Below are 116,517 nucleotides of genomic sequence, written 5' to 3'. Positions count from 1 at the left end.
CCCTTCATCAATCCTGCTTTTCCCACATGTCAGCATTTACAACAATATCTTTTACATTACACACACCATATGTGACCCTGAAGCACAAAACCATCTGAAGTCGCTGGGGTGTATTTGTAGCAATAGCCAACAAAACATTGTATGGGTCAAAATTATCGATTTTTCTTTTATGCCAAAAATCATTAGGATATTAAGTAAAGATCATGTTCCATGAAGATATTTTGTACATTTCCTACCGTAAACATATCAAAACTTAATTTTTGATTAGTAATATGCATTGTTAAGAATTCATTTGGACAACTTTAAAGGTGATTTTCTCAGTATTTAGATTTTTTTGCACCCTCAGATCCCAGATATTCAAATAGTTATATCACACAAAAATATTCTCATACCAAAAAAAAACACACAAAAAATGGAAAGCTTATTTATTCAGTTTCAGATGATGTATAAATCTCAATTTCAAAAAATTGACACTTAAGACTGGTTTTGTGGACCAGGGTCACATATTATGAAAGTCAGTTGGATGGAGGGATGGATATATGGATGGATGGGTGGATAGATAACTGGATCGGAAGTTGGATGTTGGATGGATGGACGCATCATATGAAAAACGGATGGATGAATGGGTGGATAGATTGGTGGAAGGGTAGCTGGAAGGATAGCTGGATAGGTGGATGGGTAGATGGATGGGTAGCTGGATGGGTGGATGGATGTGTAGGTGGATGGGTAGGTGGATGGGTAGCTGGATGGGTGGATGGATGGGTAGCTGGATGGGTAGGTGGATGGGTAGCTGGATGGGTGGATGGATGGGTGGATGGATGGGTAGGTGGATGGGTAGGTGGATGGGTAGCTGGATGGGTGGATGGATGGGTAGCTGGATGGGTAGGTGGATGGGTGGATGGATGGGTAGCTGGATGGGTGGATGGATGGGTAGCTGGATGGGTAGCTGGATGGGTAGGTGGATGGGTAGCTGGATGGGTGGATGGATGGGTAGGTGGATGGGTGGATGGATGGGTAGCTGGATGGGTGGATGGATGGGTAGGTGGATGGGTAGATGGATGGGTAGCTGGATGGGTGGATGGATGGGTAGGTGGATGGGTAGATGGATGGGTAGCTGGATGGGTGGATGGATGGGTAGGTGGATGGGTAGATGGATGGGTAGCTGGATGGGTGGATGGATGGGTAGGTGGATGGGTAGGTGGATGGGTGGATGGATGGGTAGCTGGATGGGTGGATGGATGGGTGGATGGATGGGTAGGTGGATGGGTAGCTGGATGGGTGGATGGATGGGTAGCTGGATGGGTGGATGGATGGGTAGGTGGATGGGTGGATGGATGGGTAGGTGGATGGGTAGGTGGATGGGTGGATGGATGGGTAGGTGGATGGGTAGATGGATGGGTAGCTGGATGGGTGGATGGATGGGTAGGTGGATGGGTAGATGGATGGGTAGCTGGATGGGTGGATGGATGGGTAGGTGGATGGATGGGTAGCTGGATGGGTGGATGGATGGGTAGGTGGATGGGTAGGTGGATGGGTGGATGGATGGGTGGATGGATGGGTGGATGGATGGGTAGGTGGATGGGTAGGTGGATGGGTAGCTGGATGGGTGGATGGATGGGTGGATGGATGGGTAGGTGGATGGGTAGGTGGATGGGTGGATGGATGGGTAGCTGGATGGGTAGGTGGATGGGTAGCTGGATGGGTAGGTGGATGGGTAGCTGGATGGGTAGGTGGATGTGTAGGTGGATGGGTAGGTGGATGGGTAGCTGGATGGGTGGGTGGATGGGTAGGTGGATGGGTAGGTGGATGGGTAGATTTGGCCATGGGGCAGTTCAGCTCCGTGTCAGACAGCATTAAATTCTGTCCCTTGTGAACTGAGGGAATCTTACAAAAACCTGTGCAAGTCATATTTCACCAAAAATCCAAAGAAAAAATAATACATTTTATTTTGGATAACGAAAATGAAGCCTATTGGTATGACTGAAATTATTTTTAATAAATTATAATTTTTCCATTGAACATGTTTTTCCCACCCTTTTTTGGATTGTATGGTTATGGTAATTAATTACTTATATAAAGTATTAAAATAATTATTAATATAAATGAAAATATTTAATTGAATTGTACATAAAAATAACTGTTCTGCCAATAGGCTTCATTTTTTTTATTAAAATTAAGCAAATTTTCACTTTCATAGCTTATAGCTCAATATTTGTTTGTAATTCTCATCATGCAATTATGACTTTAATATTGGCAGTACAACAAGAGTTTTTTTTTGAGTTATCAAAAAAAAAAAAAAAAAAAAAAAAGTTAATTCACAGTAATAAGAATGATAATTCTAGCTCATTCTAGCACATTTTAGCTTCTGTTTATAGTTCTCAAACTCCTCAGGATGAAATACCAGGGACACCGAAGTTGAATTTGCATGTTTTATTATAAAAAAAATCCAACATAACACTGCTGACACAGGGTTCTGACAGCTAAACACATGAAAACATACCATGTCAACAGCACAAAAGAAATCACCTGGTGCTTGATGACACAGCTTGTAACATCATCATCAAGCATTGACCTTTGACCTCAATGGCAGCAGAGAGCTTGAAGACATCAACAGCAGGATGTAAATAAGGACACTTTGATACGGAAATCAAGTCATGCGTTTAGTACCATACACTTCAGCTGGGAATAGAGAGAAAGCTAGTGATGTATAGATGCAGCAAGCATGCTGGTATTGTTCTGAAGAGGTCGTATGATGTGACTGATTTGACCAAGTTTAGTTTGAATCACATTTAGATTCGTTTGTGTTCTTGGCATAGTTGACAAAAGCTCACTAAATATCACTCCTGTAACAGTTTCTGCACCAAACTGATGGTTGTGCTGTCATCATGTCATTTACTACAAAGAACAAAAGGTCAGTTTACCACAAAAACAAACACATCCACATATGTTGTAGCTTATAAAATGACAATTCAGGCAAAAAGACAAATCATTTTAGATTTTAAACCCAAAAGGGTCTTTGATACTTGAGTCCCTTCTCAAAATCCACCAAAAACATTAAATATATTAAAATCCCACTCTTAGCTGAAAGGTTAGCAAATAATATAAGCCATCTCAGGTTAAATGCATTAACATACTCTATTCTTAATGTAATGCCTATTTACTAAAAACACAATTCTAGTAGGTTAAAATTAAAAGTGCATAAAATGAAGGGAAATAAGTGAAGATGACAAGGAAGCACATTCGGTGTCTTTAAGGAATTAATTCAGGGGTCAAAGGTCATGACCATGTAATACAATGGTTGACCATCTTTAGGGCTACTTTAGAAGGGTTTCTGTATTCACTAAAATACAATTTGTATACTTTATATTCAAGGGGTGTAAATGCAAACTCCCTTCTCTTCAGGTTTCAGCTGCAGAATCTCTTAAGCCAAACTTAAAGTTAAATCTTCAGTGATGCCTTTTGAGTGTTCATATGAACAAATCACTCATTTCCCTTAAATACACAGTCCCTGAATATTATTTCAACAAGATTACATGTAGCAGAACGCCTGCCTGTACAAACCCAAATATATCCTGAGCACTCCAGATCTGCTCTTCTGTGACAAATCTTCCCAATAACCAGTTATTTCAGTGCAAAGAAATAAGAGGAGCTTATGTCCAGATACACAAGCATACTGAGGGACACACATGCTTGCTTTCATCTGTACCTGTAATGATGCAAAAATAGACGATATGGGCAGGTAGATGTCCTACTAAATGTCTAAAAGGCTTTAGCTATCTATAATGAAGTACAGACAAAACAACTACATAGAGAAACTCTCAGGAACTGCTGAATGAATCAAGACAAACTCCTAAAATGAGGCTGTGGAGATGCGACCATCCGTTTCACTTGCCATATTCCATTCTTGTTCGTGTTCATCTCTTCAGTCTTGTTTATATGATTCACTAGGATGAATCAAAGTGACAGTAAATTCACATTAAACCTACACAAACCCTCATATCTCCAGTGCTTTATAGCATTTCTTTTTAACTTCTTTCCATCGATTCAACATTCAACATCCTTCCACACATACATTTTCCTCTCTGCTCTATCCACCACTTCACAGCTCCACAGCCTCATGAGTTAATGGACAGAAAACAAGTGTGATGACTTGTTAATGAAACTAAATAAAGGATGAAGGGACATAAATGAACAATAAAGGAAAAAAAGAAAATTAGATGGGGAAGAATGGGATTAGAATTCTATGTTTCCTTTTGAGTGCTTTAAGGCCTTTAAAATCTTCATGTTCACATAAACATGGCAACAAGACACTTTAACTTCATTTTTGTGCTTTAAAAACAGCCTTAAATGTCTTTTAGCCTCTTTTTTAAAGGAGCAGATGGTTTAATCAAGGATATGAGGGATAGATATAAAGTCATGCCTGTTGGTCGGAGACCACGCCCACATCCTTATGAATTATGCAGGTGGGCGGGCCTGAGAAAGGGAGGTGTGTCTACGTGTGCGGCGCGGTTCGTTTTGATTCACCCACGGTGGAGTGGGAAGGGCCAGGGAAGTAGGGTGAGGGGGCGGGACAGGAAAGGACGGACTGGAGGCGGATGCGCTACGGCGGCCAACCATGACAGGCAGACTTTGATTTCGCCGAAGCCCATCCAATAAGCTGCCGCCTCCTGTTGCTAGGAAGGTGGCAGATTCCTGTGGATGGGCGCCTTCGGTGTCTGACCCTTGGAGAACTTTTTTATCCAAGCCTAGCTTGCGAAGATGCTCCATGAGGTTGACGGAGTGGCAGTCGGGTTTGGTCAGCTGCCCATGAGGGGATCGTTCAGAGCTGAGGAGATCCGGTCGCGGGGCACGCCCGAGTTTCAGCCCGTAAACGTCTTGCAGGAAGAGCTCAGCGGGACGGGACGCCAAGAAGTTGTCCGAAGAGGTGGATCGGGAGTCGAAGGGCACAGGGGAGGGGCATGGGGAGTTTTGAGGAGTGCTGGGATCAAGACGTAGAGAAAGAGGCTTTTTGGGTGCTGCCACAGCGGCGGGACCCTGAGCAGAGATGCCTTTCTCCAGCAGGAGCTTAGCGAGACCACCAGGGGGCGCTGCAGGACGGCGAATGGGGAAAGAATCGCCCAGACTCAACCTACAGGGTGTGACTGGAGTGCTGGGACCCGTCCGGAGAGAACTTGGGGTGTAATCACTCACAGAAGGACTGCAGGCAGAGCTGATAAACAGAGAGAAAAGCGTGATATGATCAAACACATCCATGCATAAGAATAAATCACCAAAAATACAATGACAATAAATGATACATAAATAAAAATAATAAAATAAATTACACACATACATATTATATATATATATATATATATAATATCATTGAGAACAAATGTAAGTAAAGGAGTCAAATATATATTAATGTTATTATATATAATATATAAAATAAAATAAAATAAAATAAATAAAATAATTTAAAAGCAAATAAAATTGTATTTTTTCCAATCAATAACTGATATATGAATTCCTGCATATATATATATATATATAAAAAACACTGAAATAATTTTTTTTAAACAGAGTTGAGAAAGATTAAGTGCCAGGATAATTAAAGATTATAAAAACATCTAAATAATATTATTAACATTATATAAACTATTCTTATAATATATTAACATTATATATATTAACAGAGTTAAGAAAGGTTAATTGCCATAATAAATAGATGATAATAAAAAATAAATAATGCATTTAAGATAAACAGACAATTCTATTTCGTTAACCTTGCTGGTTGCACGCATTAACAAAAATACAGTGCAACCACTCTGATTCAGCAGCGTATGACTCTTTTGAATCGGTTCTTTATTGTTTTTTACATAAGAGTTCTTTATAATGAACAAATCAGTCTTAAACTCACTTGCATACTAAAATCTGATGGTTAAGTAAGTACTTAAGTAACTAAAGTAAAAATGTGCAGTTCAGTAAGGTACCAAAGAACAGCAAAAATAAAGACAGTTCTCAAATGATTCACACCCTTAAACTGCTGTTTATTCGGGGTGATAGATGTTGTACCTGGGTGTCACTTGTGTGCTGTCTCTGGGATGCAGGATCCGGCAGGTAGTGAAGGTGTATGTGGAAAAAGTGGAGCTCTGATATTTCCCAGGATTTATAGCTAAACAAACAAAAAGTGATCAAACAAACAAGCATTATTATACAGAAACTGGAAAACAAACGGGAAACAACCAGGTGTTTGCAGTGACAGTTATTTACCTGTAGAGGGTGCTTTAGATTCGAGATTCAGCTCAAGCTGTGGAGCCGCTGATCCGGAGATTCCTGAACTAACTGCAGGAGCAGCGCTGGCTGTCAGGTTAATGGCTGTTGCTAAGGAAATGGCCGTTGCTATGGGCACAGGGGAATTCCTGAGGGATGCAGGAAGGGGCGGGACATTAGCTGGGCTTTGGACACACCTCCTCTCTCTCGTCTCTTCCGGAGTTGACGATGAATGCACATTAAACATGATTCCTTCCTCCTCCTCATCTTCCTCTTTTATCTTAGCATCCTGTGGCTCCTTCTCTTTTCTCTTATGTTCCCACGGTAGTTTCTCCTGGTCTTCGTCCTCTTCGAGGTCAGTCAGATGGTAAACACTGTCCTGAGGGAGAGGGCGGAAGCCTTTGGTAACTACCCCTGGATGGGGGTCTAGAATAGTGGCCAGGTGGGGCTTAGCGAGCTGCTGCCAGTGATGAAGAGTCAGAGAACCTGAAGATCAACAGGAACAAATACTCAAGAAACAGGGTAACACTCCAATAATATGTAAATGTGTATTTCTACACATACACGCCAGGTTAGGACACAGAAACTTCTTTCAAAAACATAAAAAATCTTACTGACCTTAAACTTTTGAATGGTGTAGTGTATTCTAATACACATTTAAAAACTATAAAACAAAAAAATTAAAAAACACAAAATAAAACAAAACAAAAGATGCCATATCAAGCTATTCCAATCTTTCCTTTAAATCGGAGTGTTACAAGCTCTTGGTGAATAAAGAAGATCTGTAAAGTTGCAAAGACTAAAGTCTCAAATCCAAAGAGATATTTTTTATAAAAGTTAAGACTCATCCACACCCCCCTAAAATGGCTCGTTCTAACACGCCCCCACATCTCTACGTCAGTATGTGGGAAGATTTGCATAACGCCGCCCAGATGTTCATGCAAAGAAAGAAGGCGTACCTTTTATTCTCGTTGTAGTATTGTTATGGTCGCCGCCAACATGTCGTATAGACGCTGTGTGTTTCACTGTGAAAGCCAAACTACTTTGTTTTTGCCTTCCAAAAGAAGACACGACTAGAAATCATGTTTATATCACGTTTATAATGGGTTTTATGATTATGTCTCGTCGCTCCGGCCGGACAAGGCATCACAATATGTTAAGAGGCGTAACATTTCCGTCACACGCTTGAGGCATTCGGCCAATCAAAATGCACTGGATAGCTGGCCAATCACAGCACACCTCGCTTTTCAGACCGATGAGCTTTGTAACAATCAATGCGTTTCAGAAGGCGGGGCTTAGAGGAGAAACTATGATGTACAGTATGTGGAAAATAATGTTTTTGGAACCTTAAACCGCATAAACACATTTCATTACACCAAATACACAAAATAATGCTCTTTTTAGCAGCATCATATGACCCCTTTAATATATTTTATGAGCACACGTGAACAATAATATATTTATACAATAATCTAGATTAATAAATTATCTTAAAATAACTTTTAATTTGCTGAAACTAATTTATTAACTAATGTTAATGAATGAAACCTTAAAGTGCTACAGGAAATGCTCACAGTCCATACAGGGATTAGTTAACACTTTGAAAAAAGTACATGCCAAAAAAAACAAAAAAACAAAACAAACGAAACTCTTTTTTCTGCACACTATCCTCTACCCACCTTCCATTGGTTTAACAATTTGCAGTTTTTCAGGCAGAAATGTCTTGAAACAGCTGGAGGAGAAGGAGAACTCTGATAGGTTGGTGAAAGACGAGACGGTGCTTCCCATTGGTGAACTGCAGCTGCTCCCGCCCCCTTCAGACTCCGCAGCCACCTGCTCCTGCAGCTTCTGCTCTCTCTTAGCCTGGAAGAACTGTTGCTCGCACAGGAAGTTCTGCCTCCGCAGGGAGAGGCGGTTTAGGGCTGGCGTGAGGTTGTTTCCTCCGGGAGAGCCGGGCTGACCCAGATGAGAGTTCTCTCTGCAACACACACCCACACACACACACACACACACACACACGTGTTAGAAAACACACAAAAGCAATGTGGGTATAAACACATTCTGCAGTCACACTCACTTGGTGGCGTCCACATCACCAGCTCGTTCCTCTGTGTTGGGTGTGTGTGCTTGATAGGGCACTGGGGTCATGACCACGCCGCTGCGGGCGGAGCCAGGGATCGGAGGCACTGCGGCAGCTGCTCTCATCACTGACTGATTGACAGACCTCACCGTCTGGAACACACGCTTGTGGGTCGACTCAGACAGAGCAGACAGTGGACAAAGGTCAGTCCTGCTGAAGGATAAAATGACTATTATAAACATAACTCTGTGTGAGAGGGAGATTGGTGAGCGTTACCTCTGGTCCTGAAAGACCGTTTCCTCTTCTACACTCAGCTCTCTTCTCATACTACCTTCAATCTCAGCTGCCAAAGAATCCTGAAGGACATAACAAACGAGCAATAGTTACATACCTGTAAACTCAAAGCAAAGAGACAGAGACTGGTTCATGCAAAAATAAGTGTTATTTAAAAACAAATAAAATCCAAAAAAAATAATCAAAAATAAATAAAATAAAATACAAATAAAATAAACAAAAACATTGAAAACTTAAACTAAATAAAAATGAAATAACACACAAAAAATAATGAACACAATTCAATAACAAAAAAGTAAAATAAACAATTAAAATAACAAAAGAAAAATGAAATAAAAACAAATAAACAAGAAATTACAGTGAAACACAATGAAAAAAAACAAACAACGTCATGTCTATATACTATACTATACTATACTATACTATACTATACATGTCTATACTATATATAATGTTTTTGCAAATAATTGTAACCACTATTATGTAACATTATAATAATTAATGCAATAATAATACAATCATATATACATCCATTCTTTTTCTCATATTTATTTAAACATACCTAATTATAGCCCAAATTACAATACCCATCCATTAAAACACATGATCGCCACCAAATGTCATGCACTTTTAAAGAATAACCTTTATGATTATTTATGAAAATATATAATAGATTGCAATGTGAATTATAATGCATTAAGAATATCTAACAAGGTTATTGAACTGGCTTGTATTAAGAACAGATGTGTCATTTTGACAAACAAATGTGTGTGAGAGCACTGGAGGTGTGAGGTTCTCACCATAGGGTAGAGTCCGTACGACAGGTGTCTGTGCAGGCCTGCAGACGGCGTGTTCTTACTGCGCAGCTCCTTAATCTCCTCCTGAGACTCGTGCAACATTCCCACACACTCGGCGTTCCTGTCCGACAGCTCCTTCAGCTAAAACACACACAGAGACACAGTTTAGATGCGTTTCATAAAATGGTCTTAAAATGACAACAATATTGTTTATTGCAGTTATTGTCCCAAAAAATGTGTTATCGTGACAGGCCAACAGCAGAGAGAGTTCAATATCCTGATATCCATGAGATTACAGACATGCTCGCCATAACACTTCCAGGTCACTATGGTCACTGCATTTATTAACCAACTCTGTCCTGTTACTTGTTATAACACTCCAGCCTTTATGGACACATTTCATAAGTTCAGCAGAAGTGCAATGATAAGACGGACACACCGCATGAACGAATGAAGTAACATGAGTTTATGGCCTTTTCTAAGTCACAGTGACTAAGCTGCTTTGTCTTAAAACTTTAATGCCTAAAATGCTTTAAGATCTTAATCCTTAAAACACAGTATTTAAGTAAAACACAGCGTTTTAATGAGAATGATCAGTGTTAATCTAGATTTGCAGACGCAGAGCTGCAGTATGTACAGTATGTGTGGAGTTTTACCTCCGCCGTGAGCTGCCGCTGTGCTTCCTTTGAGGCTCGCAGGTGAATTCTTAGCTCTTCTTTCTCTAGCCAACAAATAAAAAAAAAAAAAAAAAAAAAAAATAATAAAACAACAAAAAACAGTAGCATTCAAGTTATTTATTCTTCAGTGTTTTTGAATGTCTCTTAGGCTCAGCAAGGCTGTATTTATTTAATCAAAAATACAATAAAAACAATAATATTGTGAAATATTAAAGCTATTTAGAATAACAGTTTTCTGTTTGAATATATTTTAAAATATAAGAATTTTCAGCATCATTACTCCAGTCTTCAGTGTCACATGATCCTTCAGAAATCATTCTGATATGCTGACTTGCTGCACAAGAATAATTTCAGTTTATATTTTTGTGCAAACCGTGATTTCTTCAGGATTCTTTGATGAATAGAAAGTTCAAAAGAGCAGCATTTATTTGAAACAGAAATCCTTTGTAACATTATAAATGTCTTTACTGTCACTTTTGATCAATTTAATGCATCCTTGCAGATTAAAAGTGTTAAATAAGGCATGTATCCTGACCTCTTTGACTCGTTGCTGGAGCTCTACGATCTGTGAGAGGAGTTGTGCGATCTCCTCCTGATGTCTCATTAACTCCTCGTTCTTCTGGGAGAGCTCATCCGCCATTGACACCATCTGACTGTTTGACTCCCCTGTTAATCAAACACACCTACAGAAGTCAATACGTATATTTACATGCACGACAATCCGAATAAATCCAATCTGCTTTCTCTTTATATGAACCCTAAAGCAATCCGATTCATATAATTGTTTACGTGTGCACAACATGCATTCCAAACAAAACTTCAGCACATGTGCAGCGGCCAGACGTCACATTCAGAACCGGATAATGTCACCGGAGCAGAGTATGTGAGCGGAGTGCCACGCATTTCAGCATTTCCTGCTCCTCGCGGCTCAACTGAACAGAAACACCGATCTGCCTTCGCTCCATGATGAAATTTGCATGTAAAAGTATTTCAGTACGTTTTGAAATATCAAAGTTCTGTTCATTAAACAAAAAATAAATACACAATACTAGAAGAATCTAGTTTTATCATGGTTTATCGGAACACTACAGTTACAGTAAATGAATGTCTCTCTACCATGGCGAAGCTGAGGGTTGTAGTTACTTCAGAAACAATATGCTGTAGCTTTTTTGTTTTTAAACTGATAAGTTACAGGACAATGTAGACAATAATTTTCTGCACTCCTGAATGTTTCTATGTGTGCGTGATCTTATGCGTGAGCTTGTGTGTTGTGCGCCTGTGCAGCAATGTAACGTAGAGCGGAGATTATCTACCTGTACAATAAACAATTTAAAATGTGAATTCACCCAATCAATATTGAGTATCCACATGCTACAAACAAACCTGTCCAGCTTCTTTCAGCTTTGAGTGATCCACTTATCTGTCAAGCTAGCTAATGATGTTTAATGCGTGAATTTCTAGATTCTAGATTCAGTTATATTATGGGCCGCTGGCATTACTGTGCTCGTGATGGAGCGGCAGTGGAGCGTTCTTTGAGCTTAAAGGCGCTTCCAAAATTGCACACTGGCAAAAATCAACAGCAGTTACATGCATTTTGTCATATAATCACGGGATGTATTGCAATAGGACAAAAAGGGTCCTTAAACAGTCCGTTTGTGAGGGACAAAGTTTATGATGTTTAATTTGGTTTATGATGCTGCTTTCAAAGGCAGACGCCCATGTAGACAGTAAACAGACTCGGTTTCACTTCAATTAGGAGCTTGAAAGTCTACGCAGATACTCACGTAGCTCTTTAACGCAGTCGCTCACCAGCTGCTGTTCTTTCTCCTCATAAGTAATGGTCTCCTTCTTCAGGTGACAGGCCTGAAAATCAGACAGAAAATCAGAGGTCACGCTTTCATAAAACCCTTACGCTCCTGAAATGTCAGCCAGAGCCCATGACGCACCTCTGATCTCAGGGACAGGTTCTCCTCCTCCAGCTCCTGGAGTTTGGACTGGAGGGCCTCCACCTGGCTGAGGGCGAGAGCGGCCCCGGCGGGCGCGGGGTGACGTAGCGGCGTGGAGCAGCTGGAGTCGGTCTCGCTCTCCTCGCTGGCGCTCGCCACCATACGGAGGAGTTCATCCTTCTTCGCCAACTCATGCTGAAGCTGATGAACCTGATAGAGCAATTACAAGTAAGACTTTGAAGCCAGCTTATACACATTTAGCCTCAATTTTTTCATGTCGAAGCATGCTGCACCTGGTCTACGGCCTGCGCTAGCTGCTCCTCCAGAGATCCGTTTCGCTCCTGCAGCACGTGGTTCCTCTGTAGGAGAGACTGACCGATCCGAGCGGCCAATTCCAGGTCGCGATCCCTCTGTGGGACGACACCGTAAAGCAGACAGACAACCAATCAAGAGCTGTTACTAACCAAAACAAACTAGACAAGTAATTTTCTCACAGTTTGCTGACCAATCACTCACTTCAGCCAAGAGGTGTGTGACCACGTCAATGTCATTGTAGGTCTTGGTCATCTGCTCCACCCGGTCAGTGCTGAGGACTACGGTGACAGAGACACAGACAACACAAGATAAATGTGAATATGTGTAAAAAAACAAAAACAAATACTGGCATCTATACTAGCAGTGCATATTCAGTGAGACACAACAAAACAGGAAGGTGTAAAAACACCCACATGCCATATGGCAAGCCCTACACATGCAATACACGAACACACACCTCCTAACACTGCAATAACTTGTCATAACTTATCATGCACAAACCCAAAGTGCATCCAAAAACACTTATATTCAGATTCACTATTAACTGCATGCACTAAACTACTGTTCAAAAGTTTGGGATCTATATATTATATATATATATAAAAAAATTTTTTTTTTTTTTTTTGCCAAGTCAGCATTAGGCTATCTTCATGGCAAAAACTAAGTTCAACACTGATGATAACCAAAAATGAATGATTTCTGAATGATTTCTCAATGATTTCTGAAGGATCATGTGACACTGAAGACAGGAGTAATGATGCTGAAAATTCAGCTTTGTGTCACAGGAATAAATTACGTTTTACAAAATATATTCATATAGAAAGTTATTTTATACGGTAATAATATTTCACAATATTACTGTTTTTACTGTATATTTGATCCAAATTAATGCAACCTTGGTGAGAAGAAGGGGCTTTTTTTTTTTACATTACCAACCCCCAATTTTTTAACAGTAGTGTACAAGGATCTAAATCTAAAGTCAGTTTACTCTACACTCCCGACGGCTCTCTCCTGCGTATAATAACCACTAGAACTTTAAAGAGGTCATATTTTCCAGCTCCTTTATTTTTTCCTTAAGTCAATCTAATAATTCCTGTCAAGATTGCACCAAAAGTTATTCAACCGTGTCTCATTTATATATATTTTTTTACTGTTCCATATTGACAAGCAATAAATCCTAACCATCCCAAACAGATGCAAAATGAGCAAGACCTGATTTTGTCGCATCGAGCAGCAATTTCTCTTTCAGCGTGGACAGACAACCTGCTTGCTGCACCATACATTATACCTTTAAGGCTTCATGCAAATGAGATTTGTTACAGTATGATTGGCTAACATCTTCACAGTAACAATGCCAAATCTTTAATACTTAATAAGAGTTTGTGTTAATGTGCTCATAGTTGAGTCTAGTTTCAATAAATGTTTTCCATGATATGACCCCTTTAATGTGAGTTTCAGATGGCTCTAGGACACTGGATCACAGTTAACACACCAGACTAGACATGCTGGTTGCCTGAGGTCAAATACAAGCTAAATACAAATACTAAAATAGAAGCAGAAACTAGGAAGGACAGGAGTACTGTAAAACAGATGGAAGTGGAACATGGACAGATAAAGCATCAGTGTTACCTTTAGAGAGGCTGTTAGAGTCATTATGAGGATAAGAGGAGCCAACAGCTAGAAATGCTGCAGAGGGAACGAGAGAAAGAGAGAGAGAGAGAGAGAGAGAGACAGAGGACAGAAGAAGAGAAGGAAGAGAGAGAGAAATTAGATGCTGAGGAACTGTGCTAAACATCCACTGATGGAGAAAATGAGAAACACCATCACCAGCATAGAGAGAGAGAGGGATAAAAGAGGAGTAATGAAGCACCTGACAGCAGTCACTGTCCCATGAGTGCTCCTGGATTAAAATAAAAGCAGTCACATTAGGTTTAAACACACACACAGCTGTCCTTACCGGAGGCGAGATGGTGCTCTTCACTCAACTGAAGCATCCTGACAATCACAGCACTTTGTCTCCGACATCAACACACTCCTCTGTCCAAACCCAAACACACACTGACTGAGCCTTCATTACCACACATAACACATGAACTGAACAAGCCTCAAAAACACTCATGACTCATGCCACAGATGCTCTGATCCGCTCGATCTAGCTCAGACGACCTCATATAAACTAAGCGTCATGAAGAAACCTCGGCGATAAGTGATGCATCTGTAATCACAGGCATGTGTAAACCATCAGTGTGTCAGCTACTAGCACAGAAGTGATACAATTACAAAACAGTTTGCTGAAAATTTTTAAATCAGACGAAATGAGGGACCTGGGATTTTGCAAAAACCTTTCACAATGACGGAACACAATAACAGTGAAACATGGACGTCTGACCTGCAATCTTGTGTAACCTATTACCAGTGCTGTTATTGTTAACTAAAATACAACTAAAACTATTAAAAATTATTTTTGGTAACTGAAATAAATGTGAAATAAAATATTAATATTGGATGGAAAACTTTAACTTATATAAATGCAGTTAGTTGCAAAGGCAATATATATATATATATTTATGTGCTAAAATTATCAAAAGAAAAAAGATTAAAGAAATATTTAAAAAAAATTAACACTGAAATTACAGCTAATTTAAAAAAACGAATAATGTAATAGTGTATAAATAATAGTAAAATAGCACTGCCTATTACAGATATAAAAAGAATCTGGTTTGACTTGAAAATTGATTTAATTAGATTAGCTGTAATTGCAGAAAAAAACTCCCAGCTCTAATCTGTTAAATGCAAATGATTTGACTGAGTTAATTAGATTAGACATAATTGAATATAAAACACTAAATAACTGACTATTAACCGATTTCGCATACAAAGATTTACTGTAATGGCTATGGGGTTTTTGTGAAAATTGCTAGTTGAGTTTATATAGACTTACATTAATTAAATCATGGTACTAAGGAGCCATCTATGGTTTTACTACTTTATCATCTACAAACACTACAGAAAATGTTAGTTATTATGAAATATGTTATGAAAATTTTAATCAATAAGCTGGTGTATTAGGATCTTCTATTATGCCTCTCAATCTTTGAATATGACTTTGTGTTCTTGTTCATTGCCTCTCATGTTCAACCCTCCGATTATAAACCTGAAATAGCCTCCATCTGCCCCCTCTTTCCCTTTCAATTTATTTTTAGTATCACATCATCATCCAACTGGGTAAAACTAGGGCAAAAAGTCTCAGCATGTCTCTGGCTGTGTTCCCCTCTTTCTAGAGGAAACCTAAACACCCTCCTCACTCATTAGTGCTCCACTCTGACCCCTGATTAGAACATGATTCATGAACAAATGACTCTTATGGATCAGATCTGTGAATGAATCAGATCAATAGGACTAATGAACACTGACTTCAAATCAAATCTAAAAAAAACTCCTTGATGAACCCACTGACCTGATGTTTGTGTAGTTGAAGGAATAATTCTGCTGAACACAAAAGAAGTTATTTTGAAGACTGTGGGCTACCAAACAGTTGCTGGTCCCCATTGACTTCCATAATATTTTTTATTCTATACTATGGAAGTCAATTCCTTTAAGAAATAATATCTTAAATATTTAACAGAACAAACTCATACAGGTTTGGAACTACTTGAGTAAAGGGTGAGTAAATGAAAAAAAAAAAAAAAAATTTGAGTGAACTTTCCCTTTAAATATACACAGTCATAATAAGAACTGAAAAAAAATTGCTGTTTCAAAACTTAGTGTGTGTGTGTGTTTTTTTTTTTTTAAACATCGCACAGCTCCAATCTGCTTAATGTGACAGGCTTGATTATATGTCACACAAAAGCCCTATAATAGGCAATTAATCGTCATAATCGCAGCCAGATTTTTATAATCACGACAGCCCTATCAGTCAGCACTGACCGACTCTTAAAGATGACATCAGCACAAGTTGTTGGTCACAGAGACGCAGAGAAACGTGAGCTTCCACTTCCTGTACACAGTGCAGAAATGAGCAGCACACGCCCTCAAAAAAACTGCCACAAGAAGTCATTCAAGGAAACATTCAACAATGCCTTCATGCAGCGACGCAAACAGACACACACAATACATACTGCATTCACACACGTGCAGAAACACACCCCACGTGCCCTGTCCGTTATAGATGACCTTGCACTGTCCTGTAGTGTCTGTGATCGGCACAGATACTTAAAAATAAAACCACACGCTCACACACACCTCTTAATGCTCAGTGCATGTACGAATCTCCACATGGTCTCACCTTCTGCAGCATATTGATCATAAAGCTCCTCATTCTGTATGTTTAGCACCGGCATGACTGCTCTTCTCTTCTCTCCTCTCTCTATCCATCCATCTGTCCCTCTCTCTCCCGCCGGCTCTGCTGTCAGCTGCACTTAAGAGACCTGACCACTGAATTCCTGTGCCCTTGCCAGGGGCGGGCACACACACACACACACACACACACACACACACACACACACACACACACACACACACACCCTCAAGCATATGCACACCAGTGTAGGGCAATAGCAGCAATGCTAACCTAACTACATGTTTCAATGCTGTGACAGAAGCTCAGCGGTTTTCAAAATAATGTAGATTTGTCAGTAACGAGCCACTCTTCCCACAATTTCCTGTTACAAAATTAGTAATTAAATTAATTATTAATTAACACTTTATTTTAAGGTGTCCTTATTGCACGCTACATGTACTTACTATTATTATAACAATGAATTATGCATAATTACACACAAGTTACCCTAAACCAAACCCTAACCATAGAGTAAGTACATGTAGTAAATTAATATTACTCTGTATTTAAATGTATAATTACACTGTAACAAGGACACCTTAAAATAAAGTGTAACCTAAAATTCAAATGTTAATTACAGTTAATATTTGTACTTTACTGCCGAGCAAACTGAGGTTAAAAAACAAACATGTAAACATGTTCTCCCTTATGTAACATCGGAAAGTTTGATTGATTTTAACCTATAACGAACATGAATTATTTATTCCCTTTATATGGGCAATGCATCCTGGAAAATAAAAACTGTACTATAATAAAAACAAATGAAAAACAAAAGCAAAAACACTCTAAATAACATGAAGTTTGAAAAATAAAAGTTGAAAATCTAAGTCATAAAAAAATGATAAAAGCTAATAAAAAAAAAAAAAAAGTATTTACTGTCCATTTCAGGGCTAAATGCTTCAACCTTTTAAGGTTTTATGCTTTATTTGAAATGTACCTGTTCAAGTTCAAAGTTGGCATTAAATGCAAACGTGTTTTCTAAATGCATGTTATTGATCTTACTGTGAACAGTTCATCAATGCATACGCTTCCTTTTTAAAACATTTTTTGACTGTGTAAATGTTAAATAAAAATAGAATAAAAAAAAAAAACAATGGTTAATGTCATAAATCTTTGGGCGAAACAAGACTAGATCAGAGTAACAGAGCAATTTGCAACTAGAACCAAAAAAATGTCTATAACTCTTTAACTTAAAATCCCTGATATTTTCAGCAACCCTGTCTATTTGAGACTAATTACAAAAAACTCAACAAGCTACAGTCAACTGCAACCTCTATGAATTATGAGTAGCTTGTATTTTGGGAGGTTAAGAGTTTTAAAGCAGATTCCTCAACAACGGCAATCACGACAGAAATAGCAACCAACCTTTCGTGCACACGTGTTTGGCTACACACACACACTTACTCATGTAGCGGAAGGTTTCCTCGGCCAGCACAGGTGAGATGGCGCTGGGTTCCTCTGGAGAGCAGGAGGGGGAGATGACCCAGTCCTGACCCTCGTAAAGATACAGCGAATCCCCTCCGCAACCGCCGACACCCCCCTCACACACCTTACTGCCCTCATCTACAGGACAGACACACACCATTCAGCTTCAGTGGGTGCTTTAATCAGCTCCACAGGTCTGATGATGAGACAATCCATACTGTTCATTACTATGAGGAGTCCTTATTTTCTTGATATGAGATAAGAGTAAGAATAATTAAAATAAATAAATAAAATACTTACAGAACTTCATAAACAGATTTTTTTTTAAATGTCTGCAACTTTGTGGTCACTAAGAATGTGCATAGCAACAAATTTTCTGAATGACTCTATTCTCTGATGAAAGCATTGTATAATTAGTCCGCATCATGTTTTTCTGAGCCATGATGAAGGAATCATCCTGACCCATCCCTAGACGTCACACTGATGCATCAGCAAACGACCAACCACGTTTACATGCCAACGATGCCTACTGCATGATTAGAAACTAGGTTTGCACAGTCTGGGCAAAAGTTTGGCAAACCTTGTGTTTCAGCACCTGCCACTCACAGCATTAGAATCCCAATATTAGAAGTTAAGCTTAAGTCATAATTAAAAGTATGACATGATTTCAGGTCAATTATCACAGAGAATCAATTTAAATTATCCATCAATTTGTTGAAAACGAACGAATAGCAATTTTACAGCTGTGCATGGTCTAGCAAGCAATCATTCTAGAGTTACAGGGGGACGCAAGATGACTTGAAATGAATTAATAGGAAAAAAAAAAAGTTTAAAATAAGCGAAAACAGCTAAAAAATTTAGATGCAAGCTGACAGCACATTTTGTCATCTTATTTTAATTTGTTCCTTCAACAAATATCATTTTTAGTTAAGAACCAGGGTTCTTTTGGTCTTGTTAAACCTGTATAAATGAGGGAATTTTAAAAGTGTGATTTTTAGACCTGGAAAGTCATGGAAGATAATTATGTCAAGCAATTACATTTTTTTTTTTTTTTTAGGTAGACATTGTTATTTGTGAGTAAAAATGTAAAACAAAATTCATAAATGACTATAAGTTAATCATTTATAATTATTCATTATAATTATATTATTAATATTAATAATTATTTGTAACTTTTTATTTATCATTTATTTATTAAATGTTTTAAAATGCTAAAATGTTTACTTACAAGGTGAAAGTGGACAGGTTAAAAATTGTTCTGTGGTGATCAACACAATGCTCTGAGCTGGATTAACTGTAGTTAACTCTGACAGATTAGCTGAAATTAACTCGGGCAATCCCTGATGCTAAATATACCCTGAAATAAACAATGCACACTGCAATAACATGACACACAATGATAAACAATTAAACACATAACATCAACACCGGCCAGGCTGAAAAATTTGTACTGACTTTAAAATGAACGTTAATTTGCTTCAGTGGAGTGGTTTACTGTAGTAACTATCTGCAGGAGAAAGCCTGTAACTTTCTCTCTCTCTCTGCATCTCTCTCACACACACACACACACACACACACACACACACACACACACACACACACACACACACCTGTTCCTGCAGCTGTGTCCTTCTTCTCTACTCTCATGGGCTTCACCTCAAACATTCTGATTGGTCAGCTGGGCGAATGAGGGCGGGGCTCCTCACTCATGCCCAATCCGCACGAGCAGAAGACTGTGAGTGAAGACTGCTGATGTCACATCCTGCTCTGTATCAAAACACCATGGAGATGCACAGACTATACCTGAAACACAGAAAACACCATGACATTTAATAACCGTATGAGTGTGTGTGTGTGAGATGCCCGGGTATATAATCACTCCCTCATTCTACTTCAGCTCTGCTTGAGTGTTCCTCCTCCAGCTGTTTGGCAGATTAACTGAGTGTATCAACTGAACGAGAGATAAAGATCTAACATTACAACCATTATGTAAAAAGGAGAGTTATGTGCATGGCTTCAGCTTATTATTTCCCTTTCAAAAAAATATATTTTCCACCAAAACACCATAATTACTACTTGAGATTGACGATTTGTGTTTTTTAATGACTGATATCTTTCATTTTTATCTTTCAGTGCACACTGCCCAGAAACCACTTCTTATTAGTGTTATTTTTGATTATTTGACAATAAGAAAAAACAACTAAGTATTCAATAGACTACAATAATAAAACATTATACACACATCATGAATAATAACAGCACTTCAGTATCCAGATAGTTTTCAGGTCACTGTCTCTAATGCTTGACTGTTTTCTTTCAGGCCACGTCGCAGCTGTCTGTGAGGGGGGTGTGAGGGGCACTTCCTGTTGTTCAGAAAGTCAAGGGCTCCAGCGTGATTTAAAGGAGCAGACATGAGCTTCCTGTCTTGAGGTCTGGAGGGACGAAAATCCCACAGTACTGTACACGGTGATGATGTTTACAGAGCATGATATTCATTTGGGAAACATGGGTGGGCTTTATAACGGATGAAAACTGAGGGCCACAATTCCCTTTACAAAAATTTACTATAGTAACCCGCCTAAAAAAAAAAAGAAAATTAAACCTATATATATATATATAATATATATATATATATATATATATATATATATATTAAATAAATATATATTAAAAAGTAAGGAAACAATAAATAAATAAAAAGTAGGATAACAGAAAATACATTTTGTGTTTTGTGAACAGATATTGTGAAATATTATTCCCATTTAAAATAATGTTTTCTATTATATAATTTAAAATGTAAATTATTTTGGTGATACAAAGCTGAAGGTTCAGCATCATTATTCCAGTCTTTAGTGTTGATGAGCAGAAATTTCTAAAGAACAGCATTTATTTGAAATAGAAATCTTTTGTAAAATTATAAATATCAATTTAGTTTGCTGAATAAAATACATTAATTAAAAAACAAAAAACAAAAAAACAGTAGGTTTTCATAGTAGCCTTTTGCAGAAGGGGCCAGAGTCAAACTACTGTATTTATCAGAGCGAAGATGCTTCACGTTGCTTGTGTATGTTTGTCAAACTCAGGAAGGTGTGGATGTGGGTTTTGTGCACAGAGAGAAAGCTCAAATCAAACCAAACAAAAGTGAAAGTGAATTACGAATTGTGCCTGATTTACTATAACAAACTCCTTGTAATAATCTTACCTGGTGAATAAATGCCAAGTGAAATAGCAGTTTCAGGAAGAAAATTATTTTTTACATTTTTAAAATTACAGTGCTATCATATTTCCAGCTAATCTTTAGAACAAGATCCCAAGCAGTTAATCCTCAATGGACCGTATGTCCCTCTATCAGCAGTTTCCCATTCAACTCCAGTATTTACTGAACCTGAAAAACTCAACCTGTTCTCTCGTTACTGTCAGAAGATAAGCAGCTACGCAAGGCCTTTCTGTCAAACGATTCACCATGCATGAATATTTACATTCTTCCTCTTTTTGTCTTTCTCCAGGAAGTTGTTACTGTTTTGGGAAGTGCAAAGCTTGCGATGACATCCTGTTCTTTTAATATCGAGCCTCATGCCCACAAAAGTCTGACCAGAAACCCTGCATGAAGAGCAGACAGTCTCAGGGTCAAACCAGTGATATCTCAACCTGACTCGGCAGCAGATGCAAAAATCACCATCACAGGACGAGAAAAACAAGCAAGACGTTAATGCAGAGCCTCTGTGATTATACCAGCAGGACTTCCAACAAGCTCCATGCACCTGAAATAAAAGACACCCGTCCCATATATTCTCTCAGCCTCCCGTTTTGCTTAAGGGCGAGGAGAAGTATCAATACACCTCCATTAGCAGCATGTCATCTGTTCATCAGTCTTCCCTCTGACCCACAGCAAGCTGTCTGCATCTCACTAAGATCCACTGATAAGGATGAATATAGATGACTCTATTAATTGTTATCATAACACCTGAGCGGCAATACACGAACAAAAGCAGCACAGAGATGCTCTTTAATGATGCAGCGTGAGGGGAAAAACAATCAGTTTGATCTGAACAGATTTCATAACCCCTGCAGATGTCATATCGGATTATTTAACGTTAGATCAGAGTTATGACTCTCAGAAAACACATCTGCTCATCCGTTGGTCACTCACAGAAACGCACTGATCCCGATCTCGTTGTGACCAAACGAGCCTCCCTCAGTCAGCACATCCGTGATTTTACCCTCTACAACCCGTCAAACTCATCCACTTTCCCTGCATACACACACATGTACGTTCGTGATTTATCAAAGAACGAAAAATCTCTCTCTTACCTTCAGTTCACTTAAAATCCGTATTTCTCCTGAGCGCTACCGCCGCGTGCGGCTCCTGTCACTCCGAGCGTCTGAGACAATAGCGGGGCGCGCGCAGGGGGAGGGATTTGGGGAAGCGTTTGGGCAAACAGCGTCAGTGAGCTTAATTACGTCATATATTCCCCGACATTTGTTTATGATAAAAGTCCCTGAGAGATCGATTTATCAAACATTATTATACTCATTATTTTTTTTCAACCAGCAAACAACACCAACACTTATTATTGTTGTTGTTTGCTGGTTAAAAAAATCACGTGTATAATAATGTTTGTAATGTTAAGTAATAAAGTAAGATTTAATTCTGAATGTTTAAGTCCCTTATTCAAAAATAAACACAATTTGTCCAATTATTCTAAGAATTATAAACGTGCAATTTAATTTAAGCTTGCAACATTTTTTTTTAGTTCAATTCTTGTTATTTTCAGGAAAAAAAAAATCTTAAATTATTATTATTATGATTTTTTTTTTGCTTGAAAAGCACATACAATGTATCAGGTAAACAACAGTAAGAAAATTTTTAATACAATTCCAGTAAGTTCAAATAGCAACATAACAAAGATAAATATCTAAACAAAATAAACTTGATTAAAATATTAATAAAGAAAAATAAATAAATAAATACAGAAAAATGATCAAAAAAAAAAAAAAAAAAAACTATACAAGGGACTCAATCATCAAAAAACATAAATCAAATGATTACATTTATGATGCATGAGTTTTAAAGAAGGCCATTAAATCTTTCTTGAAAAGTAAGAAGGTGTGTGTGTGTAAGTGTGTAAGTGTGTGTAAGTGTGTAGGGGTTGTGGGTTACCTGGAATCTGCATTTATGAATGAAGTATTTCGCCAAAATCACAATATTATTAACTAAAATTTCACCATCAAAGTTCCAAAAAACAAAAATATTTTTCAGCTTTAAAATCAAAGTCAGGTATTACAAACTTCAAACAAAACCAAGCATAAAGATCATCCCAGAATTTTTAAAGATAATTTGCATACTCTATGTCTGCTTCACAAAAGGTGCGCTCATTACAAGCCAAAATAAATCTGTGTCTAAGGAACTAATTACAGGGATAAATATCGTTAATAATTTTAAACGGAATCCTAAATTATTATTTAAATGACGGAGAGGCGAATTGAGTGTTTTATTATGCATTGCCTTACGGCGTGTGAGAGCGACTTTTATTATGTAAATGTCTCCGATACGTCACGCGTGACGCGCGATCAGCTGGGACTGAGAAGAAAAGACTTGGCAAGTCAACTTACAAATGTTATTGGTAAATATGAGAGGCGCCGCGTGATTTTTCATCATACGATAAAACTGTGATGTGACAGAAGTAACTGTAACTGCCCAGAACTGTCGCCCGCCGTCAAAATCAATCTACAGCAGAACCTCCATCCACATGAATAACAGTGGTGAGTTTTTGATCTGGATTTGAGCTTCTCATCAAACTCTGAAAATTATTGCTATGCATAATATTGGAAAACAGTAGTCATTGTAGCACGTGCGAATAATATTAATCCCGCATTATCAATGTTAAATCATGTAAAAATTCCCTAGTACAGTCACCAAATGCATTAATGCAGCATTAAACATAATTCACATGAAACAGGGTGGATTTAATATTGAAGTCCAGCTTATTTTAGACCCTTCTAGTGCACCGTTGCTCTTTGTTAAAGATGTTTTTTCTTAACCCTGTTAACCTACATGCAGTCACTGTCAAGGACTAGGAAGGACACCTTCTCTCAGCCGCTCTGATAATTACATATTTAACATTTAACATATCATCTCATTTGCGCATGCATGTTTATGCATATCTATTTGTTTGCTGTATTGTGCACCAATATAATATGCATGATTTATTTTATTTACAACTGTAGTTTAACAAAGAGACGTCATCTTGTGCTATATACATTCATTAATCTTTAATATATTTCTTTTTAATATAAATTGCAATCAGGCAAGCATGAACTCATTTCGATGCTGCTAATATTAATAACATACAGTAGCAACACAAAATGGACAGTAGTTCCCAATGTCACCTCCGGCGATATCAGAGCTGATGCGTCCAGACAGATATGACATCCTATCAAGCGATATAACTGAAGATGATGATGATGATGATGATGTCTCAAGCAGAGAGGAGATCAGACTCATACAGTCATTTAAGCAGAGCCAGACACTGATTCCAGGCCAGAATATAGATGCTGCTTTTCAGACAAGATGCATTTGAAATCAGACTATTAAGAAATTACAGAAATAGTTCTGTAAGCTTAGAAAACAGAGATGAGATGCTTTGGATCAGGATCACATGTGATGCCATTTAAGCCCTGAACATTTGATATGTGCCTGAAAGCTTCTCCGCTGATGGTTTTCTTCACAGGACTCTAATGGAGCAGCGTAAGATGAGATGAAGTCTCTCGTGTGTTTTACGCAGTGAAATCCGAGCAAAGCCAGGTAAGCCAAAAACATTTTGCTTTTCGGGTAAATTTTCTTGCGATGAAAAATGTAGCGTGACACACTGGAAACAGCCAGAAAACAGCGGCAGGAGTGTTTTTGCAGATGGACTGATTGTTATTCACTGTCTCCAGAATCGGGTAAATGAACTCCAGTGAAGCATCGGCTCGGCCAAAAGCACCTCATGTCGTTTCTGGTGAGAGTCAGATCTTTTCATCCCCAGCTTGTTTGCTCAAAGCCCAATGCATTCTGTATTTCATGCTTTCTGTGTTTATTTCTGCAGTCAGAATGTGTTTGCATGAAGGGTTTGATTCTGGGTTTAGTGTATAGTTGTAGTGCTTTAGGGGTGTTTTTATCGGCTGAAGATGTTCACTGAACAATATCCATGGCCTAATTATTATCTATTCCCTAGTTATCAGCACGTTTAATAATAAACGTCCTCATCCTCCACCTCACCTCTTAATCCAGGAGGCTTGAGTCAATGTCTCGCTCATAAAGAAATGTTCTGGATTCAATAAAGGATTCAAATTTTTTTTTCATGTTTTACACTGAATACGGAACATGCCTGTGAAGCATGGCTTAATCAAACATGGCAAGGTCGACTCTGCGCTGCAACATTTCCACAATCATCTCCTCGTTTTCCCGTGTCTTTGCCCTTCAGCCCACCCTTGCACAATTCATGCATATTCATACTGTGTATATATCTGTATTCATCTCCATATTCATTTGCGGGGTGGGGGGCGTGTCTCATGTCTCCTCCCCTCTTCCCCTCAGGACTGCACCTGTATCTCCTCCCACTCACGAGTCCAGACCATCAGCATAGAGGAGCAGTATGAAGACGTCAGCCATCAGTGCTCGGTCAGTAGAGTCTAATAATAGATCTCGGCCTCAGTGTGTTTGAAGACATCAGCCATTGGCTTTTGTCCTCTTTAGACGAGCCATTCAAGGGGGATTCACACGGACAGTGATTCAATTACTGTACTACTGTGGTTTTTTATGCTCACCAAGGCTGCTGTAATAGTAATAAGTAATAATGGGGGCACTTTAAATTCCATGTTCTATATTCTGTCTTCTATAAATTCTAATTACAAGCCTGTGCACTGTTTGATAGCTCAATTGAAACATGCTCAATTGTGGTTCGTACTTGTCTGCTGTATAAAACTGTACCAGTAGATGGGTCACGTGGTCTTCACAGTCTGTGCTGAACTCTGCTTCGCTCTGTCGCACTGCCATCGGCCGCTGTGGCCCACGTCGCATTAAATCACAGACTCTGATTTAAAACGAATGACTTCCGTTTGCTTTGTCACTGCAAATGGTTGTCAGTGTGAAAGCCCTGTAGGATATTCGAGAGCACGGTCATGCCAGAGAAACATCATTGCATATTCACAAAGTCCAGCGAGCTTCAGATGAGTCTGATCTGAGATTTGAGTGGATCTATTGTGTTGGGAATCACAAAGCTGTGTTTCTGTTCCATGGCTCTGGATGAAAGCTCACTTGTGCTGTTGTCCCCGTGTCTTTGGCTAAAGGAGACATCTGTGGGTTGTCTTTAGGTATTCCCATCCTGAAAGTTAAAGTCTAAAATGCTGTAGTGTTGGCATGTTTATAGAAGCTAACTGAATAATAACAAATTTGGTTTAATGGCACAGAGATCAGAATATAACTCGATCCTTCTACAGTTCAGGTAGAGTTGTGTGTGTGTGCACTATATGTCTGTTCATGTGTGTTTGTGTGCTGTGTTATGTGTGTGACAGAGCAGTGACGTCTCTCCGTGTTCTGTGTTGACGGATGAAGATGACATCACAGATCTTTCCACTGACCCCGCCCACTATCAGCTGCTCTCACAACTGGGTAGGGACCGTGATGTGCTTTATGTAGTATGATATGTTAGTTATTCCCTGAAGTCTCATGTTTATATCACTGTGTGTGTGTGTGTGTGTGTGTGTGTGTGTGTGTGTGTGCAGGCCGGGGCTTTAATAACCTCAGTCAGGTGAGCATGGCTCGACACATACTGTCCGGCCGGCTGGTGGCGGTGAAAAACACTAACCTGGACGAGTGCACAGAAGATGAGCTGCTGCAGCTGATGGTGTGTACATGCGTATGCGAACATCACACACTGATTTCTACTGTTTTCAAATGAAGCTTTATTAGATTTTAGATTTTAATAAAGCCTGGTATATGAAATTATAGTCAAATTTTTTTAAAAAGTCAAATTGTTTATTGAAACTTTAATATAAATAACTTATTATTTATTTAATATAAATAAATAATATAACTAAAATAACTAAAAAATAGAACTAAATATAGATAAAATTAAATATAATATATAAATTACTTTTTGTGTGTAATTGTTCATATTTGATAAATCTGGCTTTTATGTAATTGTAATTAATTGTAAGTAATTGTATTTAATATGTGTGTGTGTGTGTTTATTATAAAATATTAAATAAATATTTAAATATATAATTAGTATGTATTATACTATATATAATAATACATTTATAATTATAATTGTATGTGTATATATATATATATATATATATATATATATATATATATTCTGAAATAAAAATAATGACAGACATATGTATATATAATTATTATATTAAAATAATAATATTTATATTATGATGTTTACAAGAGCACTGTTGTAGTGAAAATCAATTAGATTTTAATAATGAAAACATATTGCATTCATAAAAAAATATGTATATAATACCCATTTGCACCCTTAGTAAAATAAGTATAACATTTTTAGTATAATGTTTTGGTGATCATTTTTATTTCGTCATGGAACTATTTTCATTGTGACTGTTGGTGTATGGAATAAACCTCCCAAAAAAAAAAAAAAAAAAATGTAGCCCATAAGACTTTTTGATTTTGATTTTGATTTTTTTTGAAGCCATTCTATAAAACAGATCAACATTTGCATTATTATTCAAAACGAATATAAAACATTTGGGTTTGTAACAACATGAGAGGGAGTAAATAATGACAGACTGTTAATGTTTTTGGGTGAACTATTGCTTCAAGGCATTATTTGGCCCTGTAACCATTGGTTTAAGACAGTTGGTATTTATAGTTTATGTGTATTATTTTGCAGAATGAGGTTCTGCTGTCCAGACTGTTCCGTCACCCAAACCTGCTGACATCCAGACTGGTGTTCAGCTCGAGCTGTCAGCTCTGGGTTCTGTCTCCTCTCATGAGCTATGGTAAGAGTTGCCTGTACTTTACATGCTCTTTCATTTCCCATCCTTCTCTTATTCAGTTTCCCTCTCCGCACGCGTCTCGTTCAGGTTCTGCAGACTCTCTGCTCAGGTCGTGTTTTCCGGATGGAATGAGCGAGTCTCTGATAGCGTACCTGCTGTACGGGGTGCTCCGAGCGCTGGAGTACCTGCATCGCATGGGTTATGTGCACAGGTGAGCACACGAAGACTCTGTTCGGTCACAGAGACCTGAATCAATCTGGTCTCCTCATCTCGTGCGTCCTGCAGGGGTGTGAAGGCGAGTCATGTGCTGCTGTCAGCTGAAGGCCGTGTGTGTTTGTCGGGGCTGCAGAGCGTGTACAGTCTGATGAAGGACGGCAAGAGGATGAGAGCCGTGTTTGACATGCCTCAACACAGTCCGTCTCTGCTGCCCTGGCTGAGTCCTGAGCTGCTGCGACAGGTGACGTTCACACACACTCCAGACACGAACAGTAGACAGCATATAACAGTAAACAATATTTTTACAGATTTGATTGTGGCACAGGTAATCTAAATATAAAAACTGAACATGCACAACTAAATATCCAAATCTGTCTGATCTACACATTACCAATTTTTTTTTTTTTTTTTTAACAGAAATTAATTTATTTAGCAAGGACACATTAAACTGATCAAAACCGACAGTAAAGACACTATTTATTTCTGGAGTAATGGCTGCTGAAAATGCAGCTTTGCCATTTCAGCAATTAATTAAGTTTTAAATGATATATTATTTACATACAAAACAGTTATTTTAAATATTTACAATATTACTGTTTTTACTGTATTTTGATCAAATATAAAATAAATGCAAGTAAATGCAAAAAAAACCTTACCCAGCCCCAAACTTTTAAAACATAAATGTATTCATTCATTCATTCTGTAAATTTCAACTTAATTTATTTCAGCTAGTTGCTGAGTATTTTATTTTATTTTTTTATTTTATTTTATTTTATTTTATTTATGTATTTTTTTTTATTTACTTTTTTTATTTACTTATTTTTTAATTTACTTTTTTAATGTAATTTTATTTTATTTTCGCTAGTTGCCAATGCAACATTTCTCATTTACATTTAGTTGATGTACTAAATTATTTTGAAAGTAAAACTGAAATAAAAATTAATGAAACCTATATAGACATAAAAAACTAAAATGACAAAATTGCTAAACCTTTCACTTAAAAATGAAAATCGAAAATATATATAACATAAGATTAATTCAAAATATTAATAAAAACTATAATAGTAGTATCTCTGTACTAAAACAACACTGATAAGACTACATTTAAATAAAATCACTAATATCGGCTGATAACTGATATAGTACTAATATATTGTACATTCTTATTTATAAGGCCTGGTCAATGTCAACACCAACATCAGTTCTAAAACCATTGAGCTTCATGAGATTTTTGTGTCTCTCTTTCTGTGATGAAGATCTTCACGGCTATGGAGTGAAGTCAGACATCTACAGTCTGGGGATCGTAGCGTGTGAGCTGGTCAGTGGCAGAGTGCCGTTCCAGGACATGCCGCCCACTCTGGTACTGCTGTCCTTTACATGTGCCATCTACTGCACGCAGCTGTGACCACCAAACACTCACTTCCTGTTTCTTCTCCTGCAGATGCTGCTTCAGAAGCTGCGGGGTTCTCACTGCTGTTTCCTCGACGTCCCTCCTTATCCTCTCGGAGACATGGGGGCGCTCAAGGTGTCCCGCTCCGGTGTGGATTCGGGGATCGGCGAGAGTGTTGCGACCGGAAGTCTGACTCGTACTGCCACTGCAGAGAGACCTCAAAGCCCCGCCCCCAAAAACCACTCGGCCACACTGCACAACCTGGTCCAACTGTGCCTGCAGCAGCAGCCTGAGCGCAGGTACACACACACACACACACACACACACACACACACACACACATACAGTTATTTTCTCAGTTCACCTGCCAGGGCCGATGAAAATATCTAAAATATAAAAAATAACCTTTTTACTTTCATTTATCCCGATGTAATATGTGTGTGTTTGTCGTTCAGGCCGTCTGCGACAGCTCTCCTCACCCATCCCTTCTTCAGACAGGTACGTTCACCCTTTCATCGAGCTTTCTCTCAGTTTCACCCTGTCTTCAGTCTGACAGTGTAGCCTTGATTCATCAATCATTGATCTGTATTTTTCTTCCAGGTGAAGAAACACACGAGGGACTCTTTCCTCAGTTTGATGTATCCGGCCGTGCCAGTGTCCTGTCCTCCAGACACGCCTCCGTCTGAAACACCCATCCAGACCTGCAACACCCCGTCACCCACCCACCCCGAGCCCGAGGACAGCGTGTGGGACTTCTCCTAAACCTCGCCATCTGTTTCTGTCCTAACCAGCAGCTAGATTTGGTCATTTTGCCGTTCACTTAGTTTGTATTCATGTCACATCATGTTACGGTAGCCCCACCCACAGTGAAATCTCACTAAATCCCACCTCTATATTGACCAAAGTATTGATGACATCATCTTGCACTCATGGGCGTATCTACATTTTTAGCCAATCAAACATCTGCCTAGACATTTCCTGATTAACAAGCGCAAGTATATACTCGTTAATGTCTGTGCCCCCAACTAAAAGCCTTTTAGCTTGGGCTGCACGATTAATCAAAATAAAACTGAATTTGTGATACAGTGCGTTTCTGAAATCTCAAAGGCTGCCTTTTAATTTATTAAATGTATATCTCTCTTAAATACTTGACATTTTTAAATGTTACAGTGAAATGTGACAGTACTAATATTTCTTAATTGAATAATTGTTATTTATCAATAATATTAATAATAATAATAATAATAGTTGAAATATTACAAATCTCATATTTCTTATTTTGTTTATTTATTTTTTTATTGAGAAATATAATTATTCAAATAAGAAATATTAGTATTGTTATATTTCAGAGTAAAATTAAAAATGACAGTACTAATATTTGTTGTATTTCTCAATAATAATAATGTTTTTCTTAAATATTCTATTTTAATTTTACTGCAAAATATTACAAAACTAATATTTCTTATTTTTTAAATATTTTCTTATTATTATTAAATAATTTGTTTTTAATTTAACTGTGAAATATTGCAATTCTTATATTTCTTATTTGTTTAATATTTTTAAATAATAATAATAATAGATTATGTATATTATACTCATATTTATATATAATAATTATTAAAAAAAATGGTCAAATTGTGCAGCCCTATAAACAAAGACAGCAAGCCTGGAAGTTTCTGAAGCAATTTTTTTTTCTTCAGAAAAATCTATTTTTTTCCCATAAGTCGTGCAGCCCTACTATTAAAGCAATAAGCCCCAAGTTATAAGTTATAAATTCACTGTAAACCACAGCTTCATGGGGCTTATTGCTTTTATAAAACGGTTATTCCATATTTGTAGTAAGGTTTCACAAAATAAAACAGAGCAAGTAAAGTGCAATGATATTAATAAAAACAGTATTCTTCCGCCAAACAATGTAGTTCCTCAGAAACAGTTGTGGTTCCAACAGATTTGAACTTGGCTCAACCTATCAGAATCAAGGACCGGAATGATCCATTTTATAATAGCTATTTTTAAACAAGTATTTTTTAAATATGTCCCACACAACTTTCTGTACACTACAGTAAAGAACCTGCACTTGTCAAGCTATGCGATTGGTCACTTCGTGCAACATTTCCTCTTTCGTTATGGACAGAAACAAGCAGTTAAAGACACACTCTGTGACTTGTGTCTTATCCCATGCTGTGTGCTCATGTGTATTCTGCACATTTTGGCCAATGTAGAAGGTCACCCAAGTGTTCCATGCACACTACGGAATACACTGTTAGTATGTGATTCTGAATATAGACCATGTCAGTGTGTGTTTGATGTTCACAGCAGCCAATCACATCATGAGCTAACTGCAAATCACTGGATTTGATCCAACTCCAACGAGTGAGGTCATCAAACTGAGCCAGATGTGTGTGTGTGTGTGTGTGTGTGTGTGTGTGTGTGTGTGTGGAATTCATTAGTGCATCACCCACTCAACCTGTGCCAGTGAACATGTGGGTGTGTGTACAGTGTATCTCTGTGTTCAAATATCCACATCCTCCTCTTGCTCTGTACGAAGAAACTGCACGTTTTGCTCCTGTGAAGAAATAAAGCGAACTTTCAATGCTGTGCTGTTCAGCCGCCCATCAACACTGCCTCAACACAATCAAAATCAGACTGAAGGACTGAGCAGCTGTAACTGTGACCCATATTATATTTACTGATTTTTCTTTTTTTTATATGTACATGTTAACTATATGAGATATTTAGACATGATAAATATATTCTTACTCTGTTTCATAACTTTTTGGTGTCCTGTCTTTTGTTTTTTGCCTTGTGCCATTTCTTAATGCTGTGTAGACTCAAAAGTGAAATTCTAACTTTTTAAGTTTCTGCCAATTAAAAATGCCATATATAATTTTCTAAATTTAGCTTTTTAAGTGTTCTTGTTTTCCCGTGCAACTTTACAACTTATCTAATTTGACTGATTTATATTTTCAAAAATATTTCATTTCTAGCTGTTTGTGTTGCATTTAGTATTTCTGTATTTGCGTTCTGTGGCCAGCAGAGGGAGGCACAAAATCGTCAAATAGATCCTGCACTTTTTAACTTATCATGCTTGCAAAAACCAATATGTTTTATGTCAAAGTAACTTGAAGTGCATTAATTATAGATCTAAAAATAGCGACGACCGAGTTACTGAGGCTGAATTTAGCAGTCTTTCTATATTGAATACATCTTATTAATATTAATTATGCAAACTCATGTGTATACAGTGAGCCTATCTGATTGGCTGACAGGCATGTGAACGCTAGTCATTTGGCGAATTGCTGAAGCGTACTTATGAATATTAATTAGATTAGGTAACCGAACACCCTGGTCTGACTCGAGCATGATAAACGTTTTTGTAAAAATGAAACATGATAACATATGAGAGTTTATTTTTCTGAATTTTAATTTTTGTTATTTTGATATACATGTATATTTATTTATTATTTATCAAAAAGAATAGTATCATACTGATATATATTATATCAGTGTAATACTATTATTTTTTAACTACATTTTGTACATTGTGGAAGCATACGTAGCAACGTCAGCATGATGTAATTAATATTCATTAGGCCAAGCCTTTGTGGGATTGGTCGTTTCGCCAGTTTCAGCCACGCCTTCGGGACTCACATGAGCTCCACATAGGCAACGTAAAGGAGTGCGGCCTGTCGTAAAACATCTGGGGAAGAATATAACACACACACAAACACACACAAGCGCACACACCTTCAAGCCGCCCGAGCTCGTGCAGTGGCTTTGTAACGAGCAGTCGCAGTCCAGCGCGATGATATTCGTCTTATGCATCCGGGCTGTCAAGCTTATCTGGTTACAAAATGAGTGAAAAGCTAGTTTGGGTGGTTGAAACCAACATGCTTTAAATGTCAGTGGCGCTTCCAGTTCAGGCAACATTCCTGGATTCTTCACCAGAACACACGCTCTGGGTCTGGACTCGGGAGTTTGGACGGGCTGCTTTTGTTGAGGCAGGTGAGTTTCAGAGAGATGCACAGTATTAGTGCTGTTGTATATGCCGATGCCACTTCTTATCATGATCTGATCTTTATAACATGACAAGTGTTGATTTTAGGGGCTGTTCCTAAGTGTTACATTTAAATCTGTAGTAAATATTTTAGGCAAGATAATGCGGATGCTCTAAGTGTTGAATGTTTTCACACCCTGTAGGAGTAAGTTTCTATCTAAAGTCTAGAATCTGTTTTTTTGTTTAAGATCTAAAGCTTACAGTAACACCCAGAGTTCTACATCAGCTCTTACTTTATACATAATAAATTCATAGAAATAATCTGAACCAATATGGTTCATTTAAAATATAGTTTACGTGCTATTTCAAGGCCTGGGATATAATGTTGGCTCTGTGAACATGTTGAGTTGGCCTGGGATGATGTCATGGGTTTCTGTTTATTTTGAGATTTTTTTTCCTTCTTTTAAAATCATGCATTGCACATTTACTGTTATCTGTGGCATGCAAGTTTGTTTTTGGAATTTGGAATTCGTGCAGCGTGTAAATTGTAACGTGTGCTGTATTTGTCGACAGGGCTTGGAAGAACAGAGGAATTTTTGGAAAAGCTGCTGGTGGAAAACTGCCGGAAACGCACAAGTCCAAGTCTTCTGGGAATCGTATCGTTCACATGATGGATGTGATTTCACCGTGCACAGGGGAAATGACACGATCTGTCACCCTGGATTAACACAGACTCGGATTCACTCATTGGTGGGATTTGTTATCCAGGAATCAACGTGGCATATGGGCAAACTCCTTTTGGCAGGATGTTGACACCATGAGGGCTCGGGAATATTGACCGTAATATAATCGGGGTTACTATCGGGAAGATTTCCGCCTACATGCTCACAGCTTGCGGTGCAGAATGGCATCGACCGAGAGACTGTATGAGGTTTGGATGCTGTACTGCAATAAGGTAAAGAGCTTGCAGTGCACATGCACTTTCATAGAGTTAATGCATTTAATTTCTCACGCAGAGGCTCATTGCATCACTAAGCACGGCCAGATAATCTCCTTGCATGTAAGAAGGAGTGCGGTTTTATTTATTTCTTTCTTGAGGAGTGCATGGGGCTGGTACACTGTGTTCTATATGTGAACGCATGTTGTGACATCATGAGATGTCCTCTGGGGAGATCCGCTGAGCTCCGGTGGTTGGGAATGTCCAGTTGTGTTCATTGATGAGGGATACTGCCGACCCACATCTGTCATGTAATCGGACTTGAGATAATCAACCCACGATGATTCAGGGCACAGTGACAGATTGTGTTTTGGTTATTCTTCCCTAATGAACCCATATGATTATGGGTCTCATGTTGGTTTACAAAAAAAAAAAAGAAAAAAAAAGACAGGTCTTAAAGGTGAAGCGTGTAGTTTTTTTTTTAATGTTAAAATCTTTCTTATTCCAATTCAAGATGTAGGAACAACTATAAGTAGACCTTCAGATGTCAGTTACGGTGCTCTGTTTGTTTGTGCAACACTGGCTCAACCAATGGTGTGAATTTGGAGCTAATTGTTTGACGGACCAGTGGCAGATAGGGGGAGTGTTCAGGAAATCTGTTTGAAAACATTGTTTGCAATTCCATTTTTGTTAGTGGTGCAGCAACTTTAACTTTTAAAAGCCTCACATGTCTTCAGGATAAGGCTCTCTCATTTGGACTTTCTCTGAAATTGATTTGGTCACCAACACCTCTTAATTTTCGGCCTGATAAGCTGTCATATAGAAATTCATTCCTAAAATGTGAATACATCAAATTATGGAAGTAAAACGTGTTTTTAATTCATGTCCCTTCTATTTTTTCACCCTTTATTTTTGTAATATAGCTGAAGTGTTGTTTTGGTATTATTTATATACTATTAATTAATGTTTTGCTCTTTTTTTTTTTTGTGTTTTTTTTTTTTATTAATTATAATTTACCCTTTCACATTTATACAAAATTTTTATTTCAATTGAACTCTTATCTTTCAGTTTTAATAAAAATTAAATTTCAATTGAACTCCAATTCTTATTATTTAACTATTTAATTAAATGATAAAATCATTATTTTATCAGTTAGTTGCAAAGGCAACATTAATAATGTATAATCTAATATTTATTAGATTTTATTTCAGATTTATTTCAATTACACTGAAAAAAACTGGCATATGATTTACTTTGAATAGTTTTCACTGACATTTCTAGTAAATTTTACAAATAATTACAAATAAATGGCAAGTAACATCCAATTAAACATGGCATTTTTTTTAAGTGGAAAAACTGAAATGGCATTTTCTTGTAAAACACAGGCTACTTCAATCTTTGTTTTATTTACTTTTTTTTTTTTGTGTGTTGCGATTTGCAATAGTTTCTCAAGCCAACATATTGTTATGCTATTTAAACTACTACTACTTCTAAGACAGATATTTCTGACTGTACGCCTAGCAACCACCCACAACTCCCTAGCACCTGCCTAGCAACACCCTATCAACCACTCAGGTTATGAAGGCAACTTCCAAGCAACCACCCAGAACACCCTAGCAACTGCCTAGAAACACCCAAACTACCACCCAGAACACCTTAGCAACCACCCAGGATGCCCTAGCAACCATGTAGCAACACGATAGCAACTACCCTGAACACCCTAGCAACCATCTAGGGTCCTTTATGTCTCAAGTGAACATAAACTGTTGAGAAATAAATGCACTGTGGATCATTATATTGGATTTGTTTTGTAAAGCGACTGCGTGGCTGCTGTCGGTCTTTTATCTTCATCCATCAACAATGAGAAAATCACTCATTGCTCATGACTGAATAAACCTGCTTTTTTCTTGTTTAACAATGAACAATTTTGTTGTCATAATAAGCTTCTATATTACAATACAACATAGCAAGAGTCTATAGAAAAATATTACAAAAACAATAACTGTTGTACTTTTTTTGTGGCGGGGCCAGCTCAAGAACACAGAACAGACATGTGATCTGGCTCTTATGCTTCGAGGCTGCCCATGTTAACTTTATCAAGCCAACATCAAAGTTTGTTCACTAACTTTAGCCTCTAGTTTTATTTAACAGCTGCAGATTCAACACAATAGCATTCTTCTCACTCCTTTAAACTTCTTGTCTTAGTGTTTTGTGTTGCCAGTACAGATCTTTAACTGCTAGGTTACCATCACGCTGGTATATTCAGATCCTTGTTGAGACTATTGTGATTATCAGACTGTGGCAGGTTCAGGACATTTAAGGACATTTAACACCAAATCATTCTCAGTAGCCAGAACAAATGTTAAAACGCATTTCCCACAAGAGAGAATATTCTGCTTCCTCAAGAACTTGAGTGTCAGCAGTGTCTTGTGGGTATGGTATGTTAGCGTAATACAGCGATTAGAGCGTGAGCCCCTCGGAGCCGCGGCCGTCCACTGGGATGCAGATCTTATCCAGATGACCTGCCAGATAAAATAAGACTTCCGAATCAGAACAGTAGCTTTCGGTTGTGGCAGCAAATGTGAGATTTAGGTCTAAAAGGATTAAGGAATAAAACATGTGCTTTGATCAGTAAGGTTTTAAATGATAAAAGAGCGTCACAAAGTTATGGGATATGCAGTTTTGCTTCAGTTATCAATCAAGTGTTGTGCAGTCTTGATTCTCTCACAGTGACACGTTCAACCTGCCAGCTCGTCCTTGACATTATTTCCGTCATGATCTGATAGTCGCAAGTCCAGTGTGGTTTTGTTTGCTGCAAGAATGACCTTTGCTTTGTTTATGGTTTCTGCTCTCATGCATTAACCAGCCTGTGATCTTCAGAGCGCAGCGTGGGGTGACATTTCCTCTTCTGCACGCTAATGTAGCCTAATGATAATGTTTATGTCTGTCAGATTTACATTTATGCATGTTGGCAGGCATTACAGTGGTCATTTTGCTGTGAATTCTGGGACATGTGTTTTAGTGTTTCCTGGGACAAGATGATTTGGAGCCAAACCTGCTCAGCCTCTATATATCAGATGCTGGAGAAATGTTGTTTTAGGAACCTTCTAGCCATGTACTGAGAGCTCTTATTTGATTCTGAATGATGTTTTCTTCTGTAACCACCTGTATTAAGCAAACCTTTGACCTCTGTACACCTCAGTTTCCTGCTCAGCATTATCTCAAGTATGTTTTGTCCATTCAGTAATAACTCATGCCATTTGATTCCTTTAGATGAAGAATAACCTATTTAGCCATACATTGTATCTCAAGGTCACAAAATATAAAACTCATGCATTCTGATGGAAATTAATTTACTGGGACGTTCTGTCATCTGACTTGCCATAAATGGCAGCATTATTTTACTATAGTTCATCTAAGTTCTTTGAAAATGTAAGTGGAGAATTTGTTTGGCTGTATGCTAAGGTGTTTAGAGTGGTTTATTTTTTCACACATTAGGAAACAGGCGTTGCTAGTGTGATCTAAGTGATTACTAGATGATCTTTTTTTACTAGTTTCTATTTATGACTCGGTTCCCTCCTTCAGTTTAATGGTGTGCTCATGTCATAATTACGTTTCTGACTAGTAAAAGCCGTCCTCATCTTCTTCGAACTCTAAATTTTAAGAAAGCTCCAATTCAGTGGACACTTTTTGAAAGAAGTGTATGAGCACCAAGTCTGCATTTTTTTTTTTTTACCAAAAATACAGTATAAAGAGTTATACTGTGAAATATTATTACAATTTAAAATAACTGCTTAATATATTAATTGCTTAATATATTTGAAAAAGTTATGGTCAAGAAACGTTTCTTAATATTATCAGTGTTTTGATCGATTCAACGCATACTTGCTTAATAAAAGTTTAAATTTTCTACAAAATTCAATGTAAATCTTACTGACCCCCAAATTTTCAACAGTAGTGTATAAAGAACCAAAATGGCAGCAATGCTAGAAGGTTGATTATGCATCAAAGAATACTTAGTCTGAACAATAGTTATGGTAATATTTGACTTGGCATACTATTAACAAGTACCCTTTCTGTCCAAATGTCAAAGACTTACTGCATTTAGCAGTCATACTGTTTCATTTTGAGATGGAAAAACCTACCTAATGTTACATCTTTGCTGTTTTTCTGAATGCCAGATGGACAGATGTCTAAATGGCAGATGAATGAATGAAACAGAGTTGAAAATGACTGAAGGAAGAACCGGATGGATTGAATAAAGCATTCATGATGAAAGTGCTTTCGTTTTCACAAGGTCTGTTTACTCTGGCAGTTGAATAGAAGCTGCGCTTTGTGTTTCCCGGTACAGTCCTGGTCCCACACACACACACATACACACACACCCTCTGAGATAATGATAGACCACACATGTGTGACAGCAGCAGTTGTCTTGTGAATGGGACGGAGCTACTTGTATGTGACCTCTGACCCGGTTAAGACCAGTAATTATCAGGGCTTGTCCTTCAGTGATGGCTATAAACGGCTTTTACAGGGCTGTGTGCTATTCATACACGTACACACACACGTACAGTACTCATCCATTAGTCTTGTTTAAAGAGGGTCAATGAGGAAATCCTCTATTTGTGAGTGTAATCCACTCTGTGTTCATATTTTCTCTCATTCTCACAGGTGCACTGTGGAAATTAAATTGGCTGTATCTAGTACTGTACATACTGGTAAATAAGAACAATAAGTACAGCAAGCGATTAAAAACTAGAACGTTCTTATTAGCTTTAGCTGTGCTGCATTGCATCACAGCAGTGTTCATCGCTTTGGTGTTAAAGCTTGTTTTTGAGGGTCTGGTAATGTTTCTTCTGAGAATAGAATAGAATAGAATTGAAACCTGACATTTGACATTTTTCATTAATTATTTGAAAGGTGTAATAAAGTATGGTAAGACACTTATAGGGTAATATATAGATGTAAATTGTATACTCATTTACATAATTATACTAATATACTAATTTAAATTATATACTGATTTACTATCAAACATTTAATAATTATTATTATTTTATTTATTTTTTTACAGTGCTTTGGTATACTGCAGGTCTCTACAAATTTTTATTTGAATTTGTTTTATTTGAAAAATGACAATATGCATGAAACAAAAAAGAAATATTGAATAAAAGTTCAATGTTATATTTTATGTATGTTATATTTTAATTTCATATACCATATTACGTCATATTACGACTAGATAAAGCTAGCTAAAAAAAATTTAATGTCCCACATTAAAATTAACTATTAATTACATTATGCACACTACCATTCATAAGTTTGGGGTCACTTATGATATTCAGTAAAAATAGAAATATAGTGAAATATTATTACAGATTACGGGACAGATTTCCCAGTTGTTGTCCTAACATCTTCTGCACACCTGTGCGATTGCTCATAAAACAGATGTTAATTAAACAGAACTGCCTGCACATCTGTAGACCGTGACATTAGTGAGCTAAATAAATCATCTTGGATGCTTTCAGTTGCCTTGTTGTCCTTTCTCTTTTGCCGTCTCGTCTTGTGTTCAGAAGAGAGCGAGAGAAGATAAGCACAGCGGGATGCAGAATTAAGCATGTGAGAGAAGTGAGAAAACCGAGATAGTGGTGTGAGTAAGAGAAAAATGTGTTAAAGTGAGAGAGAGCGCGAGCGACTGGAGAGTGCTGTGCAGGCCTGTGCCGTCCCGTCTCACTCACAAATACCCGCTTTCATCACCATGGTAACAATCCCTATCCGATCCTCACAGGATCCCGAGTTCTTGTTGTGAAGGATTATTTGACTATTGAAACGCACAACTAAGATATTGGACGAGAGAGAATAAACGCAGAGAGCGTCTGTTGGAGTGACATTAAGTCAGATGGGATTTAAAAGAATATTTCCTCTTATTTTAAAGCTGATGTTTGTGTACTAGCATGCTGTTGATTGCTACCGAAAATCATTTCTCATCTTTCAGAGTATAAAAACAGCTTGCATTTTTACTAAAGCGTTACGCATTGCATGCAGGTTATTGCTTATGTAATTTCTATGAATTAGCTTTTTTTAGCTGGTGATAGCACATGGGCACAGGCTCATGTCTCACGCTAAAACATGGAGGTTTATATGTACAGTAGGTGTTATGCTTATACTTTGAAACAGTAGCTTTGTTCCAGAACCTATTGCGCTGCCCACCTAGACAGCATTTAAAGGCATCATAGGCACATTCTCAACAAGAAGGCAGTAAGCATAATAATTGTTCGACCTTGTTTCTGACAAATTCTAAGACAATATGCATCCTTCATGGAGAAACTCACTCCAAAATGCAATGCATCAAGATCAGTAAAACATACTAAGTTTATATTATTTTATAGTATGCTAAAAATAATGTATTTTTTTTTTTTTTTTTAAGTACAGTCAGACCATTTTACCCACCATTTGTGTTCTGTATTTCAGAGCTTATGTCAGAGTTCTACTTGGATGATGTTATTTTATGGACCAGCCTAAAAGTTAGCATCATCTTGGTTCCCTCAACAAAACACCAGTAGGATTTTTCCTTTAGCTTTTAGATTATTGCAAGTTTATGAGTCTTCTTAGACATTTTTTCATCACAACTTCTATTAATTTTTACATATCCTACCGCTTGCAAAATATGCAAAATGTAAATAATTATCATGAAAATTGCATAGTAATATTTTTTTTTTATTTAGTCCTGTCCTGAATAAGATGTTTCACATGATGTTTACATTTATTCCACAAGACAAAATAATAACTGAATTTATAAAAATGACACCGTTCAAAAGTTTACATACCCTTGAATCTTAATACTGGCTCTTCTTGCATCAGGTTGGCTTTTGAGCATCAGTAAGTGTTTTCATCTTTTAAAATAGTTGATCCTTCAATTGTCCTCAGTTTAAAAAGATGGATGTTAAAATCATTGTTGGAGTGGAGTCAAATATGCAGAAGATGCACAAGTCCCCCCAAGAATTAGAAATAGCCAAACCTTTTTTTTTCTCAAATATGGTCATTTTGAGATAGAGGTGAAAGATGCTTGTGTGAATTCGCCTGCAAGTGTCTGTGCATCACTTTCAGTTTACTTGCTTCAAAAACTGCAACTTTATCCTCTCGTTGCTTGAAGTAGCAATTCAGTATTGAAGTTATTTTATTAATTCAAGTCGCGGGGCAGCGTTGACAAGTTTCATTGCTCAGGGATGTTTGTGAGTGAGCTGCATGAGCTCCAATGTGTGTGTGTAAATGTAAGCAGCACATTAATATAGAAAAGTAATTAAACAGCGCTAATGCACAACAGTGTTCAAACACACCATGGTGTATGTGTGTGTGTGTGTGTGTGTGTGTGTGTGTGTATATTGTAGGAGCTATTGACGACATGATGATGTGTAACGGTGTAGTAGTAGTGTCCTACCCCTTGACACTCTGGGGAAGATTTAGAATTGAGGGTATAAATTGGAATTGAGATCGGGCCAAACCAAGTCATTTTTATGAAGTCAGTTATTATTTTGTCTTGTGGAGTAAATGTAAACATCTTTTATGTGCAATAGCTTATTGAGGACAGTATTAAATAAAAAATTACATGCAATTTTCCTGATCCCGCTTATTTTGTTAAAATTATTAACATTTAGCATAATCTGCAAAGGGTATGTAAACTTATGAGCAGAACTGTACAATCCCTGGAACTACACCACAGTCATGTGACTTCAATGTCACCACCATTAAACTTCCAACAACTCTTTCAATTTTTATAAAAAATCTACTGGGAAGTTTGAATTAAAATAATTTGTGTGTATAAACAAAATGAGGCTGTAAAAGTGAACTAGTGAGTAAATGAGTTTAGCTGTTTAGGCGTTTAATGTCCCTCTATTCACATTTAGCTATTTGTTAGCAACCATCTTTTTCAAGACGCAAAAAGCTTTAGAAAAACATAAATGGATTATTATTTATGTATTTTATGTCATGGAATAAAACATAATTTTTTGCTTGTTTTAACCACAGACCATATTTCAGGCAGTTATCTAAAAACCCATTCAAAAAAAAAAAAAAAAAAAAAACATTTATTTTGAGACAATGGAACCAGAAGTTCAAAAATGCTGGCTGGTGTTATAGTATCCTGTTCTTAGCTTAGCACCATGCTAACACAACACTGCCTTAGAAGCCTCTGCATGTGCAGACAGTGAGACGAGTTTAAACACTTGTCTGCTTGGCTTGTAAATGAATGTTTCATTTGTTTTTACAAATCAAGGGGTGAGGCAGCGTTATTCTCTGTGGAAACTGACAACATCCCAAGCTTGATTTATATTTAACCAGCAGTATTTCTTGAAAGAGAGGATAACCGATTTGGAAATGATCACAGGAGAGAGAATATGCTGCACAGTAGAAGAAAAGTCAACTGGACAGGATGTCTCGCCCATGTGATTAGAGTGAGCTCAGTGTTGTGGCTGTAGGTCATACGCCCGGCATTAGTGATGCTTCGCATTAGCCAATCACAGACGGTTTTCTGTCTATATACACAACCATTCTGAAACAAACCCTCAGATACTGTTAGTATGAAGTACTCATTTATCAGATGCCTTAATCTAAAGTTACATTTATTAGTTTAATTTGACAATTTTACAACAAACAAATCAAGTAACTCAAGGTGTGCAGGTTACATCAAAATCGTTTCCCCCAGGGTGTGCAATATAAAGTTAATGTTTACCAGTTTAAGAAGAAGAAACACTTAATCGTTTAATTGGGAGCTTGACATGCATGAGTAGGTGGATGTGACCGACTCGCCCCACACCCTTCCAGCTGGAAAGGGCATGGAGAGCAAGGCAGAGCTCGTTCTGTGGCGTGAGCTCTAAATAAACAGGGTGTGCCACCTTTGGCCAGATCCAGACCTCAATAGACATGTGTCTTGCCACTGGATCCCAAATGAATGGGGCTTTTCTTTTCCACACATACACGCATAAATACATTCTACTTGTTTTTTGTGTTTGGGAAAAGTCCAAAACAGATGACTTTTCCTGTCGTGTTGTCCATCTCTCCAAGTGGTCAGTTGTTTTTTGGCATGGACGTGCATAGCTGCGCTCTGATGATCTCATCGAGAGGAATTTTTGAGCATGATTTCCTGTTCTGGATGTCTGAGTGTAGCACAGCTTAAACATTGACCACACAAGCAGCCTCATTGAGTCGAGCTACACTCCAGCCACGTCAGTTACAGCGTCACATGCTTCATGAACTCACACTACAAGCTCATCAGATTGCTGTTGATCGAGATTTAATTCTGCACGTGATAATCTGGGTGAAAGGGTTTATTGTGGAGCGTTGTTCTTGGTCAAGCTCGTCTGGTCTGCTTTGGGGAATGCTGGAGTGTGTATCAGGTTGGCGATTTCTGTAGGAATGTGGTCAGGGCAGTTTGTTAGTCGACAGGTGTCTCGTGTTGCACCTGATGTTATCCACCCGCTAACCTGAAACATTTGGACTCACCTTCGATAGATAACTCTATCTAACAAAAAGCATTCCTAGCTCAATGACAAGGTCATGGTTTTGATACCCAGGGAATGCATGAGCTGATAATACAGTGTACCTGAATGCAATCTTATTCACTCTTGATAAATGCATGAATGCAAACACTAAAGGTACACCTCGCAGTAGATTGCATCTCAGTGAATACTTCCATCCATGATTAACACTTCCTTGTTCTCTGTTGTTTTCTTGTTCTCTGAAACTCGCAGAAGGACCCGGACTACCTGAAGCTCTGGTTGGAGATCTTCATTGGCTCTTATGAGAGATGTCTGGATGTGGATTTCGAGAAACCGCCAACCAGGTAACCATTACAACAGTCCAGATACGTTCATCCATCAATCTGTCCCTCAAAGATGCACTTACCCTTCCATTATCAAGTCAATAACTGAAGAAAGAAGAAAAGAATGAGCTTATTAAGTTCACAGTTCCTTGTCACAAGCTTTCAGCTTTTTCTGGACTAAAATATGGGCTAAAGTCTTGCATATCTACACTTTTGACTGTTAGTATCAAGTCTGGTCCACTTTATTAAGGCAGCCCATCAACTAGTCAGTTATACAAAAATATGTAGATTTGCATCCTGAATCACTTATGCATATAAATATATATATATATATATATATATATATATATATAATATAAATGGGTGTAACCATATAAATATATATATATATAAATGGGTGTAACCATAATGCTCAATATGGCGGCTGTAGTCCTGCCTCCAGTTAAAGGAGCTAATCACCTTTTTGCTAGAGGCAAAGCAACACAATATGGCAGCTGTAGAAATAAATGTCCTCTTACTCAAGAATGCACAAATGAATTAGCCAGACTAGTCTGAAAATATCTTTTTTTTTTTTTTTTTTTTTTTTTTTTTTTTTAAGCTTAAAGGCACAGTCACATGGAAGAAGATCCATTGTCCATTGTTAGTACTCATGGATCACTTCCAAACCAAGCAATTTTATATTGGTTGACACTACGAATTAGCATGTTCAGAGTTCTACAGAATCTGTAATACAGTGGTTGTCAAATTTATTTAAAATATGTTTTTGAAATGCAATTTAGACAAACATGGCATTATGAATATGGCCACAGACTAAAGTGACTTGCCTTAAAGGGAGTTATTTGTATAAAAGAGGCCAGTCAGATTGGAGCTTTGTGTTTTTTGCCAAATCTGACCTTTTTTGTGCACAATATGTCCAGTGTTGTTTTAGTAAGGACGGAACCAAGGCACGCACGTCAAAGGCAAAAAAATTGGGTGCTCGACAAGGAAAATAAAAAACAAACAAAGTTGGCACAAAAAAATGCAAAACAATTTAATAATGGACTTCACACAAGGTAAAGTTATCTTGTTACAAGTTAATGTCACCTTGTGTGAAGTCCATTATTAAATCATTTTTCTGACATACTATTATAGTGTTTCTTAATATTTTAAATTAGATTTTTTTTTTTACATTTTCTGTTTTTGCTTTAATTTTTGTTATTTTTAGTAAAAAATTTTATTATTAGTTAATTTATTATTATTTCTTTCTTTCTTTTTGTTATTTTAGTACTTAAACTAAAATGAAAATGTGAAATGTTGCTTTAAAAATTTTACTTTGTTACTAGTTTTAATTAATGACAATAACCCTACTTAAGACTTAAGCATGTGAGAGTAGTTTGTTGGTGTTTAATATGAGGCTGAGACTAGACAGGAAGTATGCATTCAAGCTAAATTTAATGATTTAATATTAGAGATACATCACATGATTGATATGTTTGTGTGTCTGTTTATGTACATGCATGTCTGTGGATAATGAGCCCTATTTATCGGACGCCCTCCCATCAAGGTCACGTTATGATGCAAGTGAGCGGCAATATAGAGAAAATCCAGACAGCCCAGTTTGTTTGTGTGTGTGTGTGTGTGTGTGTGTGTGTACATGGAAAAATGAAGAGGGTCGAACTAGATAAAAGTGGGAAATAAGAGCGTGACAGAGGCTGAAGGACAGAAAGCGGGAGAGTGTTGAAGGATTTATGCGGAGGTAGTGCAGAGTGTGTGGCATGAGAAAATCACTCTAGCTCTCCCAGCTGTGGTCATGTGATCATGAAGTGCTTAGACTGTCACATGACATTATGTAATGCGGAGCGAGAGGAGACCCAGGAACCGACAGACAGAAAGAGAGATGAGATTGTAATGGGTTTATTCTTCTCTCTCCTTCACGCTTCATTACTCTTTCTGTTGCTGGAAAAACACACTCTTGTAGTGCATTATTTGCCTTCACAGTCACGACTGCAGAATCATACATTGCATATACATTTTGCTAAATATATGTAATATATTACAAAATTCATAATTTTTTTTTATCTTCCATATTTCATGTTTCTTTGAACAAATCAGTCATGAAAACAAGTTACAGCTAAACCACTTAAATGTTAATATTTGAAAAAACAAACCGGTTGAAATGTAATTATATCTTTAAAAAGTTGTTATAATGTACCTGACTGATTTAAACTTTTGTATACAAAGCAGTTTTAACCTGTAATATTATAGTAATGTACCAAGCAGTTGACTATAAAATCTATTTCAAATCCAGTTGAGATCAGAATGGAATTGTGAATTGAATCGTAACAATTTGTGAATTGTTAATGGAATTGCAAGTTTGTTAAAGTTTGCAGGTTTGTTTAAATTAAAATGCAAGTTTGTGAATCGTGCATCACAAGCTTGTGAACCAAATCACAATATTTCTATTTTCTAACTGTTTGGCCTGTGTTCTGCAGGTTGGAGGAGACGCCGCCCGTCATGACGCTGTTACCTGATAACATCCTGCAGGTGTTGCGTCTGCAGCTGCTGCAGTGTGTGCAGAAAGCGTCTGAGGGACTGGAGCCCGAGCAGCAGACGTTGGCGCTCCTGCTCCTCAAATTCCTCATCGTCACCTGCAGGTCAGACTCTGAGATACTGAGACACTTCATGACTAAAAAAAACAGATCAGTATTCCAGCTAAATACCCAAACTAACTGAAGTAAAAGAGTTTGGAAATCGAGTCTGTTATGAAAACATGAAGTGCATTGAATCTCAGTACAAACAGAAACGGGACACCTGTGATCCTGCTGAATGTTTCATGAGTTCTCCGAGCACCTGCTGCTGAGGGTTCATGTGTGGTTCACACTCACAAAAACCTCAAAACACTTACACACCAAAAAAAACACAGCTAAAAAAAAAAAATCATATCAAAAACAAAAAAAAATATTTTTTCTTACCACACCACCAGAAGATCATTTTGTTTGTTATAAGGAAAAACTCACTAAATTTTGACTTATTTTTTCTGAAAACAAGACAATAATTTTTACTTGTCTAGAAAATGCTTCTGGATTTAAGAATTTTTAGATTTTAAGATTTTAAGAATTTTTAGATATTTGAAACAAGACAAAAACTCTAAGTAAGAAAAGCTTTTTTTGCAGTGTAGGATTACTTGAATGGCAGCTGCTACTCATATGTACATATATATACACACACACACACACACACACACTTAAAGCAGACATGATTTATTATTATGATTTATATTACAGTTTTTAAAAGTGAAAAAAAAAACTTTTTTTTTTCAGACGTTACCAATTAAAAGTTTGGGGTCAGTAATTTTTTTGATTTTTTTTTTTTTTTTTTTTTTTTTTTTAGAATTTATTCAGCATAGTTTTAATTCAAAGATGATCAAAAGTAACAGTCAAATAAATGATGTTTTTTCGGACATTCTATTGAAAGGATAGAAAATTATCCTTTTCCACTAAAAAATTAAGCAGCACAACTGTTTTAGCATTGATAATAATCAGAAATGTTTCTTGAGCAGCAAATCAGCATATTAGAATGATTTCTGAAGATCACGTGACACTGAAGACTGGAGTAATGATGCTGAAAATACAGCTTTGATCACAGGAATAAATTATATTTTAAAATATATTCACATATCAATTGTAAAAATATTTCAGAATATTATGTTTTGACTGTACTTTTAAACACAGCCTTGGCAAGCATAAGAGATTTGAGAAATCTAACTGTCCCCAAACTTTTGATCAGAAGCGGAGCAATTTTATCTTCTCCAGAGAACATTTCACATGCATGTCCACTCAGTGAGATGTTGTAATTTGTCCACACACACACACACACACACACACACACACACACACACACACACTGTAGCGTTCAGCAGCAGTCAGTATGTGATTTATGATCATGGGGTGGCAGGGGAATCTCTCTGACAGATAGAACGAATGCTCCTGTCATACGGCGGTCTGTCCAATACAGCTTCAAACACACACACACACACACACACACACACACACACACACACACACACACACACACACACACACACACACACACACACACACACACACACACACACACACAGAGTTTCTCCACACTGACAGCTGTGTGATGTGTCTTGACAGGAACCTGTCAAATGTGGAAGAGATCGGCGCCTGTTCCTACATAAACCACATCATCACCATGACAACGCTTTACATCCAGCAGGTCTGGAACTTGCTCCAAAATCAACTTTTCTGTTTATCCATCTATTTTTGTACTTTCCGTCACCATTATTTAATGGTTGTCAAACTGTTTGCTTCTTCCTCTTCCTCCCCTCTCCCCCCTCCTTATCCTCAACATTAAAACATCAGCCTTTTCTTTCTATTTCTTTTTCCATGCCCCTTTCTTCTACTATTTCTCAATCTCTTTTTTTTCCCTATCATATCCTGTTTCTTTTCTTTCCTTTTCCTTACTTTTTCCTTTCCTTTCCTTTCCTTCACTTTTCTATTTCCATGTTTCTCTCTTCTTTCTTGAGGAAGACTAGAGGAAAGGGATGTGGAAAATAAAACGTTAGTGAAGAGGAAATGACAGGAGCCGTTTCCTCTTCCATTTCCTCTCTCTTTTTTTGTTTTCCTCTTTCACTTTATTTTTCTGTCATTTATTCTTCCAATTTCCTCTTGTTGTTTCCTCTTCCTTTCCATTTTCCTTCCTTTTGACAGGAATATAACAAAGAAAAAATGCATTTTCTTCTTCCATTTCATCTCCTCTTTTTTTGTTATCCATTTTCTTTACATTTTTCTGTCATTTCCTCTTTTTCCATTTTTCTTTCTTTTCCCCTTCCTCTTCCTTTCCCTGCATTCTTTTTCTCTTTTCTTTTTCCATTGAATTATTATTATTCCACAGTTATTATTATTATTGTTTCCTCTTCTTCCATCCTTTTTATTGTTCCATCTTTCTGTTTTCCTTTTTCTCTTCCCTTCCCTTTCCTCCCCTTTCCTCTTATTCTTATTTATTCCTCTTCCATTTTCTCTCCTCTTTATTGTCCTTTGTTTCTTCTTTTTTCCCTCTCTTCTCCTCAGTATTAAAGTAAATCAGCTCTTTTTCTCTCTGTTTAGCTGAAGAGTAAGACGAAAGAGAAGGAGCTGGCTGATCAGACACAAGCCGAGGAGTTTGTCCGTCACGCTCTGGCCTTCTGTGAGAGTCTGTATGATCCCTATCACAACTGGAGGCATCGCATTCACGGGTGAGAAATGCAACCAATGCCGATCCCACAGCTGAAGCTATTCAGAAATAACTAGAATATTTCTCTTTGATGGCACGATGCGTCTTTCTAGACTTTCACCCAATTGTCCAACGGTGAACATTTCTTGCATGCAAAAAAAATGCATTGTATGTAAACATCACACCTGTCAAATGCCAGTCATGCTTCAATAAGAGGACTTCACAGCCTCGATTGTTAATTTCTTTGTGCGAGCATGTACCAGTCCAGACGTTTCCTGGTGCACAGTGAACAGGGCATTCTTAGGCTGCTGATCTGTAGAATAAACCGGTGTTGTTTGGAGAGCTGTTCTGTTTAAAATAGCGGAGTCAACGTTAAATCAAAACCATTCACTGAAAAAGTAAATCATTTACTTTCTTAATAAATACTCCTGGCCTTCTTGTGAATGATTTGTCAGTACATGTTATTTTAAAGAAAAAATGTTTGTTTTATTAATCTTTTATCAAAATGTTTTAACTTTTTACTGTCACGCAGAAGTACAATACATTGTCTGCAGTGAAATGCTTTGTAAATGTTGTTACTTTAGTTATTTGACACCACATTGATGACAGGCCAGTGAAGAATCTCAATTTAAAGTATTATGATACAATTCAAACCAAATATTTCACTAAAAAAAAGAACATACAAATCAGAAGATACACACTGTCAAATGAGGCGAACACACACATATACAGTGAAAAACACAGCTGTGTTTGACCAATAAACACTTGTAGTCTGGTTCTACAAGTTCTGTGAACGGCTGTTCGTCTTTCCACTCTCTCTGTGTGTGTGTGTGTGTGTGTGTGTTTCAAAGGTTATTATAGGGAAAATAACCTGGGCTTGTGGCACAAATGCCACTGAAAATAATAACATATTGGGGGAAAAAGGCTCCTGATTTTTTTTTTTCTCAATGTTATCTAACCCTTTATATTGTTTTATTATTTAAATTAATATATTACGGTTAATGCATTGACTATTATTTATTTATTCCTTCCTTCCTCCCTAAACTGGAGGGGTTCAGTAGATGATGCAAATAATTAAATATGCACTATGAAGTGTGAGTAATTGGTCTGTTTAACTGGTTTGTGTTGGTTTGCTCTTGCAGACGGCAGCTCAGTGCTGTGGAGAGAAGCAGACAGAAGTTTAAAGCCGCACCGCTTACTGTAGAATTTGTGCCCTTCTTTTACCGTAAGTCTCTCTCTCTCTCTCTCTCTCTCTCTCTCTCTCTCTCTCTCTCTGCATGAGCCCTGTGGGGCTTGTGGCTTGTTTATTTACTGATCAAATCTGCTGTTTATCATTTGGCCTTCAGCGATGACACATAACTAGCGCTCTCTAAACAAAGCATCCTCAGTGTAACTGTGGTTAGAAACTCACACTGCTTATCTGTGTGTTGATCATTGAAGCCAGAGACATGAAGTGTCACTCTGTTTCTGAGTGTACCTGTGAGGGAATGCTCTCGATACTTTAGTCTACAGTACTGAGGAACTAATGAAAATTAATGGAAAATAAAAACAAAAAAAACCTTTGAGGGGCTCTGTACCGAAAAGACCGTGGACAGTAAAGTGTAACAGGAAGCATGCAAGAAAAAAAATCAGCATGTTTTTGTTGTTGACATGTTATTTGCATGAAAAATAGACTCCTCTTCATTCACGTGTGTGTGTGTGTGTTTCAGAATGTTTTCAGGAGAGTGAGCACCTGAAGGACAGTCTTAAATGTTGCCTTTTGCACCTGTTTGGAGCCATCGTCGCGGGTGGACAGGTGAGATCATGCCTCAGCTGCACAATAATAGTGCTGAAGTTTCAGATAAAATGGTTAAATAAAATTATGGTTCCCTTTCTGTTAACTGCTGAAATGAAATCTCCACCAATTACAATTTGGAATGCTAAAAATGGCAAGAATTGTAATCCAATTGTAATGTGGTGTGCCAACAAATACACATATATACACACACACACACACACACACACACACACACACACACACTCACACACTCACACACACACACACACACACAAACTGGAAAATAATTGCAAGAATAAAGACCAATCACAATTTAATATGCAAATAAATGCATAAAAGAATTGAAATTCTATATATAAATGATTTTAATAAAGAATACCAATTGCATGTCTGTATGCATGTAATTGGAAGAAAGAGGACCAATCACAATTTAGAATTCAAATAATTACATAAAAGGAAACGTATTGCAATTCTGTATGCAAATAGTTGCAAGAAAAATTACTAATATATTATACACACACAAACACTAATTGCAAGAAAGACCACTGATCACAATTTAGTATGCAAATAAATATACAGAGAATGACCTTTTACAATTCATTATAAATGCACAAAGACCAGTCACAATTAAATATGCAAACAAATACACAAAAGAAATCCAACTCCAATTCTGTATGCAAATTAATGCATGAAAAAAGAACAATCACAAGTGTAGTATTCAATTAAATATACAAACTGAGACCAATTGCAATTATGTATGCAAATAATTGCAAAAAAGAAGACCAGTCACAATTGTTTATGCAAATATATAAACAATTGAAGACTAATTGCATACGCTGTGCTTTCCGCCAACTGGCAACCTGGGGTGGTGAAATACAATTGGGTAAACTGGCAGTGGGCGGGTTTCACAAACCAAAACAGAGAATGGCATCCCCCCCCGACACACAACATCAAAAAACGAAAAAAACACACTATCACCACTTTTCATCATAAAAAAAAATATTAAAACATAATATTTTTTAAATATCTGCAAACATATTATGGTTAATCAGCTTTTCTAAAATGTGTCTAGAAGCCGCTCCTTTCTGTTTCAATCTGTTCTGTTTTAGCTGAAATGGTGTAAGCGGCCCACTAAAATGATCTGCAATAACTTGAATGGAATCTGTACATTAAGTGGTTTAGGTTCAAAAAGATGTACTTCCTTGTCTCTTTTATGTGTCTTTTTACATCGTCTTCTCTCTCAACAGCGTAACGCTCTGCTGGCCATCTCTCCGGCCACGATGGAGGTGCTGCTGGGAGTGTTGGGTGCCGGTGAGTGTCTGAGCGGAGGCGGAGATGGAGAGGACTGGGACAGTGAGGCTCCTGACAGGAAGTCGCTGTTGACTCTGGGCTGTTTGCGGGAGGTGGTGCACCGGCTCCTGGCCAGCAGCTCCGATCAGAGACAGGTGGAGATCAGCTCCGTGCTGGAGAGCTACTTCAAACTGCTCAACTCGGACCCCGCCGCCACAGCGCAGGTCAAAGGTCGCCCATCGCCGCCCCGCTCTCGGCACTGGGAGAGCCGCTTTGTGGCGTTACAGGTGAACATGCTCGGTGAGTAGATTCGTCACTCGTGTCGTGTTCTTCAACCTTGACGCTTCTCTCTTCTGAATCCTTTTCTCCGTTCCACTCAGAAACTATTCAGGACATGTTTGAGTGCAGCGACCGCCCCGTCCTGCAGGCCATCTTCCTCAACAGTAACTGCTTTGAGCATCTGACCCGACTCCTGCAGAACAGTAAGGTGAGCTCCTCTACAGACAACACATTTCCTGACCATCATGCATTTGGGGTTTATTCAGTTCTGAGTCAAAATAGAGCTCAACAATGACTTTGTCAGGTCCCTTTGTTTCGGGAGCATTCATAGAAATTTTCAAAGAAAGTCTTCTAAAGCTTTTCCAGATGAATCAATATTTGATTCACAGCAAAAAAGCATCTGAAAATCTGTTTGGGGTGGGGAGATTTTTGTCTTTTTCTAGGAAACAAATGCAGTACTCTTCCCATAAACCTTTGTGAATAGATCAAGAAGACACAAAAACCCAGCTAATAATGTATTTTCTTAGCAGACAACACCACTGCTGTCTTTTATGCTCAAATAAAAAAAAAAGAGAAAATTAATTATTTTATTCAGCAAAGATGCATTAAGTTGATCAAAAGTGGCAGGAAAAACATTTATAATGTTTTAAAAGATTTCTGTTTCTAACAAATGCTGTTCTTTTGAACTTTCTGCTCATCAAAGAATCCTGAATTTTTTTTTTTTTTTTAAGTTTCCATAAAATATAAAGCGACACAACTGTTTTCAACATTGATAATAATCCTAAATGTTTCTTGAGCAGCAAATTAGAATGATTTCTGAAGATCATGTGACACTGAAGACTGGAGTAATGATGCTGAAAATTCAGCTGCACATCACAGAAATAAATTACGTTTTCAAATATATTCAAATAGAAAACACTTATTTTAAATTGTACTAATATTTCACAATATAACAGTTTTTACTGTGTTTCTGATCAAATAAATGCAGCCTTTGTGAGCACAAAAGTCTTCTTTAAAACATAAAAAGATCTTACTGACCTCAAACTTTTGAACAATAATTTAGCCTTCGTTAGCCTGAAAAAATATATTATATAATTATAACAGTTTATTACACTTTTAAAAATATAATTATCTGATCCTAAACAGTGAAAGTATATTTGGATGCAGATTAGTTCCCTAAGGGTACATAATATTCAGCAGGTAATTCTAGTCCAGTCATATTGACTTCTACATAATTTAACTACATAACTTATCTTAAAAATCATGGTAGATCTCCTGTGGAAGATTGATATGTGATCTCTAAAAGATCTTCTTCCAAAACCCAACAGTTGAGCTCTATTGACACTGTATGACTTTTACAGGATGTTAATGATCTGCTGCCTTATGTATTGTAACGTTTGTCAGGAATATCCTTGTTTGTTGTAGATCCTGTCAGAATCTAAAGACAGATTTGCTGATTGTCGTTTAACTGACAGTGTGTTGAGTTGCAGGATTTTCCTTGTGTGTTTGTGCACATGACAGAATTTGTCTCTCCAGTCAGTTTCTTGTTCAAATATTTACAATTTTATCTTTGCCTTAAAGAACAGTTTGTTTTGTGCATATTGATGTGTTTCAGATTTATGAAGTATGTGGCTATTAAAACTGTCTTACTGTGCTTCTAGAGTTATCACCTTGTATCAGCATGTACACGTATCAGAACTGCAGCACTGCTTTCTATCATGCATGTTTCTGTCCTTTAGCGACGGAACATTTAGGCACTTAGGGTCACGACCTTTGACATCCTATCTTTTAACCTTAACCCTTTGCACTTTCCTCTCATCTGCCCGTCTGTGCTTGCTGCGGTCGGCTCCGTCCGGCAGCTGGTTAACGTTAGGTGCACAGCTGCAGACAAGGACCAGAAAGATTTAACCAACAGGTTACTGACAGGAGAGAGTGAGATTCAGGTACCGCCCACCTGTGCCTGTCGCTCCCGCACACCACGCCCCCCGCCGCCCACATGACCACTCCAGGACAAGATCACAGTCCTCTCTCTCTCTCTCTCTCACCTGAGCAGGGTCACTATGAGTCACAAAGTCACGTATAAACCAAACTTATCGGTGATACACCGTTGATACGAGCAAATGGAATTGTATTTTTAATGATTACAATTTGTTTATTTTTGTATTTCATCAGAACATACATGACAACATTTTAAGAAAATTTAATAGCCGAGAATAGGTTCTAAATATATTATAAACAATCCAATTTAATATTAGCAAATAACATGCAGGAAATTTACTTTTATGAGAAATGTGTATTTTTACAAGATTTACACAGAATTCCTGGATGTAAAAAACAAAAAAAAAAAAAAAAAAATATAATAATAATAATAATAATAATAATAATAATAATAATAATAATAAATACTGTATTGTATTAATAATATATGAGTATAAAATAGTTTTAATATATTATAAAGTGTATAATATATACAAAAAATAGACACACACACACACACACACACACACACACACACAAACACACACACCACACACACACACACACACAAATATATATATATATAATATATATATATATATATATATATATATATATATATAATATATATATATATATATATATATATATATATAAAATGCACACTCTATTTTAATAATGGAAAACAAAACATTTTTATCTTGTTTATAATATAAATTTAGACTTTAGATAATAATGAATATATTATAAAGTTAAAAACATAATAGCGGAAAATAACATGTACATGATATTGCTGAAATTAAATTTCATTTTATTAAAATTACATTATTATTATAGTGTAATACTGGCCTGTCACTAGTTTCACATTTAAATTAACTTTCTGAGTTATATTTGGATAAATTTTTTCCATCACATTTATATGATGACACATTGACAAAAATGTTTGACAATATCGTAATAAATGTAATATTTAAAATGGTAAATTTTTGCTTATATTACCCACTCATATTTGCATGCATTTGCACCATGACCTAACAACACAGAGTGTCATATCCAAATATACTGACACCATAAGTGACCGGCCCTGGTCTCTTTCATCAGGCATTCGATGCTTCCTTGTTGCAGAAGCAGAACAATTATAAGTCCATCTCTTCCTGTGAAGTGCTGTGAATGTAGAAGCTTGTAATGGAGTGGTCTTTAGATTATTTACTCAGTCATGCTGTCAATAATCATCTCATTCTATTTATTTTGCTTTGCTTGTTTTCCTCCCGTTCCCCCTTCGCCTGTCCTCTGGTGGTTTGGTATCAGGGTCGGTATGCTGTGACTTCAGCAGCCTTCAGATTATCGACCTATAGATGTGTGCTTTACGCTGTATAGAAGTACCTCCTTGATTTCATGTCTTCTTCTGTTTATTGCTGCTCAGTGTTTGTCACTCTCCAGCCAGTCTTTGTCATTTTTAATTCACAATGAACGAGTCAATGGACTGTATGCACGGTGACTTCATGATTTTAGATAAGCTAGCTCAGTCATTTCAGCTGTGCTATAAGAGGAGCGCCCTTTCTCTGCATAATCCATTCACAATTTGAAGAAAAGTTTTGTTTGTCTAAGAGGAACATACTGTATACTATATACTATCACAAGTGTAAAAAATAAACACAAGTGTAAAAAATAAAATAAAAAAATTGAGTAAAAAATAAATAAATAAATTAAATAAATCCAAAAGCAAGATGTGAAAAAAAATAGTTGAAATTGTAACTGAGCTGATTAGTGATCCTCTGCTGCCATCTACTGGTTATAATACTAATTTCATGTCATTTTCGACTTAAAGTTTGTTTTTTTTTCACCAGGAGACACAATTTTTTAGAACATATTTTCATGAATAAAAAGTGTATCTTTAATGTGAATTTAACTGCATAGCTGTAACTAATCTCACTCCAGCCAGGCAACCAAAGTTGATAACCCTGTGCAGATATTCAGTTATGACTATGAAGGTTAAGTTATCGATAATCAAGAATACCATTTTGATGTCGTTTACGAGATAGCATCACTAGCTAGCTAACGCAAGCTTAAATTGTTACAGTAGTGTTTAGTTGTAAGCATTTAAGTTCACAATTACGTGTCTGGGTTCTCTCCTGGGATTAAACTGCATGTTAATGCCGGAGTTGCAATTATTTTGTTTCTCAGTTTCTGAAAAGAACGAGGCAGGAGAGAAGTCTCTATATATACCACAACATCAAATGGCGCTTCACCAGACGTTAACAAGCTGGCTTATCTTACTGCGGAAGGTGTTTCGTGAATATGGTCCATTGCAATGGCAGATTGAACATCATGTGATTTTTGCAATCAGCCAATCAGGAGTCTCGTGACACGGCGTGGCTGGGCAGAGATTTTCTGGGTTGTGGAAGGAATACGTTGTCTGTGTGTATATATGAATTGTGTGTGTTGGGTTGGTGTTGGGGAGGTTTTAGTTTCAGATCCGAGCACTGATGGTCTGATATGGTCTATATCAGAGGCTCAGAACTCAAACAGTTTCACTTTGATAATCAACATTTTTAAATTTCACCCACAATGCCTGATTCTATTCCTGCCTGTTCATGTAAGCATGGTTCTGTTGTAGCATTCTTGCCATTCATCATGGCTTTTCACTCATCACTTGCATGGCAAAGTAAACAGACATGCAAGGAATAGAACAGGCCTCACGCTGTGCTGAGTCTTCAGCCATTGGCTGGATCTCTTGATTGACTGTGATTTCCTCCAATCAGGTGTTCCAAGGGAGGCTCGACTCTCTTGCCGTGGCAACAATCAAAACTCTCACGACAGTGCTGCACAAGTCACCTGCTGCAAAGGTTTGTTACAATCAAGCCATCCCTAATTAAGCTTTGTGAACAGAATTTCTATCTGAAGTTTTATAAAAGTATTCTAACATAAAAACATAAACGTTCAAATGTTTGTATTTGATTCTATTATTTGAATTTTTTAGTCAAAGTACTAGCAAATTTCACATATATTTTTATTAAATTAAATGTGAAATTTTGAAGTAGAAAGACAGAAATAGAATTTTCTTGTAAAACATACTCTAATTATATTTTTGCTTTATTTACATCTTCAAAAAAATCTTATAATTAATATAATATTTCCAATGCATGTTCTAGTGCTAATTCTTTTTGTACGTATTGACTTGTCACTTGAACTATTCAACTATTTAGTGAATAATTTAAAATGATAAAACAACTTTGTTCTATTGTAGGAAGTGTTTAAGGAGCGGATTGGCTACACTCACCTGTATGAGGTGTTGGTGTCACTGGGTCAGCCGTCCAGACACCTGCTGAAGGAACTCATGAATATGGTGAGATGGACACTTCCTGCTTCCTGTGCGCTAGTCACATGATGTTATCTGCCCCTTTCTTACTCAAGTCAACACCCCTTTTTTTTATACATACAGTACAGGTCAAAAGTTTGGAAACATTACTATTTTTAATGTTTTTGAAAGAAGTTTCTTCTGCTCATCAAGCCTGCATTTATTTGATCAAAAATACAGAAAAAAAATGTAATATTGTGATATATTATTACAATTTAAAAATAATTGTTTTTAAATGTATTATACTTTTAAATTATCATTTATTTCTGTGATGCAAAGCTGAATTTTTAGGATCATTATCACATGATCCTTTAGAAATCATTCTAATATGATGATTCATTATCAAAGTTGGAAAACAGTTCTGCTGCTTAATATTTTTTCAGAACATGTGATAATTTTTTTAGGATACTTTGATGAATAAAAAGAAAAAAAAAAAAAAGAAGCTATCGTTTTTAAAATATAAATATTTTGTAATAACAATATACACTACTGGTCAGTAATTTGGGGGTCAGTAAATTTTTTTTTTTCTTTCTTTTTTTTTTTTTAAAATAAAATCAATACTTTTATTCAGCAAGGATGTGTTAAATTGATAAAAAGTGATAGTAAAGAAAATATATTATTAGAATATATATTATTAGACATTTTTTTTATTTTGAATAAATGCAGTCCTTTTAAACCTTTTATTCATCAAATATATTAGACAGCAGAACTGTTTCCAACACTCATAATAAATGATCATGTGATAGACTGGATGTTACATGTGACACTGAAGGCTGGAGTAATGATGCTGAAAATTCAGCTTTGCATCACAGGAATAAATTATTTTTTTTAAAGTATATTCAGATAGAAAACTATTATTTTAAGTTGTAATAATATTTCACAATATTACTGTTTTTTTTCTGTATTTTTGATCAAATAAATGCAGGCTTGATGAGCAGAAAAAACTTCTTTCAAAAACATTAAAAATAGTAATGTTTCCAAACTTTTGACCTGTACTGTATATCGCTTTATACATTACAGATTGTTTCAAAACCGCTTCAAAGTAAAAAAAACAACAACAAAATAACAGAATCACATGATGCAAAGTTCATCAAATATTAGACATTCTGCTCTAAAAAAAAGACTTTAGATTCATTATTCAGCTCAAGTCATTTCAGTGTTGATTCAGTTGAGTTTAATAACTGTTGATGTTTGATTCAGCTATAAAGAAGGCTGTTTACACTTAGTATTAACATCTGTCTCGAGTGATCTGACCACCTTTGAATGCTCCCTAAGTGTGCAGCTCACTACATTTGGAACATCTCACTTTCTCTCTGTTCATCGCTGTCTTCCTGCAGGCTGTTGAGGGTGAGCATTCGTCCGTGGGTCTCCTGGGCATCAGTAACGTGGAGCCTCTCCTGCTCCTGATCCAGTGGCTTCCAGAGCTGGACTCTGCCGAGCTGCAGATCTTCACTTCCGACTGGCTCCGGCGCATCTGCGGTCTGAACCGGCGCACGCGAGCCACCTGCGTCAACTCTTCCATGACTCTCATAGTGCTGTCGGCTCTGGAGAGACACGAGCGGCTGCACCGGGCCTGTGCCGAGAGTCTGGTGGGCCTGTTGGGATCTTTAGGCAGCCAGTCGCTGAGTTCCTCTGAGCTCCAGAATCTGCTGAGACTCCTGCGTCAGGACGAGCCGGGCGGTGCTCACCCGTATGTGGGACCGGTGCTGCGGGCGCTCCTGGGGATGGTGCGCAAACAGGGCCTGGAGAGCGCCATGCAGTACTTTGATCTGTCACCGCCCATGGCTGGCATCGCCGTGCCGACCATCCTCCGTTGGCCAGGCTTCGCTTTCAGCTTCTTTGCTTGGCTCTCATTGGACCAAGATCAGCTGGGCCAGCCCAGTAAAGGAGAGAAGAGGAAACAGCTGTATAGGTGAGAATGGAAATAAGAGATTAGTGGTGTGATGGTGATTTTGGTAGGAAGGGAAGATAAAGGAATTAGAAAAACAGCCCTTTTTCAACCTTTTATACTATTTATTCAGTATCTATTATACACACTACTGCTCAGAATTCAGTAGGATTTTTGAAAAGTCCATTCTGCTCACTAATAAAAAAAAAGCCGTAAGAACAGTAATATTATGAAATATTACAATTTAAAATAACTGCTTTTCTGATTTATTCCTGTGATGCAAAACTGAATTTTCAGCATCATTACTCCAGTCTTCAGTGTCACATGATCTTCAGAAATCACTCAAATATACTGATTTGCTGCTCAAGAAATGTTTCTTCATATTATTATTAAAAATGTTTTTTGGAAAGTATTTTTTGTGGAAACCATAAAACAGTTTTTGGATTGTTTAATGAATAGAAAGGTCAAAAGAAATCTTGTGTAACATAAAAAATGCATTTACAGTCACTTTTGATCAATGCATCCTTGCTGAGTAAAAGTAAAATTTACTAACCCCAAACTTTTGAGTAGTAGTGTTTTTGCACCAAGATATACAGTATATTTTTTGAATTTATTTATTTTATTCTTTAATATTTTATTATTATTATTAAGTAAAAAATATATACAGTCATTACAAATATTTTGTAAATATTTTATATATTGTGTTATATCAAACTATAACTATAACACACTGTAAAGAATAGAGGATAATATTTGAAATGACAAGTTCCTGTGTCTTGTGTGCACTACTTTTTATTTATTTGTCTGTTTGTGTCTTTAGTCGTTGCATCATGTTGTTTTTTTTTCAGCTTCTTGATATGGTGTTTAATGTTTTTAATTAATATTTTTTTAAACGATTTTTGTTGCGTAGCAAATTAGTTTAAAATTTGCAGTCTCCAGTGTGTGTGCCTCCTAATTGTAGTATTTAATTTATTTTTACTATGATAGCTATAAAAAAGCTGTATGTTTTGTGTGTTTTTGTATAGTTTTTTCACCCCAGGTGGCACCGGGTTCGAGGCCTTTATCAGTTCAGCCGGAGTGCTTGTGGTTGCCGTGTGCACTAAGAAAGAATATGTCACCGTCATGCTGCCTGACTACTGCTTCTGTGATTCACTCTGGGTGAGTCACATGACCAAAGAAGAGTTCGTACTTGTACTTGTATTTATGTACCATGGATGAATTGATGTCTGGTTTGTATTTGACCTTCAGCACAGTATTGGTGTGGTTCACGTGCCGGGGAAGAGGCCGTTTGGCCAGAGTCTGGTCTACATCTTTGTGGATGGACAGCAGAAACTATCAGCACCTTTAAAATACCCAACCATGACTGAGGTGAGAGAAACAACCCTTTATATGCACCTTAAACCCACCCAAAACTCCCTGTGTCAGTCCGGTCAAGTCTTTTATTGTGTGTGCTGTGTATCTCTCTCTCAGGCCTTCACGTCATGCTGTATCGGTTCAGCGGGTCACCGCACCACGACGCCTCCTCCCTCTCAGATCCCAGATCCTCCGTTTTCCGGTGGCAATCCCTCCGGACGCTCATCATTCGGCGCTATCCTCCCGGGCTGGGGCGGCCTGCTAGGGACCAAACCTGAGTCTGTCACCAAACTGATTTCCGCCGGGACTCAGGACAGCGAGTGGGGCAGTCCCACCTCACTGCAAGGCCAGCTGGGAAGTGTCATGGTCTTCCACGAGCCCCTCCAAGCCAGTCACGTCAAAGCCCTCTGTAGCGCAGGACCAAACTGTATTTCTCCCTTTAAAAGTCAAGAGGCTGAACTCGGAGACCTGGCGCCCAAACTTCTGCTACACTATTCTCCAAAGGTGAGGTGTCCTTATAGGGACTGAGCTATATAAAAATAAATTATATTTACCTTTTTATTTATTTATCTTTACTCCGCATCTGAGGGATGAACCAACATTTAATTTAAAAATTGATATGAGCAGTTCTTGTGCAATTAATATTAAAATAGTTTGATTATTTGACATTATTTACTCATATTTTTAGAGTTTTACAGGTAGTAATTCAGATTTTATATTGGATTTTCATGTATGTAGATTGAAAGTCTGGGTCTGGTACAATGGTTAAACAAATCTATACACAAGGCATTTGAAAAGTTGCATATACTACCATTTAAAATTCATTCTTTTATTTAGCAAGGATGCATTAAATTGATCGAAAGTGAGTGTAAAAACATTTATAATGTTACAAATGATCTCTGTTTCCAAAAATGCTGTTTTTTAAAACTTTGTTAATCTAAGAATTGTAAAAAAAAATAAAAAAGTATCAGTTTCCACAAAAATATAAAGCAGCACAACTGTTTTCAACATTAATAATAATCAGAAATGAGCAGCAAATCAGCATATTAGACTGATTTCTGAAGATCATGTGACACTGAAGTAATGTTGTAATGATGCTGAAAATACAGTCGTGCATCACAGGAATAAATTACATTTTAATTATATATTCAATTAGAAAATAATATTTCACAACATTTTTTATACACAGTATTTTTGATCAAGTAAATGCAGCTTTTTTAGCAGAAAAGATGGTATATAAATATATATCGGTGTATAAAATTATTAAGGCATGCTGTAAAGACCATATGATAAAAAAGCAGGGAAAAAAGTTGTCTGTTTTAATAAAAATCAACCACTGAGACACACAAGTGGCCAAAATGAAAAAGAAACACTCATCTTTGTATTTGCTCTGGAACATCATAAATGTAAGTCACTCATGTTTGTGACATAACTTCTTTAACATGTACTTGATGAATTGTCTTTTTGCATATACACAGGCATGTAGGAAAGCAATATGTCTGGATTTATCCCCTAATATGCTGCACGGTCGCCTGACAGGAAATAAAGTGGTCAACTGGGATATCAAAGTATGTACGGCATTTCTCTTCCTTTGAGCTTTCTCCTCACACTTTCTGCTGAACCTGCTCACACTCTCTGGCCTTCTGTAGGACATGATCAACTGTGTTGGAGGGCTTCCTGTGTTGCTCCCAGTCTTGGAGCAGTTGACTTTGTTAACCCCTGATTTACATCACGTGGACCCCTCAGGGCCAGAGTTCATCACCCCTGACTCAGTCACACCTTCTGACGGAGACTGGGTCATACTGCCCTCAAACAGAGCGTCAGGTGAGCACACGCTCTTTATTAGACAGTGTTATAACTAAAACTATTAAAAAAACATTTTGGTTATTTTGAAATCTTTGTTAGAAATAAAGCTGTAATAAAATATAGATATTAGATGAAAAAAAAAACAGGAAAATTTTGAAAAATAAATTAAAGAATTAGAATTGAGAAAAAATGTCATAATGAAAAATGTAACTCTTGTCTTAATCTGTATGTAAATCTTTGAAAATAAATTATTGTTCAAAAAAAAGAATTGAGAAAAAATAATTAGAAATAGAAAAATAGAAATAAACTGAAATAAGTTTATGCAAAAAAGAACTTAATTGCTAAAGTTACTAAAGCTGAAATAAATATAAAATGAAATAGAAATATAAAAAACTAATAAAAATGACAAAAAGCACATTACAAAATTACTAAAATTAAAATGAAAAGTGAAAATATAAAAATAAAGCTAATTCAAAATATTAATAAATACTATAATAGTAAAAAAATAGTAAAAATCTATTGCAACTAAAGGATCTCACCACCATAATTAAATTTATTAAACTAACAAATAAAAAGTTATCATTAAAATAAAAAAAAATAAAGAAAAAAAAAATCTAAATATAAATATTAAATGACAAACTTAATGACTTAAAATTTCTAAAACTTAAAAATGATTAAAAAAAATATATATAGTGTGTATATATATATATATATATAGTAACTATGTAAATGGTAAAAATGACAGAAGTGCATAAAAATTATTAAAACTTAAAATCAAATTTAAATGAAAAGTCAAAATAGAAATCTCAAAGGTAATTTAAAATATTAAATAGTATGATCGAATATAGCTGTCGGTTGTCAGAATGAATACGTGACTGATCTTTTGCATCTTAAAGATGTTAAAGTTAAAGATGTCTTAAATATGTCTTGATAATGTTGTGATATAATGTTTGTGAACATTTGTTATTCAGAGGCCAGACTGGAGAAGAATCTGGTGGCGACGTTCTTGCTGGTGATCAAGCATTTCCTGCAGAGGCATCCCATAAACCAGGAAACCCTTCTGCACTCCCACGCTGTGGCCACGTTAGGAGCTCTGCTTCAGAAGGTACCCATAATTCTCTTTCCTTTGATTTCTCAGTCTTCCTCTGTGTCTGTCTTCATTGCCGTGGGTGTCTTCGTGTGTGTGCAGCTGCCAGCGTTCCTGGTGGACGTGAGCGTGCTGGTGGCGGTTCAGCTGTTGATCGAGCAGATGACGTATGAGAAGAACTCACAGCTCCTGCAGCAGCTCCACACACACCTGCTCTTCAACTTCAGCATCTGGAACCAAGGAGATTTCCCACTGCGCATCGGTCAGTCTGTGTGTGTGTGTGTGTGTGTGGTTTATTCATGCTGCATTTGTGTGTGTTCAAACAAGCAAACTGTTTTGTTCATGCATGCTTTTGTTACAAAAACTGATTTTCTTTTCTTTAATTTTTGTTTTTAATGTTTCTAATTATAGAGAGCATGATTATACAAGGTTCTGGAAGTAAAACCCCCAATAATTTTCTCCATACCATTTTTTTATTTTTTATTTTTTCTCAATTGACACATGGATAAAAAAAGCACATTTTTAAATGCAGTCAAAAAAAATTTGCATATAAAAATTATTTATTCGTTTACTTTATGGCTCTACGTTTTAAAGCACATTGAATAAAAAGTTTTATACAGTATTTTTATGTACATATGTTTTTGTCAATTTATATATTTTTTTTAAGATTTCTTTAATGTGTATTTTCATAATTAACTGTATTTTAAAACATGAATTAATTAAAAGTTTTAAATATGTCTATTATTTTGTCCATTTAAAAATAAGATTTTTTTTAATGTTTGAATTATTAAACTGATTACTCATAATTTATAATTAATGACCTACATAAATTATTTTATTATTTTATATATATATATATCTATATATTATATTATTATTATTATTATTATTATTATTATTATTATATTATTATTATTATTTTTTTTTTTTTTTTAATGCATGTTTACTTGAAGAACTAAACTGAACTGAACACATGATCTGGAAGAGAGATTTGAAAACTCTGAAATCCCTGTGAAGAAAATGAATAGGAAAAATCTTTCCAGAGCCTTCTGCTTTGTTCACTGTCACTGTTGCTGAGTTATGAAAGTGTATGTTTTTTGAAACACTTACACTTTTGTTATGATCTTGACGTGTTTGTGATGTTTAGGTCACATCCAGTACATGTCCACCGTCATCAAAGACAGCAGAAAGCAGTTCAGGAAGAAATATGGAGTGCAGTTTCTGCTGGACACAGTACGCCTTTACTATGGGTAAGACTACATCTCCCACAATCCCTCATTCCTCTGCTGTGCCACTCTTTGTCAAGTCACGACTGTTCTGCTCTCTCTTTCCTTTCTAGTTCTGGAAGTAAAGATGCAGATCTGAGTGAGGATGACATTAAGACAATCAGAGCTTCTCTCTGTGGCCTGCTGAAGTATTACATCAGCAAGGGAACCACCCAAGAGGAGATCCAGAGCATTCTGGGATACATCGCTGCCATTGGAGACGAGGAACAGGTGAGAAGAGGATGTTGGTAGCCTCACAGTTTCCTGTATAGTGTGCATGATAAGGATTAGTGGCTCCCAAATTATTCATTACACTTCCATTCAGAAGTCTAGGGTTGCAAAGATTTTTTAAAGTTTTTGAAATCAGTCTCTTCTGCTCACCAAGGCTGCATCTTGTTTAATAAAAAAATACAGTTAAAACAGTAATATTGCAAAATATTATTGCTGTTTAAAATAACTGTTTTCTGTTTGAATATATTTTAAAATGTAATTTATTTCTGTGCTCAAAGCTGGATTTTCAGCATCATTACTCCAGTAAATCATTCTAATAAGGCGATTTACTGCTTAAGAAACATGACTTATTATTATCAGGTTTGAAAACAGTGCTGTGTGTTTTTGTGGAAACCACCATACAGATTTTAAGAATTGTTTGATGAAAACAAAGTTCAAAAGCACCATTATTTGAAATATAAATTTTGTGTAAAATTATACAAACATTACAGTCCCTTTTTGGCCGTACTTGCTTAGTTCATACTAAAAAGAGAGGACTGTATCATCACCACTGCAGTGCATTATATACATACTACAAGTTCACAGAGTATGCATGCATTTAAGTTTAAGTTAGAAATTTGTAAATTATTCTATTTAAAATTCAGAAAATGTTTTCAAGCTGTTCTGTCTAGTTTTTTTTTTTTTTTTTTTTTTTTTTACATGTAATTTTGCACATTCCTGATGGTGATAAGGTAATGTCTGAGTGTGTATGTGTGTGTGTGTGTGTGTGTGTGTGTGTGTGTGTGTGTGTGTGTGTGTCCAGGAAAGAAGCACTCTTCTTTATTGTTATTGATTTGCCCTTTCTAATCAGTAGAGCAAACATCCTGTCTTTCTCTATTTTAATTATTCCTAAACCTTAATGTGCTAAACCGCAAACTGGATTTACTGCCCTGCCAATTCGTTTCATCGCCGTCTCTTCTGGTTTCTCCTGTTCTTATCACTTATTAGCAATAAACATCAACTTAACATGAAATTGAAATCAGTGTCTGTGCTGTTGCAGCTGTGTGGGATCCTGGAGCTGCTGCTGACTCTGCTGCAGACCAGCGCAGCGCGGGACCAGCTCTTCCTGCTGCTGTTTGAACCGGGAGCGGCCGACTCCTGCTACGCTCTGCTGCTCAACAACAAACACTCCGACCGCCTCCGAGAGCTCGTCTTCAAGGTGCACTTCATACTCTGAGCAGCTTCTCGTGTTCAACAGTTTTGGAGAAATGTAGCATTGCATCACTTGCGCACCAGTGGATCCTCTGCAGTGAATGGGTGCCGTCAGTCCAAACAGCTGATAAAAGCATCACAATAATCCACAAGTAATCCACACCACATCTTGAGAAGTGAAAAGCTGCATATTTGTAAGAAATAATACATCAAATTGCTTTTAACTTTAAACTGGCTAAAATATGAGTCCTCTATCCATAATAATATTGCTTTCTCCAGTTAAAGAGTTGTGTGGTCTGAATCAGGAGAGAAATATGCACTGTTTACAAGTCAACACAGTTCAAAACAAATATTGTGATGTTTTCTTCAGCTGTTTGGAACACCTTAGCAACTGGATTTCAGAAGCAAATATAAAACTGTAGTGCATAATGAAACAATTCATTCAAAATTCATAATTATATTTTGATGTATATTCATATTTGAATGCTCATCAACTATAAATTTGTTTTATGTATTGCATAATGCGTTATAAAATGCTTGATAATGGCTGTGTTAAATTCAACTGAAAGCTACAGTCTTTGTCAAGTGGCTGTGTTATAAGTGTGTGTGTGTGTGTTCCTGCAGCTGTTTGAGCGGATGCTGAAGTGTGACCGTGTGTATGAGAAGAGCAAGCAGAGGTTGCGCTTGAGGGATGTGGGGTACTCTGGCCTCAGTCTGCTGTTCTCAGACCTGCACCTCACCTCCAGCCTCATCAAGTGCCTCCTTCACCAAGTGCTGTCTACCGGTCAGTCTGATGAGAACTGATGGACACAGAGCCAGCACATACACTGTACACGCGACTGTCCTTTTAAGAGCTCCTTTACTAGCCTTTACTAGCCGTGGGTCATTCAAATATTAATGATATATTTATTAGGATTTTGGTGGAAATCTAAATAATTTACATATTTCCTAAGCAAATGTAATGTTGAATATTAATTGAAAATTAATCTAAAATATTTAATATAATATAAATAATAATTATTACTATTATTTCTCTCTCTCTCCCTCTCTCTCTATATATAATATAAAAAAACATATAATGTAACAAATAAATAAATAATAACAATAAAATGTCACAAATAAATATATTGTACCAATAAAAGATATATATATATATATATATTATATATATATATATATATATATTATATATAAATATATATATAAATATATAAATATATAATATATATATATCTATATATATTATATATAATATATACTATATATATTTTTGTTTTTCATTTAAATTTTTGTTAATGCTTTTGTAATTTTGTTGTATGTTTTTTTTTTTTTTTTGTCATTTTTATTTTATTTATTTATTTATTTTTAAATATGTAGTTCCATTAATTTTTTATTCAGTTTTAGGCATTTTAGTACATCAAGATAAACTAAATGAAAATTAGAATTGTTGCCTTGGAAACTGTCTAAATTAATATAGTTTTATATTATATTAATACAATAATTATATTATCCATTTTTTTTTTTTTTTTAAGTAAAAAAAAAAAAGTTTTGTGGTTTAAGTTTTAGTTAACTATAATAATCCTTATTTTGGAACATCATTCATTGATGAAGCCACACTGAATTTTATGATGGGAAATGTTTTTCCATAAACCCTCTTTTTTGGCCTTTTATCTCTTTGTCCTCTAGATGCTGTGGTGAACTATAAAGATCTGATGGCTGTGGTTCAGCTGACCCATAAAGCCGGGCCCAGTGTTCGCCTGACTGTATGCAAGAGGGTGAGAGCATTTATTACATTAATACACCAATAACAGTTATTAGTGTTAACAAAAACAAAAATCTTGCAAAAAGCATTGTTTTAAGGATTAGCTCAGAAAGGAAAAGTCTCACTCAAAACATGCTCAGTTTTTTTTTTTTTCTGTGGAGCATAAAAATACTTTCTTTTTTGAAAATTATTGCTTTTCCATATAAAAGGATAAGATACACTAAGTACCAAAAAATAATCCATATGATACATGACCTATATATTATATTCCTTCTAAAGCCGAATATTTGCTTTTTGTGAAGAAATAATCAACATTTAAATTGTTTAATCACCTACGTGCATGGGACATAATTTTCCCTTTCCCTAAAATAAGTGTTTGCACCAAATGAAATACAATGACAGAGAAATACTTCAGATGTCTTGTAATGTTTTCAGCTAATATATACAGCACTTCTGGTATTTCCTGCAGATGTATGCGCTGCTACAGTCTCAGCAGGATGCAGCGCTGCAGATCTCCAAGCAGACGTGTTGGCAGGGCACTCTAATGAGTCTGTTTGTCCGGAGCCCCGGGAGCGACGGAGGTTCTGGTTCGGGCCGTTGTGACGCGGCCAGCCTGGGGAGTTTCGAGCTGAGCCGCAGCAGCGGAGGAAGCCGCCTGGAGCCTCCTCTGGAGCGCAGGCCTCTGGGAGACAGGCTTGAGGAGCGAGACAGCGCCTCAGACAGCAGGTCCATAGACAGCCTGGACAACGGAGAGCTGATGTCCCTCTCTGAAACACCTGGGGACGCGCCGACACCCAAACCCTGGGGCGTGAAAGCAGGGGTCTTGAGTTTGGACCTGTCCCAGCTGCATCGGTTCGATCACGGGGACAGCGGCAGTCAGACTCCGGGCAGCATGCCGAGCACACCGTCTCCTCTGGAGAACGCAAAGCCCTTCCCCGGAGCTTCCTCTCTGAATGATGACAGCTTCCTGTTTACAAACAATCCCTCCCAGAGACATTCAACAAACAGTGAGGTGAGACTAGAGATGTGAATGTGTTTCAGTGGAACAGGCAGTGACATTTATCACTTCCTCGTATTAATTGTGTTGTCATTTTTCATCCACTACATGTTCTCAACAAAAAGTACCTGATAATAAATACTATAATGAAGGTGTTAATGACTATAAAATATAATTTATTTAAAGCCATTGTAAAATGCTCATGTCTGCACATTTGACTGCACAGTCGATGTTAATGTGGCAAGTTGCTACAGGGTGTTTAATTCATTTACTTGCCAGAATAGTATTATTAATTTTAATAATATTGAACATTGTTGTCTTTTATCATATTGCTATATTAACATTTTATAAAAGCTTTATGAAAACTGTGGTGAAATCGCAGATTTTGTTGTAAAAAAAAAAAAAAAGGAAAAATGCAGAGCTTATTCCTTTAGCACATTATAATTACATTGCTGTTCAAAATTATATATTTTTTTTTATTCAGCAAGGATGCGTTAAATTGCTCAAAATTGACGTTAAAGGCATTTTTAATGTTACAAATGATTTATGTTTCAAATTGTTTTAAACTTTAAAATCTTACATTTCCACAGAAATATTAAGCAGCACAACTGCTTTCAATGTTGATAATAATTTCACAGTGTTTTAACTGTATTTTTGATCAAATAAATGCAGCCCTTGGAGAGCGTATGAGACTTGTTTCATAGCCATTAAAAAGATCTTTCGAACCCCAGACTGTTGAAAGGTGTAGTGTAGAGCCTGAAATATAATTGTGGAGAAGTGATGGGCTTACATTAATTAGGTGTTGAAAGTTTTTATTAGATCGAAAACATTTTATTGAAGTGATTTATTGATGTAAGCCTCTGTCTTGTCGCCCAGCGTGCGGAGGAGGAGTTGGCGCGTCTGCTGTTGGAGATGGTGTTGTGTGTCATGTGGAGAGGGGTGGAGGGGTCCGATGACGCCGCCTGGCTGGAGAGGGGTCAGGTGTTCTCCGCCCTCACCAAACTGGGCACTGCCAACGAGCTGCTGCTGCCCGTGGACCACATCAAACTCAGGTCAGACTACATCTCAAGTGTGTTCTCCAAGACGGATTTATTTAAACATGCATTAAATAATAAAGTAAAATATAATCAGTATGTAATATAGTGCATATATTTATCAAAATGCTCCTCTCTAGAGTTAATTTTCCTAATGTTCTGATGCATTTCAGTAGGTTGTACTAAATTTTTCAGCATAACTCATATTTTTTCTTGCTTTAACTAGCAGTAAATGGGAAAAGATGGTCAGTTCAGCCGTTTTAACTGATGCGGATACAGCAATCTATTGTATGAATTTTGCTACAAAACTGACAGATTTTGAAAGCTGAGATATTGTTTCAGATCGAAAGTAACAAAGCTTATTGTGATTATTGAATGGTGGACGATGTGTAGTAAAATTTTGATCACGCATCAACTGATAACAGCATAGGCCAAATTATATGGTTCATCCAAGTCAAAATGGATTGAAAACAAAAAATCAATATTGTTAATCCAGTCCTAGCATCCGCACAGCTGACATGTTCACCTGTTGTAGCGTTTCCACATTGTTTGCACAAAATAGACCCTGACACAGTCAAAACATGGAATTGTAAAAGCGCTAATTAAATGTCACCAAACCCGAAAAGTATTTTTGCTTGCTGATATTTGAGCACTCAGAATCGATCTGAACATGCATCTTCGGATGTCTTTCTCTCCAGTCTGATGGAGAGGATGCTGGAATTGGCCGTAACGGATAACCGAGAGGCGACGACGGCCACGCTGCCGCAGCACACGGAGAACGCAGTGCGTCTTCTGCACATGGTGCAGGACTTCCTGCAGGCTGAGGGGCTGGTGAATCCCGCTCTGTGGACTGAGAAGGTTCTGGAGGACACGGTGACTCTGATGGACGGGCTGATGGTGTGGTACGCCTCCGGGACGCAGTGGCTCCAGCTGTCTCAGGTGGGACTACGGCTGCTGCTCGGGTTCATGGCGCAGGAAGACCCACAGGTGAGAGGTCACAAGGTCGTATTAGGGATGCATTTTGATATACAGGACCTTTTGGGGCCAGTTTCAGCAAGGGTGCATTAAATTGATCAAAAGTGACAGTAAAGGCATTTATTTTAAAGTCACTTTATTTATTTATTTAAAAAAAGGAAGAAAAAAAGCTCTTGTGGTTTCCACAAAGATATGAAGCAGCACAACTGTTTTCAACATTGATAATAATCAGAAATGTTTCTTGAGCAGCAAATCAGCATATTAGAATGATTTCTGAAGTTCATGTGACACTGAAGACTGGAGTAATGCTGAAAATCACAGGAATAAATGACATATTAAATATATATTCAAATTAGTGCTGTCAAACGATTAATCGCATGCAAAATAAAAGTTTTTGTTTACATAACATATTTTTCTGAAATCTATACATGCATTTGTGCGTATTTATATATACATAATATACATAGTACGCACATACATATATTATGCAGCAAAACTTTTATTTTGTATGCGATTAATCGCTTGACAGCACTAATTCAAATAGAAAACAGTTATTTAAAGTTGTAATAATATTTTACAAATTTTATGTTTTCACTATAAAACTGTACTGTTTTTTTTTGTTTTGTTTTTTATCAAATAAATGCTTTAAAAACATTAAGAAAATCTTACCAACGCCAAACTTTTGAACTAATACTCATAATCGTGCTCCAATAGCAGTATTTAGAAATCTTTTTTTTATTCACATCGTTCTGGTAGGTGTGTGCCATGGCTACGGCCAAACTGAATGGCATCTTGCAGACGAAGACGGTGGACTCTCAAGACGAGGCCTGTTATCTTCTGGGTCGTGTGGAGGGGATCCTCAGGCGCTCTGTGAGCGAGGAGCGGACAGAGGAGACCTACTCGTTTTTAGTGCCTCTCCTCCGTACGCTCCTGTCTAAAGTCCACAAACTCCTGTACATGGAGCTGCACCTCCCTCCCTCCCCCGACCAACGGAAGCCCGTCTTTCTTTGAGGACTTCCAGCTGTACTGCAGCTCTCCGGAGTGGAGGGTCTATTTGGATAAATATGTAAGACCTGTATTAATACACTAAATGGTGACAATTAAGCTCTCACTTATTTTCTATTTCTGATAGGTTTAACTGATAATGCATGGTAGTAATGCATTGGTTGGTTTCTGCTCTTCAGTGCACCCTGTAGTTTATAAATCTGAATTTTGTGTATCTGTTTTGAAAGATCATCCCCTACATGAAGCAATATGAGATCGAGACGTTCAGTCAGGGTCATGAGAACATGGCTCTCTACTGGAAGGACTGTTATGAGGCGTTCATGCTCAGTCTGCACCGCAAGGAGCGAGAGAGAGGAGAGAGCAAGATACGCTTTCAGGTACAAAACTTCTTCTGCTCAGAAGAAATTAATACTTTAATTCAACAAGGATGCATTCATTTTATCAAAAGTGACAGTAAAGACATTTATAAAGTTACAAACGTTCAAAGTATGGCTGATCTTTTGAACTCTCTATTTATCATAGAATCCTAGTTTCTTGAGCAGCAAATCATCATATTAGAATGATTTCTGAAGATCATGTGACACTGAAGACTTGAGTAATGATGCTGAAAATTCAGCTTTGTGTCAGAGGAATAAATTACATTTTAACATCCATTCAGCTAGAAAACAAATATTTGCAATTGTACTAATATTTGACAATATTCCTGTTTTTACTGTATTTTTGATCAAATGAAGCCTTTGTGAGCTTAAGAGACTTTAAAAACATTGAAATGCTATTTAAAAAATGTGTGTAGAATTCCCCTTCAAATTTAATGCAGAATTCACAAACATTTTCACTTCCCTCAAAAACCCTCAGGAGCAGTTTGTGGAACCGTTCAGTCGCCGAGGGCGTCAGGAGAACCTGAGGTACAACAGCATGCTGAAACAAATCCACACACAGAACAGCGCCATCCTCAGGCAGTGGAGGGCGGCCCGCAGAGGACTCTTCTGTGAGAGAGGACCCTGGGTGGACAAGTGAGCGTTGTTTCTGTGTGTAAATGTCACTGAGACCAGGAGTGGATGCTGTTTGTGCAGTGGAGGTGTCTAAAGTGTAAAGAGGTTTTGCTAAAGAATAGAGATGAATGCATTTATATGACAATAATGCAATAAAATGACAAATTAAAAGCTATAAAATAAAGGTCTTTAAGGCAGCTGTTTGTGTTTGGCAGGCAGCAGAAGGACATACACTGGAAGCTCTCGAGTGCTGAAAACTACTCCCGTATGAGACTCAAACTGGTGCGGAATTACAACTTTGACCCCCATAAAGAAGCTAGTGCCTTGAGAGATAACCTAGGTAAGACATACACTCGAAACCTGTCGCTTACGATCTTTAATGAATCATGTGATGGGCGTTTTAGGAAGTAAGTGTGTTTGTGTGTGTGTTACTTCAGGTGTGCAGCACCAGCAGGTAAACACCGAGTCGCTGTTGTTAGAGGCGGTGAAACAGGTGAAGGTCAGTGATCTGGAGGATGACATCCTGGAGCTCCTGGAGGAGGATCCTGCATCGGCCAATCAGTGAGTCTCAGTTTAGATGGACAGGAGCAGTAGCCAATCACTGGAAACACACTTTTACTTAGTAACTGGAGATGGATATAGTAAAAAAGTGTGTAAATTCTTTGAAACACCTTCAATAATGTTCTTTTATCTTTTAAAGGTAAATTTAGATTTTAGTTAAAAGATTTGATAAAAATCATTTATGGCATATAAAGGCCTTTATAGCTGTTTAAACAGCTTAGTCTGTTTATATTTTGACATTAACATGTCATGGTGTTTTTCTGCATTATAAATTTCCATGTACAATACTGTTAAAGAGTTTGGGTCAGTACGATTTTTTTTTCAGCTCACCAAGGCTGCATTTACTTGATCAAAGCTACATTAAAAACAGTAATATTGTGAAATATTATTTCAATTTAAAGCAACTGTTTTCCATGTAAATATATTTTAAAATGCATTTTATTCCTGCTGAATTTTCAGGAGTCTTCAGTGTCACATGATCCTTCAAAAAATCATGATGTGCTGATTTGATGCTCAAGAAACATTTCTTATTATTATCAATGTTGAAACAATTTTTTGCAAAATTATAAATCTCTTTACTGCCACTTCTGGTCATTTTAATGCATCTTCCCTGAATAAAAGTATTCAATGTGCATGTAAACACACTCTGTGGCTGTGGTTCTGTAAGGCTGATTCTGAAGAGGCGGGTCAGAAGGAGAAGCTGGTGATCTCAGAGGACTGTGAGCTGGTCACGGTGGTTGATGTCTATCCGGGTCGTCTGGAGCTCACCACACAGCACATCTACTTCTACGACAGCAGCGCAGAGAAAGAGGAAGGTGAGGAGAAGTGCTACAGAGGAATATCCAGCAGTGTGTATGAGGATAGAGTTGAGACTGAGGTTCTGCATTTTCAGGTGTAGGTCAGGACTTTAAATGGCCTCTGTCTCAGATCAGAGAGATTCACCTGCGCAGGTACAACCTCCGGCGCTCGGCTCTGGAGATCTTTCTCATCGACCAGACCAGCTACTTCCTGAACTTCAAGAAGGAGGTCAGGAATCTTTCAGCATGTTTCTCATCTCCTTGCTTTATAATGAGCTGATATTTGGTTTTTGTTTTGTTGTACATGTAAACACACTCATTGGGTCTCATTCACTAAGAATTGAAGGAATTATTCATACTTATGCACACAGGAGAACTTATTGTGAAAATTTTTAATGCTTTTATTTCTGTTTTGTAAGTCGCTTTGGATAACAGTGTATGATAAATGCATATATTTACAGTAAATGTACATGAATTTGTTTTTAACCTCATTCTAATGTTAATAATTTGGAGTTTTCTTGGAGTATTCTAAATGAGTGTTATAAACAAGCAAGTTTCAGTTGTTCCTATATTTTTTGTACATTTAAAATACCTTTTTGTGTGAAACATTATTGATTAATCATGATTTGAAGTCTTTATATTTTCCATTTATTTTTATTTCAGTTTTAGTTTTAATACATCAAAATAAACTAAATGAAAATTATGTTCAGATTTTGTCTGAAAAGATTTTGGATTTTTTTTTTTTATTTTTTTTTTTTATCATCATTAGGATATTAAGTAAAGATCTTGTTCCATGAAGATATTTTGTAAATTTCTTACTATAAATATATTAAAACTTAATTTTTGATTAGTAATATGCATTGCTAAGAACTTCATTTGGACAACTTTTTAGGCAAATTTCTGAATATTTAGATTTTTTTGCACCCTCAGATTCCAGATTTTCAAATAGTTGTATCTATGCCAAATATTGTCCAATTATTGTTTATTGTCCTAAACCATACATCAATGGAAAGCTTATTTATTCAGCTTTCAGATGATGTATAAATCTCAATTTAGAAAAATTTTCGTTTAAGACTGGTTTTGTGGTCCAGGGTCACATATGTTAATTTAAAAAAAAAAAATCTTATATAATATTAATAATTATATTTATTAAAAAAAAATATAAATAAATTAAAAAATTTCCCACCTTCTTCATATAGTCTCTCATGATTGGTTGATTCTGTTTGATTGACAGGTGCGTAATAACGTGTACAGCCGGATGCTGCTGCTGCGTTCTCTCTCTCTTCATGCCACTCACTCACCGCAGGAGCTGCTCAAAGCCTCTGGACTCACACAGGTCACTGCACACACGAAGCATCTCTGTTTCATAGAGTACATCACTGACGGTCCAGAGCTGACTTTTGCTTCTCTCTGTCATCAGAAATGGGTGAACAGGGAGATCTCAAACTTTGACTACCTGATGCAGTTGAACACCATAGCAGGACGGACGTATAATGACCTGGCTCAGTATCCTGTGGTGAGTGACACTTCCACAGCTGCTCTCAGTTGTGTTTGAACCACAGTGTTCAGCGCTCATTCACTTCCTGAGTCATCTTTCTCTGCTGATTTTAGTTCCCCTGGATCCTGTCGGATTATACGTCCGAGGAGCTGGATCTGTCCGATCCGCGGGTGTTCAGAGATCTCTCCAAACCTGTGGCCGTGCTGAACGAGAGGAACGCCAAAGCCGTCAGAGAGAAGTGCGTTTCCGTCCCCGTCTTGTTCTCTCAGTCCTTTTAGTTTTATTCCAGTTTTAGTTAACAATAACAACACTTTTTCATTCCCTAGTGAGATGCCTACCTAGGCATCAATATACTAAATATTATACATTATACTAAATACAGTAGCATGTGTCAGTTACAGATAACGCAATCCCAGAATGCACTGTGACGAACATGTAGAGTTTTGTAACTCATAGTTGAATCTTTTTTATAAGCAAACTTTGTTCAGCACTGAAAAGTTTCATTAAACTGCGATTTAAAATACATTATTTCATCCATTATTTGTATTTACAATGTATATGTCATTATAAACTTGTCATTATTTTTTTTGTAATATTTTTATTCTATTATTATACTATACTTATACTGTTATGATATTTATTTTATTTTATATTTTTAGTTTTAAATTTTATATTTTTTTTAGTTTAAGGTTTAGTAATTCTATGCACTTTTGTCATATTTATTGGTTTTAAATATTTCTTTAATTTATTTTTATTTCCATTTTAATTTTAGGAATTTCTTTCTAATTTTTTTTTTCATCTTTTTTTTTTCATTTATTTTATTTCAGTTATCAAAAGCAATTTTTTTTTCTTCCAATTAACAATTTGTATGGATTTTCAGGCACTTTTCAGAATACAACCTAATGCATCTGTACAATATCAACCTTTTCACCCCAATATCAACTTGAAACCAAAAGCAATTTTTAATAGTTTTAGTTTGAAACCCTAAACACTGAACCCTAAACAGTGAATCAGTTCACAAGATTTTGAAAGTTTGAATTGATTTCGTGTCAGCAGTGAATGATGATGTTTAATCTGCAGATATGAGAGTTTTGAGGACCCCACGGGCACCATAGACCGTTTCCACTACGGCACGCACTACTCGAACGCCGCTGGAGTCATGCATTACCTCATTCGAGTCGAACCCTTCACATCCCTGCACATCCAGCTGCAGAGCGGCAGGTAACGCTCGTCTGGTTTCACGTCTTTTTTCTCTCACTATCTTTCCTCCCTTTCTCTGGTGTCTTTCTATCAACCAAATCATAATGGTTTTTATTTTGTATGCTGTAAAAACAAATGGTTCCTGAAGTGAAATTCATTTAAAGGCCTCTTTTATAGGGTCTATTAAAATCAGGATTATTTCAGTTTTTCATGATCAGTTTCCTGCCTCTCTCTGACCTGAGTCTGCTTACGATTTCTTCAAGCAGATGGCCTCTGTTATGACTGGTTATTGATTGATTGATATTTAAACATGGGCAATCATGTGTAAATGTGTTTAGTGCTGTTCTGATATATCCTCACAAAACTGACTGTCTGTCTGTGGCAGGTTTGACTGTGCTGACCGTCAGTTTCACTCCATTCCTGCCACCTGGCAGACCCTCATGGACAATCCCAACGACGTCAAAGAGCTCATCCCAGAATTCTTCTACTTCCCAGAGTTCTTGGAGAACCAGAACGGTGAGCAGAAGCAGCAGAGTGAAATAAAGAGCAGTTGAGCTAGTGCTGATGATTGAGCTGAAATAGGAAAGTGCTTTTTGTGTTTGTCCGTCATGTAAAAAACAGAAAACTTCCATCTAAAAAATATCAAATATGTGAGAAACTAAATAATTGTATCCGTTTCTATGTTTCTATTGTGTTGGGGGTTCATTTGACCCTCATATTATGGTCAAAATTGGCTGTACAGACACAAAAAAATTATTTTTTTATTTTTTTTTGGAAATGACTACTTGTAGTGACTCTTTGCACACTTAGGTGCAAATAACCACATGCAAGTATAAATGTTATCTAACATTATTTGTCCTGAGTAGTATTTATTGCTGTTTGTAAATTCCACTGATTTTTGTCATCTTGTTCTCAAACCCTTGTGAGGGTAAAATAAGTTTCTCAAAATGACATCCAAAACACTAATAACCATAAACATCCTTTTTTTGACTATGAAACTTGCCTAGATAAATGAACAGTGAATCTTCCTTTGGTAATTCAGAAGACGAGTCTTCTTTTAAGTAAACTTTGAGATTTAAATATATACAGGTTCTCATCTATTTCATATTTAGGTGTTTGACAAGCTGCAAAAAAAGTGGCCGGTTTTCGTTTTTTTTTTTTTTTTTTTTTTTTTTTTTTTTTTTTTTTGGATTCTTTACTGTCTTTCTGAGTTGATTTTTGGCACATTGCATAGAAACCAATGGGGGAGTCAATATGACCCCAACAAATTATACAGCCTTTCTAAATACACATCTGTGACAAAACTTTGCAAGCACATTCATGACCATAAATCAGCAATATTTGCAAAATTTCAAGTAACCAGTGGTTCATTGTGTCTCATTCTCTCTCTAATTGGTGTAGGATATGACCTGGGTCGCTTGCAGATCTCTAAAGAGAGGGTAAATGATGTCATCCTGCCTAAATGGGCCAAATCCCCCGAGGACTTTATCTACAAGCACCGCAAAGCCCTGGTGAGCCCATTTCTGATGACCTCTTCACAGCTCGTCCCCACTGACCTCAATAGAGAGCCTCCAGGGAGGGATGTGTAATTGAATACGGAGGATCTATTTCTGTTCTTCTTATCAATTCCTTTGCCACTTCTGTGCTATTAAAGCCTGAAGCAGTCAGAAATGGCTTCATGAAAGGTTAGAAAACTAGAACATCACAAGAGTCTTTCCCAGGCTCCTCCTGGTGGCAGATTCCTCTCATAATGACTGACGGCCTCAGGTCTAAAGTTAGAGAAATACTGGTCTGGAAGTGTATCGTGTGATTGTTTCTTGATGTAGATGATGTGGATCTGTGTTCAGGAATCAGAGTACGTGTCGGCCCATCTGCATGAATGGATCGATCTGATCTTTGGCTATAAACAGAGGGGCCCGGCTGCAGTGGAGGCCCTTAATGTCTTCTATTACTGCACATATGAAGGTATGTCATGATGTGGCTGTCGTCCTTTGCTACCAGACTTGAGGAACATTAATTAGGTGGATATTTTGTTATTTTATGACTTTTGCAAAGACTTAATTTTACTGCAAATACAGCTTATAAAATGTTTAAAGTTTATTTTTCATTGCAAAAAAACTGTAAATATATATATATTTTTTTTCTAAATAGTTGCATTGATCTAGCTATCGTAATAAAGCACCATCTGAGTACGAATACCACAATTACTGAGCTAGAACTGTATGTGTCACTGTAAAAATTATTTAATAACATGATAAGAAATATTGTTGTGCTAAACCTAATTTAAACATTTAAAGTTTCATTAAGTTCTGTAAATAATAGTTAAATATTGTGGTATAATGTTCTTTTTACTATTACATTTTAGTACACATTATTTGTTAATTGAAATAAAGCTGAAATAAAAGAAAAACTAAATATTAAAAAGACTCAAGCTTTAAGAAAAAAATTAGAAATGTTGCTTTGCCAGTACTTTAGAAGTACTAAAGTTACTAAAACTAAATCTGAAATAACATAAAAACAGTTTATTTCAGTAGTTAAATATTGTGGTAAATAACTGGTATTTTATTTTTAACTAAAATTATTACTTTTAGTACACATTACATCTTAATTTAAATAAAGTTGAAATAAAATAAAAACTAAATATTAAAAGAGAATTTAAACTAAAAAAAAAAAAAAGAAATGTTGTTTTGCCAGTACTTTAGAAGTACTAAAGTTACTAAAACTAAATCTGAAATAAAATAAAAACAGTTCATTTCAGTAGTTAAATATTGTGGTAAATAACTGGTGTTTTATTGTAAACTAAAATGATTATTTTTAGTACACATTACTTGTTAATTGAAATACAGCTGAAATAAATATTAAATGAAAATGGGAACTTAAAAATAAAAAAATTGAAAAATAGAAGAAAATTTAAAATGTTGCTTTAGCAGTACTAGTACTAAAGTTTCCAAAAGTAAATCTGAAATAAAATAAAACTAAATAGAAAAAAGAACTGAAAACCACATAACAGAATTACTTAAACTCAAACAAAAAACTAAAAATATAAAAATAAACTTTTATAAATAAATATTATACTAATATATTTATATAAAATATTTATAAACACACCTTGTGTAAGTAAATATATATATATATATATATATATATATATATATATATATATATATATATATATATATATATATATATATATATATATATATATATATATATATATATATATACAGTACAGGTCAAAAGTTTACTATTACTATTTTTAATGTTTTTGAAAGAAGTCTCTTCTGCTCATCAAGCCTGCATTTATTTGATCAAAAATAAAGAAAAAAACAGTAATATTGTGAAATATTATTACAACTTAAAATAATAGTTTTCTATTTGAATATACTTTAAAAAAAATAATTTATTCCTGCGATGCAAAGCTGAATTTTCAGCATCATTACTCCAGCCTTCAGTGTCACATGTAACATCCAGTCTATCACATGATCATTTAGAAATCATTCTAATATTCTGATTTATTATGAGTGTTGGAAACAGTTCTGCTGTCTAATATATTTGATGAATAAAAAGGTTAAAAAGAACTGCATTTATTCAAAATAAAAAAAAAATTCTAATAATATATATTCTAATAATATATTTTCTTTACTATCACTTTTTATTAATTTAACACATCCTTGCTGAATAAGAGTATTGATTTTATTTAAAAAAAGAAAGAAAAAAAATTACTGACCCCAAATTACTGACCCGTAGTGTATATTGTTGTTACAAAATATTTATATTTTAAAAACATGGCTTCTTTTTTTTTTTTTACTTTTTTTTTTTTTTTTTTACTTTTTATTCATCAAAGTATCCTAAAAAAGTATCACATGTTCTGAAAAAATATTAAGCAGCAGAACTGTTTCCAACTTTGATAATGAATCATCATATTAGAATGATTTCTAAAGGATCATGTGTAAATGATCCTAAAAATATTCAGCTTTGCATCACAGAAATAAATGATAATTTAAAGTATAATAAATTTAAAAACAGTTATTTTAAATTGTAATAATATATCACAATATTACCTTTTTTTCCTTTGAACATTTGATCAAATAAATGCAGGCTTGATGAGAAGAAGAAACTTCTTTCAAAAACATTAAAAATAGTAATGTTTCCAAACTTTTGACCTGTACTGTATGTATTTATATATACATACATGTATACATATACATACACACCTTGAACCCGACAACTCATTTCAGACATATCTGTGCTAGTTTTTTGTGATCCCTATTTGTTCTTACATAATGACAATTTCAACTCCTATCAGTATTTTATGTCTACTATTTATTTATTTCATAAGTAGCCATGTAAAAAAACCCGGATGTCTCAGCCGATCATTATCACAAAAACAGAGCCTTTCAGGCTTCTATAAAACTTCTCTTTCATATCAGGACAGGTCTTCATCACCATGTCGAGATTATTTTGAGATAATGACTAGCTGACCCTACATTATCACTGTGTTTACAGTGCAAATACTTTTAAACTACAGCTAAATGAAACTGTCTGTGCTTGTTTTAGGGGCTGTTGATCTGGACGCCATCACAGATGAGAAGGAGAGGAAGGCTCTAGAAGGCATGATCAGTAACTTTGGACAGACACCGTGCCAGTTACTGAAGGTACGGCACACACACAGACAGTGTTAGAAGAATCTCGAATGGAGATCATAAGATGACATACACATGAGAGAGTTTGCTGTTTGATAAGATGTTATGTGTTAATGTGCATTTAGGAGCCCCATCCCGTGCGTCTCTCTCTGGAGGAGCTGGAGAAGAGGAGAACCCGTCTGGACTCCTGTCCTCTCAACATATTCGAGCACCTCACTGAACTCAAATCCTTCTTCATTGAGGTGACTGGATGAGCAGTGCTTTATGTGTTTGTCCAGATGTTGTTCTGTGGACTGATGGAGTTTCGTCTCTGTGTTTTAGGGCATCAGTGATAATGTGCCACTGGTTAAAGCCGTGGTCCCTAAGAACCAGTCCCATTCTTTTATCTCACAGGGGAGTCCAGATACTCTGGTAAGTCTGGGCTTGATTAGTCAAGACAGGTTTAAAGACACATGACATCAGAATAGACCCTATTTTTATTGATTTATTTTTTAATGAATGTTTCTAGTCATATTTCGCACAATCAGTTGCTGCACATTGTGATTTATTATATAAAATAATAATATTTATATACTGTAAACACAACCATAACATTTATAAAATAATTTGTATTCATAATTTAAAATGTAATAAGTGAGTTAATAATACACATTACTGATCACTCAGGTTTTTATTAATGTCACTGGGCATAATTAATTAATGCACATTGTAATAAATTATATAAATATTAAATTATATAAAATAATGTTTACACACACACACACATATAAATATAAATTAAATAAAAAATTAAATTTATGCATTTAGCAGACGCTTTTATCCAAAGCGACTTACAGTGCATTCAGGCTATCAATTTTTACCTATCATATATAGACTCATTTTAAATAAATAAATATTATAATTAAAAAAAAGAATTGCATTTAATTATTTTATAAGCACTCATGTGATGTCACTGGTCCTATCATAAGTGCACAGTATGATAAAATATATAAATAGAACATTATAGAAAATAATATTTATTTAAATTTAAAATATATAAAATAATTTTGACTCAAATTGTTTTAAACAAATAATAAATGAAATACAATTATTTGAGTTTATTGTGTGGTAAGCAGCCTTTTAATAATTATATAAATATAAAACATATAATTTTGACTCGGATAATGTATTGTCAGAGTCATGATCACAGGGTTTATTTTACAATAATAGCATGGCTATGCATAATTCTTAAATTATAAATAAAGCATTTCAAAAGCCATTCATTACATTGTCTTTAATGTCCTCTGAGGTTTCTGGCTGTTATGAAATCTTTGATACTCTCATATATAATGTGTTATCAATTGGGTTATCAAGGTAACTCTGAGCCAGAACTGCTTGATGGGAATTCACGGCTGGCTGCCCTATGACAAGAACATATCCAACTATTTCACCTTCATCAAAGACCCCACCGTAGCCGGTGTAAAGTGAGTCTCTCTGATGAATGTTAACATCTTCCTGTTTATAGCTGCCCTGCACTTCCTTTAACAGAACCAACACTCTCTCTCTGTAGGACTCAGAGGTTTCTAGCAGGGCCGTTCTCTCCAGGGGTGGAAGTCACAGCTCACCTGTTTGTTGTGTCTCATGACGGGAAGCTGCTCTTCAGTGGAGGCCACTGGGACAACAGCCTGAGAGTGACGTCACTCGTCAAGGGCAAAACAGTGGGGCAGCACATCCGCCACATGGGTAATGGAAACGGCCTTTTTCCTTTCTCATGAATGGGCACATCCAGAGTGTACTGTATGTTCTAACTTTAACCTTGAATTGCAGGAAACAAATCTGCTAACTTTGGAAATTTGTGTGTCTATATTTTTCTGTCTCGGCAGACATCGTAACGTGCCTGGCCACAGATCACTTTGGGATACACCTGATCTCTGGCTCTAGAGACACCACCTGTATGGTGTGGCAGGTGCTACAGCAGGTATGTTCTGTTCTCTTAGAAAAGTCTTCAAATGACTTCCTGTAGATGGTTCATTCCTAAATATGAAGTATAGTATTTTATTGAACCAATCAGGTGTTTATTGTGCTGTATATACACTACTGGTCAAAAAATGTAGTTAAAAATGTTTTTGAATTGTTTTATGCTCACCAAGGCTGCATTTATTTGATTAGAGTAAAAACAGTAATATTATGGAATGGTATTACAACTTAAAATAACTTTTTAATATATTTTAAAATTGATTTATTCCTGTTACCAAAGCTGTATTTTCAGCATCATTACTCCAGTCTTCAGTGTCACATGATCCTTCAGAAATCCTTATTATATGCTGAACTTAACTTATTCTGTTTTTGTAGGGTGGTGTTCCGGTGGGTCTGTCCCATAAGCCAGTGCAGGTGTTGTACGGACACACAGATGAAGTTGTGAGCGTGTCTATCAGTACAGAGCTGGACATGGCGGTCTCTGGATCACGGGTAAGACTCAACTCTCTCACAGTCACTCAGAAACACTGTCTATTTCTAATTGTGCCTCATTTCAAATAAAAAAAAGGTTAGCCAAACATAGCTGATATACATATATAGTATTTTCAAATGGTTCAAAGAATTGTGAATGTTTACAAGAATGTAACCAGCAGTTTGTGTGTGTCACAGGATGGGACGGTGATCATTCACACTGTTCGGAGGGGTCAGTACATGCGCTCTCTGCGGCCGCCGTGTGAGAGCTCTCTGCCCGTGTCCATCATGCACCTGGCTGTGTCCTGGGAGGGACATCTAGTGGTGCACACCTGCGTAGAGGGCAAAGCCACACTGAAGGTATCAAACACACAGTTCAGTTCCCCTTCTCCGCACACATTTCTGTGGCCGTGTAATCCGATCCTCTTTGTGTGTGTGTGTTCAGGATAAGAACGCCCTGCACCTGTACTCTGTGAACGGGAAGCACCTGTGCAGCGCTCCTCTGAAGGAGCAGGTGACAGACATGTGTGTTTCAGGAGAACATGTCATCATCGGCAGTGAGCAGGGTTTCCTGTCTGTCAGAGATCTCTACAGGTAAACCTGCAAACCATAATCTGCTGCTTTTCCATATTATAACATGCATCAGAATGATGTCATATTATGAGGAGGAATCATATCTAGAGAGCAGAGTATCAGTAATACTATACAATGCAACGGGGCCACTTCTTCAGCAGCCATGATTCTGGACGCGTTTTTTTTTTTCCATTTATTTCTACCATTCAGGATTTTAAAAAGTTATAATGTAAAAGTTTTAAACCATGAAATAAACCAACCAGCTACAATGTGAATCACATCACAAACTTTTTTTTTTTTTTACGATTTTAAGCAAACAAGCATTTGAAAATCAGAGAAAGATACAAGACTGTGATATTAACAGCTTTAGTGAGGGAAAGATTTAAAAATGTAAAAATTATATATTTTATTTAATGCGAAATATAAATAGATGTTTAAGTGCATTACAGGGTTTTTTTTTCCGCACTAAAAAGTTTTTTTTTTTTTTTTTTTTTTTTTTTTTCGCAATTAGCTTGTTGAGATGTTTATTACACACATACAAACAATATCTTCTCTATTTATAAAATATGTAAATACACACACAAATATTTAAGTAGTCTGAGAACATTGGAGACTTGACTCTATTTAGTCATTTGCAGTGCTTATGGTAGTGAGTTGATGGTAAAGTGTTCTTTTGGCATGATTATCTTATCACAATTCTCTGATGTTGATTATGTACATAGAAATAATATATTTTATGTTTATTGCAAAATATGCACATGCATACAAATATTTAAGTAAGACGGACTCACCATTCTCAGTGCTTCATTGGAGCGGTTGGGCACTAAAGATTTTTGACGTTATTTGCTTGTCATGGTTCTGTGACTTCTTGGCAGAATAAAAATCTCACCAGGAATTCTGCTGTTAACCACCATTAAATAAGTTGCAGAAGTAACAAAATCATATACCATCGATTAACAGCTCATAGTAGGTTTGTCATGTTGTGACAAGTCAGTTTTACCCTAATGAGAAAATTTATGGAATTTTTTACTTCCGGAACTCGACTGTTGCACTCTATTAAAGGAATAGTTCATCCAAAGATGAAAATTCTCTCATCATTTACTCACACTCAAATTGTTCAAAATCTGTACGGATATGGAAAATATATAATAGACGTCAATGGGGACCTGAAACATTCTTCAAAATATCTAATTTTGTGTTCAAAAACAAAAAAAGAGAAAGCCATACAGGTTTTTTTTTTATTTAAGGGTGAGTGAATGATGACAGAGTTTTCTTTTTTGAGTGAACTATCCCTTTAAGGACACTTAAGGATTTTTATCATTGCATTTTATGATGTTGTTGTCAGATTGTAAGTCTGAAGGTCTGTTCCTTGAACTTGATCCTAACACGTCCTCTCTTGGTTACCGTGGCAGCCTGGCTCTGTGTGTGTCGCCGACGGCGATGCGGGTGCCCATCCGCTGTGTGTCTGTGACCAAGGAGCAATCTCACGTGCTGGTGGGACTCGATGACGGCAAGCTGATCGTGGTGGGCGTGGGGAAACCTGCGGAGGTAAAAAACTCCTTCAGGAACTACATCACCCAGAGGATGGAGGGCTCACCTCTCATGAACACGCTGCGTGTGCGATCGCCCGCACGCCTGCTGCATCTCAGAGACCAGAACACGTTCAGCCCCGACATCATCTGAGAGAAATATATACACGCTTAGCAGACGTCAAGCTCAGATGCATAAAGTTCTCACGTTTACCTAGCTATCTAAGAGGAGACTACAGTTTAACCTGAACCTAAAACCATAACTCTTCCTCTAAAAGAATCGATTTAAAAAAGATCATTTATTTACTTATTAATCATTATTTTTTTTGAAGAAGTTGTATGGTCAGATTTAGATAACTTCAAAGAACATTTTTCAGAGGTTTGTTCTCAAACTATCAATCAGTTCCATAAACAAACAATACACACATGAACATCGTAATAACATAACAATGCTTTGAAACTGTTGCCAAGGACTTTTATCTTGAGCATTTGTGTAATCAGTGGTGATTGTTTGAAGTGTTATAGTTTTTAATAAGTTTGATATTGGTTTTCATAACCTAACCAAACCACCCCGTCACAATTCTGCTAACACTGCTAGTAATAATATGATATAACAATAGTAAGAATAAATAACTTGTAGTGTCACAGTCATTCTAGTATAATTGTAAAACTGTGAAATCATTAGAGGAGGGTTTTTCTTTCTTTCTTTTTTTTTGTTTTTTTTTTTTGTTTACAAGAAAAAAAAAATGTTTTCAATATGACTGAATGCACAGGTATTCATGCCAAACACTGAAGCTATTTTTGAATATTCCAAACAATGCAAAGCGTTCTCAAGGATTTTCTCTTAAATATGAATAGCATCATTTGGGTTTCTACTTTAGTTGAATTGATATGGAAAATACAGCCTGAAACATACTCCGCACAAGTACACATGCTTCTAGCTACGCAAGCTCAATTTCACACATCAGTGTTTTCCGAAATGGGAAGTAACTGATGCTGGATTATTATTAGTATTAACATTATAATAATATTTCATGTTTATTTTCAATACCGGCACATTATGATAGTTTTACTCAGAGAACGTACTGTACATTTTCATTAACCACACTGCCAAAGGAGCGCTATAATGACATTTCTTCTGCCATCACTTTTCTCTTTCTGAGCAAGTCAACATTATGCACACTTGACATATAGCTACTTCCTTAAATTATCGCACAGCATTTGATATAAACTCTATCGCCGCCTTGAGTTCTGAGATTAGTTAAGGTGTAAGTAGTCTCTGCCTCAGACAGAAAAATGGAAAACACTGATTCATTTGGCCAGTTTCAATTTGAATGGGACCACACGCTTACAATGCATTCGTGAGGAATCTGTGTTTTGCATACTTGTGTAGAGCATGTTTCTGTTCTAAGATGTCAGTTCAGATTTTAAGAGTTTGTATGCACACATAGTCAGTACGTAAAATTACACAGCCCTGCATCTTGAAAAAAAAATTTGTTTATGCTGAGTTCAAAAATATCATTAACAATTTTCCATCATGTACAGTTTTATTTTTCACAAAATAAGAATAAGTATTTTTTGAAAATGATCAGCTTTAATTAACTAATTAACCGAAATAACGCTTAACACAGTCAAGTGTCAAAGACTTCAGGTTTAATGACAGAAGTAGTACTCAAAATGTATTTTTTAACTTACAGTCTGGAAAGGAGTGAATTTTTTTTTCAAATACTCATTTAATGTCAAAGAACGTTACATAATAAGCTTTTTTTTACAAAATCTGTCATTTTCTGTCACTGTTTAGATGTAGTAAAACACCCACAGATTTTGTAATGGCCATAATTTTAACCTAATCAAAATAATGTCTTCAGAATAATTCATGCATGCGGAAATTGAACAAATAGTTGTTAGATGGCTCGAGTAAGATATTAATTATGTCTGTGCTGGTTTTAAAGGTGCTGTATGTAGGATTCACACCAAGTGGTTTAACTAGGTATTACAGTCCGAATTCAAAATATTGGAGAGGGTTTTTTCACCCCACCCCTCCTCCTCAGACTTGACGCACACAGGTTGCCAGATTGGGGTGCCTGGGATGGTAAAATACAATTGGGTAAACTGGCAGTGGGCGGGTTTTTACAAACCAAAACAGAGACTGACATTCCGGCCCGGAACGCACATTTTCAAAGGAGAATAACTGACTGTAGCATTGTTTTTCAAATAAACAAGTATGTTAACTTAGCATGTTTCTTAAATATCTGCAAACATATTATGATATTTTTATGCGTTAGTAGAGTCAAAAACTTACATACAGCACCTTTAAGTGTTAATACAACACTTCTTCACCTTACAAATGGTTGTAAAAAGCAAAGATGCTGCAAAAATCGCATCATATGTGAGAAAGTGTGATAGAACAGAACAGGCACTATTTCAGCCCAAGACTGGTAAGAAACAAGTGTTGGATTTCATTCAGCAAACATGATGCAGGACAGTGTTATCATTTCCTTATCTCATCATCTTTTTTTGAACCTCACTTAAAATGTACATTTTGATTTTGCACTAACCTTGAAATGAATCCAACACAGATGATTTTACATTGGCTCATCAATCACCTTTTTTCCCCACTGTTCACTTCCTCTTTACTTTTATCCTTCACTTCCCTCTCCTCTCCTCTCCGTTCCTCAGATGCGTTCTGGCCAGATTACAAGGAAACTCTGGGGCTCCAGTAAACGTCTCACTCAGATCTCGTCTGGAGAAACAGAGTATCACACCCAAGAGCAGCCCTGACCCCGCCCCCCTCCTGCCTGATTGGCCCATTGCCCCGTCAGTCACCCAAAACCATTGTTTCAGTTTGGAGGATGGCTCTCTCCTCTTGCTGAAACAATATGAAGGACTTTTTTAAGCACCTGTATGCAAATTTGTGTGTGTGTGTGTTGAGTCAAAAGGATGCGTGTTCCCTCGTGTTGTAGACGTGTAGTTGAACTGGTGCAGGCACCATCTAACTATATGTGTCTGAGTTCTGTGAAAACCCCCCTCTCTGTCGTTTTTCCACCACATATGCCACACACCTTTAGTTAATCATCATCATCATCATCAGCATCATTACAGCGTGTTTTTGTCACGTCAGGATTTTTGTGTTTTTGTAGTACTTGTCCAGTTATTCATTTGTTTCTTAGTGGCCTTGTCATATTAAATGACTTTCACAGGTGATCTTTTGGATGTTTTATTAGTGGACACAGGCATTATTTATTTGCACAGTCTTGCGCAGACCTCGAAAAGTGGATGACGGTTCACACCAGTATAATTCACAATACGGATTTCGTATTCTGTTCCAATAGACCAACACATTTTATAGCAAAACTGACAAAACACTGATTTTTATTGTGCATAACTGTTGAATATTGTCATTGATTACTTGAATTGTGAGGTAGTTCTTTCAATGAAGAATGCAAGATTTGTTGCGTCTGAAGTTTGTTTTGTTTGATGAAACACTACAGATACGAAGGAGGACACGTTTCGAAGGGCTTTGTGAGACACGACAGTAAGCAATACAGTTTTGTCCCTCTGATGACGCTTCGTGAAGCATTCCACAGGCTAATCGCTGCTCCGCAGTCTTCCTAGTATCCAAACTGAGCACTACATAGAACAGCTAGAACCAATGCAGCATAATGCGATAGTCAGGTGAGACGCTGTTTACCCTCTTCCTAAGCCATGCAGTCTTCGTTTACTATGCAGGTAAACTTCCAGGCCTTCTAGAGAATTCTCACAGTTACTGATTGAAATCTCCTCAATATGTAGTTTTTGATTTCTTCACCGTAGGCTTGAGATATATGTGTTTCCCTTACAAGAATGTACAATAGTAACCATAGGTCCAAGTCCTTTATTATAGTCACAGCTGTGAAGGATCTCCTTCAAACTGCTTCAGAAGCCTTTTGCATTTGTTAATATCAAATTACTACACTTGCACAGTGATAATAACCTGCGCTTTGGTGGAAGCGATCATGGTGACTAATGTCTTTCTGAGTGACAACATTCATTCCTTTACTAAAGGACAGTTAACTTAAGTGATCGGTAATATGAAGATGCTAATGAAGATACTAATACCAAAATGCAGATGTGTTTATCAGGGTGTTTTGTCTGTTGTATGTTCTTCCATATGTGTGCTTTAGTTTGCAGTGGTGCTGAAGTTTTGATTTGAAGTCTGAGTTATGTAACTTATGTTGCATTTCCTATCACAAAGTGTGCCCTGCATCTGCTGGTTGCTTTGGAAATACGCTATATCAAGAGATCTCAATTAATTCTTTGATTTATTCTCTTTTATTCCCTTCATAAATCATACACTCTATATAATCTCTATTAAAATCCTTTTAAAACAGGAGATCCCCGAGGTGGCTGTTTTTATTCACATATCTATTTGTATGTATATGTGTTTTTAATGAATGGAGTGCCTTTTTTATTCTCTCGTCATGCAGATTAGACTCCATGATCTGAACTCTGTAGCATGACTTTTTGTGACCCCTGTGGACAGCCACGGTTTCGACGGGAACCGGATAAACATCAGACCTGTGACTTACTGAGCTGCTTTTATTTTAGGCATCACTAATGGATGTGTGTGTATATCTGTGCTTATTTATGAATCCAGTATGAAATGTACAGCATGAATTTTATTTCTGTTAATGAATTGTATTTTTTTGCACTTTCCAGGTACGACAACTTGTAAGAGATTGTTTTAAATGTCTGCTTGATCTGTACAGAGAAACTGCTTTGTTATACGTGAAGATTTATCATTAAAGCCCTGTTGAAAAGTCCCAGTTTAAGTTGTTTGTTTGTGTTTTTCAACGGAATAATTATTTATTGTTTAACATGATAGCATAAAAATATTTTACATATATCATTTTATTTGGGAGTCACAGTGTATGCTTCTGTGTGCATCATTCGATTTTTAATTTTTTAAATATATTTTCGTGTGAAACAGAACCATGTCTGATATGCAAATCCATGATTTGAAGTTTCATTTCTATTTTTTATATATATATATATATATATATATATATATAAAAAAAAACCTATATATATAAAATATATATATATAAATATATATATATATATAATATATTACAAACGAGTGAAAAATAAAATAACTGATTACATTATTATAGAGATTATAAGGAGAAGGTGATAGTAGTGCTCAGTTTTTTTGTGAATGCAATTTCTCGCAATATATAATTTATATCAAATAATTAACACAAAAGTACATTTTTGTAAAATGTGTGCTGATGCCGTCTCCACGCGGCGGGCTCTCGCGAGATTTGCCCGCGAGAGTAAACAGTCGCCATTGCTGGAAAGTAAGAAAGAGCTGAAAGTGTGGCGGACAGTTCGTTCACATCCGCACAGAAACCAACCCCGATAAGTACTAAACTGAAGACCGCGTCTAAGCTTCCTGCTTCTTCCCTGGCTGGTGTGCAATCACATGTGCTAGTGCAGTCGGAGTTTATGAGGGCGGTGAGTGAATGATCGAGGCCTGACAGTACAAACACACTCCGTCCTGAGCAGACTGTAAACTCACTGCTGTTGGTCTCTCACAGGGACATAACTGTAGGAGACACAGCCCTCCTCTGAAAAATGATCATTGAAAACCTCGAAGCCTTGAAGACATGGCTCTCGAAGACTCTTGAACCCATGTAAGTGAAGTCATGCTGCATCAAAATGATTAAAATCCTCCTGAATGGCAGTGGCTTTAGTTATATATGAGTTTATTATTGACTAATGCATTGGTTTGCAATTGCATTAACTATAATGCTTGTACTTGGTTATTCTAGTAATCACGAGATATCAGCAGTTGTATCTATTATACAGATGTACTCATTTTGCTGTAAGTTGAGCATCAAGAACAGAGCTGCATCATCATTGTGTGTGGCTAAAGATTATTTGGTTCAATGTAACTGAAGTGTATATGTCTGTCCAGCAGATGTGATGCTGACCCTTCTGCTCTTGCAAAATATGTGGTTGCATTGGTGAAGAAAGATAAATCTGAGAAGGAGCTGAAAGCATTATGCATTGACCAGTTGGATGTATTCCTTCAGAAAGGTATAATTCAACTCTATTAATGATTGGAATGTATGCAGTTTAATACTGTTTTTTGTTGTTGTTGCTCAAAGCAGGTGAAGACCCCTTTGCATAACGGCTGCTTCAATTCCACGTCACTTCCGAGACAGACAGTGTCAGAACTAAGTTTCTGAAGCTGTTAACACAAATTTGCTTTTGCTTTCAGAGACGCAGACATTTGTGGACAAACTTTTTGAAGCTGTGAACGCAAAGAGTTACCTACCTCAACCGGAGCAGCCCACTTCCGCAAGAACTGAAACTCAGCAGCGCACAGAGAAAGATGAATCCAAGAGAGACGAGGTACAACAAAACAGTCACACAAGATCACCGTTTAAAATTTGGGGTCAGTGTTAATAAAGAAGTGAATGCTGTTATTCAGCAAGTGCATATTAAATTGATCAAAAGTGCTAGAAAAGATATATCTTTGAAATAAATTCTGTTCTTTTGAACTTTCTGTTCATCAGAGAAGCACAATATTAAGCAGCACAACTGTTTTCAATATTGATAATAATCAAAAATATGTTTTTTGAGCATATTGGAGTGATTTCTGAAGGATCATGTGACACTGAAGACTGGAGTAATGATGCTGATTCAGCTTCAAAATTCAGTTTAGTATCACAAGAATAAATTACATTTTAAAATATATTCAAATAAAAAAGTTTTAACTCGCAATATTAAAATTTTAGCTTTTTTTGATCAAATAAATGCCATCTTGATGAGTAGAAGAAAACATTTTTAAAGTCCTAGAGACCCCAAACTTTTAAACGGAAGTGTACCTTGTGACATTTTCCATTTTCCAATGTTCTTTTGTGTTTGATGGTATTGATTTTGCTTAAGCAGCCCAGCCGAGATGAGGACCGAGAAAAGAAATTCTCCAGGAGAATAAACCACAGTCCTCCGTCTAGCTCCAGATACAGCCGAGACAGCAGGTCAGATTAACTTTAAATAGAAGAAAAGATTGTCTTCATTTTTTTTTTTTTTACTTTCTCAAAATGCACACACCTCTTAAGCCACCTTGTTAGCTATCCTCATATTTTCTCTACTGTTTGAATGAAATCACAGGAGAGTAGATGACCGCAAGAAAGAGGACCGCTCCAGGAAGCGAGAGTATGACCGAAACCCTCCCAGAAGGGACTCGTACAGGGAACGTTATAACCGGCGGAGAGAACGCAGCCGCAGTTACAGTCGCAGTCGTAGTCGCAGCTGGAGTAAGGACCGCACTCGTGAGCGAGACAGAGACCGAGAGCGGGACCGCACCCGATCACGATCTCACTCACAGAGTCGCTGCAGGAGCAGAAGCAGAGGTGAGGCCTCACCTTACTTTAGTGATGTGCAGTATTCCCACATTTGAAGTTTTATGCGTGTAGTTCTCATGAAATACTTTATGCTATTCCTTGTCTAAAACTATTTTAAAACAGGTTTATGTAAGTGCTTATATTTTGTAATTTGTACGCCCTAAAAATACTTGAACCAAAACCAGAAGTTTTACTTCTTACATATTTAAGTAAAAAAGTTTCAAAAGGTGGTAAGATTTTTAAAATGTTTTTGAAAGAAGTCTCTCATAATCAACAAGGCTGCAGTTATTTGATCAAAAATACTATAAAATGTTGTCACAAACTAAAATAAATGCTCTTTTATTCAGTATTTTTTACATTTACTTTATTTTATAAATTTTAAATGTAAATTATTCCTATGATGCCAGAGCTGAATTTTCAGCGTCTTCCGTGTCACATGATCCTTCTGAGATCATTCGAAACATTTCTTATTATTATCAAAGTTGTAAATGGTTTAGTATTTTGTGGAAACTGTGATAGGACTGTTATTTCCAATTTTCTTTAATGAATAGAAAGTTCAAAAGAATGGCATTTATTTGAAATAGAAATCTTCTGTAACATTATAAAAGTATTAACTGTCACTTTTGATCAGTTTAATGCATCCTTGCTAAATAAAAGTATTAAGTTTGTTAAAAATTGACCCCTTTTTAGCTGTAGTATACTTAGAAACTTGCTTACTTAAAAAAAAGGCACATTTTCACAACTTTAAATTGTGCTCACTTTGTCATGCTCCTGTTGAATGCCTTTCTTGCCCTTCTAGAGCGGGATTCTGGAAAGCCAAAGTACGAGCACAGTCGTCCAGAACGTCAGGAGGCGGTGACCACCGATGGGTACACCGCTACGCCTCTCACACCCGGGAGCTCCTCTGCTCTGTTCCCTGTGCCCACCCTCAGTAGCACCATCACTGTCATCGCCCCCACCCACCATGGGAACAACACCACTGAGAGCTGGTCAGAATTCCCACAGGACCACACGCCCTTCGGCAGAGGCGGCCCTCCGAGGAAACGCTGTCGTAACTATGATGGTACAGGATTTTTTACTCTCTAATCAGTGAAACTGTTCATTACAGACTAACCCTCTTTATGTCGGTAACGTGCTGATTTGGTTTTATTAACAGAGAAGGGCTTCTGTATGCGAGGAGACATGTGCCCTTTCGATCACGGAAGTGATCCAGTGGTGGTGGAGGACGTTAATCTTCCCAGCATGCTTCCTTTCCAGCCACCGCCTCTTCCTGGAGTGGACGGCCCACCTCCTCCGGGCCTGCCGCCCCCTCACTCACTCCTGACTCCACCAGTGAACCTCAGACCACCTGTGCCCCCACCGGGCACCATGCCACCCAGCCTGCCACCTGTAGCAGGCATGAAAAAGCATTTTTCCCAGGAAAGACATTTCATTTAAATTTTTAATGTTGATTGTTTTTTTTTATAAATGTTCTGTTCTTTTGTCTTTCAGGTCCTCCGCCTCCTCTTCCTGCTCTTCAGCCCTCTGGTATGGACGCCCCACCCAACTCCATCACCAGCTCTGTGCCCACTATAGTGACGTCAGGTGTCCGGCCTCCGCTCAGCCAGCCTCCACCACCCCTGTTCACGTCAGGTCAGTGCTTATGAATGAGTCATGTCTAATACAGTCATACAATCATGACTCATCTCACCTGGACTGTCATATCTTGAACCTGGACATATATTAACTGACGCATATGAGGATTTATGTAAATGATGACTAGATTTGGTGGAAGAAATTCTATTATGAAATAATTTACAATTGAAGGGTGTAAAAGAAAGCATTAAAAAAATGTGGAATATGTCAGAATAATGTACAATCATTGATTATAATCGCAATAATCAGTTCTGGTGATTAGGACTTGTATCACCCACAAGGGGTTTATTTTGCAATAATGACTGGATGACTGTATCATCTCACTTATTATATAACTGCAACATTTTTTTTAAAAGAAGTCTCTTGTATTATTACAATTTATTATTACAATTTAAAATTAACTTTTCTATTTGAATATATTTTGAAATGTAATTTACTCCTGTGATGACAAAGGGAAATTTTCAGCATCTTCAGTGTCACATGATCCTTCAGAAATCATTCTAATATGTTGTTTTGCTGCTTAAGAAACATTTCTGATTATTATCAATGTTGAAGACGGTTGTGCTGCTTCATATTTTTGTTGAAACCATGATCGTTATTTTAAAGAATCTTTAATGACCAGAAAGTTCAAAAGAACTGCATTTATTTGAAATAGAGATATTTTGTAACATTATAAAAGTCTTTACTGTCACTTTTGATCAGTTTAATGTGCCCCTGCTGAATAATTTCTTTATAAATACTGACTCCACATTTAAGATTATTCAGAATGTTGATCTTGTGTGATTGTTACTCTTAAACAATTTATAGCGTCCTTACTGAATAAAAGTATACATTTATTTCTTTAAAACAAAAAATCATTCCGACCCCAAATTTTTTGAATGGTAGTGTACAAACCATTTGAAAATGCTATTAATTATTATTTTATAATTATGGAATTACAACTGTTATTGTTTTTATAATATATAGATTCATTTGAGCCAGAAGTGTATAATCCTGAAGCCCCCAGCATGACCTCACGACCCATGTACAGACACAGAGTCAACGCTCAGCGGCCCAATCTGATTGGTCTGACCATGGGAGAAGTGGATCTGCCGCCTCGAGGTAACCGTGAGCTAAACCAGCTCTTCATGAATTTGCTTCTTTTTTTTGGTGGAATTTAAATAAAGCCTAACAGATGTTCTCATCTTTTACCTGCCTCTTTTTTTTGTGTTTAATTCTTTCAGAGAAAATGTCAAACACTAACAGCGCTCGGATAGTTTTAGAGTCTGACTCCAGGAAGAGAGGAGCAGGACTGCACGACGGAGCTATTCCTGCAAAGAAACCCTGGTTTGACAAGTAAGACAGTCATTCAAATATTTGATAAAAAAAAAAAAAAAAGTTATAAATATATATATATATATATATATATATATATATATATCTCCTCTGATATTAAGCCATGAAGTAAGAAAAGGGGCAAGTCACAATTATTTTCTAAGGTAAAATAGATACATATACGGTGCATATAGTTGAATATGAATGTAGTCTTTCTAAAGAGGTTTATTAAAATGTTCTCTCTTCAGTTGCTTGAGTGCACACAAATAAAGTATCTATTTGTTTTATCTTTCAGTCGGATTCATTACTTACATTTGACCTCAATGTGCATGTTTTTTTTTCGCTCCACAGACCAAACTTCAACAAACCCAACCACCACGGCTTTCACAGGAATGTGCCCTACTCTTCAGCAAACACCAAACTGGCCATCCGTCAGATTCCTCCTGAACTCAACAACATCAGCAAACTAAACGAGCACTTCAGCAAGTTTGGCACCATCGTCAACCTCCAGGTACTGTAACTCAGAGAAGCCTGTGATGTGTTGATGTTCATGATCATAAAGATCTCAGAAGCACACTTCCTCTGTCTCAGGTGGCATATAATAATAACCCAGATGGGGCGCTGATCCAGTTTGCCTCTCCTGAAGAAGCCAAACGGGCCATGCAGAGCACAGAGGCAGTGCTCAACAACCGCTTCATCAGAGTACACTGGCACAGAGAGGACGCGGTGGAGCAGACATACACCACGCCACATCCGGTATCAGATCCTCCAGTAAACATGCTGTGATTTAGAACAAACAGGCAGAACTGTTAGTGGTCGAGCAGTATTTTATTAGTGACCGATGCCTCTAAAAATGTATATTTTATTTAATTGCGATTAAATATATATTTAATTGTATATGTTAAATATAGATTTATTTAAAGAGAGAAACTAACACATTTATCACAGTTTAACTTAAAGACTGTAAATAAGACACCATTTTTATTTTATACAAAATTGTCACTGTTTAGATTTTTCATTATTTTAGGAGTAAATAACATCACATTTTTATATATTTATCAAAATTAATGTAATATAAAGAGTAAATAACACGCATCACAATTTTTATAAAATTATCAGAATGTTTATATTTAGCACTATTTAAAAAATCTAAATTTTTATGGTTGTCAATTTAATTTACATATGGCAAGTTACATTTTTATAAACTTATCAAAATGTTTATATTATCACTTTAGTTTCGAGATAGTAGCTAACATATTTATCACAATGTTTATCACAGTTTAGTATATGTGACCCAGGACCACAAAACCAGTCGTAAGTGTCAATTTTTCGAAATTATGATCTATACATCTATTGTTTGTTAGGATATGAGGACCATATTTGGCCGAGATATAACTACAGTATTTGAAAATCTGGAATCTGAGGGTGCAAAAAAAATCTAAATACTGAGAAAATCACCTTTAAAGTTGTCCAAATGAAGTCCTTAGCAATGCATATTACCAATCAAAAATTAAGTTTTGATATATTTACAGTAGGAAATTTAAAAAATATCTTCATGGAACATTATCTTTACTTAATATCCTAATGATTTTTGGCATAAAAGAATATTTGGCGTGTTCGGACTGCTGAGTGTGTTAGGCAAACATCATGATCAATGCACAAACACTTTCATATATCAGATGGTTCCAGCTGTGAAATCTGACTGTAGGATCCGTGTTTGTTGTTTTTAGAGCATACAGACAGCCCAGGAGTCTGCGGTGACCACACTGAAACAGTCAGTGAAAGACCGGCTCGGACCCCTGCCCACAGCCCACCCTGAACCCTCACACGACCCCGGCGGTGCTCCACAGGTGAATGTGTGACTCAAACTGTTCCTGAAAGTGTGTATTTGTATTTGTGCTTTGTCTGTCATGGCAGATCTCAGCATGTCTCTGCGTTTCTCTTCTCTACAGAATACAACCAAGGTTTCAGTGAAGGAGCGTCTGGGCTTCTCTAAACCAGCTGGCTTTGGAGGAAAGGTTGGTTTTCATAGGTTTGCACAGCCAGGCTTTGTACTGCTATCAGAAAGTCTAGTCCATGTTGCAGCTTATAAACCTCCCGCCTCCACTTTTAGGGCCTATTACACATTTGTGTAGAACCACTGGCTTCTTTTGAGACACTTCTAAGTTTATACATAATGTCAAATCACTTGGTAAAGTCTTTCATTTCTTTACAGGTTTTTTCCACATCTACTGGCCTGACTAAGACTGTTTATAACCCAGCTGCACTGAAAGCTGGCCAGAAGGGAGCACCATTTGGGACAACTCTCATTGCAGAAGATGCCCTGAAAAGGAAACAGGTTTGTGTTAATATGCTGGAAAAGGCAACCTGCAAGTCACACATTTTATGCTTGTGCTAGCAGTGTTGAACTAGTGTGAATGTGGTTGTCATTCTCCACCAGGAGGCGCTGAAGCTTCAGCAGGATGTTAGGAAAAAGAAGCAGGAGATTTTGGAGAAGCACATTCAGACTCAGAAGGTGCGCTATTAATTGTTGTCCTTGTGTCTTGTTGTTCATGCCTTATGTTAATTAGAAAAATGCTTGTTGTTTGCTAGGTGTCACTGTCTGCTGAACAGCTGTATTTTAAAGGCTTACTCCACCCCAAAATGAAAATTTAGTCATTATTCACTTACCCCCATGTCGTTCCAAACCCATAAAAGCTTCGTTCATCTTCGGAACACAATTTAAGATATTTTGGATGAAAACCGGGAGGCTTGAGACAGTCCCATAGACTGACAAGTAAATAACAGTGTCAAGGTCCAGGAAAGTATGAAAAGCATCATCAGAATACTCCATCTGTCATCAGTGATTCAACCGTAACGTTATGAAGCGACAACAATACTTTTTGACCAGAATACTTCTCTCCATATCAGCCTAGCGCCATTTTGACAAATCTGAGCAGTATGCAAGCGGCTTACGCTGAAGAGCATACGCCGCCTGCGTACTGATCAGAATCTCCAAAATGGCGCTACGCTGATTTGGAAAGACACAGAGGAGAGGAATTGTTGAATAAAGTCGTTATTTTTGTTTTCTTCGTGTACAAAAATTATTCTCGTCACTTCATAACATGGCTTTCCTGGACCTTGACACTGTTATTTATTTGTCAGTCTATGGGACAGTCTCAAGCCTCCCGGTTTTCATCCAAAATATCTTAAATTGTGTTCCAAAGACGAATGAAGCTTTTACAGGTTTGGAACGACATGGGGGAAAGTGAATAATGACTAAATTTTCATTTTGGGGTGGAGTATCCATTTAATGAGTTACAGTTAAAAAGTTCACTACTATTCAACAGTGTGTTTTTTTTGTTAATTGCTACATTTATTAAGCAAGGACACATTAAATTGATTTATAATTTTACAAAAGATTTCTTTTGCAAATAAATGTTGTTCTTTTGAACTTTCTCTTCATCAAAGAATCCTGAAAAAATATATCAAGTTTCCACAGAAATATTAAGCAGCATTGATAATATATAAAAAAAAGTTTCTTGAGCACCAAATTAGGATAAGAAAAGATTGTGTGACAGTTCAGCTTTTCCACCATATTTATAAATTACATTTTAAAATATATTTAAATAGAACATACATGCATGAGGTTCATAAAAAAAATCTACAGAAAGTCTAGAAAAATAGCTTTTTGTTGTTGACAGAGCTTGCTAACTAGGGATGGAAGTGTTGTACGTAACTTTTAGTTTATGAGATGACTGAGACTTCTGCATGTCTTCAGCTGCTGATATCTAAGCTGGAGAAGAACAAGTCCATGAAGGCGGAGGATAAAGCTCAGATCATGCTGACCCTCACCACCCTCACCAACAGCATCACCAAGCTACAGGAGGAGATGAAAGGACTGTCCAGTGCTAATGCCCTCAGGACCACACTCAAGAGCAAAGCTCAGGTGCACACAGTCCCAAAGCACCATAATCAACGAATGGATTTTTCTGCATACTGTATATTCTGATGCATCTCTGTTTTTAGGCTCAAAAGGAGCTCCTGGACACAGAGTTGGACCTTTATAAGAAAATGCAAGCAGGAGAGGACACTGCTGAGCTCAAGATCAAATACACTCGGCTGCAGTTAGAGGTATTTCACAAACTACAACTACAAAAACAGAGCTTTTGTCTCTTTATTTCTTATAGCTAGAAATTGACATACACATATATATACAGTACAGACCAAAAGTTTGGAAACATTACTATTTTTAATGTTTTTGAAAGAAGTTTCTTCTGCTCATCAAGCCTGCATTTATTTGGTCAAAAATACAGAAAAAAATGTAATATTGTGATATATTATTAAAATTGAAAATAATTGTTTTTAAATTTATTATACTTTAAATTATCATTTATTTCTGTGATGCAAAGCTGAATTTTTAGGATCATTATCACATGATGCTTTAGAAATCATTCTAATATGATGATTCATTATCAAAGTTGGAAACAGTTCTGCTGCTTAATATTTTTTTCAGAACATGTGATACTTTTTTAGGATACTTTGATGAATAAAAAGTAAAAAAAAAAAAAAAAAAAAAAAAAAGAAGCTATGTTTTTAAAATATAAATATTTAGTAATAACAATATACACTACTGGTCAGTAATTTGGGGTCAGTAATTTTTTTTTTTTTCTGTTTTAAAAAAAAAAAAATTAATACTTTTATTCAGCAAGGATGTGTTAAATTGATAAAAAGTGATAGTAAAGAAAATATATTATTAGAATATATATTATTAGAATTTTTTTTTTATTTTGAAAAAATGCAGTTCTTTTTAACCTTTTATTCATCAAATATATTAGACAGCAGAACTGTTTCCAACACTCATAATAAATCAGAATATTAGAATGATTTCTAAATGATCATGTGATAGACTGGATGTTACATGTGACACTGAAGGCTGGAGTAATGATGCTGAAAATTCAGCTTTGCAACACAGGAATAATTTTTTTTTTTTAAAGTATATTCAAATAGAAAACTATTATTTTAAGTTGTAATAATATTTTACAGTATTAATGTTTTTTCTGTATTTTTGGTCAAATAAATGCAGCCTTGATGAGCAGAAGAGACTTCTTTAAAAAAAAACATTAAAAATAGTAATGTTTCCAAACTTTTGGTCTGTACTGTGTGTATATATATATATATATATATATATATATATATATATATATATATATAATTATTTATTTACTTATTTATTTATATATATAATTTACATATGCATGAATGGTTTATAAACACAAAATTCTCAGTCTTTCCACTGAGTGGCACTACAGTGCTACTTAAGCTTCATCAGCTTATATAAGATCATTCCTTTCATTCAGGCTGCCAAAAGGGGGCTTCTGACCCCAGGACGTGGGAGGGGGGCCCACGGCAGGGGTCGGGGGGCCCTGAGGAGCCGAGGCCGAGGGATTCGAGGACGCGGGAGAGGAGTCCCAACTCACGCTGTGGTGGATCATCGACCCAGAGCTTTAGAGATCAGCGGTTTCACTGAGGCGGATCGAGTCGACCTGCTGCCACACTTCGCAGTGAGTGACTTTAAAGGGCACGTTACATCACTCTCTTTATGTCTTTGAGTCCTAACCGCTTTTCTCACTAACCTCCAGCAATACGGGGAGATTGAAGATTGCCAGATGGAGGATTCTAGTCTTAGTGCCATCATTACATACAAAACCCGTGCAGAGGCTGAGCAGGTCTTGACATATATTCCCATAAACATCAGTAGAAGCATACTTCATGCAGAGTCTAAACTTCAGCTCTGTTTCTCAGGCGGCCGTCCACGGCGTTCGGTTAAATAATCAGGAGCTGCGCTTGGCCTGGCACAAGCCCACGGCTTCCCTCAACACAACAAACCCGGATGAGGTTGAACCTGAGGATGAGGAGGTACATCCTTCATCACTGTTCACTTTAAGTGTGTTTGGTCTGCTTTCAAAGCTGTTTGTACTTATACAAGTAATTTTAACCGTACATAGTAGAATATATTTGTTTTTGCTGAAAATGAATAAAAGAAACTGAAAGATTTTTAATATATTTTTTAAAGTTAACATTTTTATTCAGCAAGGAAGCCTTAAATTGATCAAAAAGGACAGTAAAGGCATTTGTTTCAAAAGATTTTTAGTTCAAATAAATGCTGTTTTGAACGTTCTATTCATCAAATAATCCTTTTTTTTAAGATATATATTTTCAACTATGAGATATATTTCTTGAGCTTCATATCAGCATATTAGAATGATTTCTGAAGGATCATGTGACACTGAAGACTGGAGTAGCTTAATGTACCACTTCAGTTAAAATCAAAAAATTAATGTCATTTTGCATTATCACAGGTCTTACTCTTAATTCTATTTGAATGAGCCACAAACTTACATAATAACCAACTGATGCACACCTGTCACAGCACTACAGTAGAATTAAATTTCCTATTATGGAATGATGTGATGTTGCCTAGCAACTGTATAGAACTTTGCATTGTACCTTAGAACATACCTTAAGTAATGTAGGACACGCCCCACTCTATATTACGCTGTTTCTTCCTGGTTCTTGTGTGTAAGTAACAGAAACTAGTGATGCTCACGTGTAGCTGAGTGGATGTACCGTGGTATAACTGTGCATTCGTTTGGTTCTGATTGGCTGCAGTTTCCAGAGGATTTCCTCGTGGATGATTCCCTGCTGCAGGACGATGATGAAGAGGAAGAAGATAATGAGTCCCGCTCATGGCGCAGATGAAGATGAAGTTGTGTGTCCAGTCCTGCTGCCCTGCACCACTCGAGCGCATCGGATCTTGAGTTCTGTGTTTTTGAAATGGTTGTTTTTAAAAAATATTGATTTACATTTCATTGGCTTTTTTTTATTTTACTTATCAAACCTGAGCAGCAAATAGAAAACATTACTCAAAAGGCTGTGAATTTCAATTATTGAGATGTAGAATAACATCGTTTTGTTTTGTATCGTGTCAAAACATGGACTTAACTTTTGGCGGCTGCAGTTTCTTTTTTTTTTCTTTTTTTATGGTCAGTATGTTGACCCAAATTTCTTTTCAACAGTTCTGAAAATGTTACAGTTTGAGACAAATATGGGAAATGTTTCAATTTCGAAGACAACAGCAGAGCATTGTTACGAATAAGTTGTATGCTTTCCTTAGTATAATCAGCCTGATGAGGATGTAGCTCTTTGTGTACATATTTTATGTATCAATTTTAATGGTTTGTATGAATTCTTTGCTTCTGGATTCATCTCCTGGGTTTAATTTTGAAATGTAAAAGAAAATAAAGAATTGAAATGGTCTAGAAAAAATATCAGCTGCAAAAAAAAAAAAAAAAAAAGAAAAGAAAAAAATATTGTGAGCTCTGCTGCAAAAGCAGCATTGAGAACAAAAAAAAAGAGAAAATCTGAACAGCTGAATAAAGACCATTTCAACCCCCACCCCCCCAATCCTCACAAAAAGAGCAAATTTCCTAAATTCTTCACGCACCACAGTACCAGCAAGTAAGTATGGAGCACAAACAGCATAAAATGAGGTAAACAAAGTGTTCTTTGTTATTTTACATCCGTTTTTCTTTTCAGTTGACTAACTGTAACTTGTTCATTTCTGTCCATTAGGTCATGTGTTGATGATTTAGTAGCAATAAAATGATTACGGATGAAGCTTGAACTACATCGGATCATCAAACATGACCCGTTACAAATCGGTATGGTCTTCGTTCACATTCTTGATGGCCTTTTTTCAGAATCAGAATAACGTTTATTGCCAAGTACTGTATGTATACATGTACGAGCAATTTGTCTTGCTAAATTGGTGCTTGACAAAGACAGAAAAACTAATAGATAGAAATAAATAAATAGAACAATGAGATAAACAATTTTAAAATAAGGCAAGTAAAAGCTATACAATATAAGCAAGAAAAAATTAGGAAGATAGAAATATAAAATACAAAATAAACTCAAATGTTGTAGAGTTTATTGCAACATAAACAGTAATTAACATTACTCTTGTTGTTGTTGTTGTTGTTCGGACCTTTTCATTGTCAACTTTTCTTTTCCCGCAGGACACTAAAACCTGTTTTTACAATATTTGTTGACCCTTGACGCCATCGCACCATCCTGAAGACTTGCATCCAGCCCCCCTGCAACCTCTGAGCATCAGATTTGCATAGTGGAGGACGGATTACCCAATCAGAGCTGTAGCAGTCGTGATGTGGCTCTCTCACCTTGGTGCCTGTCGTGGAAGCTCAGCTAATTGTGAAGAATTCGATTTGCTCTTGGAGTGTGCCATGAAGCTCGGCTGTACCCCCACCAACTAAACCTCGCCCGGCCCAGCAAGGGGGCCCTTAAGTGGACGCTCGCCCCCTCCTTCACGGCGTCATGCTGCACTCCTCTCCCAATACCCCCTCTGCTGCTCGCTGGGACCTGATCTCTCACCATCGGACAGGCCTAAAGTGAGTGTGTCCCATTCCTCCCCTAGTTAAAATCTGACCTTTGACCTCTCTCCCGGTGTAATATAACATTTTAATAAGCTTTGTTGGGTCAGTTAGTGTGTCGTTACTGTGGAGATTGTCGCGGTGTGTGAAGGATGTAAATCGCGGTTCTTAAATAGGGCTATTTAATCTGAGGGACCCCTGCAGCCCGACTACTCCGTAATGAAGTGATGTATTTGTTAATCTCGGACTCATCGTGAGCTGCCAGTCCATGAGGCCAATGCATTTCCGGCGGGATAAACCGTGTAATGCGTTTAGCGCAGAAAAAGTGGGCTGACTAGTTTAGAGCGTGTCGGAGAACCTGAGCTAACGCATTTACAGTGGCCCAGTCATTTGTAAAGACTCTTTAATCTGGAATTTGTGTCAGTAAGATAAATGGGTTTATTTCTTAACCAGTGAAGTGAATGATGTTTGACTTGAAAATAAGGTGTGAAGCTTTTATCGGCTTATTAAGGCCATTAATGTATGCAAAATCATAATTCATCCTGCCAGTATTTATTTAGGTGTAATCCACATTCAGTTCTGATCAAATGGAAATTTTTTTATTTGTTTCATTAAAAGGATCTCCAAATGCTCGTCTGCGACGGGTGACCAGCGGTTCTCGTAGCCTCCTGCTAGTGCTGAGAAAAAGTCTTTAATATTTTATGTGATCACAGGCCTCTATAAGCAAATTTCAGTCCCCGGCAAGTTCAGCCAAAACATGATTAATTTAGTGTTTATCTCGACATCCTTTAAAAACAAAACCCCCTCGGCCAGACGTGCAGAGCTCAGTTTGAGACTAAATCTCTAACTCTACATCATAATACAGGCCTGGGGAGGAATCTTTGGCTGGGTCACATTTTCATATTTGGATATCTGAGAAAGAGGAAGACTGAGGAGCTTTGACCTGGGTTTCTTACCACTGTGTGGTGGTCAATATAGACTGAGCACATCTCACTGCTTACAAGAAAGCAGAAGAATTCTGAAAATTATTATTTTTTATAAAATAATTCATGCATGTGGAAATGGGCTGAGAACTGAACAAGTAGTTGTAATCTGGCTCAGAGAACGATATGAATCTTTTGTGCCACTTTTCCTGATGATTCTGGAATAATACAAGACCTTTGACCTCACAAATGATTGCCAAAAGCAAAAATGTTACAAAATGCATCATATTTTGTGAGAAAGTCTGACATGCTAGAGCAAAACATGCACTATTTTTGGAATCAGCAAGATGGAATCGATAAGAAACAAGTACTGGATTTTATTCAGCAAATATGATGCAGGACGGTGTAATAAATCACAAATGATTTCCTTTCAAATTCAGTGATTGCATTCAAAATCTGAAATATTTCTGCAGCACTGCAAACTTGCAGCTTTAAAGGTTGTGATTTTCAAAATTACCAAAAGTTAAACCTGTGACTATTAGATGCTGCTGGTGTCATCTTGTCATATAAATTTGCAGGTCACTGAACTCCAACTTTTGTGTGCCGCAGAAACTTGTGGTATGAGCATGAGCTTGTGTTTCCGCTCTCCCACGCTTGCATGCATGTAATTGGAAGTCAGTTTTTTACTTCAAGGCCCACTTATGTCCAAGACCATATTCAAAGGCCCTCCTATCTTTGCTCATGATGTTCCTCTGACACTTGTATACTTGCCTCTAAATGTTTGCTGAGGCCGCTCGTTGAGAACTGCAGTTAAATTAAGTAGATGAATTAATTGCAGTTTTACTGAAGAATGGAAGGATGAGGGATTTCAGTACACTACAGCGCTTGTAATGACCGATTACTAGTTGTTTTTTTCTCTCTCTCTCTGGGTGAGCTGTCAAGAGTCGCTCCATCTGTCTCACTCTGCGGCGTCGGTGAAGGTGCTGACAGAAGCTTTGGCTGTTTGAACTTTACAGTGGCCTTGTCATGCAGACAACTGCCCTCAGCTGAACCACAAATCCCAGATTCCCCAGCAACACGGCAAAATTAGCTCCATAAATCAGAGGGGCTTCTGGGAATAGGCCCTGTGTTGCCAGGGGCAATGGATCATCCTGGATACTGGTGTCAGGGGTGCATGAGTCTCGGTGCCACAGGACGTGAGACCGCGGGCAGATCCAGCCATCACTCGTGTTAAAAATACTCCAGTGAAGTCTGTGAGAAACACACGAGCAGGAGCTGCCTGTACACACACATCCCTCTCTGTATTTATTTGTATGGGCTGGTGCATGATGTAGTTTTGCGTGTGACTTAATAAAGATATCCAGGAGATTTTGAACTGTTATAATCAATATAATGTCTTTGCAGTTTGTTTTAATTGTTGTTTTTTTCTAGTTCTGCGACTGATCACTGGATGGCAGTGTGCTGCAAATATATTCACCATGTCATTATTGTGATCAAGTGTGTAATATGATGGTTTTAGCCAGAATGTTTTGTCAGTTACATACTTTCTTGCTTATTGCATAATTCTCCATGATACAATTTATTATTATTGCATTATTTTACAGTGTAATATAAAATAGCACTAAACTTTTTTTAATTATAACTTTGAAGTTGAAATGCCATCCTTTCTTTTACTTTTATCCATCCCCTTGATATTATTTTCATAGAATTATCAAGATGTTTAATTATCACATGTACAATATATATATATATATATAAAAAAAAGAAGCTTAGTTTAACGCCACAGAAGAAACATTTTTGGTTCCCCAAAGAACCTTTCAGTAAAGATTTTTTAAAAATAACTTTTTTCTTAGTATGAAGAGTATTTTAATAATGATACTTTTTCCACTATAGAGAACCTTTTGTTTAATGCAAAGCACGGATGTTAAAGTTTCTAATATATATATATATTATATATATATATATATATATATATATATATATATATATATATATATATATAATGTAATATACTAATGGACTATATACAGTACACTTTGTTGATTATCTATATATGTGTACTTCTCTTAAGCATTACAGTTAATGTAAACCCAGTGATGTATTGACATTCTGATTTGCACAGATGTGATGTGACAGGCCGTAACGGAGGTTAAAGATGTCAATTTAATTATGGGTCAAAGGTCACATTACTTTACAAACACATCCTGGAGCCAAGATGGCAGATTAGAATGATTTCTAGTCATTTAGGTTCCTTAAGTTAACATGCTTAAAAACAAAGTTTCTTTATTGGCATCAGTGGTTCATTCATCCATGGACTCTTTCTGTTATATAAATAGTTCTTTAAATGGAAAACAGGTTCTTTGGATTATTTAAAATGTTCTTCATGTTAAGAAAAAAAAGGAACCCTATTCTATGTCATCACTGTTAAAACCCTCCTAATGGAAACTGATTTTTTTTTTAAGAGTGTAAATGAGAGAAAAATTGAATATGAACAAACCAATCTTTTCTAAAAAAAAAAAAGAAACTTTACATGAAACAATGCAATAACTCTCCCGGTTTATTTCAGCAAGTTTTCAGTCACTTGCTTTGATTACTAAGCCTGTTTTCATCTGGATGCTATCTGCAGAAATAATTGCCCTGTGTTAAAGATCTCTGACTGTCTGTTGTTATAAGACACGGTCAGTACGACTCAGTTCAGAGGATCAATCCTGCTGTACTTTGCTGCTTTAAACTCCGAGTGGAAATAAAGAGACTGCATCAGGACCCCAGGGGCTATTCAACATCCCCTCCACCCCAAACGCCGCTATCTGTAAATTAGCTGACTTTGTGACCCTGCCTGTAATTGCATTAGTTTATCAATGTAGCACACAATTTATTATCCCTGGCAATAACTGCACACAAGCACAGGGCCGGTGTGTGGAGTATCACACCTTACACAGTAATTAGAGACGAAGGATTTCAGAAGACGTGCTCTAATGTGTTTGAGAGTGTGCTTGTGCTTATGGGTCTCTGAACATTTATAAACACTGTACAGACCTGTGAGCACATGGATAGACACACCACACCTCTATTTTCATCTTTCTATTGCTCTTTTATCAAAATGAACAAACCTGTAACACTAACAAAATGTTAACTCTGCAGTGTATTTTTGGTATTATGAACATGAATGATACCTCATGTATCCGTTTTTTTTTTTTTTTTTTTTGGCAGAAAAAATATCTCTTAGCCAATTAAAGACAGTCCTGAGCCAACTAGAGCTTTTTATTATTTATTTTTTTAGGAATCAGAGTTTATAATATAGTCTTTGGTGGGCTCTGTTGACTTGGAAACATTTTAGAACACATATTTATATTTTTAATGGATTTTCTGCTTTACTCTGATATATGGAGCATGATAGAAAAAATGAAGAGCAGTTCAGTATTGTAATGTAATGTAAAAGTATTGTTTTGTAATTGCAATTTCTTATCCTGGATATATAATCACCATGCAGCATCTCAGACGCTTTATGTCTCTCAGATCATGTATGGAATGACCTTTATCACTCGGCTTACTTCTTGTACATTATCATGATTTCTTTGACTGCTCATGGGTGCATATTTGCATCTGTTCAGATCTGCCGCGTCTCCTGTCCCTGTTATATGCACCTTCAAGCTGTTTAATTAAAGCATGTATTATTAATCCGACTATATTTGAGTCGTTTTTCCTGTCCCTGTGCCGATATGACTGCTACATTAAGGCTAAATTGTTTTGCAGTAATTCCCATTTAATGTTTCTCTCATAATCAGAGGCTTTAGAGCAGCAGGAGGCGCGGGAGCGAGAGGAGAGCCAGGACAGAGGAGGCCGTTACTGTAGCTTAGCGTTTGATGTGCGAATCACATATTTGGGGCCTGTAATTAGGTCTGTTTTACAAGTCAAATGCAGCGCCAATGACAGTGGCAAAATATGAGCTTAATAAAAAGTGCCAGCTGAGACAATGCTTCCCCCGTCCCTCTGCCTCCGTCCTCGTCTCAGAAATATCAGCTCCAGTGTAAAGTCAGCTCAAGGCCAGTAATGATTCTTTCTGACTTCATATACACCGCAATTGTTCATTCTAATATACGGCCAACCACATCTCCCAGATATTAAGATTATCAGAGCACAACGCTCATATATCTGGAGGTGCCGGAAGCCATATTGGTAGCAGACATTGGCACTTGATTACTACACATTCATTCTAACCCCATGGAAATTGGTTTGATACGGTTAGAGTGATTAGTTAGTTGATACGGTTCGAGTCGTTCAGGAAGTAAAGGAGTCCTGGTGAACTTTTGAATATCTATGACTTACCATAATAATATTTGTTATGGGCCATGCCTGCTCTGTACATTTTAAAAACGAGTATTTGTTATTAAGAAAGTATTTTCATAAAAGGCTTTCAGAAATATGCTGTGTTCAAACTCGTTCACATAATCGTATTAATATTAATTTGTCCACACAATGGCGAGACAAAAAAGCATGATAAGCAAGAGTGTATACTTTAAGTTAACATTATTTAATAATACATAGTTGTTATCATCTTTTGAAGTATTGATATTATGTTGATTTGTCATATTTGATCAAACTGAATGGGGTGACATAAACTGACAGCACAAAACATGGCAATCCCTTATATTCACTGCAAATACTTACTGATGATTGTTCTGTTGTTGTTTTTTTTCTCCAATCTGATGTCACTTCCAGGAGGATGATGTCATTCAGGATCTGGATGTTAAAGGTATTTAACAACCAACCGGTTCATACAGAAAAAGAGTCTTCTATGATAAACGCTATGAATTTCTTATATTATTGATTGTAAGGCATGCAGGCAAAAAATGTCAAAGTAATCTACATGTCTGGAACTAATCTCTTTTGCATTATCCTTTATTATTATTTCTTTATATATATAAAGTAGTTTTGTGTTCATTGGACTCTGTGTGTACCCTTAACTCTGCTCCTGTAGATGCATCTGTTTGACTCTCCTGTCTATCGATACTCTGTCATTTATCTGGACGCGGCAGCCTCGGCCGCCATATTGATTCTGTAGAGGCAATTTACTGGGAAATGGCAGTGAAGCAGGGATTTATTGTGCAGCCACTTCATTGTCAGATGATGGGTGTAAAATGTGATGGTAACGAGGGCAATGAGGTGGGTCGTGTCGCTCCTCTCCACCCCGTCATAAATAACTCCGGTCCCGTGCAGCAAACGAGGGGCTCTGATACCCGATACAGAGATGGATGAGTATTTAAAGAGATACAGTTCTAACGTCATGTGTTCACTTCTATCGCCATCCACTGTAGACAGGTATACTTTAGTTATCCCTGAGGAGAAATACATATCAAGCATAGTGCTATAGGCCTATTTCTAAATATAAATATATCATAATAACTTATAGTCATATAACCTGCTTTAAGCTATGCCATGTATTCTTGTCTACTTTCGGTTATATTCTGGTTATTGGGTTTCCTCTTACAATGTCTACAAAGTATGTAGGGTTTTTTTTTTCACTGGAGAAATCATCTTACATTTGATCACCACAAACCACATAATTTGAGATCATTCGTGTCTTTAGGACTAACATTGCAGGATAAGTTGTGCACCAATGTTTAATAGTGTCAGTGTACTGCAGGTGTTTAAAAAAAAAAAACTAAGCAATTGTTGCCGCTCACCATTCTCAAGTAAACCATTTGAATGTTGACTGATGCTTATTTAAATGCTAATGACATTAATTAGGCGGAAATCTGAAACCATTAAGCTGCGCACAATTTCAAGATCATTAGCGATTTATAGGTTTCCTCTAGAAGAGGTGTAGACACATGTATACGTTCATTTCTCTGAATCACACATTTGAGAAATCATCGTTGATCAAATGTTGGCCCGTTTATAGACAACAGTCTTAATACGCTCTTAAAAATACAGCTTCCAAAGTTTTTTTTTCTGCTTTTTGCAGTGATGCCATAGAAGAACCATTCTGGGTTCCCCAAAGAAGCTTCAGTGATCCGTTCATGACATGTAAGAACCATTTTTTCCTTCCTTTTTCCTCTTCTAAATCTAAAGAACTTTTTTCCAATAAAGAACCTTTTGTGGAATGGAAAGTTTCCATGGATGTTATTGATTCTTCATGGAATCATGTGTAAGTAAGAGATAGAAATTAATAATTCTCGTCATTTTAAAATGTCGTTATAATAAACGCTTGACTCCAGGGTATGAATTTCCCTTATGCACTTGAAGGCAGCATGAGACTACAACATTGGTTCAGCCAAAACAGTAAGGGGAGTGTTCAGAGCTTTCTGAATTTATTTTTTTTTTTTGTGTGAATGGTGCCAATAACACACTTTGCTTCTGAATGGTTAGGAATTGAGCTGTATTGTCCAAGGGATGATATAAAATGGCAAAATCACTATACACTGGAAAATAAGGTTCTTTATTGGCGTTGATGGTTCCATGAAGAACCTCTTGGAATATTCATGGAAACTTGCCATTGCACAAAAAGTTGTTTATAATGGAAATGTAAAATATTAATATTTAAATGTTTTTCACACCAAGAAAAAAAAAATGTTATTTTAGAAACTGACCAAAAGGGGTTCATCTATGGCATTGCTGTGAAAAAAAACACATTTTGAGACCTTTATTTTTAAAAGGGTCATATGACGTTGCTAAAAAGCACATTATTTTGTGTATTTGGTTTAGTGCAATGTGTTTATGCGGATTAAGGTTCAAAAAACACATTATTTTCCACATACTGTACATTATTGTTGCTCCTCTATGCCCCACCTTTCTGAAACACACTGATTTTTACAACGCTCATCGCTCTGAAAAGCGAGGTGTACGCTGATTGGCCAGCTATCCAGTGCGTTGTGATTGGTTGAATACCTTAAGCGTGTGACGGAAATGTTATGCCCCTTACCATACTGTGATGCCATGTGTCCTGGCACGACAAGACAAAAACAATAAAACCCATTACAAACGATCCATTTGTTGTGTCCAGTGGGGACATAATTACTGATTATAATGAATTATACTGTCTTTTTATGCGTTGCGTATCGCGCTGCGTAAACTTAAAACTATGTCTGGAGAAACGACAAACAACAAGTGCTACTCTACACTGCTCTAAACTCGCGTTTGAATCATCAGTGGCAAATTCTTTAAATATGAAAACATACTTACAGGCTGTGAGTCAGAAGCACCAGACTGTCCTTGCAAAGTTTGAACTGCCCCACTTTATAGAAACAGACACCGGCATTGCAGGCTACTCTCACAGGAAACAGTCCCCGTCCTCTGCAAAATGTGCTGCACACATCTGAATATTTGGGTTGAATTGTTCTGGAACAGTGTTGTAAATACAACTTAACCACTGATTTCTAGTTGTGTCCTCTTTTGGAAGGCCAAACAAAGTAGTTTCGCATTCACATAACATAACCTACACAGTGTCTCAACAACATGGTGGCGGCGGCAACAGCGAATAAAAGTAATAAAAGTTACGCCTTCTTTCGTTGTGTGAACATTTGGGTGGCGTTATGGAGATCTTCCTATATTGTGACGTAGACATGTGGGGGTGTGTTAGAACGAGCCGTTTTAGGAGGGCGTGGTTGAATCTTAACTTTTATAAAGAATATCTCTTGGGATTTAAGACTAAAGTTTTTGCCATTCTTCTTTATGCACCAAGAGCTTGTAACACTCCAAAGAGAAAGGAAAAATTTAAATTGCATCATATGACCCCTTGAAGAGTGTGGGTTCATGCCAGTCTATACTACACTCTTAAAATAGAGGCTCTTTATTGGCATTGACAATTCCATGAAGAACCTGTAACATCCATGGAATGTTTCCATTGAGGTTCTTTATAGTGCCAAAATGTTCTTTAGATGAAACTAAGAATAAATAGTTCCTCTAAGAACACTTCACTGAAAGGTTCTTTGGAGAACCAAAAATGGTTCTTCTGAGTGTTTTGAAGAGTGTAGTCTTTGGTGGTCTTTTGCAGGTCTCAGCAGGGTGACTTCTAAGAGAAATCCAAAAAGTGCCGTGTTGGTTCATGTGACTGTGAGTCTTCACACACGTTTGTCCTTGCTCTGATGCCGTCTGTGTTCAGTTTGACGGATGGGCCGCATGACTTATGGACATCACATTACCGTGAGCATGTCACTCGAATAGAAGCGTCAGCCGTAATAGCCGTGTGCTCCGTGCCGGAGGTGAGAGGGATTCGATGATGATGATGATGATGAGATCGCTCCCGTAATATCATAAAGCAGTGTTTAAATATTTTAATTTCATTTGTCAAGCCGCCACCTTCCCCACTCTCCATTTCTCTGCTAACCATCCCTCATCAGCTGAATTAGTGCATTATTCATCAGCACTAATTATTTTCACATAATGTCTGCCCCGATATATTTAACCCTCACATTATATCTCCCCATAATGGCCTTGTAAAATTGAAGTGGAGTTGGAAAGCTCATTTAAAGAACATCAAAGAGACGGGAATGAGTGAGATGGGAGGCTGCCGAGTTAAACACTTCGGGTCGAGGGTCCCTACTGAGTCAGGACATTTGTTCCTGTCTGATTTGCATGGTGAAGGAGAGGAGAGGTCGATGGGAGAATGCTGAATGAGTGTGTGCTCTGCTTCAACATCCACATTTTTCACCGTAGGCTTCTGGACTGCAGCGGAGCGCCAGTGAGCGCTAGATGGGCTGTGGACTGCATAGTGAAGTTATTTGGTCATATTAGAGTGCATCTTCAATTAGTGGCTTTTGGCTACTTGAAGTATTCAAGCTATGGTTTATCCGTGTTAAAAAGTTTATCTCAAAAATCAATTTATTGTTTCTTAGAACTCGTTCTAAAATGACAAGTTTAATTATTCAAGCTGCAGAGTCTACACAGTCGATAGAGCCTACTAGCCGGGACTCCTTCTTTATATATACTGATGTTACGTAATGACACGAAGACGAACAACCCAAACCATTCAAATAAGAAAACATTATGAAAAGCTTGCTGTTGTGAATCAAACTAAGGTAAGGAGATAGTTTTGAACACTGAATTGGTTATGTACAAGCTCAGTAACTGATTTTGGATCATTTTTAACCAAAAAAAGTTGCTACATGCACTTTTACAAGTTGTTTGAACTGAAATGTGTGTTGGCAGTGTGTGTACACAACCACCCTATAATGGTAAAAATCCACCCAGTGTTTTTTTTTGTAATCTTGTTAAATCATTTCCCCTTTCTCAAATTGAGCCGATCTCAGATGCCTTTCTTTGTGACGTCACGCAGACAGGCCCCTCCCATGATAGTTTGATTGACAGTAGCGTTTCAGCACAGACTGGACTGGCGTCTTACCTTAGACCCGCCCTGAGTGACTGTCAGTGAGTCCGCCATTGTTCCACCGCCAGAGCAGATGTAGACAAGAATGTCTCCTAAGCGATTGAGGTGTTTTGTTTTTGGATGTAATAATGAACTTAGCAGTCGTCATTTACTCCCGACATCTGAGCCGCTGAAGACACAGTGGATTACGTTTGTTTCTGAAGAGAATGCACCCCCGATCTACAAAAATCTGTCTATGTTCACACGAATCGTTCGTGATCCAGCTTCACCAGCAGAAGTAGTGAGTATA

At 36.7% G+C, this 116,517-nt stretch overlaps 4 protein-coding genes across 8 annotated transcripts; 3 read left to right on the top strand and 1 right to left on the bottom strand.

Moving 5' to 3' along the window:
* Window positions 1-2,415: 2,415 nt before the first annotated feature.
* On the bottom strand, window positions 2,416-22,560 carry LOC109063229 (trafficking kinesin-binding protein 2-like). Its single transcript, XM_042757505.1, has 17 exons — window positions 22,437-22,560; window positions 19,736-19,928; window positions 18,105-18,263; window positions 13,991-14,047; window positions 12,563-12,639; window positions 12,340-12,456; window positions 12,047-12,256; window positions 11,885-11,963; window positions 10,624-10,766; window positions 10,080-10,142; window positions 9,427-9,564; window positions 8,609-8,688; window positions 8,330-8,509; window positions 7,932-8,230; window positions 6,253-6,738; window positions 6,055-6,154; window positions 2,416-5,209 (listed from the first exon to the last, which is right to left on the bottom strand). The coding sequence occupies exons 2-17, from the start codon at window positions 19,788-19,790 to the stop codon at window positions 4,456-4,458; spliced, it is 2,997 nt and encodes a 998-aa protein (XP_042613439.1). The 5' UTR covers window positions 19,791-19,928; window positions 22,437-22,560; the 3' UTR covers window positions 2,416-4,455.
* A 1,090-nt stretch (window positions 22,561-23,650) lies between these two features.
* On the top strand, window positions 23,651-30,918 carry LOC109056182 (STE20-related kinase adapter protein beta-like). 2 transcript variants are annotated; one of them, XM_042757503.1, is made up of 13 exons: window positions 23,651-23,888; window positions 24,857-24,930; window positions 25,065-25,126; window positions 25,705-25,788; window positions 26,682-26,778; window positions 26,892-27,013; window positions 28,031-28,139; window positions 28,224-28,347; window positions 28,422-28,593; window positions 29,608-29,712; window positions 29,794-30,041; window positions 30,198-30,240; window positions 30,343-30,918. In XM_042757503.1, exons 3-13 carry the CDS (start codon window positions 25,115-25,117, stop codon window positions 30,502-30,504), a joined length of 1,278 nt encoding a protein of 425 aa, XP_042613437.1. In that variant the 5' UTR covers window positions 23,651-23,888; window positions 24,857-24,930; window positions 25,065-25,114; the 3' UTR covers window positions 30,505-30,918. The 2 variants fall into 2 exon arrangements, with proteins under 2 accessions (XP_042613437.1, XP_042613438.1); XM_042757504.1 differs by lacking the exons at window positions 23,651-23,888; window positions 24,857-24,930; window positions 26,682-26,778 and having other exon boundaries at window positions 25,078-25,126.
* A 2,503-nt stretch (window positions 30,919-33,421) lies between these two features.
* On the top strand, window positions 33,422-90,409 carry LOC109082336 (neurobeachin-like protein 1). Its single transcript, XM_042759165.1, is given in 54 exon segments — window positions 33,422-33,747; window positions 34,313-34,694; window positions 44,423-44,514; window positions 46,965-47,126; window positions 48,633-48,714; window positions 49,605-49,732; window positions 50,853-50,935; window positions 51,420-51,505; window positions 52,735-53,077; window positions 53,158-53,264; window positions 57,796-57,879; window positions 58,281-58,379; window positions 59,729-60,303; window positions 61,305-61,437; window positions 61,528-61,647; window positions 61,750-62,136; window positions 63,111-63,200; window positions 63,282-63,456; window positions 64,410-64,543; window positions 64,628-64,787; window positions 65,673-65,775; window positions 65,865-66,021; window positions 67,061-67,219; window positions 67,837-67,996; window positions 68,899-68,987; window positions 69,444-69,986; window positions 70,848-71,023; window positions 71,704-71,992; window positions 72,737-72,963; window positions 72,965-73,046; window positions 73,213-73,362; window positions 73,841-73,998; window positions 74,193-74,317; window positions 74,415-74,538; window positions 75,205-75,353; window positions 75,431-75,564; window positions 76,570-76,671; window positions 76,756-76,851; window positions 76,947-77,071; window positions 77,914-78,054; window positions 78,419-78,549; window positions 79,435-79,544; window positions 79,881-79,998; window positions 82,591-82,688; window positions 82,802-82,918; window positions 82,998-83,087; window positions 84,030-84,139; window positions 84,226-84,398; window positions 84,539-84,633; window positions 85,008-85,124; window positions 85,302-85,463; window positions 85,549-85,697; window positions 87,089-87,224; window positions 89,885-90,409. Coding segments are annotated over 53 exon segments (8,088 nt in total). The 5' UTR covers window positions 33,422-33,747; window positions 34,313-34,643; the 3' UTR covers window positions 89,987-90,409.
* Window positions 90,410-92,502: 2,093 nt separating this feature from the next.
* Window positions 92,503-104,994, top strand: LOC109082340 (RNA-binding protein 26-like). Of its 4 annotated transcripts, none has more exons than XM_042757500.1 (23): window positions 92,503-92,701; window positions 92,785-92,880; window positions 93,168-93,286; window positions 93,471-93,604; window positions 94,142-94,233; window positions 94,367-94,608; window positions 95,399-95,662; window positions 95,756-95,995; window positions 96,091-96,231; window positions 97,201-97,335; window positions 97,458-97,569; window positions 97,900-98,059; window positions 98,140-98,304; window positions 99,279-99,398; window positions 99,501-99,566; window positions 99,764-99,886; window positions 99,989-100,063; window positions 101,309-101,476; window positions 101,557-101,661; window positions 102,888-103,091; window positions 103,170-103,256; window positions 103,333-103,446; window positions 104,200-104,994. In XM_042757500.1, exons 2-23 carry the CDS (start codon window positions 92,822-92,824, stop codon window positions 104,287-104,289), a joined length of 3,015 nt encoding a protein of 1,004 aa, XP_042613434.1. In that variant the 5' UTR covers window positions 92,503-92,701; window positions 92,785-92,821; the 3' UTR covers window positions 104,290-104,994. The 4 variants fall into 4 exon arrangements, with proteins under 4 accessions (XP_042613434.1, XP_042613433.1, XP_042613436.1 ...); XM_042757499.1 differs by having other exon boundaries at window positions 93,165-93,286; XM_042757502.1 differs by having other exon boundaries at window positions 92,504-92,701; window positions 94,145-94,233.
* Window positions 104,995-116,517: the final 11,523 nt, after the last annotated feature.

The sequence above is a fragment of the Cyprinus carpio genome, chromosome A6 (genome assembly GCF_018340385.1).
Source record: "Cyprinus carpio isolate SPL01 chromosome A6, ASM1834038v1, whole genome shotgun sequence".
Lineage (NCBI taxonomy): Eukaryota > Metazoa > Chordata > Actinopteri > Cypriniformes > Cyprinidae > Cyprinus > Cyprinus carpio.
This window is presented reverse-complemented; position numbering and strand designations above follow the sequence as displayed.

Coding starts and splice junctions, on each gene's coding strand:
- LOC109082340 (XM_042757499.1), top strand. CDS start 92,822: ATGATCATTGAAAACCTCGAAGCCTTGAAGACATGGCTCTCGAAGACT. Junction 103,092..103,169: donor ACCTGCTGCCACACTTCGCA/GTGAGTGACTTT, acceptor ACTAACCTCCAG/CAATACGGGGAGATTGAAGA. Junction 103,257..103,332: donor CCCGTGCAGAGGCTGAGCAG/GTCTTGACATAT, acceptor TCTGTTTCTCAG/GCGGCCGTCCACGGCGTTCG.
- LOC109063229 (XM_042757505.1), bottom strand. CDS start 19,790: ATGTTTGAGGTGAAGCCCATGAGAGTAGAGAAGAAGGACACAGCTGCA. Junction 8,510..8,608: donor ACGGTCTTTCAGGACCAGAG/GTAACGCTCACC, acceptor TGCTCTGTCTGA/GTCGACCCACAAGCGTGTGT. Junction 5,210..6,054: donor AGCACACAAGTGACACCCAG/GTACAACATCTA, acceptor TCTGTTTATCAG/CTCTGCCTGCAGTCCTTCTG.
- LOC109056182 (XM_042757503.1), top strand. Junction 25,789..26,681: donor ACGTCAGCCATCAGTGCTCG/GTCAGTAGAGTC, acceptor TGTGTGTGACAG/AGCAGTGACGTCTCTCCGTG. Junction 30,042..30,197: donor CAGCAGCAGCCTGAGCGCAG/GTACACACACAC, acceptor TTTGTCGTTCAG/GCCGTCTGCGACAGCTCTCC.